Raw genomic sequence first — 141,633 nt, 5'->3', positions numbered from 1 at the left:
GCATTCCAAACCATGAGGTGTTATAAACTAAGCCTAACAATGATTTTCAACATGCAAAACAGCAAAGCAGTGAGCTAAAGCTCCTTTAAAGACTTTTAAAAGACTACAAGCACAATAATAAACTTAAAGACCAGGGTCCCTTCCCCACGTGGTCCATTCTCACGCAGACAGAATCGTCGCGCGAGCATACGGGACCATCGCGCGAGGGTTTCCCAGCCAACGGCCCTTGAAACTCTGCCAGCTTTAGGGCCAGAACTGGTATCAATTACCAGCCTTGACCCTGCCAGCCCCCCTCAGGGGTTCGAACAGTGAGCAGAAAGATATTATACCTTTGCTTTGAGTGCCTTGGAAATGGCTTGAATGATGAGATGGTAAGATTTGGAGGGTGATTATGTGGGAGTGAGTGGTGTAAGATGTTTGTGCTTGAGTTTTCCTTCTTCTTTATTGGAGAGAGCTTTTTTTGTAACCCTTTTGCAAGGAAGCATGGGGGGGTATTTATAGGAGAAGGGGGTTAGTGGATGGCTAACCAAGCCCTTGTAACCAGCCAACAATGCTGGTTACAAATGCTTGGTGGAGGAGTGGGTGACAAAGGTGATGGGAGAATGGGGGGTGAGGTGGTGCAAGGGGAGCCCCCCCAGAACGCTGTTCAGCCGAGAAAACGGGGTCACATGGGTCTGTAGCCCCCTGACCAACACGCAATCTGGGTGAAAATGACAGGTGTTGACCATCGCGCGATGAAGTGAGACCATCGCGCGAGGGTCCAGCCAACCCCGCGATGGTCAATGGTCAAAGCTTTGACTTTGACCACCACCTGGCAAATGAACCATCGCGCGAGGGTTCCAATATGTCGCGCGACATTCAAACCCAAGGTTCAGGTTCTGATTCAAGGGTTTAAGGGTTAAGGATGGGTTCCACACATGCCAAACTCAAGCCATTCCAAGTTCTCGGGACTGTTTCGACCTGACTCATCATCGGGGAATCAAATACCGTAAGTAAACTAATCTGGAAGCCCAGATTGGGGTGTCTACAGTAGCCCCTCTTTGACGGCACTTGAAGCACCATTGACTTGGTACAAGTAACGTCAAAGAATTCTAGACACCCCTCAAGGCAATCCAAAGCAGAACATACTAGCAAAGTAGACAAGCATACTTACAGAACCTTATTGGTTGAATTGACGGACGGACCGTCGCTGGGGATGGAAGTAGAAGTGGACGAATGCATCGCCGCTTGTTGATCGAATTTGGACAGGACAGGCTGTCGCTGCAGATGTTGATGGGACAGGCCGTCGTTGCTGGGGATCAAGCTATCCTCGGCACAAAGTATTCCAACAAACACGGGTAGGTCGTGTCAGGCTGGTTGAATTCCATCTGTAGGGAATCAGAGCCAATCTCCTTATCAAAGACCATCCGAGACAGAGCAATAAGCCTGCTGGAAGATGCACTCGCGGCTAGACTGAGGGTGATTGTCATTCGGGACAGGCCAAGACGGACTCTCCTGGGGAACGATCAGTTGCGGATGAACGGACCATCGAATGATGTTCTGGTCGTTGTTTGTGGATTTGACAGGACCGGCTGTCGTGAAGGCGGACGGGGAGATCAATGTGCCGAATGATCAAACCGTTGGAGAACTGTGACAGGAGACGGGCTAATCAGTGTACCGAAAGATCAAGCCGTTGGGGGATTTGATAGGAGACGGGCTGATCAGTGTACCGAAAGATCAAGCCGTTGGGGGATTTGACAGGACTAGCTGTCGTGAATGCGGACGGAGAGATCAATGTGCCGAATGATCAGACCGTTGGGGGATTTGACAGGAAGAATCATCAGTATAAATGATCGAACCGTTGAAGTCTAGATGGGAAGATCATCAGTATAAATGATCGAACCGTTGCAGACAGGATGGAAGGATCATCAGTATAAATGATCGAACCGTTGAAGCCTGGATGGGAGGATCATCAGTATAAATGATCGAACCGTTGCAGACAGGATGGAAGGATCATCAGTATAAATGATCGAACCGTTGAAGCCTGGATGGGAGGATCATCAGTATAAATGATCAAACCGTTGCAGACAGGATGGAAGGATCATCAGTATAAATGATCGAACCGTTGAAGACAGGATGGAAGGATCATCAGTATAAATGATCAAACCGTTGCAGACATGACAGAAGACGGGCTGATCAGTGTGCAGAATAATCAAGCTGTTGATTTGGTGGAGATAGACGATATGGCTGACCGTCATGGATGATATGGCTGATCATCGTTGAATGACTGATATGGCTGACCGTCATTGATGATATGGCTGACCATCGTTGAATGACTGATATGGCTGACCGTCATGGATGATATGGCTGACCATCGTTGAATGACTGATATGGCTGACCGTCATGGATGATATGGCTGACCATCGTTGAATGACTGATATGGCTGACCGTCATGGATGATATGGCTGACCATCGTTGAATGACTGATATGGCTGACCGTCATGGATGATATGGCTGACCATCGTTGAATGACTGATATGGCTGACCGTCATTGATGATATGGCTGACCATCAGGTTGATTGGGTCGGACGATATGGCTGACCGTCATTGATGATATGGCTGACCATCAGGTTGATTGAGTCGGACGATATGGCTGACCGTCGTTGATGATATGGCTGACCATCAGGTTGATTGAGTCGGACGATATGGCTGACCGTCGTTGATGATATGGCTGACCATCGGGTTGATTGAGTTGGACGATATGGCTGACCGTCGTTGATGATATGGCTGACCATCGGGTTGATTGAGTCGGACGATATGGCTGACCATCGTTGATGATATGGCTGACCATTGGGTTGATTGAGTCGGACGATATGGCTGACCGTCGTTGATTTGAAAGGGCAGATTAGTGTGCAGAATGATCGAGCCGTTGAGAAAGGGACAGGACCGGCTGTCGTTGATTTGAGACGGGCAGATCAGTGTGCAGAATGATCGAGCCGTTTGAGAAATGGACAGGACCGGCTGTCGTTGATTGCGATGGGCGGATCATCAGTCTAAATGATCGAGCCGTTGAAGATTGGACAGGACCGGCTGTCGTTGATTGAGATGGGCGGATCATCAGTCTAAATGATCGAGCCGTTGAAGATGGGACAGGACCGGCTGTCGTTGATTTGAGACGGGCAGATCAGTGTGCAGAATGATCGAGCCGTTGAGATTTGGACAGGACCGGCTGTCGTTGATTTGAGACGGGCAGATCAGTGTGCAGAATGATCGAGCCGTTGGAAAATGGACAGGACCGGCTGTCGTTGATTTGAGACGGGCAGATCAGTGTGCAGAATGATCGAGCCGTTGGAAAATGGACAGGACCGGCTGTCGTTGATTTGAGACGGGCAGATCAGTGTGCAGAATGATCGAGCCGTTGGAAAATGGACAGGACCGGCTGTCGTTGATTTTGAGACGGGCAGATCAGTTTGCAGAATGATCGAGCCGTTGAGAAAGGGACAGGACCGGCTGTCGTTGATTGAGATGGGCGGATCATCAGTCTAAATGATCGAGCCGTTGAAGATTGGACAGGACCGGCTGTCGTTGATTGAGATGGGCGGATCATCAGTCTAAATGATCGAGCCGTTGAATTGGATTGAATTCTGATTCCCCAAAGTGCATTCTAAGTGCCAACAGAACAGGACAGCGAGGTTGTGCGCTTGATGGTTACCATGGCAAATGAGACAAGGAAAGTGGCGTGTGTCATTCCCCCATACTTGCACTAACCCACAGAAGCGATTCCGTCATAGAATTTTCCTGCTTTAAACATTTGATATACAATATGCAAAGATGCATACTAAGAAAATGCACAAATTGAAAATGTAGATGCAAGCTAAGGGCGGCTCCTACGAGGACAACGACGCCTAAGGACTACCACTGAGCCCAAGTACTTTACTGCCTTTTGCCCTGGAGATGCACACCAAGATAGAGAGACATTGAGCGGGCTGGCGTGCCCAATTGGCATGTAGCAATAGTAGTGGGCCTGCGTGCCCTTTCTTTGATGCTTAGGCGGACGAGCCCCATGGATGTGCTTTGCTTGGCCTTGGGCTAACGCGCCCTTGCTGCTTCAAGAGATTCCGCTGCTTTCGGATTACTGATACTAGGTAGCAATGTAACAATTGCGTTTTCTAGTTTATTGACCCTCTTTTACAAGTGTTGAAGAGAATGCAAAAACTAACCACTAATATCTAATTTGCATTGACAAGTGATTTGAATCGACACACAGACGTGCGCACATAAACAGACTCGCCTAGCTCGAATGAAAAGGGAAAAAGAGCCCCAGGGTATAATGCAAACCCTTAGACACACGGAACATAATGAAATTTTTGGGTATTAATGAGCCAAAAACTCACAATATTCCTTAGACAGGTGAAACTAACACTTGCGAAAGACGCAAAAAGGCACAAAGACCTGTACAAACAAAACCGAGAAAAGCATCTCAAAACGACAGTTGATTGAAAAGCTGGAAAAATGTCGCAAAAACGGACATAAGACGCAGAGAATGACTCGTATAGGCCCGGACTGAAACCGACACCCCCGTGCAGTCACATTAGGTCTGCACGGTATGACAAAACTTGGCAAAAAGCCCCTGGAATGACATTCGAGGGTAGTAGCTAACTGCTACTGTCTGTTGCAAGAAGCGTGCGCAGGTTTGAGACCAGCGCGCATCACTTCGAACAAACGCGCTGCGGTTGCTTATACCAGACTTCGCTGAACTTAGAATAAATTGTGAGCCGGTTAAGGCCTCTAGCATTTCGTTCTGTTTTTGATGCTTCAAATATTTTAAGACTTATGCTCAGCCTGTAAATTGAAAAAGCAGTTTGTAATAAAATTGAAAGACAAAGGTTTTCCCCCTTCTGATTCCTCCAATGCAGCTTGATCTGATCTTCGATCCTCTTCGACCTTTGATGTGTACCAAAATGTCAACCATGGATCCAATTGATAGAATGTGACCGAGTCTCAAAGAGAGACTGCCTACGTATCCCAAGCTAGGGAATCAGGTCAGAACGTAGTTCAGGCTAAGGTTCACTCGAGTATTTTACCTCACCTTTTACGCTCTAACTTTTGCCTAGAACTGCCCATTCGGGTTTTCGGTCTAGCGAGCTTTCAAACGTTGCCTTTACTTTTGCCTAGACCTCCTTCATAGGTTCTTGGTCTAGCAGGCTGCTCTAACTTTTGCTTGGAACTGCCCACCCTTGGGGTTTTCAGCCCAACGAGCTTCTCTCAGGGAAAAGACTTTTGAATTGATCCATGTTGACCAAGGTATTTGAAATTGATTGCCATCGAGGTCGTCGAGATCGATGATCTCTGGCCACAGCCTCGGATAAAACGACTTTGATAGCGCAGAGTCCAGTGTGCTTCGGTTGACATGTCTCGTTCCAGACCAATTTTGAACTTGCTAACTTGTACTTGGTGGAATGCTGTTCCTACAAACTTGAACATGTATGAGGCGCTGGACCTTTTGAGCTTCTGCTTTTTGGCTTGGCATCCGGTAGCAAAGGGATTCGATGTTTCTTCATCTCAAGATCAATACCAGGCGTGTCTTTGTGAGACCATGCCAAGTCGTTGCTGAATTCTTCGAGCTTGCCTGACTGGGCGCAATGCTCCTTTGGGGGCAGTGCTTGGACCAACCTTGAACCTTTCGGGAGGTTATACTTGTCTTTCAAGTTTATTTGAAACTACTTCTCCTTTTAATAGGCTGAGCACGCCTTTTGTCTTCCCTTTCGGCGAGGGAACACATTTCCTTGGGGATGATCCCATCGAAATCTATCCCTTCGTCGTCATAGTCGACACAGTTTATATAAAAGCTAGCGAAGTACTTAGAAGCAAGATAAAGCATATCATAAAAACCCTCGGGGTTTGCCAAGTACAGCAGACTCGACACCTGAAACAAAAGCTATAACGTGGAGGGCCAAGAGGCACAACCTCCTACTCAGAGCTAGACTAGACAAATGCAAAAGACTTCGTGTCAGACTCAGACAAAACGCCAATGCAAACTAGACGCGGTTTGAAAATGCAATATTTAAAAAGCTACCCATAACTTCCACAAAAAAGAGGTAGGATCCAGCGGGTGTCAGGCCCAAGCAACAGCACTTCGGCTTCCTCAGCTTCTTTGACCAAACCTACTCGGCGCTCTTTTGAACAATGGACCTCAGCCTGTCAGCCTGCTCCTTTGTAAGTTCCTCATTATTGTCAATCCAGTTGTCGGCAGTGAAGACCTCAATTGCCCAACCTACAGCCATCATGTTAATCTTCGGTTCGAACGGGATGGATACGATTGGTTTGGGTTGGCTCTCTGGGACGATATAGTGGCTAGGGTTGAATATGGTGGAGCTCGGGTTGATTTGAGTAGAGGTGGTAGATATCTGACCAACCAGAGGGTCAAAGTTGTGTTGAGGCAAGGAGTTGGAAATGATGTTAGGCTTTGGTGGAACTTGAACCGTGCCATTGTCAATGAGATCTTGAATCTCATGTCGAAGACGATAGCATGCGTTAGTGGGATGGCCAGGCATTTGGTGGAAGGCACAGAAATGGTTTGCATTGCAGTTGGCTGGTAAGACTTTGGGTGGGGAAGTCGGGGTCAAAGGCTTGAGATGCCCGGATTGGAAAAGCTTCTCCATTACCGTAGATAGAGGTGCCTCGAAGACAGAGAAACTCCGGGGTTGGGTTCGGGCTCGGAAGCTTTGAGCGTTTTGAACCTGATTGGTATCGGCTGTTGATGGTGGTGGGGTTGTGATGATACCACAATCAACGAGATCTTGAATGGCATGTCGAAGCCGGAAGCAAGCATTGGTAGGATGGCCAGGCATCTGATGGTAGGCACAATAGAGGTTATACTTGAAGTTGGGTGATGGATTTTTGGGTAGAGGAGTTGGATTGAGGGGCTTGATGGAACCAGCATCGAGGAGCTTCTCATAAATTGAGGCCAAAGGTGTAGAGAAGCGTGAGAAAGTCCTTGGTGGGTTTCGGCGAGTGAACTGAGAATCCGAAGCGGAACCCTTGTTTGCTTCGCAGTTGCAACATATTGCCTCATTAATAGGATGCATTCTTTTGCCTTCGGGGCTGAATTCATCACTAAGTATGTCCTCCCCTTTGGCAATGGCTTCGACAAAAGAATCAACATCCTCCTTCGAGTGAGTCTTAGCCTCATGGAATTCAACCAGGTCGTTGAACATGTCTCCTGAGCACAGTTTGATTCCGACCGTTGGAGAGTGGTAGGCTTGAGAAGGTTCTTTGACTAGCCCCATATCTGGCTGCGGGGCTATGGAGGTAACGAGGCCAACGAGTCCCTGGACCATAATCATCTGTTTGTCCATCTTGTGACCCAATTCTTCTACAGTCTTCTTGAGCTCAGCCAGCTCCATTTGTACTGCCATTCTGAATTGATGGACAAGGCAGGTGATATGACCTTGGAAGCAAAGGTGCAACAGCTCCGGTAGATGTTCCCAAGCAGGTTTGGCTCTTCTTTTTGGTACTCTTCGACGATGCAATGGCCCGAAGCTTCGGACAGCAAAGTAAGACAAAAGCTCAGTGGTGTTCCTACAGCAAAATGCAATGTACACGTCGTTGTCGGTGTCAACCCTAGACTCTAGAACTAGAGACAAGTCTGTCTCATGATGTTCGGAGGCTGCCAGAATCCTCGGAATTCTTTTTGAGGGTGTATCCTTTGAATAGATCAAACTGATCCTAAGAGATGTCAAAACAGACTAAGTCTTCGACTAGTCCCATTTGAAGATTCGACTTTGAATTAGAAACAACTCGGTATTGATGGCGTGACACCTTAACCGGGGTTGGCGTGAGCAACGCTGTGCTTTAGCCGGGGTGGTTGTAAGTGACAAGGCACTTGTAACCTGAATGATATCAATGTCACGACATCAATACTTTGTGGTTCCTTATTGTCGGTCGAATCCTTAATCGGGCATGAGCCAAGGACTTAGTAAGGTTTGATTTCTCAAAGTCTCGCTGATCTAAGGACTTTGAAAAAAAATTAACAACGTGCACCATCAAGATGCACGACTCTTCATCGGGTCTAGCGGCGTCCTAATAAGCATAAGACAGACTCGAAAGAGAGAGACATCCTAGAAGTCGCCCTAAACATGCTCCTACGCAAAACAGAATGTATGTATGTATAGTTCCAGAGACGAGTTTGCCTCACGAGTTTCAGACGTTACCGGAATCCTCAGAATTCTTTTCGGCGATGTGTCCTTGAGTAGATTGACAGATCCTAAAAGAAGTCATAATAGACTAAATCTTTGGCTAGTCCCATTTAAAGGTTCAACTTTGAATTTGAAACAACTTGGTAGTGATGACATGGCACCTTAACCTTGAACACGGCAGTGTATAGTGACTTCGCACTTCAACCTGGGTGGCACCAGTGACACGGCATCACCACTTCGTTGTTCCTTATTGTTGGTTGAATCCTTAATCGGGCATGAGCCAAGGATGTAGTAAATTTTGATTTCCCAAAGTCTCATTGAACTAAGGACTTTGCGATTGATAACGAACATTCGACAGAATGAACAACTCCTCATCGGGTACAACAACGTCTTAGACAGCGCATGACAAACTTGAAAGACAAGACAACCTTAAGCATGCTCCTATGGATGTACAGTACATGCGATAGGGAAAGAAGTAACACGTAGACAGTATATGGGGTTAGATGCAAATAGATCTTAACCTGTAGGTACCTGTCCTAGTTTGGAGAGTTCTAATGCTTTGTATATGCAAAGGCTGGTTTTGGTTTGTAACGGGTTCCTCGGACTAGAGCCAAGATATACCTCCCGCTGCCCGCATAATCGCAGAGCAACAGTCAAACGGTAGAATGACTCATCATCGTCGAAGGTTGTTGGTCATTCGGGGTCCCCGAGCTCCGGTAAACCGTGCCGGATTGCCAAAACGATCCAACGAGGCTTTATCCCACATCGATGCATATGAAAAATGCTAAAGAAATTGATTAATCGAATAGAATCGCAAATTCGCAAATGCCTTTTCAAATTTGGCTCTCTTTATTGATCAATACTTAGAAGAAACTACACAGGAGAACAATCGGAAAAGCCCCAGATTGGATGGCCGGATACGAGGTCCTGTTAAATCACCAATCCTTTCTTTAGCAGCGCGAAGCTCACTATTTTGACAGACTTTTGTGGGATTGTTCTCGAGCGTATTAAAATCTAAGCATAGACCAATATTGATTCGATCCCCAGCAGAGTCGCCACTGTGGGCATGCGTGCTCGTTTTCGGAATTTCCGGATTCCGAGATGCGAGGCAAGGGGCCCGGGTCGAGGGAGCGCGTGCGGGGAAGGCAAGCGCTCGCAAAATACAGAGTCGCCACTCGGGTTTGAAGGTCCGACACCCAAGGAACCGTATTTCGAAGCACTTGCCGCGCTGTTTGATTTGAAAAAGTTTAAGGAACCAGTCCGTCATAACCATATCTGGGTTCGGGAGCCAGGTTACGAGAGGGGAAGGGTTTTATGGCACCCCTCTCGCCCAATCCGGAGATCGGTCTCTACTTAGGCATTTGCGAAAGATGTTTGTTTACGATTTTGTTTGATTAATCAATTTTTAGCCATTTAGGGCGGGGGAACAGTTTAAGGGATTAAAACTGTAACAGTTTGCAAGATGTGATATATAGCATGGATGAGCGAGATGACGAGTAATAAACAGAACGAAGTTCAAAACATCGATCATACATCAAGACAGCGCCGTGTATGATTTTGGCACGAAGAAACAGCCAGCTTGCATGCGTGAGTTCATCCGCATGCAAGCAAACCGTCGCGCGACATTCCCATACACTCGCGCGAGTATTCATGTTTCACCAATGGTTTGAACTTCATTCCCTTCTGGGCTCTGGAAGGACCAGTGCTCACCCAGGTGCAAACCAAGCAGTTTATGGGTACTTGAAAGTAAACAATATTACAGCCAACAGATAGAAATATTATGAAAATGCAACCCCTAAACAGTGGGGGTGTCTAAACAGAGGCCAAGGCCAGGTTGCTCATGCAAGGGCAGTACCTGGGAAACAGAGAACCCTCGCGCGACAGTATGAGACAGCCGCGCGATTGTTCTGACTGGACTTCCAGGAATTGCTTTGCATACTTAGGGCTCTGAGACATGTTCAAGAGCATCCCAAGAGCATTCCAAACCATGAGGTGTCATAAACTAAGCCTAACAATGATTTTCAACATGCAAAACAGCAAAGCAGTGAGCTAAAGCTCCTTTAAAGACTTTTAAAAGACTACAAGCACAATAATAAACTTAAAGACCAGGGTCCCTTCCCCACGTGGTCCATTCTCACGCAGACAGAATCGTCGCGCGAGCATACGGGACCATCGCGCGAGGGTTTCCCAGCCAACGGCCCTTGAAACTCTGCCAGCTTTAGGGCCAGAACTGGTATCAATTACCAGCCTTGACCCTGCCAGCCCCCCTCAGGGGTTCGAACAGTGAGCAGAAAGATATTATACCTTTGCTTTGAGTGCCTTGGAAATGGCTTGAATGATGAGATGGTAAGATTTGGAGGGTGATTATGTGGGAGTGAGTGGTGTGAGATGTTTGTGCTTGAGTTTTCCTTCTTCTTTCTTGGAGAGAGCTTTTTTTGTAACCCTTTTGCAAGGAAGCGTGGGGGGGTATTTATAGGAGAAGGGGGTTAGTGGATGGCTAACCAAGCCCTTGTAACCAGCCAACAATGCTGGTTACAAATGCTTGGTGGAGGAGTGGGTGACAAAGGTGATGGGAGAATGGGGGGTGAGGTGGTGCAAGGGGAGCCCCCCCAGAACGCTGTTCAGCCGAGAAAACGGGGTCACATGGGTCTGTAGCCCCCTGACCAACACGCAATCTGGGTGAAAATGACAGGTGTTGACCATCGCGCGATGAAGTGAGACCATCGCGCGAGGGTCCAGCCAACCCCGCGATGGTCAATGGTCAAAGCTTTGACTTTGACCACCACCTGGCAAATGAACCATCGCGCGAGGGTTCCAATATGTCGCGCGACATTCAAACCCAAGGTTCAGGTTCTGATTCAAGGGTTTAAGGGTTAAGGATGGGTTCCACACATGCCAAACTCAAGCCATTCCAAGTTCTCGGGACTGTTTCGACCTGACTCATCATCGGGGAATCAAATACCGTAAGTAAACTAATCTGGAAGCCCAGATTGGGGTGTCTACAGTGGTGGCGGAGCTCGGCTGGATGGTGACCCGGCTGTGGCAAGAGGTGGTGTTCTCGGCAGTGAGGGCTTCTCCGGTTGGTGGCTGCTCCGGTTGATGGATGGCCGGCTGCCACTTCTCTCTCTCAGTGCTCTATCTCTCGCTGCACTCTCTCTCTCTCTCTCTCTGAATTTTCCGGAAGAAAATAAAATGGGAAGGGGGAAATATTGGATTTGATTTTTGAAGAGTATGAGGGAAGGCAAGAACCAATGGATAAGAAATTTGTAGTAGGCTTAGCCTTAGGGTGAGTTGTCGAATTTTTGTGGGAGGTGAAAGGTGGTGGCAGCCGAAAATATGGAGGAAAGTGGGGATGTGATGGGTTTGGTTTCCCTTGGCCAAGAAAGAATAGACAGAGATAGCAAAATAAGGAATAAGAAAAATGTAGAGGATGTTTGGTTTCTGGCGTGAAAATGAGGGAGGGAATTGGGGTTTGGATAAAATAATCCAATGTACACACATGCACACAATTAGGAATTTACTTGTCGGAGATGCACGCACACAACCGATTGCAGAATAAGATTTGTTGTGACGACATAAATAATTTTTCGAACAAAAATATTATTTATTATTATTTACTAAAAAAAAATACTGGTTCTTTACAATCTATCCTCCTTAAAATAATTTCGTCCTCGAAATTAAAATGTACGTTTGATTTGAAACAGCTGCAGATAGTTGGCTCTCATTGTGTCCTCACATTCCCAAGTTGATTCCTCTAGTCCTCGGTGCCTCCATAAGACTCTGGCTAGTTTAATTGTTCGCCTCGAGTAACTTTTTCTGCACGATCAAGAATTTCCACCGATTGCTCTTCAAAAGTCGTACCCTCATTCAGTGTGACTTCCTCCCAGTTGAACAAGTAGGTAGGGATGGGCCATATATTTCCATAGCATGGAGGCGTGAAAAATGTTGTGAAACTTTGGCGATCTGCAGCGGTAAAGCTAGGCGATAGGCTACTTTGCCAATTTGCTCCAAGATCTCGAATGGACCAATGTAGCGAGGCGATACTTTCCTTTCTTGCCAAATTGGATGATCCCACGGCGCGGTTTGAACAAAAAGTATGTTGAAAGTCCACGGTCTCATCCTCTTGTCGGCGTAGCTCTTTTATTGGCTTTGAGTGATCGGGAGTCGTCAACGTATCTCCTTCCTCAGTTAGTTCTTGAAAGTTTGGTTCTTGTCTCCTAGGTGATGGGTGGTACTATACTCCAAAAGAAATGAAAAGATTGCAAGAATTTTCAAGAGATTTCAAGTACAAGTCAAATGTCCAAAGATCATAGAACCAAATAGAGGGCACGAATAGATCCCCCTCCACGAGTCAAGGTGCAAATAGTTTTGAGTGGGAGTCGGAACACGATGAGAATGAGGATTAAGTTAGCTGAAGTGAACTCAATGATTTGGAAGAAGAGTTTCATCATTGTAATAGTTCTGATTAAAGATTTAACATGGGAGTGAAACAAACAAGTACTTGGTCTACCAAACATTGCAATGGAATGAATTAACAAGGGTTCTCATAAGAAATATCAATCTATCGATAGGTTTTGAAGGATTATGAGGTCCAACGATGAAACCGAACTAGATATTTATTTTGCATCACATTGGCCAAATGCGTTTCCAAAACAAACATCTAACTCTAGTTATTTAAAAGAAAGGACAATAAAGGGCACAAGTGAAGAGTAAACGATGACTTTCGAATCCAAAAATAGAAATAGTCACTAAAAGAATGATGATTGTATCTTACTAGCTTAAGGCATGATATAAAGCTCAAGGAAAGTGAAGCATAGCAATAAGATGTTCGTCCAAGGATTTGACAACTCCAACATTGAAAATTGAACTACGCTTACGGAATTAGAGTTTTGTAAGGTCAGACACATGTCTTGTTGTGATATCAAAGGAATTGAAGGTTGTGGATGGCTAATAATGCACTGGAAAAAAAAACAAGGACTGCTCTAAACATGCAGTATTCAATGGATCAGAAAGGTTATACTCATAATTGAGTAAATTATTGACTTCAAATCAAATTAAGAAAGGTTGGAACAAAAAAATGTTTAGGAGTACCCAACTCACAAAAGAAAATGTCACGAGAGTTAGGTGCTTGGATTAGACAGGGAGTTCAACGATTTGAGCTTTAGTTGAAGTTGCAGCTCTAACAATGGAGAGCCATAATGAAGGTGATTTTAAGAAGAGCCAAGAGAGATTGAAGGTAGCGGGCAGTTAGGATACAATCGATTGAATGAGAATGAAGACTTAGATGAATAATCGTCAATAGCTCGTCTATCCCCCTTAAAACAAAAATAAAACTTCATTGCAAGAGAATGGTTGCCGCTTTCTCAGATATTCACGACCTTGAGCTCTTCCTGGTTTGTTTGAACTATGATGGTGCCGTCGTTGAATTCAGTTTGCATAGTATATAGCTGGGTGATGATTTCGAATCTCTAACAGCATAATATTTTTATTCGTCGATCTATCTACTATCTCGAGGGGTCTACGACGCTTGAGGTTGGGGTGTCAAAATAGTCGGTGTGACAATCGCTTGCAGAAGTTGAATAACCTCCATGTTACTCGGTATCACATTGGGCTTCGTGTTGCGTTGACCTTGAGATTGGCATATGCTTGCGACCTTAATGTGTGTTGCAATAAGAATACCCCAAGCGTAGGGTTAGGTCGGTTGAAAGCATAATAATACCCGGAAGATCGGAGTCGAATCCACAGGGAGCGCATCCATAACTTGATTCAGAGATTGGCTTGCGTAGAGAATTTTTGGCGTTAGGACCGCCAACCAAAGTTCGGCGTTGAGACGGCCAACTGAGCGATTTAGAAAGTGGCTACTTAACCTAACTACTGCTTTTTAGCTGGAGATTAAACTAAAGGCTAGGTTTAGGGATAACTAACACCCATAACGCAAGGATAAGCTCGATTCTTCTCTTTTTAACGAATGCGTTAAACATGTCTAGGGTCCTTTTGGAGCATTTAGACAAACACAAGGAGGGACATAGCTCTAGGTATCAAATGTGGCAAGAAGATTAACCCTTGCCTACATTTGATCAAAGATAGTAACACCTCAAAGTTTTGATACATAAAATCGGTCATTGCCATGTTTAAGCTGGAAAACAGGGGTTTTTGAGAAGAGAACGAGCCACAACCCTGGTTATGGGATGTTAATCATCGGGATGTTAATCATCCCATAACCTAACCTTGCTACACTACTCACACATAATGAGAGGAGAAGTGAACTGGATTAGGATTCGGATGAGAGAACACGAAATCATGCTGAGAACAGAAATAACAACTAGACTAATAAGGATCTTGAAGGAACTTACAACATTAATGAAAGCAATCACCCTCCAACTCCCCCAATCAATGCTCAATTAATGAGGGAGAGAAGAGGCGGTAGAGAGAGAAAGAGCTGATGACCAAATAACATAACATAACCCTAAAAACGTGCAAAAGGGTATTTATAGCACCCCTTTAAAGTTACAAAAGAAAAAGAAAAAGAAAATCAAAATCTGCAGAAACTGGGGACTCCTACCGGTAGAACGGCTTCGAGCAAAAGGGAGTTACTGAACAATCTGGTTTCCTACCGGTAGGCATTGATCTCCTATCGGTATAACTTGGATGGTGCAAATTTGTGACCTCTCTGGACAGGTGTTGAACCGGTAGAGAAGGCCCTCCTACCGGTAGGAATGGGACTATACCGGTAGGCATTGATCTCCTACCGGTAGAACTTCCTTTTCTACGAATCTTTATCAGCTTCTTCTGGGCTTCTCCAAACTCTCCGGGGCTTCGACACAGCTCCTCCGGACTCCGCTATTGCTCCATTTAGACTTCACGGGCCCTTGATTCACGGGGGGATAAGTTCATGGCGTACAATCCGCCTTATTAACGAAAAAAACCTGTATACACCAAAAACGCACCTTTCGCGCAATATCATTCAAAAACATAGAGTTATACGCACGCGCGTACCAAAAATGAGCGAGATAAGCCCGAATATAACCACAATTGTGGGCTTATCAGCATAACCATGTTGATGATGTAGGCGGTGTTGATGTTGGCATTGGGGTTTATACGAAGTTAGGGGTTTCTAATTATGGCTGGCAAGGATTTTGAAATTGCAAAAATAAAACAACTTTTGAAACGTCCCTTTTTTTTTTAAAACATAAAATGAACAAAAACTATTGAAAGTATCTATGCATAGAGTGCCACATGGGCCAGACACGCTTGCTTACTACAGTTAGCCCTTACTGCTAATCAAACATGCAAGACTTAAGTTTTCTCATGGTACGTTCACACCACGACCCTACCCTTTCCAACCTATCTCTGATCATAGTCTCGACGGAAAGGGAAAACCATTTTTCAGCGGGTATTCAATCTCCTAGATAGCGTCTTCTTCGGCCTCAGTCTCTTCCTCCCAACATTGTCAAGGTCTATCGTCTCGTCTTCGAACTAGAATTTTTTTGACTTCGTTGATCGACTCTATATCTACAATAGGGGCGAGTTCTTCTATCTCTTTCTTGAAGTCGTTGACTTCAGTACTTTAACGGAGTTGCTTCGGGCGACAAGACATATTTATATGCTACTCTTATAATAATAAAAAATATCGTACAGTAGCTAAGACAATAGGTAGATGAAGCGCATAACTACCCCGGACAACACTCTTGGAAAATGTTCTACCCAATCTACCCAAGGCTGAGGGTTTGAACCTAAAGCTCTGATACCATTTGTAACGCCCCGAAAATTCGGAGACATTAATAAAATATTTAAAAGATTATTTTCACAAAAGAAATTTATAAATTTACTACGTCACTAGTTCAAAAGCATATGTCATTATATTACAATTGTTTTGAATAAATCAACATATTACAATTTCTAAACAAACTTAGAAGCTTCCAAAATAAAGTCGACTTAAATTAATCAGAGCGACTATGCGCACGGAAACCAAGGTTTTCAGCTTCTTTCTCAATAGAATTGAACTCGATCGAATCGTACGACACTTCTGCTCCGTCTTCGCTACCTGGCATTCAAGTTACCAGGGCAACATAGTACCGTGAGCAATGACGCTCAGTAGCCAAAACCCACCCGAACCCATAACTTACAAGCAGTAAGAAAAATATAATTGAAGTGCATTGACATAACATAAAGAGAGAACAATTAATCTTTTTATTACTATTCTTCAACCTAAGTGAAATCTCGGATCTTATCCACAGATCCGTTCCTACCCATAACCTCTGGCACTAACACTGGTGTGGTCCGACTCCCCTTTTCCAGATCCGGATGAAAGATACCTAAGTTATATACCCGGGTATCCCATCCGCAACCATAAGTTCGGATAAAACTTCACCGGCAACGCTCAAGCGCCGTCTAGCCCGGGTTGAACTTCACCGGCAACGCTCAAGCGCCGTCTAGCCCGGGTTGTGACGCAAGCACAATGCCACCCTTATGTCCCGTCCCAACATCCGAGAGCCGACCACCACCATGCCATACCCAGGGTTCGTAAATTCATACTTTCAACAGATCACCACCAATCAACCTCCAACAATTTAAATCCCCGGATTCCTTGTCCGGAATCCCAATTACAGTCTTTCACTTTATTCAATTTTCCGTTAACCCTATTCCAACGTCTAAGATGATAAATCCGCACATCGTAACCATCCTAAGAACCTATTTGTCCAATCTACTAGCACAACAACATTTCACACTGTTCAACATTTTTCGAAACATGCTAACGGGCTTACAGCAATTAAATTCACGATAATAACAAATCATGCGATAAAACTAAATACGCAAATAATTTATCATATGATAAAATTTATCATGCAATTCAATAATCCAACTAAACATACCAACATGCTGTAACTATTTAACCGTGCGATAACACTAATCATGCGATTAAAACAAATTAAGTTATTCCTTTTATTTTCAAAACTAAAGTCTAAGTTTACTATTAATCATCGCAGGGTATCGTCGGTGCTAAAATACTTCATGATTGCAATACAAGTTAGGATTTCTCCGAAACTAATTAACTTGGGATCTATCGAATTAACTTCTAATACTTAAGGGTTCGATTCGTAAGCTAATATATCTTGAGGGACTAAGCTGCACTATTCAAAATAAAAACTTCATTCCAGTAGCTATGGCAATTCGGCAGACGGGGGAGTTCCGGGCGGACTCGACCGGAACTTGAACTATCATTTCTTAGTACGCTAAGGTAGATTTACAAACTAACCATAAATCAGGGACAAAACTGTATTTATACCAAAACCATTTCAATATTTCCAGTGGCTGGAACAATCGGCAGAGAAAAGAACAAAAACAGGGGAGTTTCAGCCTGCAACGGCGGGTTCGATTATTGTCATACCAAGCTCTAAAATCATCATATAAACACAATATATACTTAGGGAGGTGAGTTCCGGAACTACCTCTCGTTCGGCGAAATGGGTTTTGGAGTGATTCGATGGCGGTGCGGAGTGGTGGCGGAGCTCGGCTGGATGGTGACCCGGCTGTGGCAAGAGGTGGTGTTCTCGGCAGTGAGGGCTTCTCCGGTTGGTGGCTGCTCCGGTTGATGGATGGCCGGCTGCCACTTCTCTCTCTCAGTGCTCTATCTCTCGCTGCACTCTCTCTCTCTCTCTCTCTGAATTTTCCGGAAGAAAATAAAATGGGAAGGGGGAAATATTGGATTTGATTTTTAAAGAGTATGAGGGAAGGCAAGAACCAATGGATAAGAAATTTGTAGTAGGCTTAGCCTTAGGGTGAGTTGTCGAATTTTTGTGGGAAGTGAAAGGTGGTGGCAGCCGAAAATATGGAGGAAAGTGGGGATGTGATGGGTTTGGTTTCCCTTGGCCAAGAAAGAATAGACAGAGATAGCAAAATAAGGAATAAGAAAAATGTAGAGGATGTTTGGTTTCTGGCGTGAAAATGAGGGAGGGAATTGGGGTTTGGATAAAATAATCCAATGTACACACATGCACACAATTAGGAATTTACTTGTCGGAAATGCACGCACACAACCGATTGCAGAATAAGATTTGTTGTGACGACATAAATAATTTTTCGAACAAAAATATTATTTATTATTATTTACTAAAAAAAATACTGGTTCTTTACACCAAGCCCCTGCGCAAAAGAATAGGTGAATTAATCAGAATGGAGTCCGGCGAGAGGAGAAGCTACAGAGAGATTTTCGAGACTGAAAGCAACAAGAACAATTAATGGTTGGCCGTTTGGCTAAATAAGTCAAGTGGCTTATTTTTTTATCCTTATTCAATTTTTTTTCGTATTTATTAGTTTTTCGTTAATTTTTTGGGGATTATTTATTGTCATGTCGAGAAGAATTTAAAAGGTAAAAAATTACGATCGAAACCTAATTTTTTTGAATAAAGACAAAAATAAGTCGATAAGCCAATTTTTTCGTCTTTATTCAAAAAAAAAAAGATTTCGATCATAATTTTTTTACTTTTTAGATTCCTCTCGTCATGACGATGCAATAATCCCCAAAAAAATGACAAAAAATTAATAAATACGAAAAAAATTGAATAAGGACAAAAAAAAACCACTTGACTTATTTAGCTGAACGGGACACAAGTCGTTAAACGGGTATATTATAGGGGTGCACATTTCCTAAATTTTCTCACAAGGCAAAGGTAAACTTTTTGGGACCAGAGTTTTGTAGTTTTCCCTTGCCTATACCTTGCCAGTAAAGATGGAGCTTACGATTTTCCAGCTGCACTGTAAAGTTGCCTAAAACGTTGTGTTTGGTTGAAAGTTTAGTTTAGTTTAGTTTTGGTAGTGGGTGGAGAGAGAAATAGAGTAATGATTGAAGATAGGGGTAATGATTGGAGAGAGATAGAGAGAGATATGAAAGTAATAATAGGAAAAATAGGATAATGATTGAAGAAAGAAGTAGGGTAATGATTGAAAAACAAAACTAAAATGGCAAACGAACAAAGCCACCGGCCAAATTTAAGAGTGCATTTTTATAAGAAAAGTGGAATGCAAAAAGGGATACTTAAATATTCATCCTCAATTCATCCCCAACTTATGTTTTCATCCTGGCCATTTTAAATACTTATGATTTCATCCTCACTTTAAAATAAATCCAATATTGCCCTTCTGCATACACTAATATATATATATATATATATATATATATATATATATATATATATATATATATATAGTGTATTGAATTTTAGGATGGATAGATAAGTTCTGAAGTCCCAATCCCAAAATTTTTGGTAAAATCATTTATCACAAACCGAAATTCTCGCCACCCAAAGCATTTAACCCACCCCATTTCCGTTTTTCCATTTCCCACAACCCCCGTCCCCCATTTATGTTTCCATACAAACACCACCACACACATCCCCACCCCCCGTCCATTTCCATTTCCATTAATTTGATGCTCGCCAACTGGACCACAACGGGATTTCGAAGCAAGCGACGAAATGGTCTTTGGGACATTATCTAGTAATGAATTTTCCAGTTCCATTTCTAAAATGATCTTCGGGCAAGCAGTGGCGAGATTCGGAATGGGATTTCGATAGGGTTTGGCGACTGGGTAAGGTTTTCGAAGGGGCGTCGGAAGTCGAAACAGCCACTAGGTACTAGATCTGAGGATTTCAAGGTTTGTCGAGAGTTGCCGGCGGACAAAAAACGTTCGCTGGTGGTCGGTGAGGGCTAGGCTTCAGTCGTCGGTGTTCGGCGATGCAGAAGATGGATATATGAGATGGTGACGACGTGTATTCATGTTTAAATAATCATCCTCTTTATCCAATAATCATCATTTTTATCGTGTTCAAGTTGTAATCGTCATGGTAATTTAAATATGTAAGGTCATGGGAATTTAACCATTTGATAAATTATTTGAACCGTTTACCATGAAATATTTATAAGAATCATGGGATATTTATCGTGTTCACGTTGTAATCGTCATGGTAATTTAACCATGTAAAGTCATGATAATTTAACCATGTAATGGTTTAAGTATGTCATATTATTTCTTTTTTATGGTAATTTAGCTATGTTTCGTGTAATAAGATCAATGAAAAATATGACTTTTTGTTGTCTAGTTGGCCAACTCGAAGAATGAAGTAAAAATGTAAAGATGTGGTCAACTTATCATGTTATATTCTTAAAAATTTTGATTTCTCAAATACTGTAACAACCCGGATTTTCAACCCTATTTTTTTTTAAATAACAGAGTTAATATTATTAATAGCATTAATAATATCATAAAAAAGTATTATTAGTAATAATATTTTTTTTCCTTATGGATATATACAAATATAATTATCTTACTATTATTATTTTTTTAAATTACATGCATGCATGCATACAAATTCCTTCCATCTCTCTCTCTCCTACTCAGTTTCTACTTCCTCCCTAGCCACAAATTCGTCCGTATTTCCGTCCATCTCCTAACCCAAGAGGTAGAGTTTTAATTAAATTCAATTTCGTCACCCTCTTCCAAATTCATCCATAAATACCCCATCACTCCGACCCTAGGGCATACCACAATATTCTCCACGCCCTACCAGTCCAGAAGAGAGAGAAAAATCAAAAAAAAATCGAACTCCAATCCATGGAATTCTAGAGAGAGAAAGAAAGAGAGAGAAAAACGGGTTTTGTACCGAGACCCGAATTGATCATTCCAATCACATCTCTCAACCCCAAGCATCCCCAAGCATCATTCAATTCGAGCCCAAGGTCCCCCGATCGCCAAAATCGAAGTCGTCTTCCCCAAATTTCAAGTTTCGTTTTAAAATCAATTCGGCCCGAACAAAGGTATTATAATCCCTTCCAAACACTCCTCTAAGTATATTAAGTGTTTTTAAGCCTAACCATATGCCCTAAATGGACTCATGCATCAAAACCGTGACGAAAAACCAAAAAAACCGAATCTGGACCGTACCTTGCGGCCGCAACCTTCGGACCGCAAGAACTAGTCGCGAGTTTGCGGCTGGGCTCCCCACCGCAAGGTCAAACCAGTCAGACCTTGCGGTTTGACCTGTTTCGTTTCAAATCAAATTTTCGACCTTCCGAACATCGTTTTTGACCCCCAAACTATTTTTCCTAGACTTTTCACACCTCAAAGATCATAACTTGTTAAGATCATATTTTTTTTATTTAATTATCTATTTATTAAATTATTTATTCGTTATCTATCAAAGTTTACAAACGAAAAATCTTTGCGACCTTCCAAACAACGTTTTAACACCCAAACTAATTTTTTCTAGACTTCTTGTATCTCAAAGATGATATCTTGTTAAATTAATATTTTTTATTTAATTTACTATTTATTGTTATTTCTATGGCGTTTCCGATCAAAAATTCTTTACGACCTTATAAACGTTATTATAAATGCCCGACTAATTTTATTTCGACTCTCTATAATCCGAAGATGAAATTTTATAAACCATAACATATTTTAATTTGTAAATTATTTATTATCTATTTACTTCACTTTCGGCCACTTTATTTAACGTCTTCATTTAAAATAATCCCGCGACCCTCCGAACCCAACTTTTGATACTCAACTGGTTGCATAGGACCTTTCGGACTCTTAATCAGGTCATGTTAATTATTTTAATATTTTTACCTAATTAATGCATTAAATTAATTTTTGATTAATCTAATTACTTAGAAATAATTAATGAGAGTCTAGAAAATATTTTTTTTAAATTTTGTTAAAAAGCTCTTACTTATTATCATCTTGGCCATACAAGATTAAGGGCAACGGCCCATTCATAAAAAGTTACGTGATTTATATGCTTATTATGTATTTCAATTATCATTGTGATTATTTGTATACTGCTCCGATTTGTGATTTATATGTTAGATTGAAACCTAGAGATATGGGGTAGTATGTAAATAGAGTTCACTTAGACGGTACTAAGTAATGGGTAAATTGGAAAGTTTATTTTTAGATCTGCATGCAGGTAGGATTTTGAGATGTGATGAGTTGGATGTGATGATTTGAAACTGGAAAAGTAAGCACAGTGATGAATTGAAACTGGCAGGAGTCCAGTAATGATTTAAAACCTGATGATAAAACCTGGCAGGTGATCCAGCGATATTTTGCGACAATAAAACCTGGAGGTTAGTCCAATGATGTTTTGCGATGATAAAACCTGACGGTTGATCAGTGACGTTTCACGATGATAAAACCTGATGGTTGGTCAGTGATATTTTGCGATGATAAAACCTGACAGGTGGTCTAGCGATATTTTGTGTTGATAAAACCTGGCAGGTGGACCAGCGATATTTTGTGTTGATAAAACCTGGCAGGTGGACCAGCGATATTTTGTTGGTAAAACCTAGCAGGTGGTCCAGCGATGTTTTGTGATGATAGAATTGGTGGGAACCCCGTGGTGATTTTGATGTGGTGATTAAGATAGACAAACCCTAGTTATGATCTGGGCATGACTAGATTTTCCTTATTGTTATGTTATCGATCAATAATGAATAGATTTATAGGTATTTTGCTTTTCTACATTGATGATATATTGTTACCTGCTAGCTATAATGTAAAGGAGGGATGATTGGGTTGGATTATATTACGGGGTGAACTTTTTCACTCAGGCACGGATTGTCTGGCATCCGTGTTAGATTTTGCAGAGAATCAGGTAGAGACTCAGGACCTTGAAGGAGGGCGATATTACCTAGAGATGAATCCGGAGATGGAGACTGAGCAAGTATACGCTTGGGGTCTGTATCAATCCTAGAAGACGGCTCTATTATTTTGTCTAAATTATTACCACGAAGACTATTTTCAGTATTCCACTATGGTTTGTAATAGATGAATCTTTAGGGTGAATTATCTGTTTGAGATTTTGAATTTAATTTAATAAATTTCCAAAAAAAATTAATATTTAATACCTCCGATTTTATTTCCGAAAATCGGGGCGTTACAAATGCGTTCTATTATTTAAAAAAAAAACAATCATATTGAAATTTACCAAATTCCACTGAATTAGGAAAATAATCCTATCTAATCCAACTAAATTGGGAAAATAATTCAATCAAATCCCATCAAATTAGGAAAGCAATATAACATAATATATGTATATCATAGGGAAAAGGATAAGAAAGGTAATTCACACATTAAGAGGATGAAAACATAAGCATGAAAAAATGGCGGGATAAATTCTTACATGGCATAGATAAAGAGGATGGATATTTAAATATTCCATGCAAAAATTACTACCCAAATTAAATTGTTCCATTATGCACTACTTTTAAGTTTTGAAAACTAACTTGGCCAAATTTAAAAAGTACTTACAATGAAAAGAGAAGGATAGTGGGGCCTTTTAGAGCACTTTTTTAAGAGACCGACTATTGATACCAAATAAAAGGGTACCGAATAATTCAAACCGTTCATTAATCTTAAAATAATTTCTCAAATGGTCATAGTTTTGCAAAAATTCAGCTCCATTGGATGTGTGTAAGTTGCAGGGCCTGCTTTTGGGTTTCGTATGAATAATTCAAATCATTCATTAATTTTAAAATAAATTCTCAATGACCTTGTACAATTTCGGTACATCCTTTCTTCGGTACCCCTAGGATTTTTGCTTTTTAGCCTTATTCAGATAACTAACTTTTATTTTTCCAGAGTTCATCATTTAATTTGATAGCAATTCACATATGCTCGCAACACTCATCATGAGATAAATGGATTTTCATTCAACACGCTATTCTCTATTTTTCAAAAAATGCATTATGAACTTACATTCATCAAAATTCAATTTCTGATTTTAGGAGCCCTAAAAAATACTCCAAATAGTTACTATGATGAAACTTATTCACAGTGCCGTGAACAAGTTTTTTACATCAGCAACCAATCGCGAGCGTTCAAAAGGATTTTCGATGGTCTGAATTTTAAGTTTAACTTTTCTCCAAAAAAGTCGCATTAAAATGTAGACCGTCCAATGCACTTTTAGATGGTCACAATTGGCTCTGTAAACAACTATTCAGTGCTCCGCGGTTAAAAAGATTGGGGACGACTATTCTCAGCCCCGTATTTTCTCCCTTAGCCCACTTCATTTCGGTAAATAGTTGTTGAAAATCATACATAACATTTCGATAAATAGCTATTGAAAACAAGATTATATTTCGGTAACTACATGTTGACAATATGTTCAACCTTCGGTAAACAACTGCCGAACATACATTTTCGGTAAATAGCTGTTGAAAAAAATATTATATTTCGGTAATTATATGCTAAAATATATCTCAATTTCGGTAACTAACTATCAAGTATAATTATAAATTTTTAACGGGCTAAGGAAGAAAATACGGGCTGCGAATAGTCGCCCCCAAAAGATTTTCTCATACTATGAAGCACATGTCATAATTATATCTTATCTTATTACTAAATAAAGGATCTTCAGATTCATCAGAATCATAAAGTGGCACCCTTACGTAATTACGGCCGCAATGATTGCCCCTTATCGTAATAACGACCCATCCTCGGATCGGCGAAAAACGATTATAAAAGTTCATCCCAGTGTCGGAGGATTTCCCCCCAAATTCGATCGCTCATCCCAAATCCACTTTTCCAATTTCTCTTTTCCTTCTCCAATCGACTCTTTAATCGTTCGATTCTCTCCATCCTCACTCGATCGATCCCATTTTCACCCCTCCCTGCGCCGTGGATCCTCTTCTAGGGTTAGGGTTTCGAGATTTCGTAATTTCTCGTCCCCGTCCCTTTTATCGCTCCGTTTTTTGTTAATTCAGGTCATTTCCTTGCGAATTTCAACCCTTTCCCCTTGATCTTAACCTAAATTTTGGTTCTTTGCTCGAACTGGATTCAATTTTGTTGAAGTCCGCTGGAAGATCGAAAAATCCTCATTTTTTCCCAAATATTTCATCTGTTTAATCTTTTTTAATGGCCTGAGACCTGTCTTTTATTCCTTATCGTGATCTAGGTCTTTTTTTGAATTTATTATTATTTTTTTTGTAACAAATTGAATTTTTATCAGTTTATGGAATTTTAAGCTTGCCTCGTTCTGCTCTATTCCTGCCATTTTCCGCAATTTTGGAGGTAAAGCTAGCTCCTCTTGCTTAGCCATGATTACTTTTGTCTTGAATTTTTTATGTTTAGATAAACATGATTTGGTTGCTAAAATGTGAGCAATGTCTGGCTGCAAATTTGCTATGTTATTTACATTTAATATGGTTGCAGCAGTTTAAGAAGAGTTATTTACCGAATTTGACTTGTTACCGTTCGTGGGCAAGATAGTTTAGTTAATTTTTGAATGCTGAAGACCTTGTTTCCATTTATATTTGGTGACATCTATGTATTTATGGAGGGATGATGGGTAGATACTTGTATCGTGATTTCTGCTGATTCCTTTTGATATTTGGCACATAATTATGATGATTCGTTTTTAAATTTTTTTGTGTTTGTTCATACTTACTTAGTTTATGTCGTCTAGTGACCGAAAAAGGTTGCCTTTTGAAGTTAGATACAATCAACATATAATGATCGGCAAACTATAGTGTGGTATGACTATCTTGCTTAATATGTAAATTGAATCCAACTTCAAAAGGCAATGTTTTTTAGTCATTAGACGACACAAACTCATTTAGTGAAAACGTGAACACACTGAAAAAAAGAAAAGAATCATCATAATTACGCACCAAGTGCAGAAAGGAATTAGCAAAAAGCACGATAAAATCATCTACCATCATCGTTTCATACTACAGAAAGAGTAATACAATCTCCGTTTTGTAATGATTTCCGTTTTGTAAGTGCTGCTGGGCGTTTATCAATACAATCTTCTCACTTTTGACAAAAAAGAAAAGAAAAGATGTCCCCAATAGGGATGGGGAAAATTTTCTGCCCGTCATAATTACTAAATGAGTTTGTGTCGTCTAGTGACCAAAAAACATTGCCTTTTGAAGTTGGATTCAATTTACGTATTAAGCAAGATAGTCATACCACAGTATAGTTTGCCGATCACTATATGTTGATTGCATCTAACTAGGGATGGCAACGGGTGGGGTTTGGATCGGGAGAGTGCTCCTTCCATACCTGATCCCAAACTCCATGCTCATCTCTATACCCATACTCATAGGGATACTTAAAAGTCACCAAACCCATACCCATATGGATAACGGGTATTACCCAATATCAAATTACACATTGAAGAAAGAGGCAAATATACAGACAAATTTAAAAAAAATTTAGAGATACAAAAGTAATTAAGTATTACATATCGGACAATAACCTTAAACTAAGTCCAAAATTCTATACATATTAGTTCTAATCCATTTACATATCCCAGACAAAAATACATTACATCTCAAAGTTACAAAACACAAACATGCAATTTAGTGCAACAAAGATATAACAAAGTTACATATACAACTAAGTGGCTAGTACTAAATCCAGAGACTTACTTGTCACTGACTAGGTTAAAAAATATAATTGTCCAAGAGAGATGTATATATAATGAGGAATGGGTACAATGGGGCGGATATGGGTATTTGGGTACGGGGTAGCAAAATCATACCCTCCCCATACCCGACCAGGTATTTACATAATTATCCTCATACCCAACTTCTAAAGGGTAAAAAAATCGGGTAATATCCACCTCCAAATGACCGGACCGGATCAGGTATCCATGGGTATGGGTATAATTGCCAATCAGACTTGACAAATTTGGCTTTAAACTACGATTTACATGTTGTCAGTCATTTTTCTCAAGTTTAAGGCCATTAATTCAAATTTCACACGCACGCACACGCTCAAAAAATAAAAAGAGTTAATGAAAGGCCCCACAAAGATCTCTCTTTTCTCTAAACCTCTTTCCTAGTTATTTTTATTCAGTGTTATTTTTACTGTTACCGCTGATTTTCTTCTCGAGTTGTTTATTTCTTTCCGACATCTTAGTTGCTGCTCTTTCTTTCATGTGGAAACTGCAGCTTCTCAGGTGCATATTGTGTATATTTCTGTCCGAACTGTCTGATTTGGAAAGGCTAAAATGGTTTGTAAGCGACCTTTCCTTGATGAGGAGTCTTATGATGTTGGTTCTAAGCACCCAAGACAACATGGAGAGACAGCTCAGCAATCTCCCGGTTGGGGAATCACGCATTTTAATGATGGTCCACAGAAACAATTTTCAGGTAACATTTGGTTATTTCTATCATTGTTATTGTTTGACAAGTACGTTGCTTAGGGCTCAGGTAAGTCAAGCATCATGTTTTGGCATGTTGCTAGCTGTGGCAGAGCATGTCATATTTTTCCTACCTGTCATTTATTGGCACTTGTATAAGATGCGCTGCTTCGCAAATGGAAGACATTTGTGGACGATACAATTACAAATTTTGTAGTCTTGCTTTGGAAAATCATATATAGAAATGTTTTCAAAGGCTAAGTTGAAGCTTGCCTTGAGGCCAGCATCAAGGCTAGGCTATCGAAAAGCGCCTCGAGGCCTTCGAATTTGTGCCTTACCCTTCAAAAGCCTACGTCTTGTCTATGGGGTGTTAGTACGGTGTGCTTTTTGCACATTTTTACACATTTCAGGTGAGGCGTATGCTTTTTAAGAACACATGGCTTGTAGGTCTTCACACTCTTACCCACTCAACTTGTCAATCTTTGCTTGAATTGAGAGAGTACATATTTGGGTGTGTCTTTTTTCATAAGATTGGTATATATTTGTATTAACAATTAGATTTGTAGGTTGGTAAATTTTATTTTGCATCATCATCACGCTTACTTTGTTGTAATTTGGATACTGTATGTAATTATTAAACTGAACTAAAATTTTGAATGTTATGCTTCAAGGCATCTTCATCACGCTTACTTTGTTGTATTTTGGATAACTATATGTAATATTAAACTGAACTAAAATTTTGAATGTTACGCACTTACGCTTTGAAGCCTACGCCTTCCCTCCTGAGGGATAAAATGCCTCGCATCGCATTCATCTTTAAAAACAGTGATTTATTGTGTATGTTCTTTGGCCATTGAAAGATTGGATTCAGGCAGCCATAATAAAATAGCATTTTATGGTTAAGCATGTGTTAACGTTCGTGATAGTTTATTAGTCAATGACGGGGATGTGACTATTACTCATTTGTGATTCTGTTTTTTCAATTGAATGATTTTGCATATGTCAGTATTTCTCTTGACAGTCTTTTTCAATATGAATAAATTGTCTTTAATCCTCTTATCCATGTCTGGGGTTGGACCATGGGCTGAAGTTGGTCTGGATTATGTAACTGGATCTTTTTCTAAAGCATGTTTTATGAGGATTCATCGTCCCCTGTGGTCTATTCTCTATATCCCTTTATCTCTTATCTCCGGTTGTAGTGTTGAACAACTGTACTTAATTGTACCAACTAAAAGAACTTTAATTCCATATGTGCATGCATAGTAAAACTGCAGATGCCAATTCTTCTATTTGTCTGTTTTGCTGACCAAATTTTTGTGTGAAGATGAAGGTGAGAACAGTGCTTGGAAATCTCAACACGATGGAAAGATTACAAGGGGAGTGGTAGTTGAAGATGTGAATGGGAGCAAAAAAGATCTTGAACTAATTGCTTCTAGCAGCATCGCTAGTGATTTGTGGGTCAATGGCAATGTCAGTGAATCTTTTGAGTCCGAAGCTGTGGTACATTTGTCCTTCTTTCCACACTACTTTGAACTTGACCACCGGGTGAACGGATTAGTTCTGCCCCATGACAGTTATTCAGTTCGGCTGGATCATGATCCTAGAATACCAGTTTCTGTTGGACCAGATCATCAAGCTGATGTTCCTGAGTGGGCTCCACAGAGTTTCAGCCAATCTTTTGGATCATGCATGTCGGAGGATGATTATGGCAACACAGCAAAACTGGAGGGAACTTGCATTATTTCTACACTGTCTACAGAGTCGCCTGCATATGATTCCTCTGTGGATGGGGGTATGAGAAGCTACTGTAATTGTCTCTACAAGGGTTCTATTAGTTGTGTTAAGCAACATGTCATGGAAGCAAGAGAGAAACTCAGAGAAAACCTAGGGCAGAAATCCTTTGAGGAATTGGGGTTTTCTGGCATGGGAGAGGAGGTTGCGAAGAAATGGAGTGATGAGGAAGAACAAACCTTTCATGAAGTTGTATTCTCTAATCCAGCATCTCAGGGTAAGAAGTTTTGGGACCATCTCTCAGCCATTTTCCCCTTCAAAACGAAAGCGGACCTTGTGAGTTATTATTTTAATGTATTTATGCTTCGGAAACGAGCGGAACAGAATAGGTTTGACCCTTCAAATATTGACAGTGACAACGATGAGTGGCAAATTTGTGAATTAGGAATAACTGAGGAAGATGATGACTCTGCAGTTGAATCTCTTCTTGATGGGGTTGAGGAGGCCAGATCTGATATCCATAAAGATGATGCAGACTCTGTGAATCATATAAATGGAGTGGGTGAGGAGGATGAGGGAGATGTAGATGACTTTTCGTTGGCAAATGGTGGGAAAATTGATGGTGGTTGTGGTCTTGGTCTTGATCCTGCTTTTCAGCTTTCGGGTAAGGTATCAAGCAATCACAAGGAGCGCCAGGACATCGAAGATGACTCGTGCACGTCTTATGAATATCAGTCTGACAAGGTTGATTCCCGTGGTCCGATTGATTTGAGGACTGATGCTAAGTAGTCTGGATAAGAACAGGCCACAATGCAGGATCCTTGAAAGTTTTTAAGGTATTTGGATAAGTGTTGAAAGAAATTTATTTCTTTCCTATGCACAATGTGACTGAAGAGGTTTCAGGGAAGATTCATGCGTGGATTCAGTGAAAATGCCATGGGTTTGGGTTCAGGAATGCTTGCTTCGCCAGTGATATATACCCTATACTCTGCAAGTCTTCGGATTTGGCTTTGGTTGGTGTGGACTGGCTGAGGCTTTCCGATAATTAGCGGGTTGTCGTTCGAGTATTTCCGATGTGAATAATCAGATATTGTTTGTAGAAATTTATGGTGTAAGCTCGAAAGCCTGGGATTGGATGGATATCGTGAATAGGACAGGTTGTTTTCGAATATGGGTGCACCGAAGGAGCTCTCATGGAACATAAGATTGATGTAGTCTGTGTTGCTACCTACTTCCTTGAAAACTAGATCACTTTTAGTGGAGTGGTTTAATTTAATGTTGTAGTTACTGTAGCGAGAATGTTTGTTCAATGAAGGTGAAATCAGTTCGAAGCTTTGTAAAGGAATGGCATCTGTTTTCGCTGCTGTTGCTGTGTTTCTGTTTTCACTTGTTTCCAACAACTGTGTTTTGACTTTTTATGTGTTGGGTTGTCTTTGGATTTGTGTTTTTCTTCGTAAATGACAACTGCTATCCCGCTTCCAATATCGTTGCTCGAGTTTATAGTCTCAGAAGCCCTGCAGAATGAGTACGACCTTGGTCACATAATCTTTCAAAATGTTTCGCGCTCCCGCTCTCAATCTTTGCACTGCACTCGCGCTTGCGCTCCCGCACGCGAATCGTGTGACTTCGAGTACGACTTGATACATATGTATGTGGTAATAGATTGACCCGTAGCAAAACAGAAGACCGTGACTCCATTTGATGAAGTGACAGATTCCTTTGATGTTGAATAATGTCCTGCAAGAAGTTGGGCTTTTCTCGAAGTTTGAGGAAAACCATTAGCAATAGAGCTAGAGGGCCTGTGTTTTCCCTCTCAATTGAAGGGCGACGAAACCAACATAATGACGCTCTGGGCGTGACCGAAGGGGGATCCTACCACGACTGTACCGTTCGGCTTGGAGGTGCTTTTGCGAGGTAGCCACTATTCCGGATGGGGGGACAATCCGTCCCCATGGCCGATGGAGCAAGAGGGCCAATTTCACACTTGCAAATAAGCGATTGATGTTGATAGCCTCCCGTGCTTTTCCAAACCAACTTCCAAACAGTAACCTGGGCAAACAATCATTATGAGTATTTTGAGTATTTCCAAAGCATTGCAGATGAGAACTTGCTTGCTAAAACATGCACCATCATTATGTGTTCAGATCAAAATTGTACCTTCAAGGCATCAACATTGCTTTAGAAGGTGAACCGCCAACTTATATTTTTTTCCCTTTGGTTAAAATTACTGGGATAATCCCATTTTCGTTCTCTCTTATGAATCAAGCAATTGAAAACTTGGAAGGCTTTAATAACGATCCTATCCAAGCCTCCTACTTAGTACTTACAATTAATTGGGTCTTTATCTTCTCTTGGATTACACTTTTGAAGTTGATTCCCAAGCTGACTTTTGAAGTAATATTAAAATTTGCGAGAACGGTGATTAAGAGCAAGAGCGAAGCCGCGAAGGGTATTATGTGACGAGAATTTTTTATGTATACCGGGGATTAAAGGGTGTTGGTATCCCCTCTGGTCCGTTTCCAATTTTCCGGCCATTTTTCAATTATATTTGAATAATTGGCTCTGTTTATTTTGTAGAGATCGATGAGAAGCTTAATCATACCAAAAATCATGTTTATCGGACTTTAGTAGATACATGATCGGCACATGTGAAAATTGCAAAAAAAAAAAAACGAAATTGGGTTCCGATTCCGTGTGCTTTTGGACCCAATTTTTTGATTTTTTGTCAAATTTCACGTGTGCCGATCATGTATCTACTAAAGTTCGATGAACATTATTTTTGGTATGATTAAAGTTTTTGCCGAACTCTACAAAATGAACGGAGCTGATCATCCAAGTTCGATTGAAAAATGGCCAAAAAGTTAGAAACGGACCGAAAGGGATACCAACACCCTTGTTATCCCCTGTATACATAAAAGTTTCTTGTTATGTGACTTGGGTTCTGAGTAATACTACTCAGTAAGACCGATGCAAAGTCTTGCCCGCTTGAAGCTGATCGCGAACAAGGCCGGCCATTTATTATTACGGTCTTGCTATTGTCAGCCCACTGGGCTGACGATAAACACACTAAAAGACAAGAAAAACACGTATTTTTGTGCACTTTTTACATCATTTAATACACATTCACACACCTATTATCGTCAGCCCATTGGGCTGATTTTAGAATTTTCCTTATTATTATTATTTTTTCATGGAACGGAGTAACAACCCTACAGCTAGCTCACTAAATGGATTCAACTGCGCAATCCAAACTTCCAGGGAGCTAGTGCGGCCACACCAGTCACGGCCCCCCACTTACTTCAGGGTACTCACCCTGTTAGGGAATCAAACCCCAAATCTTAAGAAGTACTCCCAAAATCTGGACATCCGGCCAAACCACTAGGACAACCCCTGAGTGTGTACGCCGGCCGTTGTTTCATCTTACTCCATTACATACTATGATGTAATCAGAAGATACTCATCCAAATCTCTTCCTTATTAGTTTAAGAAGTCAAATCATGAACTTCACAATTCTAATCGTCCACTAATTGGATAATTACGACTTAAAAGCAGTTTTAGTGCAGTAAATTAGTTCACCCACTTGACAAAGTGAGAGAATTTCAACCCGATTGTGTTGTTATGAATTTAACTTAAACTTAACTTAAATTTGAGAATTTTGTTCTTATTTGATTTTTTTTGTATTTGTTAGTTTTGCGCCAAAATTTGACGATTATTGATTCGTCTTGACGAGAGGAATCGAAAAAATAAAATTTAAAGAAAACCGACTTTCATATTTTTTAACCAAGCGGAGACATGGGCTAAACCAGAGGGTGACATGCAGTGTCATTTGAGCCCATAGATTCATCGAATCTTTCGGACAATACCATATATATTTTGATGTTATTTTCTACGTTTGGCTCCTCATTCAACCCGAAGAGTTGGCCTTGCTTTGGGACTATCGTTTCTTTGTAAGGTTTTAGGTTTGAAATCTTTTATGTGTTATTAACTTTTTTGAAGTCAGTTCACACGGAGCTTTACTTTGGCCTTAATTGAACCATCTGGACAGTGAGATTGGGCCTCTAAAATTTGTAGATATGCGTGTAAGCTAATTGAACACTCGAGTTATCAAAAAAAAATATTTTTCTTTCCCTCCACTGTACATCTCTCTAGAAAAGCTGGAATCAAAATATAATTGGCTTTCTTTGGTTGGTAATTTAGTTTAGTTTAATTTAATTGGTAGTGGGTGGAGAGAAAAATATGGTAATGATTGGAGATAGATAGAGAGATAAATGAAATTAATAATTAGAGATATAGAGTAATAATTGAAAATAAAACTAAAACTAAAACTAAACTAGCAACCGAACACAGTGATTACTACCATAACCAAAACAAAATACCACCGGGGTGGTAGTTCAGGTGGATGAGACAGCCGGGTTTAGGCCTTTCCTTTTTCATCGGTCTTGGATTCGAATCGACTTGGGACCATCTGGTTGGATTGTGGGGGGGTCTCATTTTCACTTGCATTTCGATGGGATTCTTCTGGTGATGGGTACCATGACGTGGTGATAAACAAATTATTTTCTTCCTTCTCTATATATGGTCACGTTCAAAGAGGGTCAACTATGTTGCCCACCTTCTACAGTAGCCATAAAAAAAAAAACACAAACAAACAATTGCATTTAATGGACTTCTCTTTCAATGAAATTCATAAATCTTTCCCCATTATTTCACGCTAACTTAAAAAAACAACACTTTCCTTTATTAAGCAATTTTTCATAGACAAGGCCAGCAGCCATCATCTCTGAAATTCCCACGTTTTCCAGTAAAAGGTTGACTACTACAAATAAAGGAATTGATTTTTGCGTTCCTATTTTACCAATTACCATCTGGATTTTGGATTTATTTGTTTTCGATACCTTTAATTTGATGTGCAAAATACAATTAACATTTGGAGTCATTTTTTTGGACACCTATGTACACCATCGAGTAGGCCCAGTTTTTGGTGAAATTTTTTGGTGCTGGGTGGGTACCACGTGATGCACGTGGTGCCCGTTTGACGCATCCGTGAGCACGGATACCACGTGGACCCACTCGGTATCCAAAAATCATGAGAGTAGTAGACTAGAAGTAGTACAGTAGCGTATCTTTGCTTCCATGCAATGATGAATGATGCAAGGCTTCCTCCTGAAAATATCCTCAAAACAGCAACGAGGATAGCGAGAGAGATTCGCTGCCAGTATAGAGAGATAGAAACAGATTTAGAGAGAGAGAGAGAGAGAGAGAGAGAGACTCAGACGGTTTATTTTTCTCTGTGCCTATCAAGTACCCAACCCAAGAGCAAGAAACACCCAAGAGCGAGAAACAGAGAGAGATAGGGAGAGTAGGGTTCTTCAGATCTTGTTCTTGGTCGTGAGCAGTGATTGATACGAATTCAATCATGGGTTTTTCTCTTTACCACTTCTACAGCGGAACAACCCCAATCCCACCACCTACCTTTCTCTGATCACAGTTTCAGCTACGTATTAATCTTAGGTTTTCCAGTCAGCGAGCTCCTCCTCGAATTCTCCCCTGTTTCTTTGACACACACACAGAATCAGCATTTCCCAAGAAAATTCATATCCTTCTTTTGGTTTGTTCTCATCCCGCTGTTCTTGTTCTTGGCCCATTGCGTTTTCCATCTTGATCCATCGTCTCGTATCGGTTTTTCTTATCTGGGTTCTTGTTCTTGGTTCATTCCGTTTGGTTTCTTGATCTAATCAAATGGAGGTGGAAGATCAAGAACAGAAGTTGCACGTGTGCAAGATTTGTAGCAAGAGCTGCTTTAATGGGTATTCATTGGGAGGCCACATGAGGTGCCATTTAGCCACAACTTCAGCTAAAAAGCACGAAGATCACAACGAAACCCACATGGCTATGGAATGGACCGATGATATTGATAACAGTTATGGGCTTAGAGAAAACCCTAAGAAGTCCTGGAGAATTTCGGATGCGAAAAACCAGTGCAGAGAATGCGGAAAAGAGTTCAAAACGATGACAGCTCTCTCTGGTCATATGAGATGTCACTCGATTAAAGAAAAAGAATGGCCGTGTAAACAGTGTGGTAGAGGGTTTGGTTCAATGAGAGCTCTGTTCGGTCACATGAGGCATCACCCCAAAAGATTGCCAGAGAAGCAATCGGAGTACGAGAATTTGTGCCCGGTTCGGAGGAAGCGATCGAAGCTGAGTTACAAGGTTTCTGCTAATCTTTCTTTAACCAATTCGAATCCAAATGCATCTTGTTTGGATGTTTCTGAGGTTGATGAATTAGAGGAGGCTGCTTTGAGTTTGATCATGCTGTCTAGAGGTGTGACAAATTTGGCTGAGTTGAATTCAGTCTTGGAGTCTTCTGAGAATGATAAATCTGGAATTTGCAAAGATAGTAGTCGAGGTGGGAAATTAGAGTGTGATTTTGATGATGAGAATTGGAAGGGAAAGAAGAAATTGAGAGCGAGATTGGATTCTCGTGTTTCAGGTTCTTGGAATTCTTTGTGTGAGAAGAAAGAATCTGAATTGGGTGAAAAGAAGGCCGATTCGGGATTTTCCATTGATGGGTTATCTGAATTTGGTGAAATGGATTATGAGTTTTCGATCGAAAATGACAAGGCTGAGTTGGGATTTTCCACTGATGGGTCTCAAAAGAGTGATGAATTCAAGAAGTTTGAACTCGACGATGAATCTGGAATCGAGTTGTTCGATGCCGAAATCAAAGATGGAAATGTCCCCACTGAAGTGGTGCTGGTGAAGGATTTGGTGGGAGAAGTTGGATTTTTGGATCAAGATGACTCAGAAATGATGAAGTCTAACTCAAGCAAGGAAGCAACTTTTGATGATCAAGAAGATCCTGAATTTGGGGTCAATATTTGTGATCAGATAAACAAAGGTGTTGCTTCTTTTTCTGGGATCTTTGTGAAGAAACCTGAGTACAAATGCAGGACGTGCAACCGAGTCTTTCCATCTTACCGAGCGCTTGGAGGCCACCGGAGTGGCCACAGAACCACCAGTTGTGGCCCTGTGGTGAAGATTGGCTGCCATGAAAGCAGTGTTGAGTCAACCACCCTATTGCTGAATAACTCTGACCCAAATTCCGATCTCGAGAAGCTTGAATCGACTGAGAATGTAGTTGAGGAAGTTGGATTTCATGAATTAAAGAAGGGCAAGGACCACGAATGCCCCATCTGCTTCAAGGCTTTCCCATCAGGCCAAGCCTTGGGGGGTCACAAAAGGGCTCATTATGTTGGATTTTCAGAAAACACAACCGCCAAAGAGACTGCTTCAGCAAAGGAAGAAGAGATTTCTGAGTTGAGTATTGTCTGCGATCTTAATCTCCCAGTTCTTGGTCTTGAAAATGAGGTCGATATCGATGTTGGGTTCAAGCCGTGGTGGCTTGGGAGTGGTCGCGAGCGTGAGCCGCTGCTGATCTCTAACTTAGCAAACTGTGTTCCTTGAATGGCTAATTCCCACTGAATTCATAGTGTGAAAATGACACTTCAGGTTTTAGAATGACACCAAGTAGAGGTGATTTTTTTTCCCCATTTTTCTGCTTATTGTCAGTAGCTAGTACCCCCCATTCCATCTTGTTTTCCTCCCATTTTCTTGTGTGTTTCTGTTCTGTTTGGTCTGAAACTGTCTCACTTGTAGGCTAGCAGAACAAGAGCTCACATATCATCCTTTCCATGGGGATCTGAAATTGAAAATAGATTGTGATTCAAGTTTTCTTCCAATGTTATTTCTTGATAAGCCGAGAGTCTCTCATAGATTGTCAGCCAACGGCTCTCAGTCCACTTGTTAGGAGTTTGTACGACGCATTGTCCAAGCTTCCAACAGTCCCTTGTATAGTTTTCCCATGAAATTTTAACGTGGCAAAGGACAAATAGGATGATACTTCAGGTTTTTGACCCACAAAGAAGTGAATTTCCCTTTTTCCAGCTTATAGCTTGTAAGTACCAAGTACCCAACATTCCATCTTCTTTTATTCTTCCATTTACCTGCCTGCTTTTGTTCTAATCTGATCTGATTAGGAAATGTCTCAGTTTTCGCAAAACAGGAGATCATAAACTTGCTTCGGGAATTTCGAACCAAATGAAGTTCATGTTGAAGTTTTGTTTTCCTGAATTGTAAGTTTCATATTTGTATGGTTGGTTTTACCTTGATTCAGTGTTTGCCAAAAATCTGAGCATTGAGAATTCTCAAATTTTCATTCCAAACCTCGAAGCGAATTTTAGAGCATCTTGTTGTTACGAAGGTCCTTTCAAGATTATGGACCTTCAAGATTAATAGGCATATTAGTGCAGTAGAGAGTTGATTTTTGGCTCAAATTCACAATCACCAACATCCAACCACCTCCGTTATTGTGAGCACGCGCCCAACTATCACCTACCTTTTCTAAGTGGAAGAAGAATGTAGAAAGGCTCTTTTGGGCTTATAAAAAGCGATGTAATCTCAGCATTTTAGAGCAGGAGAGGAAAGACGGAGCATGAGGGTAGAAACTAGAAAGTGAGCATTGAGGGCTCCTTCGGCGAGGATTCGGCAAGAGAGGGAGGGTGGTGTGAAGCAAGGGTAGCGGAGAGAAGGCAAGAGAAGTGTGTGTGAGAGAGAAAAATATAGTGAGATTGGGTGATCAAATGATGATTTGGTACTCCCATGTAAAAACTTATATTTCTCACATAGTGAAACACTCTCCGATTGTCCCGTGGATGTACCCAATTGAAAAATCACGTAACAACACTGTTTTTTTGTTTTATGTGTGGTTCATCTCGGGCACAACATTGAGTTGATTACTAGCCCAAAGAAGCCGAATTTTGACAAATTGATTCAATTCTCAATTACCCCTTTACGTACGAATTCATTTTAATGTTTAGTTAACACTTTTAAGTTAACAGGTGTTTCCTTTTCACTGCAAAATCCTCAACCTTAACTTCCTGAAGAAAGACTTGTGCGAAGCTTAGGTGGTGCCGAGCTAAACCCACTTAACAACTGCAATTATGCTATGTGAGAGCATAAATGGAAGCAACATAATGCAAATGCTACTACCATATTTTTAAATAAATGAAAGTGTCGGATTCAATTTACACGCACCTCGAGAATATTTTAAATTAATCTCACCATATGTCCAAATGCTAGTACTATTATGTGTACCATTAGGTATGTTTTTTTCCATAGAAAAATTATACTTACACACATAACCCTCAAACACGAACGATTACAGGTAACGACGAGGGTGCACTGATGGTGCACGGGGCCTACTTTTGAGTCTCACACAAATGATTCGACTCGTTTATTAATTTTAAAATAAATTTCAAATTGCCTCGTGAAGAATCATTCCAAGCGGATAACCGCCAGTACTTGATCTAACGTGTCAAATTTTCATCCTATGAGACCCGGAAGTGAACCCCGTGCACCGAACTCTGCACTATCCATGCACCTTGTTTGGTAGGAGTACTACCCATATAATTATGGTTACCCTTCTATTTTGACAGTTTTGAGGTTGAGGCCACCATATAACACTTTTCTTTTCCATGTCATTATGTGTGGACTGCAGAGTCTGCCAAAAGGGCAAAAAAGAAACGAGTAGAATTGGTCCCACTTTTTAGGTCCCCACAAAATTATTTGAGAAAATTATCAAAACTTCCCGCAAGGTTTTTATAAATTATAGATTCTCCACTCACGTTTGAGAAATTACAAATTATTTCCTGTTGCATAATAAATTACTCCTGTCGTGATGTTACTGATGTAGCTGCTAAGAAATTCGTCAAAATAGGTCTAACATAATAAAATCCTAATTATAATGGACCACAGTATCCTATTATAGCATGTGGAAGGCGGTAGAGGTGAAAAAGTAGCCTCACCTCTACTCTACAGCCTTTCACAAAGCTATACAAAAAGTCAATTTTGTTGATTATAAAGGTGGTTTTGGACCAATTAGTCAAATTGGTCTGTCTTTATTCAAAAAAAATTGCATTTATTAGTTTTGCGATAAATTTTTGTAGATTATTGATTTTTCTCGGCAAGAGATATCGGAAAAGTAAAAAATTATGATCAAATTTTAAAATTTTTTAAATAAAGACAAAAAAAGTCTGATTTTTTTTTAAAAAAAACTTATTTTTGTCTTTATTAAAAATGATAAGTTTCGATCATAGTTTTTTACTCTTCTAATTTCCCTCGTTGAGACGAATCAATAATTTACAAAAGTTTAAAGCAAAACTAATAAATATGATTTTTTTTAATAAAGACAAACCAATAAGCCACTCCAAAATCTTCCTAATTAAGATTTGATGACTTCAGGCTAATTTCATCCAATTTTATAGCCACTACATGGCCCTACATCATGACAAGGGAGTAATTTGTTAAAGTAGTATGTAAAAAGGGTATTTGGTAATTTTGCAAATGTTGGGGGTAATATGCAATTTTCACAAACCTCTGGGATGGTTTCGCAAAGTGGCTAAAATTGAAGGAAATGATTTCGTCACTCTCTTTTTTGTTAACGTCACTCTTCTGCAAGTATATTTTTATATTAAAAATACACTTGCAAGGAAGTGACATTAACAAAAAAATAAGTAGCAAAATCAGCAGTCAAATTGAAGTGTCAAAATCAATTTTCAAATAAAAAAGGAACAAATTCCATTGGGCTCGAAGCCTGCATGTATTCAGAACTGGGCCTTCTTTATTGATGGAAGTTCCACCAACGTTGTCCGCTTCACTGCAGCGGCTCCTCCTTTCCAAACAATTGGGAGCTGTAGTGAGAGAAAATCCTCTCTCTCTCTCTCTCACGGTAACCGAAAGTCCGAAACAAGAACCAACAGGTAGAGTGAAATGCAACAGCACGCATCCCAAAACCCTAACCCACTTCCCCTATACACCCTCTCCAATCATCTCTACACCAACCACTACCCCTCCCACTACCAACCCCCAAGTCCTAGCCCTAACCCTAACCCATCAATTGATCCTCGTCAACCCCATTACACCGCTGGGCCTGCCGTTTATCCATACGCTTCTGTTAGCTCGTTGCCACAAATCCATGGTGGTGGTGGTGTTGGGTTCGAAGCCTACCAGACCCATGTGGCCTATCCTCATCACCAGACGTCGGCAGTTCCATCTGGGTACTATCAGGACCCGAATTGGTCGGCGAATGGGGTGATTCCGCATTACGGGTCAACTCGTTATGCGACTGTAAGTGATTGGTTTGTTGTTTTGAATAGTTATTTTTACCTCACTGTTCTGGTTATTTAGATTGCCCTTTTGGTTTTAATTGAGAGTAGAAAGAAAATGAGAGGAAAAGATGGTAAATTTTGAATGAAATTGAGGAATGCTTGACGATCGTAGTTATGTTACTGCGTCACATGTTCTACGCTGATCCATATTGGGTTTGTGCGTCTGTGTTGTATTTCCATATCTTCTGACTGCCACTCAGGTAACCTTCTTGGGTTGTGTTGGTTGAAAGAATTTGAAAGTAGATTCTTAGGATGTTTAGACAAAATGCTTGTTTGGATTGAGAGATTTCAAGAGGATGGAATAGAAATGGAGGGAGAAGTGTTTCTTTCGCATGTTTGGTTGATTAAAATGGCAAGAGAGGGTGAGAAATGGGGAGAATGAGAAACCCCTTACTTGCCCGTTTCGTTTCTCACCAGTTGTGGCGAGATTCCGTGAGAAAGGAACCGAGTTGCCAATTTTAACCCCTCAGTCTTCTTTGTCTTCTTCGTGCATCCGTCGGGCCCGCTGGAAACCCTAGGTCTCTTCTTCGTCCGTCGGTGCCATTGTCTTCTTCATCTTCTTCATAAGTCGTTGTATACAGGAGACTTTGAAAACTTCTGCTATCTTTCTCGTCCTTTCTCTTCCACTTACTTCAAAAGTTTTGTGAAAAGGAAGACGACAAAGACAAATTTGCTCAAATCTGCTCAAATTTGGGTAAGTTTACCGTAAATCTGCCGTAAGTTACACAAATCTGCAGATTTGGGTCTGGTCAAATCTGCTCCGGAAATGGTGGTGGTGAAGACGAAGATAAAAAGGAAAGGTTATTTTGGTAAAAACTTACATGACACTCTCTTTTCTTTTCTCCCCTTTATTTTGTCCATCCAAACGAGATGGTGAGAAACCACACTCCTTTCTTTTCTTTTCTCACTAATAGGGGAAATCACACCCTTTTCTTTTCTTTTCTCACCTAGGTAGCCAAAGGGGTAGATACTACCAGGCTACGGCTGACCGAATGAAATGAATTCCCTTTGTCGGGTCTGTTGAATGAGAACCTAGCCAAATAATGAGTTCTTCCTAGGAGGCCGATATGGTGAGGTTGATTGGGTTTATCTTTTAAGATCTTATGTTTAGATTATGATACTATTAATCCCATCACGATGATCTGCAGAGTAGTTGGCCTTTGATCCCAAAATGTTTTCGTTAGATTATGTTATTAAAATTTTAGAACTTCCATGCTTGGATCTGTTTGAGCTGAGAATTTGATGGTTTTCATTAAAGGTTACGACGTGAACTGAGGATTGAACTTTTCTGGACAACTAGAGTCTATTATCCAATATGAGGTGAACAACTAGAGTCTATCATTGAATCTAATTTCTCATCTTCTGAAGAAAATGTGAGCGCATAATCTTCAATAGCGTTGGAGCTCTCTATAATTGTTGCACCCGCTAGTTTCTCCTTTGCCTTGTCCGCCTTGTGCTTTGGGCACTATTTGATTATATGACTCTTTGTTACAATAATAGCAACTCCATTTGTAACCCTGGGCAAACGATCCAATTGACTTAGAACCACCCCACCCTCTGTTGTCCAGCCTCTGACATTACCCTCTTTTGATGCAATCATGGCCCGTCTCAATAGGTCCTTAACAATGAAATCATATTGTCTTCAAATGTGGTTGAGAGTAATTCACTGCTTGGTTTTGATACACATGGTATAAAAGCAAATTGGAGTCAAGTAAGGTGGCTTTCTCTTGGTGAGGGAAGAAAAGTGGTATGACCATATTTAGCCCATGGGAGCTAGGGATGGATAGAGTTTGGGAGCACATGTTGATAGAAATATTGAGAGTGTAAGGAAGAAGAAGATGGAGAAAAAAGTTCTACGTTTCTTCATTGGGTGTTCATTTTTTTCATTGTAAACACTTTCAATATATTAAACTCTCCGTGCCCTGTGGACACATGCAACTAGGTGCTGAACCACATAATTCTTTGTGTTCTTCTTTTTCTTTGTGTATGCTTAATTCTTGTAAGAGAACCAAAATTCCTAACAGTTGGCTTATTTCTGAGTGAGAAGCCAATTAGATACTATCCTGTTTTACTTGGTGAGTCAACAGCTTTGTCAAGGCTCCAGGCTAACCAGCTGCAGAAATTTTATATCTAGTCACCTGAGCTATTGTTAGATTTGCTCGGCCTTTAGGAGGGGAAGACTGATTGATGTCCTTGTCTACTAGTAAATCTCTCTATTGAAAAACTAGTTTCTGGATTATACTTCAATGTTCTAAAAGTGAAGATAGACAATTCATGCCTTGATTTGGAGAAACTCTCCTCCATCTATCCTCCAGTTTCGCACATCTTCAACTAAGGGTGATCAGTTTGTATTCTAACTCCACGATCGTGGGTGTTGTTTTGAGTGCATAGCCAGTTAGCCATTTCAGACATGTCCTATATTTTTGTCTTTCCAATGTTGTTTTGGCAAAATATACTTCTTTCCATTTCTTCACGGTCAAATATTTTGGTCTAGATTTCGATAAGAGGAAAGCTGCAGCATTGCTTTCTCGTTTGAGGGTTTTCACTTGATGACAAATTGTGGGTACATGCTTTTTCATCATATCATGTAAGTCCATGTCATAAGCTCGTTGCCTCATGCCTCCACATGCCAGCCTCTAAGGTGATGCCTGGATCTCTGGTATGGAAACACGTCTTATTGTGAACCTTAGAGGACATTGCCGTGCATGATAGCAGTATCCGTTTTGGAAACTAGAGGGTGTTTGTTCTGTTGCATATGATGTGATTTTGTTGTGAGATGAATTATTGATTGGCCTCAGCAAAATGGATATCACAAGTCCTGTAGCTTCTACTTTCTTGTCCTCTCCTGTTATTGGAGTTTCATTTGCATCCTTTCTCTATTGCCAATGTAAGGATTTATATGTGAAACGTTTAGGTAAATATTCTTGGAGAATGCCATCTGCTCCAATCGCCAATCCAAGTTAAATTTACCAGGTAAGCATAGTCGGGGAGCCAGTTTCTATGAGATGGCACATTTCAAGCAGTTCCATTGTTTTAGGATGCTGCCCTGGTCTCTCATCCACCTTAATATTTAACCCATTGTAGCTTCACATGATCACAGGACCCTACACAAGCTCGTGTTTGTAGATGTGCTAAGATGTATGATTAAGTTAAGAATATTTTGGATAACCAATAGAGCAACCAAATCGCTTCTTCTTCCAAGTAAATCATCCTTGTGATGTGTCTACCAGTTTCATGCAGTTTAGGATTTATCCTTTTTTCCTCATCAATGATACTAGATGACATGGTATCATGATCATTTCTGTTGAGGCTTTCTCTATGAGCTGCTATGTGACATTTATTTCCACATTCATTGACACAGTGTTTGGGTGGATGGTTTGGATGATAAGCAAAGGAATTTTTTTTATTTTCCTTATCCTTCACTTGGGAGTTGTGAGTGGAAGGAAAAGATAGTGTGGAGAGTGAAGCTATTGCTAACCTCCGGGGCCACATTTCTTCCCGTTAGGTTAACTTATCATACTTTAGGCTTATTACCCTTCCCACTCACAAAATAAACAGCAATTTCGGTCATCATTAAACAAACAATGGGAGGGAAAGTTACTCCCCTTTGTTCTTTCTTTGCATTTTCATCTAAACTAGAGGAGAGGCACAACACATAATTTTCTGGCCTTTCTATCCCTCAGGATATGTGATATCCTCTCCCCGTTTCTCCTAAACTCGACCAAATTCTTATGTCCTCGTTCATCAAATAATGTTTTGCTGTAGCTTGGAGAAATCTATTCTTGGTGTCTTAGTCTTTTAGATGGGCATTGAATGTACGACCGATGTCTGCCTAATCATGAAATGTGCACCGATGCCATGTCCTGGTTCTACTGCTTCCACCAACATGCATCTACCCATCAAAGCATGTGAGCCTATACACTGAACATCTCTCAGTCCTTCTTAGTTTTGATTGTACTCTACACTTGTGCTGATCCCAATTCCCCCCCCCCCCCCCCCCCCACCAAATCTATGTACTAAAAATACCAGCCACTGCAATATTCTCTGTAACAGTGATTGGGACTATACACATGCTGATCTCAAAATTTGACCCAAAAAAACTATGTACTATACATACCAGCCAGTGGTGCCACAACAATACTCTCCATATAGCAATGGTCTACAATTTTCTCATTCAATGCATTACCTACAAGATTTAAGGGACAATTGAAATGCCAGATCAGACATTGACATACACATGCATCTCTGTTTCTATAAGAAGCCAAATATTGGGGCTTTTAGCATGAACATCTCACACCTGAAAGCCTACTCGCTAGCTTCTGTATCATTAGTTCAGAAGAATATGGATTTAAAATCAAGACTGGTGTTGCTCTGTTTATAGAGAAGTTTATGAAATAGTGGTGTTTGTATGTACGCGTTGGAACTATGAATCAGGTTTGGGCTGGCCAAAAATTTGTTTGAGTTGTCGGGAATTTTATCCATAATAGGGCGATTAGGGTATGTGCAACATTACCTGTTTGCCTAGGCAACCCATTTAATGGTCAATGTAATGTGGGAACGATGATAAGGAATAGAGAAAATCCTGAGCAAACAAAACTTCATGAAAACCACATACAGATCATCTTTCATCCAATTCCTTTTCTGTACTCATCAGTTACTTTACGAACCTTCTCATGGGGAACAAATATAGAGAGAAAATTGGTTTTCCTTACTCTTTTTGTATGCGTCATCGCATTTGCATATTGTGCTTAATTCATAACCTATCCTCCACTTCCTTTGCAGGGCATATCGATCCCTCCAAATGGGCCGGTGCAGTTGGTGCCCGCAAAAGCAAACTCAACATCGTGGCCTAATCCACAGCCACGAGGTAATAACAAAACTTGGAAGAGGGTCCCACATAAAACAAAGGTCGTACAATCTGTATGGTGTGAGGTTTGCAAGGTTGAGTGTGACACCAAGGATGTTCTCAACAAGCATAAATCAGGTAAGAAGCACAAGAGGAATATGGACAAACTGAAAGAAGCAGCTGCGCCACACCATGTTGCTTCAGATAATCCAGTGATTGGGCCACAAGAAAATCCTGCTGGGAAGGGGAAAGGTAGAAGAAAGGCAGACGTATCGGTGGAGGATTTTGAAGCAAAGAGGCGGAAGGTATTGGAAGGTGGGGCAGCCGCGGATGCTGTTAGGACGTGCGCGATATGCAAAGTGGTTTGTAATAGTGAAGTTGTTTTCAAGTATCACATTGAAGGACAGAAACATCTTGCCATGATGAAGAGGCATGCACTCGGTTTGTAGTAGTCACCGCCGCCTAAAATACGCGAGGAGATTGTAAGCACAATTTAAGTTTTCAAGCTATATTCGCGCGTTTCTCTTTTTCGTCGTTTCATTTCTGGTTGTTCAGGTCTTGATATTGGCCTATTGTAAGGTATCCATTGAGAAGAGATGGAATTGCTGTTGATAAAAAACTTGCTTTGTGAATTGTGAAAGGAACTTATGTAGATGGCTCCTCCATGCATAACCCCTGCCCATTTTTTAGGGGAAGCCACTGCCATGGAAAACTGTGGCTGCAACATGAAACACTGTTTATTTCTCAATGTATAGCAATGTTCATAATAATGCAATTTTTTCAAGAAAAAATTCAAACTTTTTTCACAAATTAAAAATACTCATTGATATATAGTAAGTTGTTGAAGAACTTTTGACTTTTTCTTGCAAAAATTGTACAATATTATTTTTAACGCTCCGTTTTGCGGACTAGACAAAGAATTTGGGACGGAGGGAATAGTATACTTATTATACATGGTCTTTGATCGATAGATCTCAATTGGTTTTGTTAGACAAATTTATCAAAATTGCAAATTGAAAACTATTCTTTATAGAAACATATTTCAAAATTGAAAAAATAAATTGGACGGAGATAACATGTGATATGTACTTCAATAATGAGAATAGTGATTGGATCTTTATTTTGATTAAAAAAAAAATTTTGGTTCATTAATTATTTTATTTTTTTGTCAGTGGGTCCACAGTTGGGCCTCCTCATACACCAAGTGGGATCGATTTTTTTATTTTTATTTTTATATTTTTTGGGTGAAAAGCGTCCATGAATAGGTGGTATTTTCCAGTATTCTGTTTCATAACCATAATGGGACATGAGAAAAGGCATCTTATAATCCTGTCATTGCCATTTCCTTCACGTGTCAGTGTCACGTGCGTCCACAGAAACCACTGTTTACAGAAAAACTACACTGTCAGTTTCTATAGTTTAAGGAAAATATTAGTCACTGCCCACCAAGCAATGAATAATATCCAACTTGAAAAGTGTATTGACTTCTGTGAATAGTTTGTAGATATCTGCAAAAATACATGGATATTTGTAAAATATGTATTGAAATTTTAACTATTTTCGTCTTTATGAATCCATTATTAGATGTCAGTTGTCAATATGCTAAATTCAATAGGATTTTGTACACCAAAAGAATCACATGTGACTCACAGGACCAAGTATTTACCATAAAGCTATAGGGACCGATCGGTTTCTATCAAAATCGTATCGACGGCCGCGTCGGGCCATCTTCGACCATCGGACGGTCGATCCGAGCCGTCCAAAAATTCTATAAAAAAAAAAAGAGAAGGCCTACGCGGGAATCAATAACATCCGATATGTGTATGGTGCTTAATCCAAACACTATATACATGAAAAATAGGGTGTTTGGATCAAACATCCTATACATATCGGATGACGTTGACTCCCGCGTAGGCCCCCTCGTATTTTTTTTTATAAAATTTTTGGACGGCTCAGATCGATCGTCTGGTAGTCGGAGTCGGCCCGACACGACCATTGGTACGATTTCGGTAGGGAACCGATCGGTCCCTATTGCAGAACTCAAGTATTTATACGGACGCAAAGTCAAATATTTTCACAACTCCATCAAAAGAAACAAAGTTAATTAACACCGTCCGTCCTTATATTTATACAGGTCTTCACTCTGATTCGTTGAATTTGAGAGATACCAAATCTTGATCGCATGACCTTGCACATGACACAAAAAGAGTACGTGCCAGCACAAGGAAATTCAGCGAATTTTAAACGTGCCTTCGGTTTGAAATTACATTAAGAGAAAGACAATACACTGGGGTAAAATTCATCAAATTAGTACATATGGGGGAATTTTAAAGGTACTTCTCAAACTATAAGGACCATCTATGTGATATCGAATATCCATACGAGTCTCTTCAGTCTTCACCAGATAGGTAGTACGTCTACAAGCCTCCCGTAGGCCGTAACCCGAGATATTCTATGGTACATCATTTGGGGTACAACATTTTCGATCAAGTCCCAATCGATATTTGAATTTGATCCCAACCGATTTTGTAAGTATTACAAATATTTTAAACAAATTGAACAATTTCGACCATTTACATGGGGCCTCGAGGTGGGTCTCATATAACACGTTTTGTATGGTGTATCTTCAATCAAGCTTTTACACATATTTGATTGAACTAATTTTTATAGTAATTTTTTAAAAATATTTTAAACAAATTAAATGATTTTGACCATTCATATGACATTAGAAACGCTGGAGACACATCTCTTGATCACTCTCTAAACGCTCCTCTCTTATAAGTGGTGGGCTTCACACATCTGCGAACTCCACTGCTCGTGAGAAATGAGTGTTTGGAAAGTAGCTGAGAGACAAGCTCCACTGCTTGTAAAAGAGAAATATCTGGGGAGTGGTTGAAAGGCGTGTTTGTAGCATAATTGATAAGAAACCTCGAAGTGGATCCCACACAATACTAATGTATGGTGTATCCGCTAGGCATATTTGAGTCGTCTAATGCGATTTTGGATGGCTCCGATTTGGAGAGAGAAAGAGAAGGGGTGATGGGAAAAAAAAGGTTTCAATCTAAGATGTCTAAAAATGCATCGAACGGCTCGAGAGTACATAATATTTTATCTCTAACCGGAGGATCGAAGTCTATCCCTTTCAACCCAAACCCTCAAAAGACAAGGAAACCCCACCTCACTCGGCTGCCAAGATCCCCTTCCCATGGCCTCCCACCAGCACCACCAGCACCACCACTGCCCGCCGCCCGCCGCCGCCGCCACCTCCTATTGTTGCTGCCACTACTCCACTTACTACACCCCTCCTCCACCACCAGACCCACATCTCCACTCCCCACCCTCTCATTTCCACCACCACCCCCCTCCACCACAACCCCACCACCACTCTCCCCACCTCAACCCACTTCACGATCCCTTCCCCCACCACAACCCTCACCAGACCCCACATCACCCACCACAGCAAACCCACCGAGACTTTCAACCCACCGTCTCTTCCCTCCTCCGCCGCATCGCCACCCTCGAATCCTCCCTCCTCCGCCGCCAGTACTCTTTTAACTCGAACCCACCGTCTTCTCGTTCCCTCCGCGACGCCGCCGCACGTACCATCCAAACCCACTTCAGAGCGTTCCTTGTTCGCAGATCCCGAACACTACGGCAGCTCAAAGACCTCGCCGCCGTCAAATCAGCTCTCAACGCCCTCAAAACGTCGTTAAATCAGGACACCCAGTTTGATTCTCAGGCGATCTCTCGCCGCGCCGCGAACTTGCTCCTCAAACTGGACTCTATCCAGGTAATAACTATCATCCTTTTATAACCCATTGCGTGCATTTTATATAGACCTATGCGTAAAGGAACTGATCCAAGTTTTAGATTTTTTTTGCAATTATCTTATCAGTGTTCTTAAACAATTTTGAAGGGTGGTTCCATAGCCCCTTTGGATTGAGGCATTTTAAGAAAAGAAAAGAAAAGAAAGAATTAGAGTGTCTTGCCAAATCACTCGTTTGGATTGAGTTATTTGGTGAGAAACGGAGAGAATGGTACAAAAATGATACTTTTTAAAGGAATTAATCGAAGATTAGATTTTTGCAGTTATCTTATCAGCGTTTTTAAACAATTTTGAAGTGTGGTCCATGGCCCCTTTGGATTTAGGGATTTGAAGAAAAGAAAAGGAAGGATTAGAGTCTCTTTCCAAATCACTCATTTGGATTGAGTAATTTGGTGAGAAATGGAGAGGAAGAGAACAAAAATGATACTTTTTGATTGGCTCCTTCCCTTTTGTTATCACACCATTTCTCAAGATCCAAAGGGGCTAAGTTGTGTTACCTTATGGGAGATCTGAGGTGGGTTTGATTGCAGGGTGGTGATCCGATGATTAGGGATGGGAAAAGATCAATTATCAGAGAGATTATTCGATTTATGGAGTTAATTGACGAGGTAGCGGTCAAAAGATGTGAAATTTCGAGTCTAGCATTGAAGAATACAAGATACAGAAGGACTGGTGGTAACAAGATTAGGGTTATGTATGCTGATGAGAGAGTTTTGGGGGAGAAAAAATCGGGCGGCCGCGTTGAGAAAATTCATGGGTTTTCTGTGGATTCCGATTATGATCGTGATGATGAAGAAGGCATCGAGGTTGAAAACCCTAGAATTCCTGTCAATGGTAAGGCTGGTTATTCCCACAATAGAAATGGGGGGTTTGTGAAGACCCCAGCCAAAGTTAAGAAAAGTGTGAGCTTTGCGGAAAATGGGAATGTTTACAATGTTTTTACAACTACCCGTGAACCAATTTCAACGGGAGATACTAATAGCAGTGACGGGAGTGATTCAGCTGATAATGAGATAGAGATTTTGGACAATCTCTGTAGAGGGGTTGAGGAAATTAGGGTTTTACCCAAGGGGAATGAGGCTGATGAAGAAGTGAATTCGGAGGATGGAGGGTCCCCTCAAAGTAGTGATGGCGGAAGAAACCCTAGAAGGAATTTGAGAGATGAAGATAGCTATGAAGTTATTGGACACTATCAGGGCGAAAATGAGGAGTTCACATTTTCTACTCCCCATCCTGTGAAGATGGAATCTAGAGCTGATTTGATGAAGAACAGGAAGTCTCTTAAAATAGTTGAATAATTGATGGGGGAAAAAATCCTAGAAGGAATTTGAGAGCGGGAGACATATATGGGATGAGTGGACACTATCGGTACGAAAATGAGGATTTTTTTCGTTTTGCGCTCTGAAGCATGTGATACATAGCGTTTAGACTGGGAGGATCTCCTCCAGTTTTTATGGACTAGTTCAGATCATTTGAGTCTAGTGGGCCGGGACCAAAGTGTTTTCTCTGCAATGAACCAAACTGGTCCAAAGAATTGGAGGGTATCATCGGTCTTCACAGGTGTTTGGTTTCGACTAATGCAAACCTTTTCTGCGGCTGTTGGGTTTGAAAAGTAAGTTGTTCTGTTACGCAATTTGTGTTCCGAATTGTTTCTTTTGCAAATCTTGTACTAACTTGTAACCTTTCCACGAAAGGTTTGTTTGTGTGATTGATGGGTGACCTGTTCCTTTAGGGTGGGTTTTGATGTCATTTGAATCTTGGATATCTGCAGTTCCAATGTTTTTCCCACTTTTCCCCCTTCATCTGCAATTTGTGTTCTGAGCCCTGACGGTGTCCAAGCATTGCGTGCTTTGAAGCTAAGTCGGACTTTAAAACTGTGTATGTCTATTACTGCTGCTGATAAGGCACCCAACACACATTTCACCAATCGCCATGCGATTAGATTTTGAAAACAACCACTGAGATCTGAAATGCAGGTTTAGGTAATCCCTCGTGAGTTGTTAAGGTTCTAGTTCTGTGTAATTTTTTTGTCGATACCAATATTTACGTGTTTTCAAGCATCAATGTGAGCGTACATAAATGGGTGTCGCGAATGAAGATCCTCTCATGTGATTATAATTCGCATATGATTTTTCATGTAATACTCCATAAAAGTGAGACCTGCGATGGTTCCGTCTGGTGATCTATGCTATTTGTTTTCAAGGTCTCAATATGCACTTCTTGCGAAAGATTAAAATAGATTGGCTGTTGATTTCTATTCGAACAAACGAACCACCACGTTTGTCTCAAAGAAATAGATTATCAAATCTCTGACCATCTATTCTTCTTAAAACAAATACAGTACTATTCAATGAAGCCTTCAATGTTGTCTGATCGGCTTGATTTTTGCTATGAACGATATATACATGGAAGGTTACAAACTTAACGACTTGAATCATTAAATACTTCAATATAACCTTATTGGGTCTCCGTTCATTTATGTCACATAAGTCATAAATCGAACCACGCCACATCTTCGTCTCGCATCTTGTCCTGAACCACGTCACATCTTTGTCTCACGTCTTCGTCTCAAACCACACCACATCTTCGTCTCGCGTCTCGTCTCAAACCTCTCTCGACGGCACAAAATGAGGGCACAAGGAAATCAAAGAATATAGTAGGTTAATTTTGGATTTTGATACTTTAATAGTCGAGCTGCGTTTATCACAACTGCTTTTAATTTAGCAAAAAAATAAATAAATACAGTTTTGAAGGTACTGATGGAGGCTTTAAAATTCTCCCCCTGTAGTTGGATTGTTGCTCCCCCTTTGCCTCTCCAGAAGGAAGTTTCTTTGCAAGTCTTTTAGGCATTTTTGCGGATAAGGGAAAAAATAAAAATCAGATTGGGACAGTATAACCTGTAGAGAGTGAAATTATATAGCCCACTTGTAGGGTAATTTGCAAACTAATCGGTTCTTATCACGATGATAAAAAATCGATTACGCATACTGAGAGATTGCGAGAAGACTTGTAGTACTTTTGATTCGATTTTATAGTGGACTGGTATGACTCCCGTAGTTTTTTCTCGCGTTGAGATTTTCCACGTAAATCTTGTGTTCTTTTTTTTTTGTTTGTTACACACTATTTCTGTTTGCTTGCGCTTTCTGTGATCCTAGTTTCTAAGATCCGTAGGGCGTTAAGAGTTGAACAAGGAATTCGATTCCTAGTATGCGCACTACAGGAACCTCTCGTTCGGCTATGTGACCAGCTTTACAATGAGTTAGGCCTGTCAATGGGTCGGATCCGATTCGAAATTATTGGATCCGAATCGAATCCGGCCCATTAACAGACCTACAATGAGCAATCCACTGATGAAAGTTTTCTTTCAAACCTGCCTCCTATTTTTTTGTTTGAGAGGTACAAGGCATGTGCATTGCCTTTTTCAATACAACATATGCTCTTAGGTGGGTCGGCACAGTGGACTCTGTTTTTTTTTTTTTTTTTTTTTTTAAGCCTGAACGCAGATTTTTGTAATCCCTCGTGAGTTGTTTTTATATTGATAATAAAAAGAAAAGAAAAAAAAGAGTCAAATACAAATTACACGGTTCATAGGCTTGAACAGTTGCAACAAAGGATCCTCATGAGTTGTTAAGGCTCATCGTTCAATGAAACTTTTTGTCGATACCAATATCATGCGTTCTCACTTATCAAACATCAATGTGAGCAAAGATAAATCAGTGTTGTGTAAAAACAAACAAATCATATCTTCTTGTACCATCCCAAGAAAATAAAAAAAAAAATCATATATTCTCGTGCGATGACTACTTGTATGGTTTTTACGGGATAAAAAAATAGAACCTACCACTGTCTCATTTTATGATATGTACTTCTATGTTTCGACAAATACTGTCCATGCCTTGTACCATGGGTATGTACCATTCTTTTCTATTGAAAAATCGATGTATACAGTATTATTAATATATATATATATATAAAAAAAAGAGGGATTTTATCATCGACGTCTATTTGCAAGTTGATTTGCCATTGATGTCTGTTCGACTCAATTCACATTTGTCTCAAAATAAATAAACGGTCACACTCTGAATATCTATTTCAGATAAGCCTGATTCACATTGCTTTCATGTGACCATTTCTGTGCTTGCATAGTATTTGTTTCGCAGAGAGGTGGACGGTGCACCAACATTATATTAAAAGCTGTTTCATGGCAAAAATTAGGGAAAACCTAATGCTACGTTTTCTCCAGAATGGCATGATTGATGGCCCACAAAATGCCAAACCTCAATTGGACATGAAATATAAATAAACAAAACCTCATTTCACCTTGTTGAGTCTTAAATGGTCTAATTTTTTTTTTTTGACACTTTCATATATCATATTTCATGTATCCTATCAAATTCCTTAAATTTTTTCGAGTATCTAAACATTAACAACAATTGAATGGGGAACGGGGGGCTCTGCTGTCCTCTCCGAGCCCTCCGATCTCGTTCCAACGATCGAAAACGTTTACTTCGTAAAGGTTAACTTGATCGGATATCATTAAGTGCTTGATTGGAACAAATATAACTTGTCAATAATAGGTTCAAATGGATTTGATTCAGTGTTTCGAATCCATTTTTTCATGATAAAAATGTTTCAATGAGGCACTTAATGATATTCGATGGAGCTGATTTTTTACAAAATTATTTTACTCGACGAGATCTAAGAAGTTAACGTTTTCGATTATTGAAACTAAACCGGAGAAGGCCCTGCTCGACCCAGATAACAGATGCCGTCCCTCACTAGGGGCAGCATAGCCCTCGGTCCATTGAATGGAGACCTGGCCTGGCACTTGAATTATATATAAAAATAAAAAGACAATTGACGGGAGAATATGCCCTGCCCTTGAATAACAAACGAGAGCTGCTACCTATACAGATAAAAGTGTACAAATTTTTTATGGGATCCACCACGAGTTCCACATAAATGATCCGAGCCGTTCATTAAATGCAAAACACTTTAACATTGGTTCTCGTGAAAAATCAAGTCAATCCGATAGTTATAGGTTCTCAATTCAAACATCTAACTTTTCATTGAGATTTCAAAATAGTGAAATGTGAAATGATTGAATCAAATACCTATAAGTATCAAATTGAGCTGATTTTTTTACGAGAACTATCGAAAAAGTGTTTTACATTTAATAAACGGCTCAAATCGTTTGTGTATAACCCGTGGTGGGCCCCACAAAAAAATTCGTGCACAATCTGTACATGAAAATGTCTGTATGGATAGACTTTCCGTAACAAACCCAGGGTAGGAAACCGTAGGAGTGTTAATTAGTGTAGCAGAATTTTTAAACATTGAATTCCTCAACGACCAGGGCAATTTATTTGTTCATCAATAATATAAGTAAATACGTACTAATCATCCGCTTGATCTCCTCCTATCCCTAAGCCCAACAGGATTATCTTAGTAGTATAGTAGTACTCCACTTAATATTTAAATCTCAAATCAAACTTTCAAAAAAACAATCATAGCTAACGTAATCTCCTCCAAATGCCTTTCCCCCTTGAATGTAGGAAAACGGCTCAATTTAGGCTCCAAATTTCTCTCCCATTCGTTCATTCTCTCTCTCTCTCTCCTCCAAATTACCCCCGTAATCATGTTTTTCTCTCTCTAAACTAATGTGCTTCCGTCTAATTCATTTTCCCTCCCTCTTTCTCTCTCCTCTTACCTCTCTCCCTCTCTCTCTCCAACATGATTTTGACTCAACAAATCAATATTGTTGATTTCACACAGTAAAATTAGAAAAAAATACTCCTCGTATTGAATATTGATCGACCAAATCAATAGCAATTTGCACAACAAAAGGCAAGTAAAACAACCTCTCTCTCTCTCTCTCTCTCTCTCTCTCTCTCTCATCCACTGTTCCGATCCATGGAGAGAGATACTCCGATTCATTGATCCTTCCCAGCCTATTCGATTCAGCTATAGATACAGAACATTAATCCGGTGAATCTCCAACCCAATGCCAAGGCTCCAAACAGCCGATTATTCAACAGAATTCTCCTCTTCAATTTGCTGCTGCAGTTGTGGTGGATCTGATGGTGAGAAATCTGGGGGCGGGTTTATTAGTAGAACAAGAGGAGGAGAATTGGCCACGTGATTATTCCTTTAGGGTTTTCTCGACCAAGAAGGTGCAGAATCTACGACGATGCAGCTTCACTTCTCACCTAGCATGAGAAGCATAACGATATCGAGCAACAGCGAAAATGGCTTTAGTAATGACTTGATGAAGATCAAGGTCGCGCCTCCCCACATCTCTTATCGTACGCTCTTCCACACCATCCTCATCTTGGCTTTCCTCCTGCCCTTCGTCTTCATTCTCACCGCCGTCGTTACCCTCGAAGGTGTCAACAAGTGCTCCTCTTTCGGTAATCATACATACAAAAAATCGCTTCGCATTTTTTTCCCGCATTTTATCGTATTTTAAGATTCCGTTGCGTGATTGTGATTCCGCTTGCCATTTGGAACGTTGATTGTATCCCTGCGTTATGATTTGCTTGCGATTTTATCACGTAGATCTATGTTGCGTTCGTTATGTTGATCGCATAGTCCAAACGGGCTTTACCCCGGCTATAATTGGGCCTTGCTAGTGGATAGTGGGATTGGTCGGCCTTTTTGATATTACAACATCGCTTCATTTTATTGCATTTTCTTGTATAGTCCAACCAGGCTTTGCCGTGGCTATAATTGAGCCTCGCTAGTGGTGGACGGTGGGGTTGGTCTCCCAAGATTAGTCCAGCTGCACATAAGCTGGTAGGCAGTGGGATTGGTCCCCTAGGATTAGTCAGGTGCGCGTAAGGTGGTAGGACAACTAAGTTATCCAAAAAATATGGTTTGATTATTATTCTATTATGTGGCCGTGAAAAGATCGCAATGTCAGAGTATTGGATACATTTTAGTTTGGTTTGAGCAAAGGGAAATGATTTGAAGAGAAAAAAAATGCAAAGAAAATACACATAAAAATCAAAAGTTGCTTTTTGATTATTATCCCATATTGTTTTGCTGTCTTTGGATGGTTGCTTTTTGATTCCTACCGTTGCGTATATGTTTGTTATAAAGAAGTGACCAATCGTTTCATTCTTTTCTTTCTTCCAGGTTGTTTAGGCAGGCGGTTCGGACCAAGGTTTCTTGGTAGGGTTGATAATTCAGGGGTAATTAACATTGCTATTCCCTCAATTCATATGTAGTCGTCAAATTACGCAGTACAAAATTGATATATTTTGTATCATTCTTATTTTTCATTTGAAATCAAATGCTCTCCCTCAAGGTGTTTTTAAACTGAATCTTCATCCTGATGGTATTGCAGCAGAAGTTGGTTAAAGATTTTCACAAAATCCTCAATCAAGTCAGCAGCGTGGAAATCCCCGATGGCATGAAGCTTCCTGAGTCATTTAATCAACTTGTCTCTGAAATGAAAAAGAACAAATTCAGTGCGAAGGACTTTGCTTTGGTTGTAAAGGGAATGGTATGTGGTGTATTAGACAGAAATTAATGCAATTTTGTAGTTATGCTTGTGATTTCATTTTATCCAAGAAGCACGGATGCGAACACCAGACACGAATACGACATGGACATATGGAACCATCATGTTAGTAAAAATTAGGACAAGGACCGAAGGAAGTGTAGAAAAAATTGGCATTATATTCTTACCTGTAGATTCCTATGGAAAACGATAGAATTACTTTTATATAATTAGTGGATTGGAAAGTAAAGGAGAATAATGTGGACATTGTGAATATATAAAACAACTGCGACTAAATATGTATTCAAGAACTATGCACCCAACTTTCCAAATTTTGTTAGGAGGAAATGCAAACTTCTGTCTACCTGTTTATATAAACCATGTAACCAAATTTTGGTTCTTGCAATATGTGGAGACCATATCCATTGGGATAGTTTCCTCAGCATGACTTGTTTGAGGGCATATCACTCCACATGTGCAGAAGAGAGCAAAATGTTAAAACAATGCATTTTTTTATTATTCTCCTCTGGACTAAGTCAGCTCTACTATGTTTTGCACCTGTTATTTCAGCTAAAGTGTATTTGGTCTTGCACAGATGGAGAGATCTGAAAGGGAGATCCGGGAGTCAAAATTCGCAGAACTAATGAACAAACATTTTGCTTCAAGTGCCGTTCCTAAAGGGATCCACTGCCTCTCTCTGCGTTTGACGGATGAGTATTCCTCTAATGCTCACGCCCGCCGGCAGTTACCTTCACCCGAACTACTCCCTTCGCTTTCCGATAACTCATACTATCACTTTGTTTTGTCATCCGACAACATTCTAGCAGCTTCAGTTGTAGTCACGTCTACTGTACAGTCATCTCTAAAACCGGAAAAGATAGTTTTCCATGTCATAACTGACAAGAAAACATATGCGGGCATGCATTCGTGGTTTGCCCTGAATCCTATCTCTCCAGCTATTGTTGAAGTAAAAGGTGTTCATCAGTTTGACTGGTTGACAAGAGAGAATATACCAGTGCTAGAAGCTGTAGAAAACCATTATGCTATTCGGAACTACTACCATGGGAATCATATTGCTGGGGCTAACCTCAGTGACACGACTCCACAGATTTTTGCTTCAAAATTGCAGGCTAGAAGCCCAAAGTACATTTCACTGCTTAACCATCTTCGCATTTATTTGCCAGAGGTGATTTTCTGTCTTATTTCAATACACTGTCGTCTGTGTCATTTTCGAAGCAATAAGAAATAAAATCCTTGCCGTGCTTGATTGAAAGCCAGTGTATTTGAGGATTCATGTTTCAAACCAGGATTAAATTGTGGTTGAAGAAAGCTCTCTTCCTCTCCCTCCCTCCATCCTACGCTCTCGTTCCGGCTATTTGCACATGACCTCTCATTGGACAACTTATTTTCTGAATGCTAATATGATCTACCTACACGGCTACACCATTTCCTACTGTGAATATGTATCCATGCTTTATGGGATGTAAATCTATCCATTGTGACAAAATAAACATTAGTTATTCGGATACAAGCCAAATCAGATGGACTTAATGTTTGTATGATAAATTATTACTTTTCTTAACCATAGCTGTATAACAAGTTATGAATGTTGTTGAGTATGATATCCTATCTGAATGCTTAGTTTTCAAAATTTATGATTTGGATTCTTGTTTCCTCTAATTCATACTCCTATGTCGTAACACAACTGTTATATAGGATTATAAGTCATGGTGGAGCTCAATTCCTCAGACCACATATCTTACCCCATAAGCAAGCTTCTTATCTATAGACTACATCACTACATTATCATTCAAAATAAAATTTTACATTGTTTTGAATCTAAATGCATATATTTCCGAAATTCGTATAGCTTGAAGATTCGACTGAACCCTTGCAATTCAATTCACGTTTTTGATGAAACACAATTTCAATTCACAATGTCGGCTAATTTGTTAGAGCTTGTCCCACCTTGGACATTAGCACCTCCAAGCAATGGGCCTCCTGACCTAAATTGTAGTGTAGAGAAGCTTACAATGAACTTTTATATATTGTCTCCCAGACGCCCACTCTGAACCACCGCCCTCTTTGGGAGAAGGTGCTGACAATGTTTCCTATTTGTGCTATGCAGCTATTTCCAAATCTTGACAAAGTGGTTTTTTTAGACGATGATGTTGTAATTCAGCGTGACCTCTCTCCACTCTGGGAAATTGACCTTGGTGGAAAGGTTAATGGTGCTGTAGAAACCTGCAAAGGTGAAGATGAGTGGGTAATGTCTAAGAGGTTCAGGAACTACTTCAATTTCTCACATCCTCTCATAGAAAAGAATTTGAACCCTGATGAATGCGCATGGGCTTATGGGATGAATGTTTTTGATTTACGTGCATGGAGGAATTCAAACATAAGAGACACTTATCACACCTGGTTGAAGGAGGTAATCTCTTGTAATTTGGATTTCTGTCAGACTTCTGCAGATATGTTTGTCCTCTATTCTCCTATTTTGGCTCAAGTCTGAGAACCGGACAGAGGATGTTTTTTTGTCATAATTTAACTCTTATTTTTGTAATTCCTGTCCTTTTCTAATTGTGTCACGTTGTTTCAAATTTTCAATAGAGTCTAATGAAAAAATCATTTTCTTACAGTCGCTCTCCATGATCATTTTATAGGCGCCTAGCTCTCCAATGATCATTTTATGGGCGCCTGTGGTAGACACTGTGGCCTGCAGCTCATTTAGCTAGACAAATAAGCACATGCCCATCATGATTTTGGCGAAGTCACTGTATTCTGATTATGAATCATGTTGAAAGTTTTCCTCTTCAAAGTTTCATTGCAATTTTCCTCTATGGACTTTTACTATTGATGAGTACCTAGATTTTTGTCATGAATAATTATGTAATGAACATACTCATAAGCTCTGATTTCTTAATGGTACTCGATCTTTGCAGAATCTGAAGTCAAACATGACTATGTGGAAGCTGGGTACTTTACCACCAGCTTTGGTTGCATTCAAAGGTCATGTTCAAGCAATCGACCCGTCTTGGCATTTGCTAGGTCTGGGCTACCAGAACAAAACCAACATTGAGAGTGTGAAAAAGGCTGCTGTTATCCACTACAATGGCCAATTAAAACCATGGCTTCAGATAGGCTTTGAGCATCTCCGTCCTTTTTGGACCAAGTACATTAACTACTCCAATGATTTTATTAGGAATTGCCACATTTTGGAGTTGTAGTTCTTCATCAACTTAAACAAGAAGAGTGGGCAAGAAGATGAAATCACTGGAGGGGTTGCAGGATTCCCATGCTTTAGGAGCTGCATCATTTGAGAAGAGAAATAGAAGGTTGGCCAAAATGAAAGCACCTTTTCAGTCCAAATATCCTGCAGTCCCCATGCTTGAGGAGCTGCATCACTGGCATGCAATTCATTCTTTTAGTCGGTCATAGAGCAATCCGTCGAGTATTTCTTCTTGTGTCCAAAACGAAAAAGGACACATGTTTGGTCTTCCTGAGAGGGGTCTTTGCCTATTTGTTAGTGCTTAGCAACTAGAGTCAATTACTGGAAGAACATGAGAAAACGTGCCTATGCATAGATGACTTCTGCTATATAGAATTGGTACCACGGGAGATGAAAGTTAGAAACCCAGCTCTTTCGATGACCCCAGTTAGTCCCAATAGTCTTGGAGACGTATCTTTTTTTCTTTTTTGCTTCACCTCATTTTCTATTTGGTCCATTTTTTGGATATCATATGGTGATGATCATTGTTTTAGGTGTTAGGTATAGGAGATTGGTCTGTCACATGTTTGCTGAATTGAGGAACTATTTGGAGGTTACAAAGAACATTTTTTGGGGGGTTGAGTACGATTCGCGAGAGCCATTTATAATACGGAGTATGCAGAAAATTGTTTGTACCATTTTTCTGTAATTCATCCGAGGCTTACCCTATATCCCTATACTTATTTGGCTTCACAAGTTTCATTTCGCTTCCAGAAGTTTGTCATTCGAACACGAATTTCTTATCAAGAAAGAGTATTGCCTTATTTCTAAGGTACAAAGCTCTCCTGACAGCTCTTGTTTGTTGCTGTATTCCAAATGAAATCATAGGGAGGGTGAGTACTTCCTGTTTCTGAAAACAGCTGATTAGATCACTGGTGCAAAAATTGTTTATCCATAACCTATTTTGACAATGTCAAGGATAAGCCTGCATTCTAGAAACTTCGCACCGAGGGATCCTACTATGCTGCATTGCGGGGTTGTAGCGCGGCGATCTGGTTATCCATTTTGGTGATAGAGGGCTGGGATTTTAATTCAAATAATGGACGGCTCGAATTAATAGGAGCTCAAATTAAATTTGAGCCAATGGACGGCTAGATCAGCCGCCCTACAACCCCACAGCGCGGGTTGCATTGCAGGACTTTCTTCCACCTCCTTCACTCCTACTGCCTCCTTCATTGAATAGTTCTAATGAAAGCCATTTTAAAAGAAAGATGTGTTAAATCTTAGATCTCGTTTTGTTAACATTCTTATTTTTTAAGTACTTATTTTTTTTAGCGAAACTTTAGCAAAACCTACCTCAGTTGCAGAAACTTTTTATTTGGCATTCACCAAAGATAAGTTTAAAAAGCGAAAATCCTATTGGTACCGTAGGGAAAATGCACCGACGGCCACTGGACGTCCGTCTCCGGCCACCGGACGGCCGATCCGAGCCGTCCAAAAAGTTTAAAAAATAAAACCGAATGGGCCTTAACGAGAATCAATGGCATCCGAGGTGTGTAAGGTACTTGATCCGAGTACCCTTTTTTCGTGTATATACACGTATATACATATATGGACGAAAAATGGGTGCTCGGATCAAGTACCTTACACACCTCGGATGCCATTGATTCTCACGTAGGTCCACTCGGTTTTGTTTTTTAAAATTTTTGGACGGCTCGGATCAGCCGTCCGGTGGCCGAAGACGGCCGTCAGCATTTTCTCTACGGTACCATCGGTACCGATAGCAGTACTCAGAAAGGGACCCCCGAACAAACCTAAAATCCCATCCCCTGTATAATCATCATCCTCGTCATCGTAGTATCCTAACCTCATGCAAGCCACGTGCGCACCCAAGCACAAATCTCCCGCCCTTCCTTTGTTCTCGAACACTCCCCCCAACTTTTTCAAAATTCCCACCGAAAGCCCCACCGTTTCCTCAAATTCCACTTCACCCACCGCCCGCCGGTAAATTCTCAGACCACCGGTCGCCGGTAACTCTTTTGGCCTGGTCGCAGAGTGAAAGATGTCTTCCACGACGTCGTTTTCCGGGCCTTCGTGTTCTTCCTCCTTCAAATTTTAACTTCTCTCAGCCACCGCTCTCGGTAAAACTATACGGCAATCGCGCCGTAGCTTTCAAAACCCTAAATTCGCTGGGATTGAAGACGGAGAATAAGAAGAAGGAGAGCGATGTGTTTATCGCGAGAAGAGCTGAGCGGTCAGATAGGAGGAGTTGCGTCGTTTCGTGTTCGGTGCGATGCTACAAGTGAGAGGGTAAATCACTAGCTTATCTGTTTGTAGTTCGATGTTTTGCAGACTCCAATTTGTTAAATTCTGGATTTTGGCTCTTTATGTAAAACTGTATCTTACCAATTTGAAAAAAAAAATAGAAGTACGAAAACGGAAAAACAAGATCCTCTGTTTTGGAGTATCCTTGGCAATCTTGGCCCTCTCCCAGGACATTTTTGAGTTACATCTCGGGGGCGGAGCTGTGTGGTGTGGGACTGGAGGGCGGTGTGGCACGTGCCACCTCTGGTTAAAAAAATTACACTAATGGAAGTCGATCAGGTATTTACCAGTATGTGATGGTAAAAAATGAATGGTTCAAATCAAAAAAATAATATATATCTCCAGGACTTTCAGTATAAGTCACAGACTCACAAGAGAGTTGGACCTACGAAGTGTAGGACATAGCTTGGCTTTGCACTCAACCTTTCTCTTCGTGTTTTTACAAACAACATGCAACAATTCTAGTGAACTCCCATCGAGCATCACCCTCTATCCAAATTCTGGCTCCACCAGTATTATATCGATCTCCTTACGTGTCCCTCCCAACGAGTTCAAGTCCTTTCTATACCACTGTTACAGTGTATTTCTGGCTCTCAGATCAAGTTAAATATTTTTTATCCCTCAAAATTTCTACATAATCCAACGGCCAAAAACACACCAATACATGGGTACACAGACTTTTCGGTAGAGAGGATTTGAGGGGCCTCCCAATACATGTTTTGGCTTCAGCGTGTCCAATGGGTTAGTGTCCAACACTTCTGTGTTTCTTAGCCATCTCTAATTACTAATCGTCCTTGATTTAGTCACACAGTAATCATTTTGGAGATCCTCAAGACATGATTGGAAAACGTCGAGGAAGGGAAAGGTCAATATTGGTGAGCTTAAAAACAAAGTTTTGCTTTTAATGGAAGCGAAATAATTTGTCAAATTGTAAAGTTCTTTTGGGTAAGTCAAATTGTAAAGTTACGTCTCAGTTTCCTCCAATCTGAAAGACATTATGGAACAGGTGGTGTTTTTCTCTTCTGTGTTTGTGTATGTCTGAGTCTCTTCGACCTATAATTGGTAGTCGACCATTATCTGGACGAACAATAACCTAGTTCATCTTGGCCAGTTTAGCTCCATTATTCTGTGGAATAAACAAATGGAGCTTGTGAACCATGTCTTACTTTTTTGATGGATATTTTAGGTGTACGGACTCGGAACTTTTATCCCAAAAAACAGAAGGAAGAAGGTGTGGTGACTTGGTTTGGCTTTGTTACAGATTACTCAACAAGAGTTCACGGATATGGCTTGGCAAGGTATTGTGTCTGCACCAGAAGTGACAAAAGAGAACAAGCATCGGATAGTGGAGACGGAACATTTGATGAAGGCCCTTCTGGAGCAGAAGAATGGCCTTGCTCGCCGTATCTTCTCCAAGGCTGGTGTTGACAATACCCGTCTCCTAGAAGCTACTGACAAGTTCATCCAATGCCAACCAAAGGTGACACCGTTATTCGAAGAATTTCATTAAGAATGATGTTTTTCTTCTTGTGGGGCACTTTTCTATTTCTTGCTGGTAAAGGTTATTCGTGGTCATTCTTTCCATTTTGAGATGGCCGATAAATGATGTTCATTTAAATAGCAATAAAAATGCATTTGGACGTGGGAAAAAGTTGGGGCAAAATGGGAAATAATGGCCTCGAATTTATTATATATTCCCTCAAAAAGTTTGAGGATTGTAAATGCAGTTTATTTAAATATCATGACATGTTATTCTGTACACACATGGGTATTATCTAAAGTAGTAATTCAACATAAAGTCAATTTGTTCATTGGTGCTCTGAGGTCAGAGGAGCATGAAGAGGTTAAACATAATAATGATCACTCAATCAGTATACCGTTGTTAAAAACGAGTCTGTCCAATCCAACTATATGTTAGTTTCTAATAATTCCATGTCCACACATCTGTTCAATTCCTCCAGGTTCACAGTGAGCCGGGTGGTTCAGTGTTAGGGCGAGATTTTGAAGCACTGATACGGCAAGCTAGAGAATACAAGAAAGAGTACGGTGATTCCTTTGTGTCAGTTGACCATTTGGTGCTTGGTTTTACAGAAGACAAAAGATTTGGGAAGCAACTGTTTAATGATTTCCAAATTTCCCTGAATACGTTGAGAAATGCCATACAGGCTATAAGGGGACGGCAAACAGCCAATGATCAAGGTGATAGAGGTCGTCTTTTTTAGCTGTTACTATTGACCTGGTTTGTGTTTACTTGATGCCAGGTTTAAGTACATTTTAACATCAAGGAACTTGCGTTATTATCATGTTGAGTTCCTTTTTCAATTAGTGGACCATTTCCTTCAGTTTGGCCAGTCCAAAAATACTGTGCACTATCATTATTGGGGAAGTCTTCATAATTCTCGTACAGACGCTGAAGGGAAGTATGAAGCACTGGAGAAATATGGCAATGATTTGACAGCTATGGCAAGAGAAGGAAAGCTTGATCCAGTTATAGGAAGAGATGACGAAATACGCAGATGTATCCAGATTCTCTGCCGGAGAACTAAGAACTATCCTGTGCTAATTGGTGAGCCAGGGGTTGGGAAAACTGCAATTGTTGAAGGGTAACCTCTGTTCCACTGAGGCACAGAAATGTTGTAGAGGAGAGTGAGTCAGGAGACAATGTTCTAGGCACTCTTCTTTGTTTATGACTTGACTTCAGTTGGTGACTTATTAGGTTGATGATCTATGCTCAATTCTTCTTGCTGCAAAGATCATCGACCAACTTTTTAAATGGGAAATAGTGAGTACAAGTATTCAAATATGAGCTGAGACTAAGCAGAAAGTTCTTCACGGAGTGACCTTTCTTGTTTTAATTTCTTGTGGTACTACTTTGATTAGTCACATCTTAGCTGGGTGTGGGTGCTTTGAACGGTATATGAGGTTGATTTTTTCCTTATGTTGGCTAGTATAGAACAAAATATTTCCTTTTATGATATCTTTCTTATAGATCTCACTATTCCTCTTGGGTAGGCTTGCCTAGAGAATTGTGCTAGGGGATGTACCTCAGGCATTACTGAACCGAAGGGTGAGTAGCTAATTTAGCACTATTTCATCAAGTTCTGCTGAGAAATAACTGTGCGATAATCTTGGTGTTTAGATAATCCACTTTATGTTTCAACTTGATATCCCTTGATACGGATGCACTCATTGCTGGGGCAAAATATAGAGGAGAATTTGAAGATCATCTGAAGGCTGTGCTAAAGGAAGTAAAAGAATCAGCTGGTCAAATTATTCTTTTCATCGATGAAATCCACACAGTTGTTGGGGCAGGTACTTGCTTGATAGTTTATTTCTTTTTTAAAGTTGAGGCCTGAGGGGGAATTCATGGATATTGTTTGTTGTTGTTTGGGTGCGGAGTTGTCTATAATATCTTTGAAGTACTTTCCCCTTGGTTCATGAATATGTTGATCATTTCACTGAATACAAATTTCGGTTCTGGACCTGGTTGATTCCTTTTACTTTGGGATAAGGTTGTTGTCTGTTAGATAGCTTGATATACTTTGTTAGGCCCATTTCTGAACAGCTTAAGCTGTCATCAAGTCTGGAACATCCCTCAGGAGCTGAACCTCTTTGCTCAGGTTGTGAGATTTCTTGGGTTCATGTCTCTTTGTCTGCATTTGTTCCCCGTTTGCATTATGCTTCTCCCCTTTTCAATCTTTTGCAATATATGAAGGTTTGTATCTCCATGTGCAAGACAGGTTGCACGTGGGGGAGGGTGTTATATACCTTGATGTTGGGCCCATTTTCTAATTGCTTAAGCTTTTGGGACAATTGGTAACTTAACACTGTCATGGTTCATGAGATGAAAATGAATAGTCTGTTGACTTCTGGGTCAGGTGCTACTGATGGTGCAATGGATGCTGGCAATCTCTTGAAGCCCATGCTTGGTCGCGGAGAGTTGAGATGTATTGGTGCAACGACAGTGTACGAATACCGTAAATATATAGAGAAGGATCCAGCATTGGAACGCCGTTTCCAGCAAGTTTTTGTTGATCAACCTTCAGTAGAAGACACAATCTCAATACTCCATGGGTTGCGTGAAAGATATGAGCTGCATCATGGAGTCCGTATTTCTGACAGTGCTCTTGTTGCGGCGGCAGTTCTCTCAGATCGTTATATCAGTGGCCGTTTTTTGCCTGACAAAGGTATACTCCTTCTGCCCTTTATGTTACCCAGAATTCCATTTTAGCATGTCCCATAATGTTTGTCACTTTGAAAAAACTTGGTATCATTCCCATTTTGTCCACAATGGACAAATTTGAGAATCTAATGATTGCGTTATCACAAATCACAATGGGCAACTGAAGGGTATTTTGGAAAGTTAGAATTTAAAGTGCTATTGTTTTGTCTCCACAGTCAGATTTCCCAAGTTGGACCAATATTGAGGGATGAGGGGCTACATGAAATACAAACGCCTAAATAAACTTGACATAATGACAGCCTAATTGGCTATAGGGATATCATTTTGCTGGAATTGCCATCTGGTGTGACTTCCGTTAGGCAAGGCATGCCACTATCAAGACAATTACTAGTGATATTATCTTATTCTACTTAGGAGACTCTTACTAATCGTTATGCTTGTTCTCATTCCAACTGCAGCTATCGACCTAGTGGATGAAGCAGCTGCTAAGCTGAAAATGGAAATCACCTCAACGCCTACTGCCCTTGATGAGATAAATCGGTTAATCTTAAAGCTGGAGATGGAGAGGCTCTCTCTAATGAATGAAACAGACAAAGCCTCCAAAGATAGGTTGAATAGCATTGAGGCAGAGTTGGCTTTATTGAAAGAGAAACAAGCACAGCTCACCAAGCAGTGGGAGTGCGAAAAAACTGTCATGACACGCATACAGTTGATCAAAGAAGAGGTTTGCCAGTCTTTTTCTTGTTAGTCTCAGTTTTCCTCTTCACTATATTCTCTATTCTCGTGTTTAAAGTGTATGGGGACAATTGCAATGTGCCCTCTTATCTTTAGCATGCAACTGATTTTATGTGGTTTATGATGAGTTCAGAGTTAAAATCATCTGGACACAGCCAGAACCCAGAAAAGTTGGCGAACAATGTTAAGGTTTCGCTTGGGCAAGCGAAAAAAGCAACTTTTTTGGGCCTTTTTTAGAACCTTAGCCTCTTTTTTTTTTCTTTCTTTCTTCCAAAAGCTTGAGTTTGAATGTTCCAGACAGCTTAGCTTTTGTGGCAAATAGCCAGAAAGCAAAAAAGCTAGACTTTTTAGACATCCCAAACAGAAGGAAGAGAGCGCTCGGAGAAGCACTGTCCATTACTGACAAATGCTCTCTCTTTTGTACAGATTTTATTTTGATCATTTCTTTTGCACAGATTGACAGGGTAAATCTTGAGATTCAACAGGCCGAACGAGAATACGATCTTAATCGTGCTGCAGAACTTAAGTATGGAACATTGACCTCTTTGCAACGTCAACTTGAAGCTGCACAGAAGGAATTGGAGGAGCACGCGAGATCTGGGAAATCCTTGCTCAGAGAAGAAGTTACTGCAGACGATATTGCTGAAATAGTCAGTAAATGGACTGGCATTCCTGTTTCCAAGCTAAAGCAATCTGAGAGGGAAAACTGTGACATTTGGAGGAAGAGCTGCATAAGCGTGTTGTGGGCCAAGAACCGGCTGTGAAATCCGTCGCCGAGGCTATCCAGCGATCTCGAGCAGGTCTCTCAGATCCTCACCGTCCTATTGCTAGTTTTATGTTCATGGGTCCTACAGGCAAGGATCAAAATTGCATTTCGGTTTATTGTTTCGGATAACGTAGAGAGGGAAATGGTCAAAAGAGGGAATTGGAAATTGAAAGAACTAGAGATGTTTACAAACATGAACTGAGTGCACAAAAGCCTGATGATTGATGACCAATCATAGTTATTGTCATTGATTGATCCACTGGTTTTTAAAAGCAAACAAGTATAAAATCAGAAAGAAAATGTTAGTATGAAACAGAAGCTATCGAATAAATCTGAATCCGCATTGACACAACTTTTTTGTTGCTATGTTTCTCTGCTATATTCTTCCGTCTTTCATACGAGAGACTGAAATTTCGTTATTCTGCTAGTGCTTTGTTTCAGGCTCTTAGAATATGGAAACTTTTGGACTGTCTCGACAGAAACAAATGGAAATTTTGTTCCTTGCCTACAGCTGTTGGAAAGACAGAGCTAGCGAAGGCACTAGCTTCCTACTTGTTCACTAGCTTCCTACTTGTTCAACACCGAAGAAGCTCTTATACGTATAGACATGAGTGAGTACATGGAAAGACACGCAGTTTCAAGATTGATTGGGGCCCCTCCTGGTTACGTTGGGTATGAGGAAGGTGGACCGCTGACAGAGAAAGTTAGAAGGAGGCCGTATTCAGTTATCTTGTTTGATGAGATAGAGAAAGCCCATTCTGATGTGTTTAATGTGTTGCTTCAAATTCTGGACGATGGAAGGGTGACTGACTCACATGGTCGCACTGTTAGTTTCACCAACACTATCATCATTATGACTTCGAATGTTGGCTCGCAATACATACTTAATATGTATGACCAGAAGTTACCGAAGGAACAGGCCTATGGGACTATCAAGCAGAGGGTGTTGGAGGCAGCAAGATCAGTATTCCGTCCTCAGTTCATTAACCAAGTTGATGAGTATATTGTTTTCAAGCCCCTGAACCGCGAGGAGATAAACCAAATTGTCAGGTTACAGGTAGGTACCGCGGGTTGCTCTTGACTGCTGGCTTGATTGCTAAAAATCTAGGAGTGCAAAAAAAAAAAATAATAATAATAACAATAATAGCATTTGTACTGTCTCGTGCGTTTTTTATAGGGAAAGGTTTATAGTGCTTTGGCTACATAAGTATATTCCAGGGCATAGTAGGACGTGGAAGGTGATAGTTCCCTTCCCAACTATATCCCATCCCCCGTGTAGTGAACGATTCTGGGGCTGCAGCCAAAGTTAACCAAGGACGGACTGGGGGCAGAAATTGAGTGGGGGCGATCGCCACCCCCCAAGTTTAGGAAAAAAACCATATTCCTGTAGCAGTACTAGTTCCAAATATCTCAAAATTATGTGCATCTGACCTGTGGGTTCTCAGTGTATTTTCCTTCGTTTCATGAGTGAAAGCACCTTGTTTTGGGTATGGGTTCTCTCCTTCGTTTCGTGAGTGAAAGCACCTTGTTTTGGGTATGGGTTCTCTTGCACACAAGTTTGGGTTGGGTAACCCTCTGAATATAATGCATGGGTGTATTGACCAATACTCCTACATTTTTGTGTCCAGATAGATTGGGCGATCTACGACCAATTTTGAAATGCCTAACTAGCCTAGTTTCTGTCTCCCTAAAATGGAGTGGAACTGTGGAAGCAATCTGTTTGAGTTTTCACTGTATCTTTGGAGAATTCGTAGCCACCCATTGTTTTCTTTTATTTCAGCTGGAATTTGCCTGTGTACTCCAGTTCGAACGAGTGCAGGAGAGGCTAGCTGATCGAAAGATTAAAATCCAAGTAACAGATGCTGATGTTCAATTCCTTGGAGAACTTGGGTATGACCCCAATTATGGTGCTAGATCGGTGAAGCAAGTGATCCAGCAGTACATTGAAAATGAACTTGCAAAGGGCATCTTGAGAGGCGAGTTCAAGGAAGAAGACACTGTGCTAATAGATACAGAAGTTATGGCATCTTCTGATGGCCAACTTCCCCAGCAGAAATTAGTCTTAAAGAGATTAGAACCTGATTCAGATACTTCTGCAGCAGAAAACTGTGAAGCGCTTTCACAAACTCAGTAGACAGACTTGTGTAGGATGTATGTATAATTCCCTCGGACTCTGTTACTGTCCTACACACCATTGTATAATGTATGTATAGTACGTATATACCTCACTAGAATGAACCATGGCACCAGTTTTGTACAGAATTTCGGCAAGTTTATACAGAATATGCAAGGTATAGCAGCCTGATGCTTGGAGTAGAATGGTGTTCTTTTCTTACCGTCTTCAAGAGCAAGAAGTACCCTCACCAAAACCTTACCGCTAAGGTTGTGTTTGGATCCTGATTACCTGTGGAGAGAAGAAAATGTGGTAGATTGTGATGCTAATTTTCTCTTTTTCATTCTGTTTTCTATTTTCCTCCGAAAATCTCTTCACAAATACATGGCTGCATCAGATGAAATCCTGAGAAAAGTTCCAAGAAGGGTAAACCAAATGAAAGGGAAATAACTTGATACACCAACTAGAGTGAAATTGGTGAAGAAGTCCAATTCTCTAAGTAGTCAACTGATCTGTAGTAAAAGATGCATTAATTATTCCAAATCCCAATCAGACATTAAAGGTTGAAGTACATATACATAATGCAATACAACGTACACAGAATTATAAGGTTTACAGTAACAAATTCCCAACTGAAGGATGACGGTAAGAAAGCGGTTGGCCGTAGCTTTTTTCCGAGATGGGGAAACAACACACTTGTACAAGTCTTGATGTTAATAAGCAACGGTGGTTTTTATGTCGACCAGAAGAAGTAGCGGAAACACCATTATATGTCCACCTTACCTGTGACAGTAATAGATGCAGCATCAGATAACTAAATATTTGCAGTAATTCAAAAACTGACCAACCAACAAATATTTATATTGCTGTTCAAGAAAAATTATTTGTATTGGAAGGAAAAAACAGTCAGCAGCAAATAATTTTCAACACCAGAAAGGTAGAGTACAACACTGTTTCCACAAGAAAGATGGTTGTACAAAGCAACTAACTCTACACTTGTCATCACAATAGTGATTAGCCATAACTAACAAACCTAAAAAGTGGAAGGCCAAGGCTACTAAACAAAATTTGAAGAAATGCTGAAGCAGCGTAACGAGTGGCAAGCAATCGTTCAAACTTCAAGCAAGTGGAAGCAAAATGACGGGGCATGGTCCCTCTCAAAATGTGTCCGGTAGCATAGCAACTGCAGAGCTTGCAGCATTACCAGGGCCGGAGGGCGCAAGGACTTCAACGAAAGCCGCACCCTGAGGGGTCAATGGATATTGCGTGTGCTCCACTTGAAAGTCAACAAAAAGGCCTACAATACGCCGATGCCTCCTGTGGCTTCAGCATTGCCTTTTCAGCCATTCAGTACCCCTTACGTTTGAGAGCTCTGTCAGTTTGCACCACTTGAATGATACTTCCTGTGGTTACAGAATTCAACGGTGACCAAGCAAAACTACCATAGAGTATGAAAAAACCTTATGTCAACCACTGCAAGGTCAGGTCTTCTAAGAGTATAGTCTAGTTTTACTGTGCTCATTCAGGAAATGGAGGAAAAAAACATAATTGCCAGATCAGTAATTACATAGAGGATACCCATTCCTCTGCGGACCTCCCAAACCACACTTGCATATTCCATGCAATGGGTTCCATTTTCAGAGATCTCTCACACCTTATAAGAACTGGGAAGTAGAATGACTAAGAACTGGGAAGTAGAATGACCGACTCTGCTGTCGCTATCTTATTGGCTTAGGCTGTGTGAAAGTCTGTCACCCTGCTGATGATCCATTATAAGAAAATCTCATCGGCCAAATTTATCATATGCAATATGGTTTTCCTACTTTTGTGGGAAATATTCTAGACACTCATTAAGCATAACAATCTAACTAATTAAAAGGATGAAAGTAACACAATTCCAAGAGTAGCTCAAGACAGATAACATGGCGTTCCACTTTCATCGTTATATGAGAGATACGGAGAGGAACCTTAGAAGTTAGTGTTCATTTATGAAAGATTTTGTGTAGAGCTACAAGATAGACCCTTTCATCAAAGAAGTTGCAATTTGAGGCAGTATATAACTCATTTCCAAAGTATCATCAGCAATTAAGCCTATCGAAAGACGCAAAGAAGAAGTCAATGAAGAAAAGAATTTTTTTTTTTTTTACTAGATGTACCTGGGTTCAGTTCCAAGTATCACTCCAACTCAGATGCCTCTTCTGAGTCAGACAGGGGCAAGAGAGTGCAAATCCCAAGCACATGCCCGTTGAGGCACACGTAATACTCGATACAATCTTCATAAGCACCTAACCTACAGCTAGCACTCTGTGGCACCATTTTCGCTTGCAGCATGCTCCACAGCTTTGCTTTACAATAGGGACACACCTCTGTTGGATGAAGCTTTGCCCGCCTTGTTATAAGCATTTTCCGAACCTTTGACACTGCAAATGACTTGAAAACTCCACGGAAAAAACCCACATCTCCCTCTTCCCCTTGGTCAAGATGTTCACAAGGATCAGACACGTACAAAACATCTGTTCTGCATTGCGGTAAAAGAAAGCTTTTCCCAGAAGTCCTAGAAAATCGGGTCCTATAAACGAAGTGGCCAGGAATATGAATATTATTGAACAAGCCACCCTTGGTGCATCCAGAACAGTAAATGAGTAGCTTCCCAAGAGCCCTCCAGTTTCCATCAACACTGTGACTCCCATTAGACTGCAAATCAAGCATCATCTTAGGAGCTCTTGCCTTGCAAAACTCCTTCCAGAGTACTCTTTTAGCAACATCTTCAAACCATTTGCATGCACAAGAAAAGGCGGCTATGAACTTTGGATTCCAGTTCAAGTGCTGAAAAATAAGGTAGATTACATGCTCGTTCAGGTGCCCTTTAGTGCATGCACAGCTGGCTGAGTGTATGCAACGAAACTGCTTTGATATGATCATTGTTTCCACCTAGGAACATCAGACGAGTTAATATCTCAATAGCTGCTTCTGTAACAGAAATATACAACACAAAGTCCACAGGAAATTTAAGTAGACACAGGAACTTTTCAGACTGATGGACTTGGTTAGTTGGTTTATCTCATTCGATGCTAATCAAGAAGTTGGGTTTGTACTGCTTAAATGAATGATGATGCGTACTCAATCTTAATCAAGTGTCACTTTCAGTATAAGAGGTACGTAAGCTCCAAGAGCACACCGGTACCTTATTTCATTACAATCCTCCCAGCTCTTTTAAAATCAGAGGACAATATTTAGAAAACCAGACATAGCTTAAATGAATGTTGTGTTTCACATTGAAGCCAAGTACACAGTATGAGCTTTTGGATATCTTCCGTACAGCGGTTTATTGACTCGGTCATATGAAGCCCTATATTAGTGATACCGGGGCTGTTTCTGGTTTAATACGAACTGTAAAATATACCAGGGATTGGAAGTTCAGAACACATCTTCAGCGAGAAGAACACAGTTGTTTCAATGTGTCAGGGATGATCACCAAAGCAGAGTCAGAGACTTATCCAACTTACAATTTCAAAACATCAGCAGACAAACAACAATTCTACAACTAACAGTTCAAGTAACTTTGATAGCATCACCATTTGGAGGAGGTACTTCCTTCAAAACTTAATGCTAAAACTTTGAAAGAAAAATTATCGTTGAGTTTTGAACATTTATTTTTATCTACTATACTTGAGATTTGAGAGAGTAGCATGCACGATATTGTCACCTTAAGGCTTCAAATATAGTTGGTTCAAACAAAGTCTAACAAATCAGTCATATGATAATTGAACTAACACATGAACTTTAAGCTTTAAATTCCAAGGATGGATGTTACGTCGCGGATATGTTTCTGCTAATCTATAAGGGTTCGTTCTACTCCATTGGCACGTGGCAGTGTGATAGTCAAATAGTTTACAATCTGTCCAATTTGTTAACAAGTAAGAGTGCTACACCTACAGCGTCCAATAACTATGACCTCGTAAACAGTGGCGTACAAGCGGTGAAGTCAGAATCTACACCGTTAATAATACAATCTACCGCTTCAATACACCATACCATAAACCAAATCACACTTGGGGTCCAACATCCAACACCGGTAGACGATGAATATAAACCACCAACATTAATTCGTAATTCATATGATACATTGATAACAAATTAGATCACTTTCTTGCTATTATGTTGGTAAACACCTTCGAGCAGATAATTTATCCCTCTTATGCCTTTCAGTAACCTCAACAGTTAAAGATCCACAAAACAATTGGCTAAACCTGTATAACCAATGGTTCTACGAAAACACAATCCAAGCAGGGAAGGAGCCATGCATAGGGTAGGGGTGGCCAAATAAGAGGATACTGAATTAAAATTAGGAAGAGACCAATATAAATATGTGAAGTTGATATGTAATATACAATTCATCTGTCATTTTCCAATATTTCTTCAGACTCGACAATATTTGTTCAATTTTTCATGTGCAAATTTAGTTTTGCATTCTAATATATTTTTCCCACTTAAAAAAAATGAGCACGGAACTTCACAATATCATGTTCGTATCACTAGCATTTTTTTTTTTGTCGAAATCTGCCCTCCGATACCAAAATCCTGGCTCCGTCCCTGAATCCAAGATCCACCCTTTGTTCAGTTTCCAAGTATCAAAACTTGAATAAGTAGCAACAAGCTGATCCCACTAATCAGCAGTTTACTAAACCCAAATCTCCACAAAATCAAACCCCCCCCCCAAAAAAAAAAAAAAAAAAAACAGAACACTTTACTATCATAATCAGCACTAACATGAAAGTAACTAACAATTTGCACAACTATTTATCCACCTCCCAGATATACAACTGAAGAAGGCCCAGGTCGTGAATCACTGGCAATTAAAACCCTAATTTCTCACCTCAACCCAGTATAATAAACAGATAATCCAGTAAAACAGAACAGGGGTTAGGGGGTTTTGCAGGGGCAGATTTCAGAGCAAGAAAGTAAGAAATTACCAAGAAACATGCAAGAAATGCTGGAAAATCCTCTTACTCCATAGGGGTATTTTCGTTCAGGAAGAAAGTACGGATGATGAACTGCTCTGCTTGATTCCAGCGATTTACAGGAATGGGGAGTGGAAGAAAGGGGGACGGGATTTGGTTCTATGTATCTAGGACAAGAAAACAAATAACTACTAAATTTAGAAAAAATTTATACTTATTCACAGGTGACCAACAAATATGACAGACCAATTCTATATTAGAATTGGATTCAGCAGGCCGGCAGTGACGTGGCATATAGCGTTGGGATATTTCAGGGGGACCCACTTTTCTAGTTTGTCTTTCAATTAAGTGGTTGTCATTTAGTGTAACGGACAGCCTTGTCACCGGATACTTGGCGTCGCAGTCTTGTCATTTAGTGTAACAGAGAGTAATTTTCACATTCCACTTTTTATATTCACATTTCTTTTTTTTTTTTTAGTATTTAAAGTGTATGTATCTTTTTACTAAAAAGAAAAAAAAATGAATGGATGTCAAAAAAAGGAGTGTGAAGATCATTTTCCTAATCGTATTGCCCCTCTTAATAATTCTTCATGCAATCAGAAATTGTTGGTTCCAATTAAAAATATACTTCCCTTCAAAACATAACACTTAAAAAAAAATACTCCATATGATTTTAATTGTCCTTTATTTCTTTCTTTTCCGTAACTGGCAGTAAGAAATCATAGACGGCATTATGATCAATTACAGTATATGATACCCGTAATGATTTCGGTATCCCATTTTCATAAATATACACTTTTATTGTTGACTAAGGTGGTGTTCCACTTAACTTTTAGAGAAATAAGTTGGATTTATTGCTAAAAATGATTATTTTCTAAAATATTTGGGTAAAAGTAAAAAAATATGAACTTTTCTGATTCTTCTTGTAGAGACAAATCAATAATCCACAAAAGTTTGGTGCAAAACTAACAAACGCGAAAAAAAATTAAATAAGAACAAAAAATGCTAAAATTTAAGTGGAACAGAGTCTAAATACAATTACAATATACCCTTTGAATAAAATTCATGATTTTGGCAAAACTAAATCCGCAAATAAAGTATAGGCTATTTTTGTTCTATTCACCTAATGAAGACAAAAAGACGGATACATTTATTGAAAAAAAAAGAGTACGAAAATATCACTACTTTTTAGTATTTCATTGTTGTCTTTCATTTTATGATGTGATGTTTATTACAATATATGATATCTCATATCTGGTGACTGGTACCATCACCAAACCTTGCATTTTTCATTTTCCTAACTTCCCACTAGGATTATCAAAGTTCATTGGCCTTGTCAAAGTCTAAAGAAGCTTAAACCAATGAAATACAAAGTAAACACAAAAAAGCCACTTTAGGAAAGGAGGTAACCACTCTTAATTTAAAATTACCCTAAAGTTGAACTCAAGGCTTTTCCCATAACCTTGGTTTATTTAGTAAATCTACATTGCATTCATAAAAGTGAAGTGAAAGAAACAGAACATAGAGAGAGTTGCTTTTTTCATATGTTTTTAAACAAAGTTGAAGCACAAAATAGAACTTCCAATTTTTTATTTTTTTTTGCAAACCTAATCCTTACAAAAGTAATGTAACGTTAAGCTAAACAAGGGGACACAATGCCAAACAACCCCCAAAACAGTCACATTTCATAGTTCATTAAAAGGAAGACAACACAAATCAACCATACAAATTGTGTTGCTCTTTCTCTTCCCCTACCTGAACCAGATGAACTCCAGAACATAATAGTTTCCAATTCCCATCACAGTACAAATCCAACAAACTTGTACAAAATTCCCCCAGAAAAAGAAAAGAAAAAAACGCAAGATGCAACATACCCTCCAAGAACGGAAAGAAGCATGTCAAGAACAGTACAGGTGAAAGAATCCGAAATCAACTCAGTAATCCGAGCTTTCTAACCTCAAAAAAAAAAAATACTACTGTGTAATCTTTTGGAAAATTCACAAGCTTAGGTTTTCCCCCTACAATATCTTTGGAAAACCAAAGACGCGGGAAAGGAAGGACACCATATTCTCCACTCAACTCAAGGGACAGTTTGCGTTGAAGGTTTACTCTCTTGTAGGGAGATCACTGTTTCAAAAGCACCCACCAAGGCCTTAACCTTACTCTTCCTGCTTTCAACAAGCTTACTCGCCGTCTCCTCAATCACATTATTAAACAACCCCTGAGCATCTTTCTTTCCCTGCACATCTTGATGCCTCAAAACAACCTTTTCAGAACCAGGTTCAGTACCATTTGCATCACTCTCAGTTCCTCTCCTTTTAGAGCCTGTTTTCCCAACATCGGATTTGCTATCTTGGCTTCTCCCCAAGACTAATCCCCTCCTGAATCTGAGCCTCCTAGGAGTGCCATTCTCTGACTGAGGGTCAACCACCATTCCCCTCCTGAACTTCAGTTTGGACGGTTCACAATCAACAGAAATACCCACTTTACCCTTTCCCGGCGTCCTCTTGTTATTCCCTTTTAAACCGGGGAGGGTACCATTTGTATCACCTTCAACTTCTTTCTTTGCAAAGCTTCTTTTTACGACATCTGATTTGGTATCCGGGTTTTGCCCCAAGACTCTTCCCCGCCTGAATCTGAGCCTCCTCGGACCATCATTCTCAGATTTAACCTCAACCACCTTCCCCCTCCTGAACTTCTGTTTCGCAGCTGAAGAATCTTTATCGCCAGAAATACCCACTTTTCTACCCTTTCCTGGTGTCCTCTTGCCATTTCCTTCTGGAGTTTCTACTTTGTTCAAGTTAACTGTTTCAGTGCTCTCTGAGATGGATTCATCTGTTTCATCCACTTTACTATCAGTATATTCTGACTCCTCTTGATCTTCTTCCTCGTGAGATGACAAAGCTGGAGATTTCGGGAGTGAGGAAGACTTGGCCAATGACAATTCTGGAGATAGAGGAGAATGAAGGGTACTACCATTTTGAGCACATTCAAGAACTTCATTCTCAGTTTCAACCTTTATAACATGTAAGGTTTTCTCTGAGACCTTCTCATTGTTTGATTGATTGGGTTCAGTTTTCCTAACCCTGTTCTGGTCCTTCAGAGGAGACGAAGATTTCGGGCTTTTGTGTTTTTTGACATTTAAGATCACAGCTCCATTGTAAGAAGGTTTAGGGAAAAGTGAAGCCTTGGGGGTAGCAACTACTTTCTTCAAAGCTGCTATAGAGGTCCCTGTCTTTTTGGCTCCCTTGATTTCACTGTCTTTTCTACTATTCAAACCACCTGAAGTACCAGGGGAAGTTGATGGCTTGGACATTGTGGCTTTAGGTTTCACGGGAGCCTTTTTTGCAGAAACAATTTTCTTCCCATCTTTTGCTATTTCCTTCTCATTTGATGAAGCTTGTTTCGAAGACATTTTGACTTTGTTTGATAGCGATGAAACTTCCTGCTTGATGACACTGGGGGAATCAGCGGAAAGTGCTTTGGAAACTGGTGAAGGCTTGGGCTTGACCTTGACCACCGCTGTCATCTTTCTCTCAGCTGAAACAACTACAATGGTGGGATTCTCCCTCTCAGATGGCAGTTTTATGGCTCTTTTGGGAAAAAGACGCCTCGCCTTCAGTTCAACTTCATGTTTCCTTCCGTACTTGCAGAAATCATGGCAAGAACCAGAAGAAGCTCTGAGATAATGGGGATCAAGACTTTCTCCACTTTTCGGAGAACTTGCTTTTCCAGTAGAGTGCCTTGCTGTATTAACCATTTCACGGAGAGAACCAGTAGAAGCTCTGGTATGACGTGGGGAGATATTTTGTCCATTGTTTGGAGGCATCTCTTTTCCCCTAGAAGCCCTTAGGTAATCAAGAAACTTACTTTGTCCAGTGTTTGGAGAACTTGATTTTCCAACAGAACTTGTTCTTAGTTTACGTTCATCTGGCTCAATTACGTCTTGGGTCACTGATGTGGCCATTCACTCAAAAAGAAGCAAATGGAACAAAAATACCCTGAAAAGCAGCAAAAAATAACAATAATCCTTATGATGAAAGATAGCAGGGCAGGTGCAAGTGAGATTAAACGCACGAAGAACAATCTCCGCATCACCAAAGAATTGATGAATTAAGATTAACTGAGGAAGCCTACTCACCAAGATCTGATCTGGTACTAAATCGCGAATAATTTCAAGCAAAACCAACTGCACTAGATGACCTGAAAACAGAAAGAAAAGAAAGAGAAAAACAATTGGAAATTACATACGCTTCTGGAAATCGGCAGAAACTGATAATCAAGAAATTCCAAATCGACTGCTTCTGCAACTTATTTTAGTTTACTGGCAAACAATTTGAGGACTACAATACTTATTACAGACAACTTTTTTTTCTTTTTCATATTGTTGCTTTGGTGCATAGTCAAATTTGCATATACCTTAGCAGAAAGGGCTGCCAGTCGGTCAAGATTACTAGGCCACAATTCGTAGCTTATGGCTTCCCAATGTAACAAAATATGATACTTTCTAGAATTCTGCGGAAGTTTTCCAAGCCTAAAGGCAATAATTTTCTTCCCCCTGAATTTTGGAACCAACCATTCCTTTGCATATTATCATCCATCTTCAAACATCTTTTTTTCAAGAAAAGTACACACTAAAAAGTAAAAAGGGCAGAATGTCCTAATAAGAGAGTGACTGCATTTACATCAAAGAGCAAAATGGACCCCTATTAACCAAATAGCTTTTCCTGTCTAAGGCATACATTAGTCTGGCCTTTCGATACTCAACACGCTATATCACAAATTAGAAGTCAAGAACTGGTTATTATCGCACAAGTTCATTTCTAATCGCTTGCAGAAAAAGCGATGCAGTTGAACCATCGTCATTCATATATTAGGTGCAAAATGAGTCCGAATAAAGGGACAGCCGGACAGATAGGAGGAAAGCATTCCACCATATTTTCAATAACAAATCACTTCCAAATTGGCCTTTAGAGTATGAACCCAATCTAAAACAGAAGAGAAACGCCTTAATATCTATTCTGATGAAACAATCTTACAAATTGAAAAACACCCTTTTCAAGAACCTAAATCAATCAAATCCAGAAAAATTTATGCAAAGAGAAACCAATATCCGTCTAAATTAATAATCGCTCCAATTTCTTGTTAAATTAGGATAAAAACCTCGCAAAAACCACCACATACAATAAGATCATACCCGTTTTTTCCTTTTCGGGAAATCCGAATACCGAAAAATCTGCAATGATTGAGCCTTTGAAATGAAGAAAGCTTCGAAATGCAAATCAATCAAAACCCAGAACAGATAGATAACAAATCAAGCTCCAATTCTCAACAAACCCAGATTGGAAAACATAGAAAAAGGAAAAACCCATGTCTTCTTATTAGATAAGAACACAAAACGGCTCTTCCGCATTTAATGGAGGAATGGGAGCTGAAAAGGCAAAAACGCGTACCTTTCGATTCTCCCTCTTTGTTTGCTTACACAGAAAGCGACGAGAAAGCTAAAAGACAATGTGAATGAGGCCTGCTCGAGGATAAAAGAACATCCACTCTCTCTCTCTCTCTCTCTGTTTTTGCTTCAGAGATCGTGCAAGCAACGTAATAACGAGCTTGCGCGATCGTTCGTTTTACAGAATCTTTTTGGGGAGAGAGAGAGTCTGAATATATATGAGTAGTGCTACAAGCACCGGGGTTGATATTGAAATCGTAGGAACGGCCGATCCGAGCCGTTCAAAAATTTAAAAAAAAAAAAAAACGAGGAGGCCACGTATATACATATATTCACGAAAAAATGAGACTCGGATCAAACATTCTGCACATCTCGGATGCTGTTGAATCTCACGTAGGCCCCGTCAGTACCAATATCATTTTCGAATATATATCGCCTTGAACAAACTTTCACCAAATTTCTTGAATAAAAGAAAAGACTTTTGACCAATTTCTTTAAATGGTCAATCGACGGAAGGTTCCAAATAGTAGAAAGTCAATTACGATAGGAAAATCTGATTAAAAAAATTCTGATAGAAAAATCAGTAAAATGTCAATTTATTTTAGAAACATCAATTTTAAGATGATCGGTGACTCGGTGTTAGTGGCACACGCTAAATATTAATTATTTTATTTTTAAATTTTAGATATTAGTAAAAATTTAAAAACGGTATTGTACAAACTATCATATTGGAAATATATTATAATTAAATAAACACGTGATCATCCTTTACAAAAAAGGATGGAACCAAGGGGGGCCTAGTGGTGACAGCCGCCACAACAAAAAATTTAAAAATTACAATTATTATATGCATAAAAAAAGTCATTCGCAACTTATATAGTTTCGCCACCGTTAGATTTTTTTTCTTATTTTTGTTATATTATATACTAGTCTTAAATCTTTTTTTTTTTCAAGAAAGGAGACCCAAAAAAGTATTCCAAAACTAAATTCAATGGGCCAAAGTGATATAATATAAAGGATGAGGTGTAATTAAGGAAAAAAAAACTCCACACTTTAACCCTAAAATAACTTAACCTAAAAAATTAAAGTTAGTCTTTTTTCATACTCCTGTGCAAATGACAAATAGTATCATTTACTATAGTTTTTGTTATGTTATTTTAATTTTTTTTTTTGTAGAGTCGATGACTATTAATATTGTAATGCACTTTTTTTATTTTCTTAATATACATTTCGCCATTGCTTGAATAAAATCCTAGTTCCGTCCCTGTCTGCGAATAATAATTGATACTATCTTTTATCAACCTTACTTGTCGCCTCCCAACTAAGGTAAAAAGAGATGGAGATAATGATTATGTTTTCGCACAATTGACCCAACATATATCAAAATGTACCTTAATAGTTCTACTAAATTTTCTTACCTTTATTATTGTCAAACTCGACGGACTCCAGATATTTGACTTCATTACATACAAATTCTAGCTCCGCTCCGGAGTAGTAATATTTATCGGACGTACGTCTTTTGTCTATCACTACAACATGTCTTCTTTTTCTTTCTATCTCGTTAATCATTTTCGTTAATTGCCTCTATCATCATCGGTCGATTTATCATTTATTTTTATTTTTTTGACATGGATTTATCATTTATTAGTCTTCTGTTTTCAAGTCGATTACAAAATATTTTAGTGGTTATCCAATTAAATGTTGCGGGTCAAATACTGGTATAAATAATTTAATATTACGGATTGCGCTTTCCATATTTGATTTATACATATCTTGACTAATTAAATGCAAACTAAAATATTGTACATCCCATATTGAATTTTCCAGGTCCTGACCAATTAAATGCTCCCATAAAAATGGAAAATACAAAAGTATAATTTTTCTGTTCTGCTGAAGTTCTTATTTTTCAATTACTTAATTCTCATTTTACAAGATAGGTTATTCTTTCACAATACACGATCTTTAATTCAAAAATAAATACTTACTTGAGAAATATCTCAACGGAACGGGGATCATACTCTATTAGATACGTTAATTTGCATGGCAATAACAACTAGGGGTGTGCACGGGTCGGGTTCGGGCCCGAACCCGACCCGACTGATAGGTTATCGTTTTTTGTGACCCGAACCCGAACCGAAAGAGGGGGAATAACCGTCCGTGTAACCAATTTTTTTGGTCGGGTCGGGTCCGACCAAAACCGAAGTAATCTATATGAATTGGTCGTCTTTTGGTCGGGTCGGGTTAAAAAAAAAAAAAAAACAACACCCCAAGTCCCGAACCGAAAACTAATTTTTTTCAAAAATTGGACCCGTACCCGACCGAACTACATGTTCGGCCCCACCTAAAACCCTAGGGGCGGATCAGGTCGGGTCCGCCGGGACTCGGGTTTTTTGCACACCCCTAATAACAACTACTTACTACGAAAATGATTTTTCCAAACCTCAAGAAAATATCTCAGGCAGTTGGACGAACGGGCACATCAAATCATATCAATATAGTTGTAATGTTATTTATAGTTGATGTTACGGCTCCTGTTTTAATTGAGCTATTTGCAAATGAGCAATGGATTGGACCACCAAAATTAATCGAGATGCGCGTAAATTGATCCGAACACCTGAGTTATCAAAAAATATTCAGTGTTACGGACAAATTGTTGTGCTTTCGGGCTCTTTACTCTGGAGGGATGAATTATAATTGTGTGTTTCATATCAGTGTTTGAGTTAATTCGGTATCTTCTGCAGCAAACAATTATTTTGATATTCCGCTTGACCCCAAAAAAAAAAATATATATTTTGGGAAATTTTCAAAGTCAGCATATCATTTTTCTTAACGATTGTCCTGTTTGATAACAGTGATAGATGAGTGGGATTCGTAAGAAGATGGTATTAAGATTGAGATTGGTAATGAGAAGGGATTAATAATGAGTATGTTTGTTTGGGATAAAATTAGATGATGGGATTATTAATACTATGTTTATTTCCATGGGATAGAATTTGATTGATAGTATATATTTTCATTTTTGCCCTTATGCAAAGTAGCTTCCATTACTACTCCAAGGGCAACTTTGTATTTTGGCATCAACCTACTTAAGATTGGATTACCAATACCAAGTCCCAAAGGATATTATGAATCTCTCCTAAGGGCCTGGTTGGATGGAGTAAAAAAGGGAGGGGAAAAATAAGAGGGGGTATAAGAGAGGGGTCCACCCTTTTCCCCCCCGTTTGGCAATCCAATTTTTGCCCCCATTATTTTTTACCCCCTTTTAGTTTTCCCCAGTTTTAGGAATTCCCGGGTATTAATTTTGGGCTCCCTTTGAGCTCCCCAAAAATAAACCGGGTTTGGAGGGGTATTTTGTGGACAAAAATACCCCTCGTTATCCCCTTTCTCCATCCACTATTCAACCAACTTCTACTCTCTATTCTACCTAAAATCATATTTTCCATTTAAATTTATCCGAAAACTTCTTATTTAGTTTTAGGACTCTCTTCGGATGCTCATTGAAAGGCCTTAGAGCTAAAAATCCATTGTGACCATTTAAGATAAAATGATCAAAAAAATAAGATCTTCGCACTGGTTCAAACAGATTGAAAATTAGAGCACTTAATTTTTAACCATATTTTTTATAATACATCAACGGTGTAAAAATTAAGTGTTCCAAATTGCAATCCGTTTGAATTGGTGGAAAGATTTTAATTTTTTGATCATTTTATCTTAAATGGTCATAATTAAATTTTAACTCTGTGGCTCTCGTTGATTAGCCCTAAGAGATATTTGATTTTATGACTTTCTTAAGGCTAATCAACGAGAGCCCTAGAGTCAAAATTTAATCATAACCATTTAGGATAAATTGATCAGAAAACTAAAATCTTTCCACCGGTTCAAACGGATTGAAATTTGGAACACTTAATTTTTTTTTTTACAAAAATCAAATTTTATAAAAGAAAAATGTTAAATAATAATAGTAAATTAGTTAATTTGTTAGTAGAAATAAATATTACGGCTTAAATTGTGAAAGAATAATTAAATTTGCAATTACATATAAAACGTAATACATAATAATTTATGGACTGCACAAGGGCAAAATGGTCATTTGATAGCTTTTTATATCATCCACCCTCTTTATACCCCCTATTAATCTTCCATACAAACGAAATATTATTTAATCCCTATTCTCTAATACCGCATCCAAACAACCTACTATTTAATCCCGCATTTATAAACATCACATCAATGTGGATCATCTCTTATTAACTAATACCCTCCTACTATCTTATCCCCCCTTATTAACTAATACCCCCAATTTTTTCCCCGCGTCCAAACGGGCCCTAAAGGCCACACTACTCATCCAAGGGATTATTAGTCCGGATCCATTTGGGTTATCAAATAAGGGTTTAGGAGTCCCTTGGGATGGATAGTCCAATCCCAAGGCTTAAGTGGATTATCACACGGGGCCTTCGATTACTATGGAGTAAGGGAGGAATCCGGTTTCAACTCAATCTGGTAATTTGGTTCTAGGTTAGATGTGTCATCAGAAATCACATTCATATTTTTGTTTCTTCCGAACATGAAAATCATGAAAGTATGATATTGCATTTTATTATAATCGCTTTCAAACGTCGGAATCAAAGAGGTACTCAACGGTGAGCGAAAATGTCAACTTTTTTAGGAGTTATAATAGTTTCGCTATTAAACTGCCGCTTAAGCTGGGAACTCCAAAGCTAATTACTCCTACATTGAAAAAGATACCATTTGGACGGTGGATGTACGTACTATTATAATTGTAATATTTTTTTTATACCAAAGAAAGACATTGTGAGGCTCGAAGTGCCTTCATGGATTTGGTTACACAATGTCACTCTCTGTGACTACTCTAAAAATAATAAACTTATAGGTGTGATGTCGAATGTCATAAAAGACTTAATTGAAACCCTTCTTACCATCAATTGGTTTTAGTAGAGCTCATGAAAAAGCGGTCTGACAAGTGGTATCAGAGCCAGAAAGTTATGGGTTCGAGTCGCGGGAGCCTAATCATGAAGGAGGGATTGTTGGGCCCTGAGTGCCCCTATGGATTTGGTTATACAATGTCACTTCCTGCGATCGCTCTAAAAATAGACTTGCGGGTGCGATATCGAATGTCACAAAAGACTTAATTAAAACCCTTCCTATCACCAATTGATTTTAGGAGAGATGGTGAAAAAGTGGTCTGACAGACACGGAAAAATAGTAAAAAATAAAACCTGTTTTGGTTGTCATAGTAGTATCAAAATAACTTCACTTACTAATCAATGTTTCTGGGTCTGATCACAAATACAATTTTATTAAGCTTAACTTAAGTACATTCTAGATATCCCCACTTATGAACTAGTAATTATTATCTCAATATCTTTCCAAGCACATGTTTCTGGGTCTGATCACAGATCCTAATGTTTGTAATCTTCCCCTTACAATATACGGATAGTGGCGGACGTATAATTTGCAATTAGCAGGGCCCAAACCCCTGTATTTGTGTATTGATTATAAAAATACATTTTACAAGTATATATTGCTACTTGTGAGGACCAAGGGAGAGACAAGATTGTGCATTCGAAGATGCCATTTAAAATTATTCACACTACATAAAAATGATTGATAACTTAAATTATATACGCAACATAAAAAGATTTGATAACTTGAGACTTTTAAGAGTTTTTTCCATACACGCATAAAAAAATTTAAGAATATTTTTTTCATCAAAGGTACTTCTTTTTTTTTTTTTATCGGCACACTAAAAGGACTTGCAGGGAACAATTCCATAGAGTATTTCTAAATTAACTTGAATAACTAGTAGTATTGTAACGCCACGATTTTTTAAAAAATTTCGGAAGTATTAACTCTAAAATACATTGAATTTTATAACTACTAGGCTGCTATTTGTCGTTATACAAAATGTACATTAAAAAAAATGTATAAAAAAAAAATCTAACATTTTATTTAAATATCTTCAGAGCAACTCTAGTCTTGATACAGATCTCAAGCATACTCGATTTCCGCTTTTGGTATTCCTCCTGTGTCAAACAGCTCCACCATTGAACCCTGCACCCTTTGGCAAATTGATCGTCGAAGCAACCGATTTACCAGGATGCAAACGTATCCGTAAGTGATAATTCACCCAGTAGAATAATCTCAATCCTACCAACCCTTTACTCTACAATTAGCATTCAAAAAAATAACAATAATATCACGATCGTCTTTTTTTTTACTATTCATCATCTTACATGAAATCTAAGGATCATCTCTACGAGATCCTTTCCTCCCACATCCACTAACTACAACCGTCTCATTGGTCCACCCTTCCTCTTGTTTATCCTGCACTCGGGTCCTAGGTGAGGGCACCTAAGTCATGTACCGAGCATGTTCTCACTTAAGACCATAACAGGAGGATCGAGCCATCCCATGACGTATCGTACATTAGGGTCGGACATCTACTACTCCATGCCAACTATAACCGTCTCATGGGACCCATTTTCTTCCCCAAAGAGAAACTTCCCATGACGTATCATAAATTAACGTCTCACTAACTATAACCGTCTCATGGGACCCATTTTCTTCCTCGAAGAGAAACTTCTCATGACGTATTATACGTTAACGTCTCACTAATTATAACCGTCTCATGGAACCCATTCCCTTCCTCGAAGAGAAACTTCCCATGACGTATCATACGTTAGTATCACAACACCGGGCCCCGCAAGTAACCATTTCAATATTGGGCCCCATTGGTTACCCTTGCCATCACCATGGCTCAAATCACAATCTACACAATCACACTTTCAACACTTTATCAATTTTCATTTACTTAACATCGTCTACGTGAGTCACTACTCATAACCACCCAGTGAATCTAAATCTATTCTTGCATATACAACATGATACAATCAACAACAACTCAATTCATAACATTATACATTTCAATGAGATAACAAATATAACAATCGATATGTACGAATAATTGAACACACAAGGGTTTGGGTTGGGCCGATGCCTTTTGGATTGCTTAAGATTTTTATCGAATAATTATGTTCATCAAACTTTTTATTCATTCACCTGAGGGTTTAATTAATTATTTCGTAAGCCTAGAGCAATTTTAGTAACTTACTATTGTTAAGCTTCTATTAAATTAACTTTTATCAGATTTAAGTGCACTGTAATTTAATAGGGACTTGAGAGTACCTTTACTATCATATGAAATTAACATAATTACAAGTTTCGATGTCTACGTACTAGTTACTGACTTCTTGAAATTATTTTCTTAGTTTATTAGTTATAATATCAACATATATTTAAATAATAGTAGTGTAGTTTAATAAGTACATTCAATATTTTTATACACCTAAAATCTTACAGTAGTAATCATAAACTAATTAAAAAAAATATTGTTCTAAGTTAAAACCATAAGCTATTCATACAAAAGGAACCTTAGTGTAGTTAATGCCCACTGATTTAAAATCAAGTATGAGATCACTGTTCTAGTTTTCGGAAAAATAAAAATAAAGAGTAGGTTGTAGTTTTAAAGATTTTGATGCATGGATCGATTTGTTTTATTATGACAGTAAGTGATATTGGGATTCAATTCACATACTCACACAATACAATGACCAATCTGTAATAAAACACTCCATATGCAAACTGTTTTCATCCAGTACTTATATTTATTTTGCCGAGAAACAGAATATAATTTAGTTTAATGGGTTTTAATGGATGAGCTCCATTTTTAACATTAATATCTCATCATTACACAATACTAGGACTTAATATATTTAGGAGAGAGTAGGATAGAGATTAATCTACCTTAAATCCGGCCGAAAAAGCGGGTACTAGTTTGCGGACAATTTCAGTAAAATGAAAAAGACTGTGGCTGCGACAGCAGGGGACTTGGGGCTGACTCGAAATGATTGGAAGGTGGTTTGTGGATACTTGGAGATGTAGTGATTGATTGAGAACCTGAATATCATGTACGGAGGGATTTTATGTAGAAATCCGTTTCTCTCTCTCTCTCTCTCTCTCTCTCTCTCTCTCTCTCTCTCTCTCTCTCTCTCTCTCTCAGAACAATAGAATTGGGAGTGAAATAATATACTGGTGTTCAATTTTTGAATTTTATGTGGGTATGTACAATGAGAGAGAATAAGATAGTGAGAAGGTGAGATGATAAGTATGGAAGTGGTGAAATAGAGAAGGAGATTGAAGGAGAGGAATACTGATAATGATAAGAGGGATAGGGGACAAGTGCCACATTTGGTGGGATTTTCTTTAATTCTAATGTATGTGGACACGTGTATATATAGGGTGAGAATATATGTGAACACGTGTATGTATAGGGTGAGAATGTATGTGGACGCGTGTATGTATAGGATGAGTGAGAGAGAGAGAAGTGGAGAGTTAGTTTGAATAGAGTTCTAGTTAAGGTTTAGATAGGAAAGATAAGAGATGAATATGAATCCTTGATTCCCCGTATATCTAAAGTTTAAATATATGTCTTATACAATAGTGCAATTAATATCAATTGTACACATAATAATATATTTTAATTATTCAATCTAATTAGTTATTGAATTAGAAATTTAACAATATGAATTTGTATTAAAAAAAATTGGATCGAAAATCCGGGTCGTTACAAGTATAACGTACAAGAATATTTGAAATTGTGTAGGGTCTGTCTAAGCACCTCTTTGCGTCATTTTTTTTTCAACGGAAGAAGCATACCCATTTATAAAAGTCATATAACATTTACAGATTATCACCGGAAGACAGATAAAGTCATATGGCCATAACAGATTTTCACCCGAATACAGAGATACAGAGACACAACCAAACCCTAAAGCTAATGATATACAGGAAAAGCAAAGAGATGAAACTGATGTCTAACGCCTAAGCAAGAGCCATCGTTCATTCTACATCGTTATCAACAAGGATTGGCATAAGTGGAGTTATAGTACCTAAACACCAGACGCCTCGAGATGGTGGAGCTCCATATCAAAGATATTATAAAAAATCGATGGAAATCAGCAACCCACCAGATTAAATCCGGACAGAAACTAGATTAAATCCAGACAAAAATAAAATAAAATAAGACACACACTCCCCTCCGTCATTGAGCAGCCCTTCTCTTGTCTAGCCCCCTACCAATCAAAGCTCTGAAGCCGATGACTCAAGAAGCCACCGGCGGTGAGCAGAGCGGTGACGAATGGAAAGCGGTTTGGATAGAGAATGAGAAGGTCTGTTAATTCCTTTCTACCGCCCAAAGTTAAAATTTTAGATAATTTTCTGTTTATTCCAAATATTCCAAATAGCAAAGGTCTCTATAATGTCTGTGGAGTCAAATTTGGGAAATCAAATCTAAGCCTATACAAAAGTACAAAGTGGTAACAGAAAAAGACAGATTTGAGATGGGAAAATGAAGAACACATTGGATTCTCTTTCTCTCTTCTAGAAATTCATCCTTCCATGCTTTTAGATCTAACATGTTCTTGAGAAGTTCAATAATTACAAGCTCACAAAGGCCATTCGCCCTAGGAAGTGCTGAGCCACAGGGCAATTATGTTACCTTTATTCTTTCTCTCACCTTTCTCTTTTTAATGAACTCTCTATCCTGATAATATATATAAAAAAAAGAAAAAGAAAAGAACTCTCTATCTTTATTGGTAGATAAGGTTAGTGAATAATGAATATAATCTCAATTCCTATGGCGATATCACTAATGAAGATTCTAAATAAGCACAAGACCATCCATTTTAAACACGTTTGGCGTAAGCGATGACAATCTTTGTTACCGCCATCAAAATAGAAATGCGATATGTCTAATGTCATAAAAAGTAGTTACAACAAACCTTTCCAAAGACTAATGGGCTTGTAGCCCAGTTGGTAAGGGCAGTTTGTGGGTTCAGGGCTACGAATAGTTTTTAAATTTTCTGTGGACTAACTCACTAATTTCGCCCACAAACCCTTACTGATGTATACAATATTGGTAAAAAAAAAAAACAGAATTCAATTTGACAAGCGGGACTTGAGGTAATACGGTTCGGATGGTGGATGGGCCATCATGAGGGAAGAATTGATAAGAGTACGATATCCACAACCACTCCATAATTGCGGGTGCGATACCGAGTGCTATCACACAAACATTGACATCTTTACTACTGTACTTGATTAGTACCGACTCATCATTTACCAGAAAATGCATGGATTATTATTGTCCAGCTGTTCTTTCTTCTTACTGTAATTTTTTGTTTTGTCTTCTTGGCTCTCTACTGAATTTGATCAGTTGATCTTAAATTTTGAGAAACTTGGTCCCCTATCCTAATAATTCCCTCGTCCACTTGCCTCACCAAACTTTCGGCCAAATTTAGTAGTAATTCGTTAGGCAGAGACAAGTATTTACGTCGACCGGCCAATCCCAAAACTTTCGGCCAAATTAACTACTGTATGTAGCAGTGAAGGCTAAGCTTCGGTGAGGGCTTTTTGAGTTTTTTCTTGTTTTGTCGTTGTTCAAAAAAAAAATTGCATTGGTTAGTGTTGCGTGGGCTTTTTGGGTTTTATTTTGGATATGGGTTCCTTTGGATATTTTCAAAAGTACGAGTATTTGGGTAAAAGTCTATTACTGTACTTTTCCGAATAAATAATTTACAAAAGTTAGGCACAAAACTAACAAATGCAAAAAAAATTGAATAAGGACAAAATACGAAAAAAGCCCCAAAAATTTACTGGAACCTAGCCAAATTTGATTGGCAGGGAGTTTATTTAAGTCGACCTCCAATCCGTTGTGTATAGGTCTACCGTGCGTCATGAGTCGTTATTTTTTGCTTTGTTCAGTTGTCGGAAATGTTGTCTGGAAAATCGGTTTCCAGGAAAAGTGAAGAGAGATGAAGTAAAAGAAAATGAAATTTATTTTCCTGTGCATATTATGTTGACAAGAATCTTGTAGAAAAACAAGAATCCCCTCCTTTTGGCAAGATCAGCAAGACCTATTTTGCAGGAAAGTATTTTCCAGTGAGAAAGTTGAAGCTGTGGGTCCTACAACTTTTCTGGTAATTGAACACACAGAAAATTACAGGAAAGTTAATTTTTCTGTCTTTTCCATCCTTTCCGTGCAACTGAACGCGGCCTTTGTAGGGCCCTTACATAGATTATTCTAATAAAAGTTTTAGCCATATCGCCGTAAAAAAGAAGAAGAAGCTAGATTGCGTATCGATAAAGACCTCATTAAATAAGTTCATTTTCAACAAAAAAAAATATTATTTCAGAAATGTATGCTCCTCAATTGGAGAGAAGCACGTAGGATCCTTTTAAAACATAGTATCACCAAAAAAAGATCAGCAAAACACTAATTACCGCCGGAACCCCCAATTATAGAGTAATTACTCTTATTCGCATGCATAGCCTAATCTTTTAAAGAATGAAATGGGACCAATGAAAAGGCCAGTATGTCATTGGTTATTATTGATGAGTGAATAAACATGTTACGTAGTTTATTAGAGTAGAATCTCATAGTAGAAATCAACGGCGTTAGCTCAATTGACCAGAGTTCTTGTACGCTCAGTAGGAAGTTAAGGAGTTTGTTTATTTCTTCGTATGGGAAAACTGTCTCTTTATGTAATCGTTGTATTTACATTAGTGCTTATGAAAGATATTGTTGGATTTTCTCATTATTTGATGTAACCTATGAACTTACCACCAATGATAATAAACAAAAAAAAATCCCATGCTAGAAAACCAGAAAGGTTAATGGTACAGATTTACAAAAGCTCTTTTGGACCCGTTTCGGGTCCCAAAAAAATAATCGGAGCCGCTCATTTTGTTTAAAATATTTTTTTTACAGTCCTTGAAAAAAATAAGCTCAATCCCGTATCGTTTAGGGCGTCTACGAAATGTCACATTTTGTCCCAGAATTTAGGCTACAAAATGGGAAGTTTCGTAGAAGTCCTAATCGATACAGGATTGAGCTTATTTTTTTCAAAGCCTGTAAACAAAATATTTTAAACAAAATGAATAGCTCCGATCATTTTTTTAGGATCCAAAACGGGCCCAAAAAGGCTTTGTACGCGCCGGTACAGATTTAACCAATAGCGCCTTTGCTAGAAAACACTATTGCCAAGACAATACAAATTCGGACAGTTTTTGTTGAGTTCTTGTCAAGGAAAACAGGGGATTTAAGTGAAAGAACCCTTCTACAGCCACCGATAGTGGCCATATCGATCTTGTACCGACGGCCACGAGGGGTCCTCTCTGGAGCCCGCACAAAAAACCCCAGTCACCGACAGTGACCATACCGACGGCCACGCGTGGCCCTCTACGGGCCCGCACGAAAAACCCGAGCCGCCATCGGTGGGCATACCATTTTCGTTAAGTGAAACTAAGTCAGAAATCATATTTCGTTCGGTACATAGAAATTAGTAGTAAATTACTATACAGATAAAGCTGTTGCACTTGGGAAAAGACAAGAAGAAGTCGTCGAGTAGTTCTTTTGTCGTCAACAGAACTACTAAGGCCCCGTTCCAGAAACCTTCTTAAAAAATAAGTAGCTTATTTTACATTTTCAAACTAAAAAATAAAGTAAATTAAAAATAAATTTTTAATTTTTTTTGCATCGTATAAAAGATCTCATTGAGATCTTCCAAACAAGATCCGTATTGCATATTTTTAAATTTCAATAAACCCATAATTTTTTAGCTTGAAATTGCCTTTTTAAAAAATAAAGACTCATTTTCGGTTCCGGAACGGAGCCTAAGTAGTTTCAAAAGCGTCCAAACACAACACCAGCAGGCAGCAACATACAAAAACACAACACCAGCAGGCAGCAACATACAAAAACACAACACAGAAAATAGAAAACCGCATTCCAGTTTGACGAGGAAGCCCTTATTACAGAACATTACCATTAAAGTACACGAATCGCAAGAGTTCGAATTCAATTACAGTCAGACAGAGAACGTCCCCTCTGAAGAAAAAAAGAGGAATAATCTGGCATTCTGGGGGAGGTGGAACCGTGGAAAAGCCGAAAAGGGTTTATTGAGTTTAGGGGAGGAGGTAGCCGAAGAGACAGTACAAACATTAGGACCACAATACCTAGTGCGGCTGCATAGAGATTTCAAGAGTGCAAATAAGGAAATAAATGAAAAGGATGGATACGCAGGAAGCTTATTCAAAGTACGACCAAATGAACAATCTAAGACTCGTCGCCGATGATCCCACCAAGACAAAAATCACACTCATCAACAAAGAGATGCATCAGTTTGTACCACCTTCATCGAACTCTCAAGAGAAGCGATACATTTTCTCATGACACTTCAAATAAAACGATTGCTCACAAGCCATATTTACAAGTCTTTTCGTACAGAAAGGATGTACGAAACAAGTAAAGTTTTCAGATTACACCACCAATGCCTTTATGGATGGACAAAGGTCTATCCGCCGGGCTCACAAACCTATGAACAAAACGAACAGCATTTCATGTGACAATTTCCCTCACCAACCAATCCAAACTAGGAAATGCAAAGTACAGAATGAGCAGCGACGGAAGAGCAAACAGAACGGTGATGAGTATGTACAAGGCTAATATGGCTGCACTGGCGGGAATTGCATACACGATAATCAGAAGAAATATGAGAACCAGTGGGAATTTAGCTGTCAACTGAACAAAGAAAGCCAAAGACTTTCTGAGGGAATTGTGTAGTCTCTCCACAGTGAGCAAATTATTGGCACCGATATAATCCTGGTTTGAACCAGATGATTCTGAATGGTGAATATGTGGACCCCTCCTCAGAACAGGGTGGCTTACTTGATTTCCTGGTGCTAACTTGCTGTTTGATAGCCACGTTGGCGAATGCCCGCAAAAGGCAGAATGAGATTCCACTCTATCACCGTTCATGCTCTCAACCATCCAGAGAAGAAAGAAATTCTTGCGAGGGAACTTAAGGTTTCCCTTATAAACCAAACGAGGGGATAAGAGATTGCACCAAGGACACGAGATGAAAAGCGGAAGCTGAATAGGTAGAGTGGGAAGTTTGACTACTGCCCGTTGTAACCCAAGAACACAATTCTTACATAGAGTATGACCGCACCACAAGACATAGGGCACGTTTTCAACTATGTTAAAAGATTCCCAGCATATAGGGCATTCTAGTCCGTCCTCCCTGCAAGAATTTGAAGAACCTTCATCATCTGAGCATTCCAAAGAAGCTTCAGTCGGCTTTCTAGACTCGTTCTTGACTCCCGTACAGCCAGCTATGCAATTGGATGCAAAGCTCCACATTATGGTTGTATGGAGCCAATGACTATGAAAAGATCATGTGCTTGCTTGAATCAAGAAACTAAACCACTGCACTAAAAAATGAGCTAGCTCCCTTGACCATCCACCAAGGTTCTTATCCGTTCTGATTGACAGCAAGTTTTGCTGTTAAGTCAAACCTGAAAGCAAAATCAAAATTTAACACATATACAGATTCGCCTACACACTAGTAATAAAAGTTGTCAACTTAGAAACAGGATATTTTATTTTTTCATCAAAATGGAACATTAAGAACTTCAATGGATTAGTGAAATGGAGTACAGAAGAAAAATGAAACAAGATGTGTATGTGTTAAATTCATCTTGCCACAGCATAGTAGCTGAACTTGTCCATCAAAATCCAGGGTCAAAATCTCAAAGCAGGCAGGGGAAAAAACCTCAGTTGGGCTGGATGGCGGAACTGAATGCAATGCCTCAAAACTGACCAAAATGGCCAACTGGAGGATATTTTGGATGGACAAACAGTTAGTCATTCTGCTTTCAAAACATTAAATTCTCATAAAACGAACAAAAAATCATTAGATTTGCTAAATATGTCCTAAGAAAGTTCTGGGAGGGGAACAAAACATGCTTAACAACAATTAGCCTACGCGGACCTGTCTTGGTTTAAACAAGATATTTTGCACAAAAAACACACGGGGTCTGTACAAGAGAATCTCGAACCTTGGAGCATCTGTTGCATCATTATAATAATAACCAAACTTGCTGCCACTAAGGACGTGCAGAGTAAATGGTAGAAGACTAATCTGAAGGATAAAAAGAGGAAAGGACCCTAAAGACCAAGGCCTCTTGGACAAATGTTACACTCCAAAAGTTGTTAGAAAATCATATACCTACGATACCATCCCATGATCCAGATTCGATGTCTGAACAGTTATTTGCTTTTGCCAAAAGACTAGATCAGATGAATTGCCTGAACAATACCAACTTTGGCAAGCTTGCCTAACAATCAAACACAGGTACCCTTTATTATGTATGCATCTATCGCTAATGTTTCACATACATTTTAGCTAAAAAAGAGAAGTTCAATGAACAAATTAAGTCTGTTATGTGAAGGAAAACTAGGTACTTGGCCTCGACCTACCTAGTCGGACTATCGGAGAGTGAAGAATGAAGTAAGAGACATAATAAAGCAAGTCCAACCAAAAAACAAGCTAACATGCCTAAATTGAAAAGACGATTCATTACATTCACTTAAATGCCCACTTAGCGCTCACATTATCAAGAGAAAAGAAACCAACTAGTTGTCAGTTTTTACAAGTTTGGAACCAAGTTTGATACTCTAAGCTTATTGTTGTCTAGTGATTGAGGAACCTCAATTAAGGGCAACTGAGCATGATCTTGTTGGGATAGCTAATTCATTTAGTATGCCCGACAAAATATATGTGCACAATGTGGAAACTTTTATATCCAACTCAAAACAATTGGCAATAGTGGAGAGATCCCAGCATTTTATTGAATGATCACCCATTCCACTCCCAAGCAATGTGAGATAGTGAGACTATATTTCCTTAACATCCCCCTTACGTGCAGTCGGGTTTGAGGTTTGTCATATGTAGCCTCTTTTGGGGTCTATCATTGTGCAGCTTTTTTGCTGGTCTGTCATCGTGGGGTGTGGATCGTAAATGTTTTTAAAATGTCGAGTGAATTGGGCCCCGCTCTGATACCATGTGAAAACTAAATATCCAACTCAAAACCAATTGGCAATGAGTGGAGAGGTCCCAACATTATATTAAGTGATCACCCATTACACTACCAAGCAATGTAAGAATATATTTCCTTAATTCCTTTAACACACAATAGTTCAACTTTAAAGACTGCAAATTCTACACTCAAAAGATGTTTCTTCATCACAAATACTTTCAAAAGAGAAGAAAGGCACTCATACACACATTTATACACAAGATTCCCAAATCCATTACTTAGGCTATACTCTGTATCAATCTTCCTCATCATCACCTTTATATACACACATTTGACTGCTTAAAACTTGCACCCTATTACTACAAAGCCAAAATAAATTGAAGAGATGTACGTATATGTAATTAATATACATACACACATGTATAGATTCATGGTTACTCCAGAAAGATCCCACCAACCGCATCTATTTTGCAGATTGCACATTCTTTCCCTTGCGGTGATGGTGGCCAGAGAATTTATATTAACTGAAGAAGCAAAAAAATCTTCACTTTAACCACAATAGCGAGCCCTAAAAATACAAAAAACGAACCACTAACTCAATTTGACATCGAACCCCAAACGAATTGCTAGTACGTGGACAAAACAATAAGTCTTGAAAACGCAGCCAAGATACCTAACCCAGAAACATAATTCAAGCGCATGATCAATTATTAATGCATCCAAATCCAGATACAGAAACAGCCACGATTTGCAGAACCAACAGTAATCAATTTGCAGAAATAGTAACGAATGATGAAGATAAAAGATGGATGGGTAAGCGATATTTACCGACAAAAATTGTATGCGATTCCGGATCGATTTTGATGAGGGAGAAACGGAAGAGAACGTTGAGGGCTCTCTCTCGCTCTCTCTCTCTGAGCCAGAGTGCGGAGCGGGCTCGGAAGTTCCGAGAGTGTAGAGAATTGAGCGGCCCACCGACTAACGCCGAGCAATTAATGTCGTTTAATGGGCCGTTGCATGTCGTTTTCGAGAGGGCTTTTTATACCCATGCAAAAAAAAAAAAAAGAAGAAGCAATATTGCAATGGGCCCCACGACGGGTTCACTATCGATTTAAGCATCTTTTAAGCTTATATATAAAGATGTCAAATTTAACGAATTGAAGTTGTTCAATTTGTTTAAAATATGGGGAAAATGACGGCCAAGCACGTGTTTAGATAATTAATACCCGCTAAGGACAAGCTAAAGTTGTTCAATTTGTTTAAAATATGGGGAAAATGACGGCCAATGACGTGTTTAGATAATTAATACCCGCTAAGGACAAGCTAAGAACATTTGTTAATACTGAAAATGTCATTGACGGGTATTAATTATCCAAACACGTCCTGGACCGTCCCTAAAATATGCTTTTAAGAGCCATTATTGACAATGAGCCCATTCATATGTCGATACGGGCTTAATTGATTTTTGTCCCTAAATTTGGGGGCATACAAATTGAATGAATTGATTAAGCTTTTGCAATATCCGAATGAGTTGATTTTTACAACGATCTTTGAAACAATATTTTGAACATATTGAATGACTACGTAATAGTGTGGGACCCCGAAATGAATCTCACGCAAATTGGTATACATTTGGACTCTAATTTAACATAAAATGTCGAGTGCATTATTAGTCTGTAAAACAAATCCAATCAAAGTGTTAAATACTTAATTGTTATGTGACATCTCTCTCATATTGAATTTGGCATGTGGTATAGCTTTTTTATTACTTTACTGGGAGAAACCCTCAATCTTGACCAAATTTTGATAAACTATATATATGAAAAGAAAAAAAAAACATGAGTTTGACATTAATTGAAGAGTGAATGACGAATTTTTTTATGTCACACGCTATGACATAAAGCCTTAAAATATTTGACATACCTATTTTTTGAAGACAAGATTGGTGATGTGTAGACACCCTATTTTGGACTTTTCAAATTAGTTTACTTACGGTATTTGATTCCCCGATGATGAAATGGATCAAGAACACCCCGAAAATGTTAGTATGTTTGAGCTTTGAGCATTCCAAAACCCTTTCAGATCCTTTCAAAATTCTCTAAACCAGAACCAAAAGGCCTCAACAAAACCCAACTTACATACGCCGGTAATCAACTGGCGTGCGCCGGTCCTCTGCCACGTGTCAGTCATCGGTCAACTTTGACCGTTGACCAAGCCCGAACTGGAGTACGCCAGTCAAACCTCCGGTCAAACTTGTGTTTTTTAGCATGCAGAAGCCATGGGTAGGGGTCTACAACACATGAGAACCTTCCGATCCACTGAAAAAGCATTCTCCGCCGGGGGACATTTTCTTACACCCATCCCATCACCTTTCTCCTCTCATCCAATGAGAAGGAAGGCTTAAGGGCTAAGGCTTCAGTCACTTTGACTGGCCTTAACCCCTATCTCTCCCTCTTCCCCTATATATAACCCTATATACTTCCATTTGAAAGGGTTACCAAAACTTGAAGCATTCAAGTCATCTCTCTCTCTCCATTAGTTCTTTGTTCTTTCTTTTTTCTCATTGAGAAAGAAACAGCAAGAAACTCTCCCATACACTACAAATATACATCCATCCACACTCACCATTCATCATCCAATCTTCAAGTTCAAGCTCAAGCACTCTTTCAAGCTCAAAAACAAAAGGTATACCACCTGGGTACATTTCTCTGTTCTGATCCCTGAGGGGAGCTGACAGGGTCAAGGCTGGTAATCAATACCAGTCCTGGCCCTAAAGCTGTCAAGATTTCAAAAACAAAAAAAAAAATCGTTTCTGACTAGAATTGGCGTGCGCCGGTCCGTGGCAATACGTACAGTTTTAAATTTGATCTGTCTGGAATCTGTCTGGAACTAGTGTACTCCAGTTCCGAGCCCTCCGAAACTGGCATACTCCAGTTGTGAAATGGGGTCCAGAGCTTTGTTTTATGCTTTATTTCCTGTCTATTCATCACCTTATTGCATGCTAAAAGCTAGTTTACTGCTTTCTGTATTTTAGAACTGTTTAGTTGTAGCATTCAATATTTATTCATATCCGCTTTTGAAGGCCTCTGGGATCTTTCTAGTCATGTTCCAGAACCCAGATGATGCAAAGCCAAGCACTGGACAAGAGATATGGCTGGCGTACGGTCTCACATGACTGGCGTACAACAGTTATGTCAAGGCCCAGTGGCTGGCCCTTGCATGGTAGCTTAGTCTTGGTCCGTGTCTATTTCCCCACACTGTTTATGGGGTGTTCTGTTCATTTTATTGCTTTAAAGTCCATTTCTATTGTTTGTAACTGCTTAATATTTGCTCTATAAACTGCGTGGTTTGTCCTGGGTGTGCACTGGTCCTTTCCAGAGCCCAGAGGGTTGAAAATAAGAGCTGTGGGTTTAGGCTTACTGGAGTACGCCAGTCTATGAGTGGCGTGCGCAGGTGAAGCCTGCATGCAGTGGCTTGGCCAGTGCACGCAGATTTCTTCTTGCGCATGTCATTTCGGATCATTGTTATCCAGTCTGTTTAAAACGCTCACAGAAGTCTGTTTTCAATCTATACTATTTCAATAAGCATCCATATCATTTTGTCACATAAAATGCAACTTGTTACAGTTTTAATCCCCCTTTAACTGTTCCCCCGCCCTAATTGGCTAAAAAATGATTAATGAGAGAAAAATGCAAACGTTTTATAAAATGCCCGAGTAGAGACGGATCTTTGGATTGGGCGAGAGGGGTGCCATAAAACCCTTCCCCTATCGTAACCTGGCTCCCGAACCTCAGATATCGAAGGTGAGGACGGACCAGTCTACGCCTTTTTAAAATCAAACAACGTGGAAAGTGTTTCAAGTTCGGTTCCTTGGGTGTTTTACCGCTAAAACCCGAGAGGCGACTCTGAATCGAAGCATTTCACTGCGCTTTTCAAAGAGGGCCGCACCCGATCTTTTAAAGAACAAAAATCGAAAATTTTTGGGGCGCGTGCCCACATGATGCTCTCTAATCAACCTATTCAATTTGAAAGGTCCCTGTGCGCAATATATTATTAGCGTCTTGGGTTCCTTTTTCATCACACATTAGTGTATGGCCTATATATTTTGTTTTGGATTTCACAACAATGCGTGTAAAAAAAGTGTCTATGACACCACGTAGTGCCACAAGGGCACTAAAGAATTTTCCCTAAGCAAATATGTAAAATAAATGATCACTTGAATTAAAATAAATGTAAAATTACATGAAGACCCCCTCATCTATACGTTTTAGACACGAACACCTCTTAACCTTTAAAAATGCCCACAGACACCCCATCATGTATTACCGTTACCCAAGTTAACCCCCTCCGTTGAATTGCCATTTGTTTCAATGGCAAGTGCTAGTGCTTTTGGCCTTTTTTAGACAAAAATACCTTTGAAAGAATCTGTATAATCCCCCCCCCCCCCCTCTTGGCAGCCATGGAAGGTGCCAATAGCAGTACCAAGGGCGCTTGCAATCTCACAGCCATAAAACCCTTGTTTCATTCTCTCATTCGCACACTTTGAATACCCTCACTACCCCGAAGAACGGCACGACCACCCTACCATAAGGCGCCCCACCATAACCCACCCACAGCCACCACCTGCAAAGGAGCCCATCTGAAACTCATCAATCCACCCGAAACACATCCTCCCACCCACCACCATCACCCCCAACCCTCACAGCCGCCAACACCAGAGCCATCCACCACCACCACAGCCACTGCAGCTCCCAAAGACAACCTGCAAAAAAAAACAAAAACAAAAAACTCCAAACCCGCCGCCCACCACGCAACCACCACCGAAACCACCAACCTGCAGGCTGACAACACCATAACCAGAAGATCAGCAATCGATGCCACCCAAAAGCACGGCGGCGACGACCACCAACCAAACCAGGAATCTGGATCGACAGCCTCTGAACACTCCACCATCGCCGTTAAGCAAGATCGGATCACCCAGGAGTGAAAATTTGACTGGAGGAGCAATGAGAAAGCCCTACATCACCGTTAAGCATACCGGTAGCACCTAGAGGAAATAAATCGTCGGGGGAAAACACAAGAAGGTGCCGAACGGATAGCCGTGACTGAACGACGAAGAGGAGAGAGGAGAAGGAGAAAGAATGAGAAAAAAAGGAAAAAAAGAAGCGGCCCTGGGGGAGAGGGGTAGCCGCTCCCCCGAGCGAAGAAAACCTAGGCGGAGACCAGAGAGAGGAGGAAGATGGAGAGTCCAGAGAGAGAATGAATTGTTGGCTAGAGAGATCTGTGAGTGTTATTATAACAAGGGTATATTGTGTGAGTGTTATTATGACAAGGGTATCTTTGTCATTTTAGCCATTCCGTTGACAAAGTTTGTGATTTTTTAGTTTCAAAGTAGATGAGGGGGTGTCTGTGGGCGTTTTTAAAAGTTAGGGGGTATTCGTGTCCAAAATATATAAATGAGGGGGTCTCTGTGTAATTTCACCTTAAAAAATCCAATCATATATTGTGAACATATTGCTGTCTATATTCGTATGTCATAAAACTAGTTAAACATAAAGAATAGAAATATGGAACGGTTCTGGTGACACATATCTTGTGTTCTCATCTTATGTGAAATCCATTTTGTAGTCTCACGGAGTCCCATGCAATGCAAATGGTCGGAGCCAATCATTTGTTTAAACACATGTTTGAAGAGTTTCCAAAAAAATCAATTAATCCGTAAGTCACGAATCGGCTCCGATTTTTAGAAAATGCAATTCGTGTTCGGACCAAAAGTTCTATAATCCGGTTTCAATCAAATCCGATTTGTGATTCACGAATCGGCTCCGATTTTATCCACAGATTACATTATTACATAAGAAAAGAAGCAACTAGCAAGAAAAAAAAGATATATGAATGAAGGAAAGGTCAAGTTTCCTGATTCAATTACCAATTTCCAAATACCAGATTCAATACCAATTCGACAGTTTCCAAGTACATAAACTTAAAGCATCACATGCAAAACCAGTTCACAGATTCAAGGTCAGAACTTTAAAAGGAGAAACTTAATTTCTAGGTAAAAATAGTTATAACATTAGGTAAAAATTATTTTTATATATATAATAAATATTTCATAGTCCGATTCGGTTAATTCATAGTTTCATAATAATGATCCGTAGACCGAATTGCAAGTCACGGTTTTGAATCCGTGTCTGAATCATTAATCGACGGTTCCAATCCAAAATGCACGGATCAATTCGGTTCGGTCTAATTTTCCGGTTCACCGAATTTTTTGAATGAGCAATAGAGATGGGAGTGTGTATTTGATTTTTATCCCAAAAAAAACAAAGTAGTAGAATCGAAAAACCTCTGCCCGATCCACGTACCAACGACCCATGGAGCCCACACGCTCAATCCATGCTACGAGTCACTTCTCTCTCTCTCTCCTTCACTCCGTCTTTAATTCTCCCTCTAACCTCTGCTCCCATTCCAATCTCCTGTTTCCATTTTCCCCAAAATGCCAAGGTTTATTTATTCTTTTTCTAATCATCTGATCGCCCTCATTTCCAGTTTCCACAATTCCGATTTTCCCAATTTTTTTGTTTTTTTAATCAGTTGTTGGAGTTAGTTTACGAGCACTTTTTCAATTTCTCCGTTGATTCAACATTTCCGTTGCAGGTGGAGTCGAATTTTCCGGCGCCGTTCAACTCAATCAGAAAACAACAACGACGACGATCCAGCCGAATGCCACGCCTGTACCCGAATCGGCATTCCTGTTTTCCACTCCACGAGCTGTGACCCGTCCCACCAGCCCGAATGGGAGGCTCTGGCCGGTTCGTCTCTCCTCCCGATCAAAAACCGGTCCAGCCGCAAATCACAAGCGGACCGGACCGCCGGAGACCGGCAACCGGCGGGACCATCCGACGTCGTTTTCGACCCCCGCAGCGAAATCGTGCAGAAGTGGAACCGGGCTGTCCTGATGGCGCGCGGCGTCGCGCTGGCAGTCGATCCTGTGTTCTTTTTCTCGCTTGCCGTCAGTAGGGGTGGACGGCCTGCGGTTTACGTAGACGGTGGGGTCGCGGCGGTCGCGGCAGTTGTTCGCACGTGCGTGGACGCAGTGCATTTGTGCCACCTGTTGGTTCAGTTTCGGTTGGCGTACGTGTCGAGGGAGTCGTTGGCGGTTGGGTGCGGGAAGCTCGTGTGGGACCCACGTGCGATCGCTTCTCACTATCTCCGGTCTTCCAAGGCCTTCTGGTTCGACGCCTTCGTAATTGTTCCCGTCCCTCAGGTCCCGCGTCTTCTCCTTCCACCCCATATCTCTCTCTCTCTCCCTCTCTCTCTCTCTCTCTCCCCCTCTATGGTAAACAAACCGTGGTTCTGGGTTATTTTAATTTTTTTCGCGCATTTGTTAGTTTTAGATTAAATTTCTATGAATCATAGATTGTTCGTCTTGGTGTTAGAAATCAAAAAAGTAAAAAATTATAATTCAAACCAAAATTTTATTGAATAAAAAAATAAGCTAAAAATCTTTTTTAGATTATTTTTTTTGTGTATACTAGAAATATTCTAAATTTTGATTATTATTTTTTACTTTTTATATTCCTCTCGAGCAGACAAATCAAGAATTCAAAAGAATCTGACGCAAGACTAATAAATGAAATTTTTTGAATAAAAATAAAAAAAAATATTGCCAAAACCACCTTGGACAATCTTCTTAGGCTCTGTTCCGCAACTCGATTTAAGTCATTATTTTTTAAGAAGATAATTTTAAGCTCAAAAATAATGTATTTACGCAAATAATTTTCCTACTAATATGGATCTTATTTGATAAATCCCATCAAGATCTTTTAAACGGTGCAAAAAAAATTAAAATTTTATTTTTCATTTATTTTAATTTGAAAATGTGAAATAAGCTGCTTATTTTTTAAGAAGGTTTCTGGAACGGGGTCCTTTAATCTTACTAGATAATGGTCAAATCAGTAATCACATTGTTCGTTTCGATAAGAGAAATTGAAAAAGTATAAAAGTAATGGCAAAAAGTCTAAAAAAAACTCATATTACATTACAAAAACGAAAACTAAAGATGCAAAAAAGTCAGCGCACATGAGAAGAATGATGAAGAGACTTTGTAAAGATTTTTAATGAAAAAATTGTTTTAAAGATTTTACTTTGGTGAACATGCTTTATATTTTGATCTGAAAAATTGCACGTGTTTTCGACACTTAAAATTTGACAGGGGGAGTAGTTTATTTTCATCCCCGGTGAGTTTTAAAAAAAAAAAAGGTTGCAAACCATAGGCTTCAACTATGGTCTCTCTTTTAACGATCGTCTCTCTCTCTCTCTCTCTCTCTCTCTCTCTCTCTCATGCAGGTTTTATATTGGCTTGTAGCACCGAAATTAATAAGAGAAGAAAGAATAGAGGTGGTAATGACGACACTTGAACTGATTTTCTTGTTCCAGTTCATTCCCAAGGTTTACCACAGCTTTTTCTTGATGCAAAGAATGAGAAAGGTCACAGGCTACGTATTCGGCACCATCTGGTGGGGCTTCGCCCTTAATCTCATTGCCTACTTCCTCGCCTCTCATGTACGTACGTCCATTGCTCTCTCTCTCTCTCTCCTTGCCATTTTTACGTATAGCAGTATAGCAATAAATAATAGACTTGATCAATGGCCACGTAATGCTTCGGGCCTTGGGGGATGCATAGAAGATTTCATACGGGGCTTTGCTCCACTTAGTGAACAGTAAAATTGGTCTCCAAATATTAATTGAGTTGCATGCAAACTGGATAGGACGCCCTGAGTTGCCCAACGACGGTTTTACCAACTAAAGCCACGAATTGATCTATCAACATGATTTCGAATCATAGCACTGCTTCTCTTTCCCCCTCTCTTACGCGCACAGGTGTGCACACACATGGCTTGTCATCGCCATTGATGTTTTTGTACACGTGCAGGCTGCTGGAGGATGCTGGTATATTCTCTCAATTCAAAGAATAGCATCATGCCTCTCACAGCAGAATTACATAAGTACTGGAAATTACCAGACATTTGAGATTCAACGCAATCGTAACTCCTCATTTCCAAAGATGGCCAGAAAGGAATTGTGCTTCGATGTGAATGGAGCGTTCCCATATGGAATCTATCAGTTTGCTCTTCCTCTCATTTCAACAAATTCAACCGCTATTAAAATCCTCTATTCCAATCTTTGGGGTCTAATGGCTCTTAGGTAAGATACTCTCATTCCCAATTTTTTTGTTTGTACATATGACATGTATTCGGCTCTAGAGTTAGACACGCCTATCTACGCGCCCTGATCAAACGTCTCTGGCCACTTACTTTTCAGTAGCTAGGGATTGTCTTGAAAAGCATTGGTCCTTGGGAAAACAAACGAAATACGTTTGGCACGCAATAACACAAAGAAGAATCGAGCAAACGCAAAAAAGCATAGCAGACTAGTTTATGGTTCAGCAAGAATTCTTATGTACCACGGTTCACACCAGTTTTGACTATGTTCTTCAAAGAGAAAGAAGATCACAAGTACAGAGTAATACTTACGAGGCAGTGGGGATTAGTGGATTACCGACATTACATGTGCTAAGGTTTTACAATTACCAGAATTATCGAAACACCCTTAGTACTCCTAGGAAAATATTCGAAGCCTTAGGTCAACATAGTCATGATCTTTGAATCCAGTATTAATCAGACACGACCCAGACATTGGTTACACCTCATTTTCCGCATTTGGTTCGCAGCACCATGGGCAATAATCTGGAGCCGACAAGCAAGTGCTCAGAAGTGTTGTTCTGCATTTGTGTGGTGCTTGGCGGCCTAATGCTCTTCACATTACTGATTGGTAATATTCAGGTGAATCATCTTTGTATCTTTTTTCATGTATATATACAAAGTTGCCAATTGGCCAATTAACAAGGAGTGCATATTGCTGAAAAAGGTATTTTTGCACGCGGTCACAGCAAGGAGGAGGAAGATGCAGGTGCGATATCAGGACATGCAGTGGTGGATGAGAAGGAGACAGTTGCCAGTTCCGCTGAGAAAAAGAGTCGGTCATTTTGAAAGACAGAGGTGGGCGACCATGGGAGGTGTTGAGGATGAGATGGAATTGATCAAAGATTTACCTGAAGGCCTACGACGAGACATCAAGCGTCATCTTTGCTTGGACTTGATCAAGAAGGTATGTACTTTTCTTATGGCTTCAAGAAGGTATATGCACTTGAAACCGAACCCCGATCACTTGTCCCCTCCGTGATCCCTTCTCTGTTCCTTAGATCATGTTGGTCTTTGAACAGAAAAATTAGATTCAAGACATCATTCATATAAGAAAGAACATATAATTTGGAGGCTGAACTCAAATCATGTGGCTCTGAACATGGAAGTTTAGGATTGCGCGTGAGTTGCGTATCCAAGTGTAACTTTCTTTCGCGATTTATATTATGGTCGTCGCGCATCTTACTTTTACCATGGTTGAAGGTTTTTGCAATTTAGGTTGGAGGATGGTCTCGTCCGTCCTTCAATGAATGCATTGAGCACTTCAACATACCAAAGTCATTCGTTAACTTGCGAAAAAAAAATCCGATTTTCCAATCGTAATTTCTTATGCTAGGTACCTCTGTTCCACTGCTTGGACGATCTCATCCTCGATAACATCTGCGACCGCGTTACACCTCTGGTCTTCTCCAAAGGTGAAAAGGTACAACCCTTCCGCGTACGAACGCAGTTCAAAGCTGAAACATTCACTCGCAATGTTCGTAACATTTTTCTAACTTGGCCATATTTCCTTGTGGCAGATTATGAGAGAAGGAGACCCAGTACAGAAGATGATATTCATAGTTCATGGGCGGATAAAGAGAAGCCAAACCCTCAGCAAAGGCACCCTGGCCGCCACCACACTACAACCCGGAACCATTTTGGGCGACGAGCTCCTCTCGTGGTGCCTCCGTCGCCCATTCATAGACCGCCTTCCGGCCTCAAACGCGACCTTCAAATGTCTCCAACCAGCGGAAGCATTCATTCTAGAATTCGACGATCTTCGGTACATAACCGATCATTTCCGCTACCGATTTGCCAACGAGAAGGTAAAGCGAACGGCGAGATACTACTCGTCTAACTGGAGGAACTGGGCTGCTGTGAACATACAGTTTGCTTGGCGGCGGTACAGGACGGGAATCATTAGGGTTCCAGTCAGTAGTGAGACGGAAAATGGAGGTGGGGAGATCCGGCTCCGGCGGTATGCCGCGGTTTTCATGTCATTAAGGCCACATGATCACCTTGAGTGAAAGGGGAAGGTTTAGATGGTCACCTTAATATCTTGTAACGACTTGTAAGAAATAAAAACTATCATAGGGAAAACACTTTCGTGTCTACATTTGAGCACACTAAAAGATACGTACATATAATTCAGATCCGAAATCTGATTTTTATCTTACAGACCCGAATATTCTATAAGATATTATCTTTTTTTGGACAACAATCGCAACGTCCATGCGTGCTTATTTTCGTCTATGAAAGAAATTGAGAAAACTTTACACAACAATGTAAAACAACTTCAATTTCTAACTCGATTAAATCAACATTATATAAATTTTTTAAAATTTCTCTACTAATTATATCATTTATAATCATATAACGCATGATTATTAGTTATAAAATTTAATTTTTGGGGCCCCGGGCCCATACTTAGCTCTGCCATTGTTTGGTGTAGTAAGTGGAGAGATATGAGAATGATAAGTGCGAAAATTTATTGAAAACCATGTTGAAAGAGAATATTAAGGTTCTGATAACCCCAAGTAAACGAAGCTCCATCGTATTGCTATGCAAAACGTATTTGCAATTTGAGAGATCATTTTTTGAAACGGCAAAAATATTATTAAAGAAAACTTGAAAATTGGTACATCAAATTAGGGGAGAGAGAAGCAACCAAAGGTTGGACAAACACCTAAAAAGTGCAGAGGCCTACAATCCAAGGGCGAAATGCCCAAACACTTAAGGGCCATAATATGCCCAGATCAATCACATAAAGCACAAAAAGGCCAAATAATGCCTAGATATGAAAATATAAGCCCAAAATAGCCAAAACCCGTACAAAGTATGAGCCAAGCCCACCAAAAGGCCCAATACCAAACCCTAACCCTGAACTACAGTCACTGCCACCCCAGCCGCCATCCGTATCCTCCGAGCAACCAAACCACCACCACCTGCGACCAACCAAACCTAACCAAGCTAAAAAACTCCACAGACAAACGAAAACCACCGGTGCGCCATCGCTGAACTTCGCAAAGGCAGATCCCTGAACACCGTCGCCGAAAAATCGCAGACCGACCCTCACAAACGCCAATTACAAAGCAAATTACGAAGCATATAAACCAGGTTTTGCACAACCTTGGAAAACTGGAGCAAAGTAGGAGTAAAAATCTTACCCATGATGATTGTTTTGGGAGATTTTCTCTATGCTAGTTACGTTTGAGGTCATGTACTTTTCTGGACCAGTTTGTTTGACCCATTCGATCGTTCGATGTGACTAATAGTGAAAGCATCTATAATGTCGTAGGATATTCCGTTTGTATTGGACTAGCTAGTAGTGAAGCAATTAACAACATTGAATAAGGTTAAGAATTTAGAGATTTTTAAAGAGTTTTAGAAGAATTAAAATGTTCCAAAATTACAATAGACCGGTCTATTAGGCGCTAGACTTGTATAGTTGTATAGAGAGCTTGTATAGTTGTATAGAGAGTTTTTTTTTTTGGACCAAAGATAAACTGCATATATAGATAAATGAAATAAACATTACAAGTGCGATACGGCCGCCTTAGCTTTTTTATGGGCAACCGTAACCGCTAGTCTTGAGACTTGAATAACTTTTACAACCAAAAAATTAGAACATAAAGAACAAATCAGAGAGAGCTAATTGAACATCAAACGGTGCACGCTGCCGATCCAGCAAACCTTGCACAAACATTTCGCAGTCCGTCTTGATACAAATTTTTTCCATTCCTTGTTTGCTTGCCCATTGTAGCACCATCAAACCTGCACGAATTTCCATCAGAGTAGCTGACGAAGCCTTACATTGAACAACTTGATATGGCGCTTCCAGTTCACCTGTATCTAATACCCAAGCTGCAGCCCCTGTATTTGAGCTAGCAAACCAAGCCCCATCAGACACAAAAGAGACCAAACATTCATGAATTCCATCCACACTAGTCTTCTTAAAACAAAAAAATAACGGTTGACGTGTATCCTTCTCCGCACACACCCTTCTATGCAACCCAGCCCTCCTTTGAATTGACCTGCACATACTTACCAGGCCTCGCAGTCGAAGCAACTCAGGTCTAGTCATTCGATATAGACCTTCGTCCTTCGTAAAAGACCTCAGCCAAACTGCAGTGCCAACACTCAAAGCACTCAAAGCCTAGTTGCGTCGTCACTGCTTGTGCAACCTGTTAATGCACTGCATAACTGTCTCATCTTGTAGTTGCACAGTAGCGATCCTTCTCCACACACACCCTTCTATGCAACCCAGCACTCCTTTGAATAGACCTGCACATACTTACCAAGTCGAAGCAACTTAGGTCCAGTCATTCGATATAGACCTTCGTCCTTCGTAAAAGACCTCAGCCAAAAGGCTGCGGTGCCAACACTCAAAGCACTCAAAGCCTAGTTGCGTTGTCGCTGCTTATGCAACCTATTAATGCACTACATAACTGTCTCATCTTGTAGTTGCACAGTAGCGATGGCCATAACATGTACCAATGTGCTAGAAAGTCCAATGGACCGCTTGAAAGCACAACCGATTTTTGTAATCCATGTGCGAGCATATATTTGTCAACATGTCCTCGTTCGTTACTACTACTTCCATTGCGATCGATGGAGACTGAGTTGTCATAGCAGCGGACTTCCATTGCGATCGATGACTGAGTTGTCACAGCGGCGGAAGATTGAGACCTTGTTCATTACTACTACTTCCATTGCGATCGATGGAGACTGAGTTGTCACAGTGGCGGACTTCCATTGCGATTGATGGAGACTGAGTTGTCACAATGGCGGAAGATCGAGACATGAGCCCTAGGGTGGAGAGAGGGAGAGAGAGCACGAGGTGGGGATCGTGTCGAGAGAATTTTGGATTGGGATATATAAAGAGAGTTTTAGAATGTTGAAGAGGCATGAAGAAGTAAGCATATATGCTAGAAGAATTTCAAAAGGTGAATAAGAGCCATTGGATACATATGATCATAGCCATCCATTGAGGAAATGAATGAATAGGGATGAGTCTTCATTTGCAGAGGGAGTGAGAATCTTGTGAAAGAAGCCCAAGAGAGAGACTATTTCTTCATTTGTGTAGTACAGTATATTTTTTTATTTTTTTATCATATGCTCTCCAATTCTAAACACAATATTTCACTTGTTATTCCTGTTGACTTCCTGATGAGAGCATGAAGAAGTAAGCATATATGCTAGATGAATTTCAAAAGGTGAATAAGAGCCATTGGATACATATGATCATAGCCATCTATTGAGGAAATTAATGATTATAAAATGGGATGAGTCTTCATTTGCAACAGAGAGGGAGAGAGATACTCTTGTGAAAGAAGCCCAAGAGAAACTATTTCTTCATTTGTGTAGTACAGTATATTTTTTTTCATATGCTCTCGAATTCTAAACACAATATTTCACTTGTTATTCCTATTGACTTCTTGCCAACGAAAAAATATATGGCAAAATAGGAATAAAAAGCACCGGTTGTAAAACTAAGAAATCGTCAATACACCACCTACTGAAAAAAAAGATAGTGATGTGAACAAAAAACTCTTCAAAGCTTAATCATCGCTAGAATAACCATCATCGCAAGAAGCAGAGAACAAACAGTCTGAATTCGCAGGACCAAAAAGCAACTCCAAGCAAAATGCAGGGCCGCATATTGACTTTCCCTTCTTCCCAACTTTATCCAAGTCTCCAACAGAAAACTGCAAGGTTGCGAGGGAAAATGAACACAAGATGTATCGAATGGAATCAAAACACGGGTTCGTTATCGGTCACCAGGTAATATTTACATAAAAGCCTGATCAATGGCGGAAGTACATACAAAGTGGGGTGGGCTCAAGCCCAGGTAAACTTTAAAAAAAAAAAATTTATGTAAAATTCTAGCCCACCTCATTTTCTTTTTGTAGCTCAATCCATCCTATATGATTATCTTCATTGAAAAAGAACTTGTTGAAGATATAAACTCAGATTTAATAATAAATAATTTATACTCTCTAAAACAACTTAGGGCACGCAACTTCAATAGTGTACGTTTTTTTGTACTTTTCTTCTGTTTATTTTTGAATGTTTACATATTTTTTTACAAGTTTGGTGGACATTAATTATATAAGTTTATTAAATTTTGGGTTAGCCTAGAGCATATTACAAAAAAAAATTCTTGATGCCTACAGCAAAATATGGAGATATTCCTGAAAACAATTCACATACTAAAGTTTTAACTTTTTTGCTCCGATTTATCTTTCAGGCCAGGTGGGAAATCTTATCCAACCAAGCAGAGATGGACAACATAAGTAAATTTGTAATCACTTTTCGATCCTAAGTGACCGAGTCTTCCTTGCGAAACTTTCGGTCCCTTGTTTTAGGTAGATGAACATAACGAAATAAAAACTCGCCAACAGGAACTATTACAATACCTGTAATAAGCTGTTTTTAATGAAAGCCGTATTGAAGCAAGCATAGAAGAGACGCCCTCCAATCATCTTTTCATACAATATGACACGCACATCTCCAGTAACCTGTCGAAAAGAAAATGGCTTGCTTATGTACCTGGCATTATCTTATCTAATGCATTCACAAGGCTTTGTACATGTCACACAATCTTGATATTTGCGAAAGAAGCTCATTGAAATGTAGCCAAATTCTGCATAACTTTCTCATGAAGGATATATAACATTGATACAAACCAATACTAAATTAAATAGTCCAGAATGATGCACAAAGCTCATTTTTAGGTTAATTAACTTGTATCAGAAGTTCTTGCCCAGTTTTGTAAAGACGTTCGTTTCCTTACTTTTTCAAATGTTACACCACCTTATTCTGAAATTAATGAAACATAAGCATTGACTTATAAAGAGGACATATACAGTATATGAAGCATCACTTACTTTTACTGGTTTTTCAAAATTATAGTCAAGGCAGGTTTTCTGGTAGAGTACAGGACTCTCTGTGTCCATTTGGGCTACCAGATGAGGTTCTACTGTTGCCGATTGATTCTCACAACCATCTCGATCGATATATGAGAGATAATACCGTTGACTATTTGTTCTAGGATAACCTTTTTTAACTTGTCTGCAACAGCCTTTGAACACTTCCACAGGTGGATAATATCGCTCACCAGGAACCTGTTTACAATGAACATGAGCGAATCCAATGCCGATTAAAAAAAAAACATGAGGGACATCCAATCATAATTGATAATATAATCAAATTCAAATTGTCAATGTGGAAACTTTATATCCATCTCAAAACCAATTGGTAATGAGTGGAGAGGTCCCTCATATTATTAAGTGATCACCCATTCCACTCCCAAGCAATGTGGGACTATATTTCCTTAACAATCAAAGCACAAATTCACAAACTATTCTGAAGGAAGACAACTGACTAGAGTCAGTTATCACAAGTCATTTCAAGCTATCTGCCTGGAAATTAAACAAGAAAATGGGTAGAGTAAAATTATAGGAGTAGAGAATGAAAGAAATAGCAAGAAAATCCTTCCCAGACAACTAGCCATCAAGGATTTGGCTAAGGAAAAGGAAATAGCAAAGTTACAAGATCTAAGCGTTAGATGATTCAACTACTCCTTCCGTCCCATAAAGTTGGTCCCCTACTAATCTACGTGTAATTTTTGAACTTAAAAATAATATATTTACTAAAATAATTTTTTGATTTTTTGCATTATTCAAAAGATCTCATCGAGATCTATTAAACAAGATCCACATTGCACAAAAAATTATTTTGGTAAGTACATTATTTTTAAGCCTAAAATTTGCACGTAGTTTCGTAGAGGACTAACTTTATGGGACGGAGGGAGTATATCATTCCCCTTCTTTTTCTTTTTCTTATTGCTTACCCAAATCCTTGATCCAAATACAACTTAAGGGAAACTAGTTGTAATAAAGAGAAGACTGATGACATCAAAGCACTGGCAAACAATAAATTGAAGTGGGTATTGTAATGAACTTCAATGTTTTCAAAGACTACGTTGAGCTTTGTGCCTTACCCTCCAAAAGCCTATGCCTTGTTTCTGGGGCTACGCACAAGGTGTGCCTTTTCCTCATTTTTACATACTTCAAGTGAGGCGTACGCTTTTCAGACAGATGGCCAATAGATCTTCATACTCTCATCCTCTCTCTCAACCTATCAATCTTTGCTTGAAGTGAGAGAGTACCTATTTGGGTATGTCTTTTCTCATAAAAATTGGGCCAGCAGATTATTTATAAATGTTGTACTTAGCATTGTTAACATAATCTTTAATACTTCATGCAATTATTATACTCAAAATATAAATTGTAAATGCTTATGCCTCAACGCCTTGAGGCTTACACCTCGCCTCATGAGTGATAAAATGCCTCACATCAGAAAAATATATACAAGTCTAGCGAGAGGAACATATATTCATGGTAACATATACAAACAACAACAAACCAAAGTAACATGGTGAAGCATATTGTTTTCTAACTTGAAGTGTGTGAAGGGCTAACCTCTTGCAACTCTGAGACCACAAAGAAAACAGAACCAATGTTAACCGTGTCATAAAGTCGAATTCGAAGCAATTCTCTCCTACATGGTTGAGGCAAGTTCACATCTGGAGGGCCAACTCCCTTAGGAAAACAAAGTAAATTCTCCCAGTACCCAACGTAGCGACATTGGCTTGGGATTGAGACCTGTTAATACATGCAGATCAATGTTCCTACTGTATACTCACAAGAAGAAAAATCAAGACTGGCAATGGCGGATCCATCCTATCCTTTGGAATAGTTCAAAATTAAGTTAACAGCACCGGGCACTGACCCGACCTAGTGCCCAAAGAATGGTTATTTTGGTTCCGGGAGGCGATTGGCGGGAGGTAATAATAGGAATAACAAGCAAAGTTTTGAACTTCAAGCTTGAGAGCATCTTAGAGAGAAAAGAATTATTCATGTTGTGGGTAAAATAATATTCAACCAGCGATTTTTTCATGTCTATTCAAACCCTATGCTAACCATTGTCAGATTTCCTATGCATAAACGCATGCACCTTTTTGTGGGGTAATGTGATCTATTTGCTAAAAACATTTGTGCCAACTATTACAACAGGAAAAAACCAATGATAACCCTTCAGTTTCATTAATGCAAACTTTGCTTGTCAATCTGAGTTTTTTTGGGACCCTGTTTGGGATATTAAATCTGCAATTTCAAAGTTAAATTTCAGTGTCCATGAATTTCAGGAGGTCCTACATAACATCCCATGTTGAACTAGTATGACTTACTCCCTCATTATTGGTGGTCCGTTTCTGCGCATACACTTGAAGAGCCTCCTTTACTGACATACCACTATAAACAAGGTAAGCACACACCATCATGCCCGTCCGACCTTTTCCTGCCTGCAAATTTTAAATATGATGCACCAAAACATGAGCCAAATTTGGGTATAAATGAACAGGGAAAAATTGTTAGTGCACCACAAATGCTTTAACCTTCAGCTTTTATGAATACATGATGTCCATGTGGATGAGTTCATAAATGGACATCCAAATGACATGCCTTTACAGAAATCACAGACACCCATGTAGAGCCCATTTTAGTATGCAACGGTTTGTAGAATGAAAGAGCTGCCACAAAGAAATCAAACTCAATATTGCTATCTTCCGACACAGAAATATTAGTGTCAGGAACTGAGCTGATTGAGATTGCAGAAGGCACAAGTGAGCGAAGGCATATGTTAGGACTTCAGTATCAACAAATCATGAATCACAGCACCGAAGGCACAAATGAGTAGCAGAAGTCACAACACAGTGTCAGAAAATCACGAATCATCAAGCTTCTATTGCAACTGAGTAACTGACTAACCCAAAACCAATAACTCCATATCCAAAAAAATCAATCCAAGCTGCATGTGTCTGTATTAAGTATGGTTAAAACAGTATGACTAAATTGTAAGCTGACTGATCCTATTCAAGCAGAATGGTACAAAAATGAGCAAAACAGGTGATTGAATAGATGTCACCAACCAAAAGCATGTTGCAATTGAGTCATAAAGAAGCATTCAACGGAAAACAAGATAATGATGCACAAAGTTTTCTAGTCATACCATGCAGTGCACAACTGCAATGTTTTTTGGATCGCTCGAAAGCCACGAATACACACTTTCACAAAAGTTCTTGATCATTTCGAGAGGTGGGACATGGTTGTCATCCATTGGAAACCTCTCCACACGTCCATGAAAATGTGATGGATCATAAGCTTCTTCTATGCACAAGTTGTACACCTATAAAGGACCAAATTAGAATCTTGTTGAGAGAGAGAGAGAGAGAGATAGTTTTGTACAGGTATCAAGGTTGGGCATAGTGAAAATATCTGAAAGGACAATGCAAAAGAAATAAAACCTTAAAAATATAAGGAAACAATTGGACAATAGTCTTGAGAACAATCTCATATATATGTTAAAAAAAATAGAAAGATGTTTGCTCCATTACTTTTAACAAAGAGTTATATTAATGGTGCAATGAACTAATGCTAGAAGATGAAATTCTCCTCTTTCTTAACCCGCTGTCTAGAGCACAAAATTTTTCTTGACAAAAACAGATTAATTAAATGAGCGATAGTTCATGATCTACCATACACTTGCTTTATAAATCCTAAACAATATCGTAGATGCATATGCATCTATCTCTAGTTATAGATGTATACTCTGAAGGTGGTCATATCAAACCAGGAAAGATGTTCGTCGCAACAGCTCTAAAGACATTCGCTTGTATATCAAGATAAGAGGAGCACACCACATATAAAGCAGTCTTAACTACAAATCACAACTCACAAGAGCTTCAAGCCCACAAGTGATCTTGGAACTGTAATAGCAGGCTTATCAATTCAACTTCTTAACCAGCTGGGAAATTTCGTAAACTAGGAAAGGCAAAAGCATGAACTCCGTTTCTATTTTACCCATTCCAAGGATTTGTTGTTGCAGAAGACATATATTTTCACTTTGTAGAATCTACAGTTATAGAACTACTAACAAAAGATATCTAAGGAAAAAAGATAAAAATCTTCATGATAGGGCATTGGCCAAAAAAAACACACACCTTATAGTGACCCTGATGTCTCATATCAAGTACAGATTTCACCTGCCAGAGTGGATTACGATACACTGCCCGCATACGCTCCGCAGGAAATGACATAGCCAATAAACGATCTGTTATATATGACATGTCAAGATCATAACCACCAACGAGCATTCGCCTCCTTTGCTTCGATACCAAGTTCCGAAAGAAACTTCTGGAGAGATAACTAAAAAACTGATGTTGGACATGGAGTAAAGTCAGGTTTTCAGCCTTCCCTGGCCCCAGTTTTGAAAATTTGAAGCCCATTAGGTTGAATAAAGTGGCTGTTAACAATAATGATCAAAAAAAGAGAGACACCTTTAGATTAGCGAAAAATGATGGTAGCTCTTTCAAGCAAAAAGAAAAAGAGAAAAAAAAAAGATTTGGACAAGTGAAGTAAATTTGTGTGTTATAGTTCTCCAACTTAACAAGTTCTGATAATGGATATGGATTTATTTAAGTTTAACTATGGGATCAGACAAGTATAGGCAAAATGGATACATGCAGTTGCAGTACAACGATCCTAACTATGGGATACAGGTTGAGGCAGCAAGGGCATTGTCAATTCTGGCAGACTGAGCTATTGGCATCATCTTTTGACCTTCTCTTTAACATGCCGCAGCAACAGATGGTGCGAGCAAATAAAGCTTTGGTTATTTACTCTGTGCTGACTGGATAACTTCTCTGATTGTTTTCCAAGTACAAAGTCAACGGAAAATTCACTTTATTGGTCAATCCAAGTCCATGGCCTAATTCGGGTTCACTAGGAACTTTCTCTATCTAAATATGGCACCTGATCCGCCGTTTATGCTTCAGCCACTGCTTCCTAGTAGCTGACGGCGGGATCGTCCCTTAATTCAGACCTGGCAAAGCTTCTGTGCAGTGAATACTAGGGCCAAAAGGGGCCCTAGTTTTAGAGTTTTCGCCCTCTAAAAGTGATTAATAAGGCTTGAATGCCTAGAGCAAACAGCAAATAGAACTACCTAAATAAGTTGGTTTGCTTCTCTAATGCCTTTAAGCACGAAATCAATGCTAATATTACACTGCAACAAATGAGGAAGCCTAATAAAGCAAAACATGTCAATTAAGAAGCATCTTAACCGCATTTCATTCACGTTAAGTTGCCAGCCATGTAAAGTTTAGTGCATCTATTGTCTTCATCGAAATCAAGAGCTATAAACTCGTGAAGTCATTATTCTTTGGGATATTGCAGTTACACAAACATGAGTGGAAGCACACCACACCAATCAAAGAGAAAATATACAAACTGTTTACAGACTTTCACACATATTGTCCGACTCCTACCTACGTCCATAAGTGAGAAAAAAAATACCACCACATCATTAGTGAAACAAACCCACTCCCTTCTCTCTCCAAGCTACTCCTCTTTGTTTTGCATGCCTACAACTCCCACATCTTCCCAATTCCTAGGCAAACCCAAGAAATTCTAGCTCGCACAATTATTTAAACCCTACACATTTTGGAATCCTAGTGGATCCATGATTCCCCAGCCCCAATCCAAATACATGTGAATAGCCAATAACTATATGGAACCCGTGAAACAAAAGGCACACCCCACATTATTGTCACAATACACAATCCATCTTTCTTTCTGCTTTTTTTGTTGAAAGGAATTTAAGGAAGAACAAAATTGTACCAATTGTGCAGTCCTACACAATTTGTTTCAAACAAATTTATAAAACACCAGAAACAGTTAGAACCGCACACTCAAACAAATCTATGAGACAAAAACCTATTGTTCATTGAATTCAAACCCACAAAAACATCCAAGCACTAGACAATATTCCCGACCAATAAACGCCCTTCCTTCATTTTACAATAAGATTGAATCAATAAAGGATAAATAAATTTCCCATCTTGTGCACACCTCATTCCCATCATACCTATTTTCCCTTTTAGAGCAAGCCTACCTACTTACGCCAAAATGACCCACTACAGTGTCAAAACGTCATAAAGTAACAATGCTGCTGCACCGGTTTGATGCCATTTTGGCACAATCTCAAATCTAGATCATTAAATTAAACTTGTCTCGTTTGTCCATACAGATCAAATGGCTTCGATAACGTGGAGAAACGGCAATAGCCAATTTGGCACCTTTTTTTTTCTTTTTTTCCCATTCTAGACATCAAAATTGTAATGGGTGGACATAGATTTTTTGCACACACACACACACAAAAAACTGAAGTCCAATGATGACTTTGGTATCCTAAATTACAGGAGTGGACTTACTCATAGCTCGTGAACATATCAATGCTCCGAGAACAATAACACCCAAAAACGACAATGCCCAAAAAATCAACACCACATAACTATACTCTATTTCTCAATTTCTCCCTTTTCTGTTTCATGTGACTACTAGAAACAATCATATGTACTAATTATAGTATATAAAACTACGGAAACAGTTAGAATCACAAAATCAAAAAACCTATTGTACAAAAACTTAATGTTCATCGAATTCAACCCAACAAAAAGTCAAAAACTTCCAAGCACTGGACAACTTTCCCTGCCAATGAATGACATTCCTTAATTTACTAAAAGATTGAACCGTCAAACAGAAAGTTGGGTTTCTTAAAATTGTAGGGGGACAGCCCCTCAATGTTCTAAAACTCGGTACTCGGTACTCGCTCGGCCGGCCACCTTGTACCTTGTAGGCCGAGTACTCGGCGATTACTCGGTGATTACTCGGCGAGTAGAAATTACTTGGATTTTTTATTTTATATGTTCCCCAAATGATTTTCATAATGCATAATGAGAAGTTCAATGTTCATAATTCAAACCAAATGAAACTAAGTACAAAATTACTAGTCCATTGCAAAGTTTAACGTTCAAACCAAATGAAACCAAGTACGAAATTAATAGTCAATTACAAAGTTCAACGTTGGAACAGCAGCAGCCGGTTCGAACAGCAGCAGTAGCTTGATTAGTGTGTTCACTCGATTAGGGTAAGTATAAAACTATACTGAAATTACACTAACGACCCTTCAAATTTAACATATTATGCATTTTACCCCATTTTTTCAGTTTTTTTTTCGATTTTCTCCCCACTTCCGAGTAATCTCGTTTTACCGAGTAATCGGTACTCGCCGGGTACTCGCCAAGTAATGCCGAGTAATCGGCTGGCCGAGTAATTCCCACCAAGTAGCCCTAACTCTACTCGGCTAGGCACCGAGTACCGAGTACTCGCCGAGTACTCACCGAGTATTTCCGAGTTTTAGAACACTACAGCCCCTACTAGCCCCCATCTGGCTCCATCCTTGACGACAAAGAATAAATAACTTTTCCTCCTTGAGCATACCTCATTCCCAAAATACCTCTTTTTCGTTTCAAAGCAAGTCTACCCGTTCGTGCCAAAATTACTTTGCCATTTTTGGCTTACCATTGTGTCAAAAAGTAAACACAATAGTGATGTGTGTGTACCAGTTTGGAGCTATTTTGGCACAATTTCAAATCAAGACTGTTGAGATAAACTCTGTCTCATTTTTCAATGCAAATCAAATGGTCTAGATAATGTAGGAGAAATGGAAATAGCCAATTTGGCACCAAATATACATATTGCCATTTTTTGACACCAACAAATGGCAATGGGTGAACTTGGATTTTGTCCAAAAAAACAAATTTTGCTCAGTTATGACTTTGGCACCCTAAATAGCGATGTGTGGACTTGCTCTTAGCTCATTATTCATGAACATAACAATGCTCCAAGAACAACACCACCCCAAAATGACAATGCCCAAAAAATCAGCACCACAATGCAAAATCAATCATCAAACATGAATCCATTATCATCTTAAAGGAAAGATTTTTTACCAATTGAGCTGAACATGGAGCTCCAGAATCACTTGCTTTCGTCCTTTTCAAAGCGAATTCCAGGGCCTCAAATTGAAACCCTAGAAAACGCAATTAATCAAGGGTCAGCTTTGGTGGAAGGGATGGGATTTGAATAAGGAAAAAAAATTCGTGTTTATGGGGGCCGGGAGGAGGCCGGGATCGTGTCCATGTCCGATTTGGAGCAGAAAGGGAGAGAAGTTTTTTAGCTGTAATTCCACAATTGAAACTCTGCTAAATTTAGGAGTCTTGAGCCCCATTTCCTTCGTTCGAGCCCCCTGACTCGGAGGGAAAGCAGCCGGGTTCGTAGGGCAGCTAGGGCTCGTAAAAGAAGAATCTTTGTCAATGGCTGGTCTCGTTTGGATAATGCTGTCCGTACTTCGTTCCGTAGTACTCTCAACCACCATCCCTCTCTCTCTCTACTCTCTCTCACCTTATCTCTCCTCGCGCGCACATACTTTTGAGTTAATTTCAAATCTATCTCTACTCCCTTGTTTGTTGGTAATGATCAAATTGTCACTTTTATTCTTCTACGGTAGGGCCGTAAATGAATTGAGTCATTCACGAACTGTTCGAGGCTCGGCTCGGCAAGAGCTCGTTCGAGTTCGATTCGTCTGTTAAACGAACTGAAACTGAACCTCAATTCTAGGCTCGTTCCGTAAATGAGCCGAACCTGAGCCTAACGGTATTCGGTTTGGTTAGGTTTGCGAACCTGTACTTAAATTTAATTAATAATTCAATAGGGGTCTATTCGTAAATGTAAAAAAATTTAAGGTTGTATATATAATTCAATACTTATTTTTCTCTCAAATTCTATACGATTAATGACAGAGTTTGGGTTCGCTTGAGTTTAATGAGCTGAACCGAACCGAACCAAACCTGAGTCTTGACGAGCTCAATTCGAGTTTAAATTTGGCTCAGCTTGATTCATTTGAGTTTAACGAGCCAAACTCGAGCCAAGATGTTTAAGTTCGAATCGAACCCGAGCCGAACTTGAGCCAGACTATTCCCTTAACAAACCCAACCGAGCCGAACCCGAGCCTTGAAAATTTTTAACGAGCCGAACTCGAGCCAAGTTGTTCAGCCTTGAATCGAACTCGAGCCGAACTCATACCTTAACGAACCCGAGCTGAACTTAACAGGGTTCGGCTCGATTCGGTTCGTTTACAGCTCTATTATACGTTGTCTTCGAATATTACAGTAAATTATAAAATCAAAAGCAATCCTGTTTGCCATTAATCATTATTAAAAATTGTAATGCTCTATTTTGCGAAGGGATGGAGAATGGCGCCAATTAAAAAATAGATGACTTTAAAATTTAAAACATAAATTTATTCAAAGCAATCATGATAGGTATCATATCATATGCTTATAAGTTATAAGTACATACCTTAGAGTTATACAAATTTTTGGGGACCGATCGGTCTCGATTTCTTGGAATTTTTGCTGGACCGAACTGATCGGCTGTATATTTTACACCGAACCGAAATTACTCCTGCTAGTTTCCAAGGTTGTGAGATGTTTCTGTCTTTCTTACCTGGTTTGGAATTGGATCTTGGTCTATTTATATTGTTCGTTTTAATAGTAATTTGAATAACAAAGAACACTCACTTCTTTTTCAAGTCAAAAACAGAAAGCAACAATCCAAATCCAATCAGGATATGGAAAAACATGATTGAGACGAGTAATATCTTGGAAGCTATACAAAGGATAGGGGTTAAAGTGGAAATCTCCAAAACGGACTAACAAACATGTGCGGAGAGAGCATTAATTTTGCTTATTTTCGCCCATCAATTTTTTCAAAAAAAACATTAAAAAAATCCTATGAATACATCATCATTCGTTGATTGGATCCAAATTTTTTTTAAAAAAAAGAAAACTCAGACGGTCCACTATATAGTCCATAAATAATGGGAGAGTTATGAGCATATTCTTATAAAAATTCTCCACCATCTTTAGAACCCGAGAAAGTAGAGGAGGGGGAGAGGGGAGCTGCCTGGAGGAAGGAGAACAAGAAGAATGGGGCGGCGGGGCGAGCGTGCTGCCCTCCTTAGAGCATCTCCAATTCATACAAAATAGAGGATGGATGTAATACATTGAGGAGAGATTTTGTAATTTATTCCACTTTTTCTTCACTTTTTGTACTTTTTTGGGAGAATTTTTGAGGGACCCACCGTCCTTTTTAGAGTTTGGAGGAAATTTGTACTCCAAATTTACTTTTGGTCCTCCATTTTTAGAGGACCAAATTTACTTTTGGAGGACCAAACTCTAAAAAGGACGGTGGGTCCCTCAAAGATTCTCCCAAAAAGTAGAAAAAGTGAAGAAAAAGTGGAATAAATTACAAAATCTCCCCTCAATGTGTTACATCCATCCTCTATTTTGTATGGATTGGAGAGCATCTCCTATCCATACTCTATATTTCTATTTTAGAGTATTAATATATTCCAACTCATCCTCTCAACCCTCCTCTATTTGAAGGTGTTGGATTTTGATCCTCTATATTTAAAGGGTAAGAGAAAATATAGAGGATCATCTCCATAACACTATTCACTTTTTTAAAAGACATTTTTGTCCTTGGAAGCTTTTCTAACTAAATTTTTATACCAACCATATCCTTATGAGAGTATAAAAAATATTTTTTTTCGTAAAGTGATTTTAGAGGGAAAAATAGAGGATTTGTGGTTGGAGTAAATAGGAATAGTGATTTTCTCTAAAATCACTTTATGAATAAAATAGAGTATTTTGATACTCTCAATTAGAATATTGGATTGGAGATGCTCTTAGGCCCGTTCAGTTGTACAAAAATTATGGAAAAAAAGAAGAGAAAATCAACTTTTTTATGATTTTTTTGTATGTTCTGTTATTATAAAAGTTGTTAGACTCACAGCCTCAACTTTCCCGATAACACTCTTCCACAAAAATAGGTCTTGCCAATGAAGGAAATCTTATTTTCCTGCGAGATACACGTACAATAAAATAAATTTTTATTTTCATTTACTTTATCTCACTTCATTTTTCCTGGGAATCAATTTTTCACACAACATTTTCAACAACTAATCGGAACCTTAGGATTTCTAGAGAAAAAAGTCACATGAATGTGTTGAGATTGTTACTACGGTGATCAATACTGAATACAATTTTGAAAAAATATTACTGTATAACTCTATTAGAAACATACCAAATTTTAATTCCCCATGAATGTGTTGAGATTATTCATTTTATTGATCTCTTATCGACATAATTCTTAACCTTATTGATGCGCTTAATAAGCTTTAAATGGAACGATTATCAACGTAAATATAAGCTCAGGAAATTTCATAAAATAAACAGAAATGAGATTGTTCAATCTGTTTAACAAGGACCACAAAGGATCTCACTCCAAATTGGAAATAGGAATTACAACAATGACCGGAAAAGCAACCAAAAGACGATCAATCCGTAACATCGCCATATGATGTTGAAGGCCTCTCCTCCATCACAATGGGGTTCTCGTTTCCCCGCGTTTTTTTCACAAGCTCCACACTATTGTATGGCGGTGGAGGGGTTAGAATTACATGATGGCGCAATGAAACTCCACATACACTTGTGTGTGGGGGTGTGTTTTTTGATGTATGTTTGGATGTGGTCCTAGAATAATTGCCACGTCGAAATGCGACGGTGGAGGAATCAACGTCGTATGCTGGTGTCGGGAAGCACGCACACTGAGTTTGGGACTTTGAGGTGTTTACGCCAGTAATTAACTTATGCAGCATAATTTTTTGGTTTTGCCCTTATTCAAATTTTTTTTTTTTTTGCCTTTTTTAGTTTTACAGCAAACTTTTTATGTGATATAAGTTTGTCTAGGAATCGGAAAAGCAAAAAATTATGACTTCTACACATATTTTGAGAAAATATCCCAGCAAAAAGTTCAAAAAGTCGATTTTTGGACTGTTTAAGTTCAAAACGCCAAATTTTGGATTATTTTTTGGATATTTTTCAGAATATTTTTTGTGTAAAAGTCATAATTTTTTACTTTTTCGATTCATTTCATCGAAATGAACTCATATCACATAAAAATTTAGCGTCAAACCAACAAATGAGAAAAAAATTGAATAAAGACAAAATCAAAAAATTATGATGCATAAGTTAATCACTTGCGTTAGTTTCCTAAGCTAAACAAAATTTCCCTTTTTCCTTCCATACTAAACAAATGGAAGAGAGAAAAATTTTAACTTTCGTTTATTTTCCTTTCTTTTCCTAACTTCCAAACAGAGTCTTAATTTTTTTCCTTTCCAATTCCAATTCCAAAATCAACTTGGAAACTAATTTCTTCCCTCCCTTGGCTATATATTTACTACTCTTCATTATAAAAAATATAATTCCAAAGTCTCCACAGTTACCCTCAAAACCCAAGGTCCAAGGATCTGGTTCCTCTCTCTCTCTCTCTAACCGCAGTCCATACGCACGATGAGTCCACCACTCTCCTCTCTCCTCCAGCGATGTTGTTTCAAAAGCCCACGCCCTGAATCTCCCTAAAACATCTCTCCAAACCCCTTAACTTATATCCAATTGATCCCCTTCATCTGTACATAACCTGTATCCTTATCCGCTCCGTCAAGGCACAGGCTTTTTAATTCCTATATCCATGGCGAGTCAAAAACCCCAAAGGTCTCCGGCCGAAATCGAGGACATCATCCTCAAAAGGATCTTCCTTGTAACCCTAATTGACTCGATGGAGAGCGACTCGAGAATAGTCTACCTGGAGATGACGGCGGCCGAAATCCTCAGCGAGGGCAGGGAGCTGAGGCTCTCACGCGATCTCATGGAAAGGGTTTTGATCGATCGGCTTTCTGGTAATTTCGCGTCCGCCGAGCCTCCGTTTAATTACCTAGTCGGTTGTTATCGACGCGCTTGCGATGAAGGGAAAAAAATTGCTAATATGAAAGATAAGGCGGTTAGGTCTGAGATGGAGTCGGTTATTAGACAAGCTAAGAAACTGGCTGTTAATTATTGTAGGATACATTTAGGGAATAATGATATGTTTCCCAATTGGGCTGTAACTAACTCGAACGTGTCGCCGTTGTTGCCATTGATTTTCGCTGAGGTTTCGAGCTCGGTTGACAGGTTCGGAGGGGGGAGTAGTAGTGGTAGTGGTGGTGGTGGGGTTAGTTGTCCGCCGGGGTTTTTGGAGGAGTTTTTTAAGGATTCGGATTTTGATAGTTTGGACTCAATTTTGAAGCAGTTGTTTGAGGACTTGAGAGGGAATGTGCTCAAGGTGTCTGCTCTAGGGAATTTCCAGCACCCTCTCAGGGCTTTGTTGCTTTTGGTTAGTTTTCCAGTCGGTGCAAAGTGTTTGGTGAACCATCTTTGGTGGATACCAAAGGGTGCGTATTTGAACGGGCGCGTGATTGAGATGACGAGCATTTTGGGGCCCTTTTTTCATGTCAGTGCTCTTCCCGATCATGCCATGTTCAAAAGTCAGCCTGATGTGGGGTGAGTTCGATTTCCTCCTATCCGGATTTGCGTTTGTTGTTTCTTGTACAGAAATTTTCCATTCTGCTTGTCTCTATGGTTTTCCTTCGAATCATTAGAACTTATGGTTCTTATGTTTATTGCATCGTATTTGGTATCTGTATAACGTAATTGATACAAGTCTATAAAAAGGATGCCGCAGTTTTAATTTTTTATCGGTGTTTGAGTTAATAAGCAAGAAAACTGTTGCATAAGTCAGTTTATTTTGTGATAGTGTTGGAGTAGAAACATAGGTTCCTCAGATACAAAGAGAAAGAAAAGCATGGTGGACTTTCAGGAACACGAACATCTGCCTTCTTTAACATAACATGTTCAGATAATAAGGAGGATAGAATTTGGTGTAGAAGATGATTTTAGAGAGATGACTGATTTTGTGGAGATGTGAGAAAAGAATGGCGATTGTGCAAAGAAGAGTAAGATATGGCTTTGATCATTGGTGTGGTGACTGAACTTATCCTTTAAGCGTGCATTTTACCTCATCCTTGTTATTTGAATACTGATTGTCTGATTGTTAGCTTGTTTATGTATGTGCAAGTAAAGTCCTGTTGTTTTTATTTGTTTGGTTTCTAAGTGTCTGCACTATTCACATTTTTCATGGTTGTAATGGAGCCAAACTTAGCAAGTAAACAAGTTTGTGATACTTGTAGTTCAGGCACTTCTCTTTTTTCTTGGGAAGTTCTGGATCTCCATGATAGAAATCTCGGTGGAAGACAATTCTGTGAAAGTGTCTTGTGTGGCTGGAACTTAGATGGTTAGATGTTGGCTACTGATCATCTTGTGGTTACTCAGTAGACGATACTTCTTGACTTATTGCTCTACTTCTTTTGGTTTGTGATATCACAATCAGAGTTTCAGGAGTGGATCAAATAATGGTACTTTTTTCCATTCAATAGAGGCCATTTATTTTCCTGGATTTGGGGGTCACATAGGAATGATTACAGCTTTATCGGAGAATCAGTTTGGGTTTACCCCTGGTAGATCAAGTATGGAAGCAATCTACTCGTTAAGGTGAGTAATTGAAGAGTACAAAGAAGAGAAAGGGTTTGACAAATAGGTATATGGACATTCTTAAGGATATGTGCAAGGGTATTGTTACAACTATTAGATTCCCCCACCAAGGGTCCGCTTTGAGTCCTTACCTCTTTCTCCTTGGTTATGGATAAATTAACTAGACATTCATGATGATATCCACGGTGTATGTTGTTTGCAGACAATATTGTCTTTCTAGATGAAATTGCAAGGGGCGTGTAATGCTGAATTAGAAGCTGGGAGAGAACATAGGAGTCGAAAGGATTTAGGATCAGTACGAGTAAAACGGAGTACATGGAGTGTAAGTTTAGTGGTAGTAAAAGTGCTAGTGTTAATAGAGTGGCACTCCAAAATCAGGAGTTACCACGAAGCGAGCGTTTTAGGTGGCTTGGCTCAATTGTTAGCAAAAATGGAGAGATTACAGAGTGTAGCAGATATATTAGATTAGTCAAGTACCAAAGTGCTTTGGGGATGTTGTGTGACCGCAGGATACCAACAAATTTGAAGAGGAAATTCTATTGTGGCGCTGTAAGACCAGTCGTGTTATATGGCATGTAGTGCTGGGCTACTAAGAAACGATATGCGTGTAAGATGAGTGTATGTGAAATGAGATTGTTGAGATACATGTGGTAAGATTTTGCGAGATAGAATTAGCAATGAAAACCTTCGCGGGATGGTAGTGGAAACACCAAGAGAAGATAAGACGTGAGAGCATAGATTAATTATTTTGGAAGGAAGAAACACTGTTATTATCTTTCGACTCGTGGAATTAGTTGAAAGGACTACATATCGTTTTATTTCTCAGTTGCACTGTATAAAAGATTTCAAGGGGATGCATTTGATTGCCCATTGAGCCTTGGTGCTATTTACTTTTTGATGCATAAACTACGAGTGGAAAACTACGAATATAAAGATGTTTTATTAAACTCTGTATTGTGTCCTAATTTTTCATTTCTTCATGAATCTTATTGCAAGAGACTGGATAATAAGGTTTTCTTACATCAGAATGTTTTTCTCTTTTTAACACCAGCCAGCAGTGCTTCTCAGAAGCATCAACCCGTCGTCCGGCAGATTTGTTATCTTCGTTCACTACAATCAAAACTGTCATGAATAACCTGTATGATGGCTTGTCAGAAGTTCTTCTCTGTCTTCTTAAAAATGCTGAAACTCGTGAAAATGTTCTTGAGTATCTTGGAGAGGTGATAAATAAAAATTCATCAAGGGCCCATATGCAGGTAAGAGTCCAGGTCATAGCATTGTTTAAGATATAACTGTCACGTTCCACAATTTATGAATAATGATTGCATTAACAAGATTACTGATCATGTGTCCTAGGGCTTTGTTTTGGTTCTAGTGCAATAATGTACACCCCCCAAAAAAGTAAAAAATAAAAATAATAAAATGAAGACTTGATATTGGCTAAAAGTCCCCTATATCAAAGGGCATGGTAGAACTTGTAACCTGATGTTTTCTGCCTAAAAGTGTCCCTGGCAAAAGAAGACATCGTGATTTCACTGGTCCTGGTTCTACCTTTTTCCCTGCTGAGATATGTAGTTTGAAAAAATCCCTCCCTTCTTCTTTGCTTTCCACAAGTTATTTGGTCTCAATTTTTTTTTTTGGAATGGCTTGCTTGGTCCCAGGTTGATCCAATAGCTTGTGCAAGTTCTGGCATGTTTGTCAGTCTAAGTGCTGTTATGCTTCGGCTATGTGAGCCATTTCTAGATGCAAATTTTACAAAGAGGGACAAAATTGATCCTGGATATGTATTTTACAGTACGCGGTTGGATTTAAGGTGAGGGCTTTCTGTTCCCTATCTATTAGGTTTTCCTTTTGCAAATTTTTTCTTCCTCTTGTTTTGGATTCTTACTTTTGTTCCTGAATGTTGGTGATGAAACCGATATTAGAGGACTGACTGCTTTACATGCATCATCGGAAGAAGTTGCTGAATGGTTAGGCCAAGAAAATGCTGGGAAAGCTGATGTCTCTAAACAACACGATGCAGAAAATAGGTTGTTACAGTCTCAAGAAGCTACCAGTTCTGGAAGTAACGTTGGTGGGCCTGTCCTCCACAATAAGCCATTCTCCAGCAGTTGTGGAAAAACTAAATACACATTTATTTGTGAATGTTTCTTTATGACTGCAAGGGCGCTAAACTTGGGTCTCTTGAAAGCATTTTCCGACTTTAAGCATCTTGTTCAGGTAACAAAATGCTTTCCTTGCACAAAGAAAGACAAAATAGGATTTTAATGGCTGTATCTTGTCAAATTTTGAAGTTGTTCACCTTTATTCCGTTTAGTTTTTTTCTCTTCTGCCAAGGGCAGTGTTATTTCGACATGTCCATATTTCTTTCACTAATTCTTGGTAATCCATTGTTTGAATGGATTCAGGATATCTCAAGATGCGAAGATACTCTCTCCTCTTTTAAATCCATGCAAGGGCAAGCACCTTCCCAGCAGCTGGAGCTGGATATAGCTCGCCTTGAGAAAGAAATTGAGTTATATTCGCAGGAAAAGCTATGTTATGAAGCTCAGATACTTAGGGTATACCATCCTCAATATGCGTGTCTCTAAATGTTTTTGTGTTTGGGCTCATGTTTTTTTGCGTCTGTGTACGTATTTTCACGTTTAAGAAGGCATACTATTGCTGATAAATTCTGGTCGCTCACATGGTGAATTACCTGCCTTGCCCGTGAACAGCAGTTACCATAGTTGACAAGTTGAATCAATTCTTAACACTTGATGTTTGGCATTCTCATATACATTGAATTGTCATTGTATGCTAAAAGATTCATGGTCTCCTCACCCAAGGTCACCATATTCAGTTTAGCACAATGGGTCAGAGCTGATAGCTGGTCAGCTGCTGGTGATGCCGATTTTACCATTACACTTTTTAACTATTTGTATAAAAACTAGCAGAAGTAACAGTTTCACCCAGAAAGTGGTTGGGAATGGCAGACATGCTCCGCTTTAGCAAAACTACTTCATTAAGCCCTGGTTTCGTTGCATGTGGAGTCTTGGTTTGAAGGACTATTTTTCTACTATCATGATGGGGCGTGATTGCACACTTCTGATGGAGTGTCTCTTCCTTTGTGGGCAGGCTTGTCTATGCCTTAGATCTTCTTGGAGTGTCTCTTCCTTTGTGGGCAGGCTTGTCTATGCCTTAGATCTTCTTTCCAGAACTGATATTTCATACCTTGGTCAGGAATGGAAGTTAAGATATGGTTTTCCTTCTCTGATGAATCTGTTTATGATTTCATTCTCCCAATCGTAGGCATCTTTATGCTGCAGATTTTTTGAGTAAACTAATCAAATTTGAAATATTTTTTCCCTCTTTGGGAAGAACAATGAATGATCATATACTTTTTTGGACAGGACAGCACTAAAGGAAAGGATTATATCACCGTTCGTGGGAAATTTTTTTGTCAGCCCTAAATGACCATTTCATCAAATGCATGAGCAGCATATGTTTTGAATATTAAAAGCTATTCATCCTTGCTTTGGAAATCCTTTAGCTGCAGAATAGGAGAAGAAAGATTACAGAAAGTTAGTGACTTAATCAATCACTTTTCAATACTATTTGGTTTGAAGGTACTGTAGTGGGATGCTGAAGGTTAATTGGATATTTGTTCATGGTTCGGGGAGACAAAGTGCAGAGCGGTATACCAATATGAATGTTTTCAGATTTTTTACTGCTTATCCATGAAATTGAGCTAGGCTTTGTTTTGGAAATTGGGTGAAATATCTTGTTCAAAATTTGTGCTGTTGCAATTGTTTTTATTTATTAACAAGACTCACTTTTTCACTTTCTTATGTGATGTGTGTCGGTATTATATTAAATGAAGTAAACAGTGTCTGGAAACCATAGTATCTTAATCTGTTCAGACAACTCATCCTCGTGTTATCCCAATGGAAATACTTTTGAGCTCCATGCCCACAAGGATTGAAACTTCCAGCCCCACAAAAGGACCAACTAAGCCAAAGCTCATTTTTGCAACTGCTTGCTGATCTCTATATTTCAAATAAAGTTGTCTCATGGTGCTTTCTGACATGATGAATCTGCTGTGTTATTCCTAGGATGGGGAACTTCTTCAGCGTGCATTGTCTTTCTACCGGTTGTTGGTGGTTTGGTTGGTCGGTCTGGTTGGTGGTTTCAAAATGCCTCTACCTTCGACTTGCCCAATGGAATTTGCATGCATGCCGGAGCACTTAGTGGAAGATGCCATGGAATTGCTTATTTTTGCTTCTAGGATTCCTAAAGCTTTAGATGGTGTCGTACTGGTACCTTAAATACCGAGGGTTTATCTTAAGTTCATGGCATGTGTATTCTCCATAAGGTCTTTGACATAGTTTGTATAATTTTTCTTTTCATTCTTGCTCGACAGGATGACTTTATGAACTTTATTATCATGTTCATGGGAAGTCCAGATTTCATCAGAAATCCATATTTAAGAGCAAAAATGGTTGAAGTACTGAATTGTTGGATGCCTCGTAGAAGGTAATTCATGTTTCCCAATGTACTGAAGTAGAAGGCTCCTCATTTGTTTCTGTACTACTTTATTCCATCGAGAAAAAGGAGAAAAAAGCTGCCCTTCAAGCTTTAGGTAATAACGCCTTGAACTTTTGTGTGCAGTGGCTCATCTGTCACGGCTTCACTATTTGAAGGGCACCAACTGTCTCTAGAGTATCTTGTGAGGAATCTTCTGAAGCTTTATGTTGACATCGAGTTCACAGGTTCACACACGCAGGTGATTCACACCCAGAGAAAATCATCTTTAGTTTTGAGACATCAAGCTTCTGGTTTATTTTTTGCACTATAGACAATTACTCTGTTCTTCCCTTTGAGTGTTGACCTAATCTTCTACTTATGCTTGTTCCTTTTCTCATAGATTCTCTTAGCCTTCTTTTCATAAGTGAGTTTTTAAGCGTGTCAAAACATTAATTGGTTGTCAATATTGAGTTCCAGATTTTCTCAGCTTCAGAAAGCATTGAAAGCCTCTAATGTTGTCTCCAGTCTTTTCAGTTAGACGATATGAAATTTTTTTTTGGACTTCCATATAGATGAGCAAGAGTACTATATTGTCCTTTTTGCCTTCATCTGGAGGGCTCTACCCCGGGTTAAGACAATGACGTGCTAACCTGTCCAAGCTACTTGTTTCAATGGTTTTTGCCGTGTTCTGTGTTGGGTTTCAAGCAATGGCTTATGTCATGTTTATGCTGGTTGACCTTGAGTTTGTGTGCAACATCATTTCATTTTAACTATGTTCCTTGCGTGAATCAAACTAGTATTCTTATGAATCTTATTGAACCTAACTCAAGTCCTTTCCAGCCCTTTTCTTGAGGATGTTTTCCTCTTGGTCTTAAATTTCCAATATATGATCCAAGTGTCCAGTTATGAATGTGATGTTTTCCATACCTTTCTTTCTTTTTATGTGCATCCTTTCTTTCCGATCCCTGTGCAGTTCTATGACAAGTTCAACATCCGCCACAATATTGCGGAACTTCTCGAATACTTATGGCAGGTTCCTAGTCACCGCAATGCATGGAGACAGGTAAGTCATAGTCATGCACTGTAATATGTAAAAACTTCATTTGGCATGCCCATCAGATTTAGTTAAATAAGTTTCTGCACCTGCAATCTATATGCTGTTTCAGATTGCTAGAGAAGAAGAGAAGGGCGTGTACTTGAACTTCTTAAACTTCCTAATCAACGATAGCATCTATCTTCTCGACGAAAGTCTAAACAAAATTCTTGAAATGAAAGAATTGGAAGCGGAGATGTCTAACACAACAGAATGGGAGCGAAGACCGGCCCAAGAGAGGCAGGAGAGAACCCGATTGTTCCACTCCCAGGAAAATGTCTGTTTGTTATTTTAGCATTTCTGTTGTTATTGTTTAATATGTTTACCATTTGCAGTCTATTCATCTTTAAATTTCTTGGTGACCATAGATCATTCGCATTGATATGAAGTTGGCAAATGAAGATGTGACCATGCTAGCATTTACTTCAGAGCAGATTACAGCTCCTTTCCTACTACCCGAGATGGTAATATATTGTTGATGCTGTATTCATGACTTAATCCATCCAAATTTCTATGTTTTCAATCAAATAAGACTTCTTGGCTTGCTGAAACTTTTATCTTGTATATAAAGGTTACCTCATTATACATGTCTCAAATGAAAATTGTGTGGTTCTTTTTCCAGGTTGAAAGAGTGGCCAGCATGCTCAATTACTTCTTGCTTCAACTTGTGGGCCCCCAAAGGAAATCTCTTAGTTTGAAAGATCCTGAAAAGTATGAATTCCGTCCAAAGCTGTTGCTTAAGCAGGTTGGCATTACCGTGAATGTAACTTCTTCTTTTTTTTTATGAGCGAGCTATTTCTCTTCAATTTGGTGAAATTTAGATTGGAAGATGGCAAACGGATCGCTTCTCCTTGGTGATGTTGTAAAAAAAACTTTAAAATGGACTGCTGGTATGCCAAGAAAAATGAGGATTGTACTTTTGATGAATTAAGTTAAGCGCTGTATCTGGTCCAGGGTCCTGGCCTTGTCAATGAAAGTTTTGGTATTACACATCTAAACTGCTAGTTAAGGTTGCTGGCTGAGGTCATAATGAAAATGAGAGTAACTTCTTAACCTAATATGACTTCAGTTTGAGGATTTCTGACAAAGTATGAATGACCTAGCAGCATTACATTTGGTAATGATGCTCCCTTCCCACATACTTATGATCTTCTGGCGTTGGACTCTGGGATAAGATAAATGCCCTCCTGATGAATTGTGTTTGCCTATTTTGCATTCATTTATTGGACAATACTCTACAGACAGCATACAACCAATACTGGTGGTGTTGTGAATATGTTTAATGTTGACGTCAATATGGCTTAGGGGGAAATCATAATTTCTCGTGTAACCCTGATGGCATGTTTTTCGAAGTTTAATAGTTTTGGTTTCATTTGCTCAAAAAATGTGTATATATGGTAGGGTAGTGATTTTCAACCTGCCCTTTTTTTACAATCACACCTTTTTTTTTGTCTTTTTGTGATGTGAATTTACAATGCTGTCCTTCCAAGTGTGAAAGAGTATACAAATTGAAGGTGACCTATAAGGAGTGTGGTTATAAAAAAGGGCAGTGTGAATATCAATTACCTATATATTATGCAAGTGCAGTATCGGCAAAGAGAAACAATGATTTGACTCCTATGATTTGATTCTTAGATTGTCAACATTTATGTTCATCTGGCAAGGGGGGACAAAGAAAATATTTTCCCAGCTGCCATCACCAAGGATGGTCGATCATACAATGAGCAGGTAAATGAAGTATCATTTTGTAACTTACTAACTTCTCTATCAACACGTTCGACAATCAAAAATATGCATTGATTGTTCATGTACTCTCTTTAAGGAGTAGAATTGGATGAGCTTAATCTGATGGTTTGATTCTCCCAGTTGTTCAGTGCTGCAGCAGACGTCCTCCAAAGAATAGGTGAAGATCCAAGGATTATACACGAGTTTATTGAGCTTGGTGCGAGAGCCAAAGTTGCAGCTTCTGAGGCATTGGATGCTGAAGCTACTCTTGGAGAGATACCTGATGAGTTCCTGGACCCTATTCAGGTATATTCTGTATTTCGTATTTTTGGATCAAAATAGATTTTCACAGCTGTTGTTTGAGCATTTGATAATTTGGATCGGATGATAAATTAATTATCTTGATTGCAGTACACCTTAATGAAGGATCCAGTGATTTTACCATCTTCCAGAATAACAGTTGATCGCCCTGTTATTCAGCGGCATCTTCTTAGCGATAGTGTACGTCCTACCTCAGTCTTTCTATTTTCTTTTCTCCTTCTAGAATGAAGACTCTTATTGCTTTCTGGCATGAATCACAGACGGACCCTTTCAACCGTTCTCATCTAACCTCGGAGATGCTGATTCCTGACACTGAGCTTAAGGTGAAGATTGAAGAGTTCATTAGGTCACAAGGATTAAAGAAGCACACTGTAAGTTCAGAAATGAATTAGTTTAAAGAGCAGTTGTCACATTTCCCAATTTGCAGATTCATTTCAGTTTGTATTTGGTGATCGCGGGGAAACAGAACAAACAAAAAGAGAATTAGGGTTCGTATATTTTGTAATTCCTCCTGTACTGAAATGGATTTTATGCGAAATAGCCCTGTTTTTTTATTTATTTATTTGTACATTAATGGTTTATGGAATTCAAACATATTGGAATATTAATGTTTCTGAAGAGTGAAAAGAGGAACATTGCTTGTTTTGAGCTGCCTGTGAGACATTCCTTCTCAGTAATATTTCTGCAAATATTGCCTACTATTTTGCCAGCGAACAATTGGTTCTTTCGGCCTGTTTGTTTGACGGTACTAATAATGAAGAGATATACAATATTATAATCATCTATAGTCTGAGGCTAATAGCGATGGCACTTAATTATATGACACTTCCTATGGTACTGAATGTTTTACACTTAGTAAGAATATCGAGGCTAATAGCGACGGTATTAATTATACGACACTTCCTATGGTACTGGATGTTTTACACTTAGTAAGAATATCGAGACCGGAAGAACTTCCACCAACATATATAGTCTAATCCAATGCTCATAGCTGATAAGAAGATTGCTGCATTACTTTTGTAATGATGGAAAGCAATTTCTTCACAGTATATCTGCATTAATATTGCTGAAGCTGCAGCACCAAATATTTCCTTTAGAAGGGCCAATTATTCATGGAAATTTCTCAGGTGGTCCCATAGCGATAGAAGCATGAAGTATACATAATGATGATTATAATGATGGACAAGGAGACAGATCATTCTCTCACAATACATCGCTTCGAATTCAAAAAATAAGTATTCGAAGGAGTACTTATTTTTGTTAGCGGAACGGGGCCTAAAAAGGTTGGGAAAGAGGTTAGGGAAGCTTTTGGAGCTGGAGGCAGCTCCAAAGATTGCACCGATGAAAATCATTGAAACGTTGAAGCAGAGGGACTGTAACTAGTTGTGAAACGTAGTAATTATTAAGCTCCACTACAAATTCTATGTACTCCAATACAAGAGCAAACAAAAATTGGGGATCCAAAAAATAATTAAAATTTGGTAGCTCGATCCTGCCGCACCCTTAATGTATGTCTAAAGCCAGCCATGCGTATCGATATCTATGTTTCAATGGTTGTTGCCAATATCTCGCAGTTCTGTTTCTTCAATTTTCGTTGATTTATTTTAAATTGTCGCATACGTATCTTTGGATTCTCTAAGAAGATTTCCTCGTGGGACACAATTTACGGTGTTGTTTCTCTGTGATATTTGACTACTTTATATCTGGAGAAGTAAATATCAATTGTGTTTTTTATGACATTGATGCAAGATTGGATCCGCATGTTTAAGAGAATAATACTCATCACTAGCACATCAAATCCACATATTTAAAAGATAATACTCACAACTAGCGTTCGCTACAACTTTCGCGTCAATGAAATGTGAAATATATTGCTATGACATAATCTTGAACTATTATTTCTCATTGTTTGTTTCTTAGTTTTCCACACAATCTTTACAATACTAAACAGAAGAGTTTTTTTTTTTTTTTTTATCTCCTAAACTATGTTTCTTTTTTTTATTTCGGTCTTAAACTACAAAAATTACCTATTTTATTCCTGAACTTTTTAATTGGAATCATTGGTATACCGTTAACGAATTTCCGGTTTTGGAAAAAAAAATTAAACATTTCCTTGGTCTAATATTTCATCTCTATATTATGCTTCATTTGTCTACTTTGTCCTCAAACTATGCTCCGTCCTCAAACTATGCTCCGTTTCTACTAACTATTAGACCAAATTGGTTCCAATCATAAAATTGAAAGATATAAGCGATTTTTATAGTTTAAAGACGAAGTACAAAAACAGTGTATAGTTAAGGGAACGGAAAATTATACTATGCCCTTGGGGCATGACCACGTGGTGACCTCAGGGCTTTCTGCACCACACATTTCAGTGTGGGCCCACACTGAAATGTGTGGTGCAGATGTGTGGCCCACACTGAAATGTGTGGTGCAGAAAGCCCCGGGCACCACGTGGCTATGCCCGGGGGCATGGAATAATCTCTCGTACACCGATCATACACTTGGGGTCCTCTATCTCCAAGCCAATCGAAGTTTTTCTCGGCTACTCATTTTCCGGGCGTCGTCGAACCAGAGGCCGGGTAGTCGCCAGTGGTCCTAGAGTGCCGGACATGGCGGCGGCTGGGGTTTCGTCTTTTTTTTTTCCCCTGTTGCATCTCTTGAGGTCCGTTTCGGTTAGTTCTCCCTCTGTATCTTTCGGCTAGGGTTCGTCTTTTGCTAGGGTTTCAGTTAGTTTACGATAGTTGCTGCATCAAAGATGTCTATACATTTCCAAGCGTGAAGTAAATATCTTAATATCTGATCAAATAAAAAGAGGAAGAAGTAAAGATCTTAATATCATATCAAAACCCCTTTCTCCTGTAACAACGCCATGAATGAATCATCCGGTGAAAGAAGAAACCCGATTATCGGTCGTGCTTCGTCGGGACCCTCACTGGCGGCGGAACTAATTGCCAACAACACCGATCTCCTTACCGAGATCCTTCTGTGTCTTCCGGCCACATCCCTAGTCCGATTCAAGTCCGTGTCAAAGCACTGGCTTTCTCTCATCTCCGACTCCCAATTCGCCACCAGACAGTCCGGCCGAAACCGTAGGCCCTCCGCCTTGGGTTTGTTCTTGCGGTGGAACTGTGAGAACGTAAAACCTACGTACGTCTCGCTTCAGGGCCACCCGAATCCACACACGCTCGCCTTCCTCGATGGCGTTGTTGGAGCTGTTGAATCCTTCCCGGAGATTACCCACTCTTCTAACGGCTTACTGTTATGTGAGTATCGCTGCTGTATTTCTCCTCAAGTCTTCACGAGTCGTTGTTACCTTGTTTGTAACCCTACTACGCAGTCATATAAATTGCTTCCATCTAGGCTTCTTCGTTATGTGTTACGTGCTTTCTTGGCTTTTGATCCTTTGAAATCGCCTCACTATAAAGTTGTGGTTATGGGTTTTTATCCCCGTGTTCAAATTGATATCTATTTTTCGGAGAGTTCATCTTGGAAACAACTGCATCCACCCGTTACAAGGGTTATACACGTGGTGTTTTGTAGTGGTGTTATCCACTGGATAGGTGAGGGGAATGTTATCTCGGGATTTGACATTGATTCAGAGAAGATGTTAGAATTGCCAAACCCGCCGAAAATTGATCGTGTGGACAAGATTAGGTATTTTGGAGAATGTGGTGGCCGTTTGACTCTTATTCAGACTAATACACTTTCTGCTGTGGCGTTCAGTATCCTTGAGATGGACAAGGACTATTGTTGGATTGTGAAGTTTCAGGTCAATCTTGGACCCTTGATTTCTGTATTCCCCGAATTGGAAAGCACAATCCATTACTATTCGATCTTGGGTTTTGTGGAGGGGGAGAAGGAAAAAGATTTTGGACTTGTGTTAACCATTCGAGGGAAAGTAGTATACTATAATCTGAAGTCCGAGACATGGAATGTGCTTTGTGATGAACCAATTCCTTATAGTCATCCTTACGCAACTTATCCATTTGTTGCATGCCTATCCCCTCTCTGAGCATTGCTATACACAAGCCTATCCCTCTTCCCGTAATAAATAAAGGGGGCCAACTGATGTGGCATTATAACTCCAATGGGGTTTATTCAGTCAAGTCTGGGTACCATTTGGCTTTTCAATTGCAATCATCATCTCCTACTAGCAGGGCAGAATCTTCCTTTAAACCTAGTGAAGGGTTTTGGAAGTCGATTTGGAAGCTTAAAGCCCCAAACAAGGTGAGGAATTTTTTGTGGAGAGTGTGCAGAAACAGTCATGCAAAAAGGGAGAATTTATTCAAACGTAGGTACCCTCTATTACTCTTGCCCAGTATGTGATAGCTGTGTTGAGTCAATAGAACACTTGCTGTTTTTCTGTTAGTGGGCGAGGGCAGTTTGGTTTGGCTGTGATTTGCATCTCCAAGGTCCTTTGGGTACTTCTGGGTCTTCTGTTAAGTGGTCTGTTAATATTTTTGAAAATCACCCTAAAAATGAAGCTTGTGAGTTGTTGAGTTCTGTGGCTGTTATTTCTTTGGTTCATCTGGAAATCCAGGAATGAGTTAGTTTTTTGACATGTTAGTGTAAATCCCATGGAAACAGTAGCTAAGGCCAACTTTGCTTCAATGGAATTTCTGAATGATTGTGTGATTCCTTCAGTCCATACGGATAACCCTCCAGTTGCGGATGGTGTGTCTCTGTGGAAGGCTCCGGACTTTAGGAAAATCAAGGCTAACTGTGACATGCCTCATAAACCAACTAGTAGAGAGGGTAAAGCTGCGGTGGTGCTAATAAAAAGAATGGAATGGGATGGTGGTGGAAGGTTTGGCTAAATCAATTATGATTCGTTCGGCTTTTACAGGGGGAACTCCATGCAATCAGTGAGACGTGTATTCAGGCTTTGGGTCTTCAAGGGGTTGAGGTAGAGTCAAATTAGAAGCTAGGTATTCATGTTGGTGAGTCTGAAGAATGGATCGCGAACAAAGCTGCTCCACTCAGTACCAACTATGGCAATGAGAGGCTCTCTCGCCCCCAAAACTGGGGTGGCTGTTCCCCCTTTGTCTCATTTTTCCATGTGAGCCTTTTAGCAGTTTCGGATGATTCAAAAAATAAAAAGATTAGTCACCTTCTTGGTTGTTTTCTATTGAGTGATCTGCATGCTCCATACATTTCAAGCTTGAAATGGAGATCCTAATTTCATTGCACCTCTCCAAATGTTTGCTTTAGCTGGGTCAATGATACATGGTTGCCATTGCGAGCCAGCGACAGAAGCATGAAAAATACATAATCCATAATTGCAATGATGTGGAGAGAGAGAAAATCAGAAAATATTGGAACCCATCACAGGAAAGTGAATCTCTTACAAGGAGGACCGCATTATGAGAAATTTTTCCAATGCTAGGTGGGTATATCCCATGTGGTACCCGCTCGGCACATCTGGGCTATCCAATGCACTTTTGGACGGCTTGGATTGAAATCCTCTCTCTCCTCTCATCCCAACACTCTCTCTCTCATTTTCCTCTCTCCAAATTCGAGCCGTCCAAAAACACAATGGACGGCTCGGATGCGCCGAGCGGGCACCACGTGGTACCCACCAAGCACTGAAAAATTTTCCCCACATTATCGTGTTACAATTGATAACTCCAGAAAATATGTATACCAGAATAACAGAATCATTCCACTTTGGAAATTTGTGTTCGATCTTTCATGGGGCTTCTTAATCAAATCTCAATCTCTCTATTGTACTATTTCAAATACTAGTCCTTGTCAAGGCCGGCCCAAAGGTTTTGAGTGCCCAAGGCAAAATTAAAAAAAGTGTGCCCCTAATACTCGGATCCCACTGTAAGACTTCTGAATGAGAATGCTCTGTTCCTAAGCTAAGAGGCAGAGAAGAACTCAAACATTCTCTTCAACGGTGATCCCAGCCATATTTTTTCTTTGTGAATCCGTTGACGAAACCATGTCAATTTTGCTTTCGTTCAACACCAGATTTACGCTTTGTTTGGATAGCTGGCAAATAGCTAAACATACCTTGCAAATTAAAAGTCCAAGAGAAAAATGAGAATCTTTGTTGACATTGGTGTTTATGAATTAAGTCCAGTTGTTGAATGTATCAAGTAATTTCTACAGATTCATATCATCTTTCAAGTCTTGAACAAAAGTTCAGGGTTTGCAAAGCTCTATTTTTTTCCTTGATTCTTTAGAGGCAATGCAATTTGAGTCAAACATAAAAAAAATTTAATCCTAAAAAAACAAGAAGGATATTTTCCCCAATTCCAACACAACGCAAATCCCCAAAACTGAAACAATTAAACTACGGTAACATCAGAAAAACTATGGGAACAATATCTGTGGATACACAAACTAATACACCAATATATGTACGAAGATTTCTCTGATCCGAAATACAAAAGTTATGATAAAAAAAAATGCAAAACAGAGGAACCCCAATCGCTGCCATCTTCACCAAAGCTAAACATATTGAGGAATGAGGACCCAACCTCGACTTTTGTCACTCTGCTCAACAGTCCCTAGAAAAGCACCACAGAGAGAGAGAGAGAGAGAGAGAGAGAGAGAGAGAGAGAAGCACTGGTAAGAAAATGGGTGCACTGAGGGCAAGGATTGGCGAGAGATAGGCCGCGGTGGTGGGAGGGCGAGAGAACGGCGGAAATGACAGATTCGTTGAAATGGGGGTGGGCGTTTGATGGTGGCGGGATTGGGTGTCGGTGGTGGTGATGAAGATGGGAAGCAGACCATTCGATGGGGAGAGAAATATTTTGAAGAGAGAGAGAGAGAGAGAGACAAGAGCGGAGAGGGAAGGAAGAGGATGAAGATTTTGGAAGTAAAATTGGTGTGTGGGCCCTCAAATTTCAAAATCCCCAATTTTTTTGAATTTTCCCTAAATGTTGATGAGTGTGGCTTTGGTTTTTTTTTTTAAATGGACCAATTAGTTCTTTGATTTACAAAAATGCCATCGAGTTTTGAGTCATTTGAGTTTTTGGGCCTTTATTTGCATGTTGGATGAGCATTTTTTTTAATGATATTGGGCTAAAAAGAGTCCTAGTCAAACCCAAACACTAAAAAAATTAGAGTGCCCCAAAAATTGGACATTTTTAAAATGCCCAAGGCCCAGGCCTCTTGGGCCTTG

General features: G+C 39.5%; 12 protein-coding genes and 1 pseudogene across 24 annotated transcripts; 9 read left to right on the top strand and 4 right to left on the bottom strand.

Moving 5' to 3' along the window:
• Positions 1-24,666: 24,666 nt before the first annotated feature.
• On the top strand, positions 24,667-30,420 carry LOC131336226 (uncharacterized). Its single transcript, XM_058371982.1, has 4 exons — positions 24,667-24,941; positions 25,187-25,248; positions 27,135-27,335; positions 28,650-30,420. Exons 3-4 carry the CDS (start codon positions 27,194-27,196, stop codon positions 29,843-29,845), a joined length of 1,338 nt encoding a protein of 445 aa, XP_058227965.1. The 5' UTR covers positions 24,667-24,941; positions 25,187-25,248; positions 27,135-27,193; the 3' UTR covers positions 29,846-30,420.
• Positions 30,421-34,298: 3,878 nt separating this feature from the next.
• On the top strand, positions 34,299-36,787 carry LOC131336456 (uncharacterized). Its single transcript, XM_058372310.1, has one exon. The coding sequence runs from the start codon at positions 34,796-34,798 to the stop codon at positions 36,518-36,520; it is 1,725 nt and encodes a 574-aa protein (XP_058228293.1). The 5' UTR covers positions 34,299-34,795; the 3' UTR covers positions 36,521-36,787.
• Positions 36,788-39,747: 2,960 nt separating this feature from the next.
• Positions 39,748-45,779, top strand: LOC131336542 (uncharacterized). The gene is made up of 2 exons (XM_058372418.1): positions 39,748-40,240; positions 45,064-45,779. Exons 1-2 carry the CDS (start codon positions 39,884-39,886, stop codon positions 45,574-45,576), a joined length of 870 nt encoding a protein of 289 aa, XP_058228401.1. The 5' UTR covers positions 39,748-39,883; the 3' UTR covers positions 45,577-45,779.
• Positions 45,780-48,250: 2,471 nt separating this feature from the next.
• Positions 48,251-50,755, top strand: LOC131336521 (BAG family molecular chaperone regulator 8, chloroplastic). The gene is made up of 2 exons (XM_058372397.1): positions 48,251-48,917; positions 49,484-50,755. Exons 1-2 carry the CDS (start codon positions 48,333-48,335, stop codon positions 50,249-50,251), a joined length of 1,353 nt encoding a protein of 450 aa, XP_058228380.1. The 5' UTR covers positions 48,251-48,332; the 3' UTR covers positions 50,252-50,755.
• A 3,708-nt stretch (positions 50,756-54,463) lies between these two features.
• Positions 54,464-60,363, top strand: LOC131297975 (probable galacturonosyltransferase 13). Of its 2 annotated transcripts, none has more exons than XM_058323215.1 (6): positions 54,464-55,363; positions 56,091-56,146; positions 56,302-56,460; positions 57,053-57,643; positions 58,586-58,888; positions 59,400-60,363. In XM_058323215.1, exons 1-6 carry the CDS (start codon positions 55,144-55,146, stop codon positions 59,682-59,684), a joined length of 1,614 nt encoding a protein of 537 aa, XP_058179198.1. In that variant the 5' UTR covers positions 54,464-55,143; the 3' UTR covers positions 59,685-60,363. The 2 variants fall into 2 exon arrangements, with proteins under 2 accessions (XP_058179198.1, XP_058179199.1); XM_058323216.1 differs by having other exon boundaries at positions 54,578-55,363; positions 56,305-56,460.
• Positions 60,364-61,565: 1,202 nt separating this feature from the next.
• On the top strand, positions 61,566-69,988 carry LOC131336096 (chaperone protein ClpB2, chloroplastic-like; annotated as a pseudogene).
• Positions 69,989-70,300: 312 nt separating this feature from the next.
• Positions 70,301-74,929, bottom strand: LOC131336095 (EID1-like F-box protein 2). 4 transcript variants are annotated; one of them, XM_058371756.1, is made up of 3 exons: positions 74,761-74,929; positions 71,944-72,718; positions 70,301-70,570 (listed from the first exon to the last, which is right to left on the bottom strand). In XM_058371756.1, the coding sequence occupies exon 2, from the start codon at positions 72,707-72,709 to the stop codon at positions 71,963-71,965; it is 747 nt and encodes a 248-aa protein (XP_058227739.1). In that variant the 5' UTR covers positions 72,710-72,718; positions 74,761-74,929; the 3' UTR covers positions 70,301-70,570; positions 71,944-71,962. The 4 variants fall into 4 exon arrangements, with proteins under 4 accessions (XP_058227739.1, XP_058227740.1, XP_058227741.1 ...); XM_058371757.1 differs by having other exon boundaries at positions 74,798-74,905; XM_058371758.1 differs by lacking the exon at positions 70,301-70,570 and adding an exon at positions 71,469-71,543 and having other exon boundaries at positions 74,761-74,894.
• A 1,475-nt stretch (positions 74,930-76,404) lies between these two features.
• On the bottom strand, positions 76,405-80,385 carry LOC131336457 (uncharacterized). Of its 3 annotated transcripts, none has more exons than XM_058372311.1 (3): positions 80,202-80,385; positions 78,890-78,951; positions 76,405-78,749 (listed from the first exon to the last, which is right to left on the bottom strand). In XM_058372311.1, exon 3 carries the CDS (start codon positions 78,713-78,715, stop codon positions 76,829-76,831), a length of 1,887 nt encoding a protein of 628 aa, XP_058228294.1. In that variant the 5' UTR covers positions 78,716-78,749; positions 78,890-78,951; positions 80,202-80,385; the 3' UTR covers positions 76,405-76,828. The 3 variants fall into 3 exon arrangements, with proteins under 3 accessions (XP_058228294.1, XP_058228296.1, XP_058228295.1); XM_058372313.1 differs by having other exon boundaries at positions 76,405-78,718; XM_058372312.1 differs by lacking the exon at positions 80,202-80,385 and adding an exon at positions 79,946-80,155.
• A 13,113-nt stretch (positions 80,386-93,498) lies between these two features.
• On the bottom strand, positions 93,499-97,169 carry LOC131335127 (uncharacterized). 5 transcript variants are annotated; one of them, XM_058370345.1, is made up of 3 exons: positions 96,986-97,078; positions 96,576-96,725; positions 93,499-94,633 (listed from the first exon to the last, which is right to left on the bottom strand). In XM_058370345.1, exon 3 carries the CDS (start codon positions 94,476-94,478, stop codon positions 93,675-93,677), a length of 804 nt encoding a protein of 267 aa, XP_058226328.1. In that variant the 5' UTR covers positions 94,479-94,633; positions 96,576-96,725; positions 96,986-97,078; the 3' UTR covers positions 93,499-93,674. The 5 variants fall into 5 exon arrangements, 4 of the variants coding, with proteins under 4 accessions (XP_058226328.1, XP_058226324.1, XP_058226327.1 ...); XM_058370341.1 differs by lacking the exon at positions 96,576-96,725 and having other exon boundaries at positions 96,986-97,169; XM_058370344.1 differs by lacking the exons at positions 96,576-96,725; positions 96,986-97,078 and adding an exon at positions 96,831-96,965.
• Positions 97,170-102,542: 5,373 nt separating this feature from the next.
• Positions 102,543-107,523, top strand: LOC131335124 (cyclic nucleotide-gated ion channel 2-like). 2 transcript variants are annotated; one of them, XM_058370337.1, is made up of 8 exons: positions 102,543-102,661; positions 102,815-103,424; positions 104,507-104,722; positions 105,093-105,364; positions 105,891-106,002; positions 106,088-106,327; positions 106,757-106,843; positions 106,941-107,519. In XM_058370337.1, the coding sequence occupies exons 1-8, from the start codon at positions 102,654-102,656 to the stop codon at positions 107,427-107,429; spliced, it is 2,034 nt and encodes a 677-aa protein (XP_058226320.1). In that variant the 5' UTR covers positions 102,543-102,653; the 3' UTR covers positions 107,430-107,519. The 2 variants fall into 2 exon arrangements, with proteins under 2 accessions (XP_058226320.1, XP_058226321.1); XM_058370338.1 differs by lacking the exon at positions 106,757-106,843 and having other exon boundaries at positions 106,941-107,523.
• Positions 107,524-110,742: 3,219 nt separating this feature from the next.
• On the bottom strand, positions 110,743-120,810 carry LOC131335126 (phosphatidylinositol 3,4,5-trisphosphate 3-phosphatase and protein-tyrosine-phosphatase PTEN1). Of its 2 annotated transcripts, none has more exons than XM_058370339.1 (8): positions 120,317-120,810; positions 116,468-116,769; positions 115,477-115,653; positions 114,656-114,769; positions 113,889-114,071; positions 112,293-112,529; positions 111,822-111,923; positions 110,743-111,110 (listed from the first exon to the last, which is right to left on the bottom strand). In XM_058370339.1, the coding sequence occupies exons 1-8, from the start codon at positions 120,330-120,332 to the stop codon at positions 110,964-110,966; spliced, it is 1,278 nt and encodes a 425-aa protein (XP_058226322.1). In that variant the 5' UTR covers positions 120,333-120,810; the 3' UTR covers positions 110,743-110,963. The 2 variants fall into 2 exon arrangements, with proteins under 2 accessions (XP_058226322.1, XP_058226323.1); XM_058370340.1 differs by having other exon boundaries at positions 116,510-116,769.
• A 3,877-nt stretch (positions 120,811-124,687) lies between these two features.
• On the top strand, positions 124,688-135,146 carry LOC131335123 (probable ubiquitin conjugation factor E4). Its single transcript, XM_058370336.1, has 16 exons — positions 124,688-125,806; positions 127,905-128,109; positions 128,515-128,666; positions 128,779-129,073; positions 129,262-129,414; positions 130,948-131,151; positions 131,256-131,368; positions 131,504-131,618; positions 132,333-132,422; positions 132,526-132,729; positions 132,821-132,916; positions 133,075-133,197; positions 134,088-134,180; positions 134,319-134,483; positions 134,589-134,678; positions 134,759-135,146. Exons 1-16 carry the CDS (start codon positions 124,959-124,961, stop codon positions 134,888-134,890), a joined length of 3,078 nt encoding a protein of 1,025 aa, XP_058226319.1. The 5' UTR covers positions 124,688-124,958; the 3' UTR covers positions 134,891-135,146.
• Positions 135,147-136,991: 1,845 nt separating this feature from the next.
• LOC131335122 (F-box protein At5g07610-like) lies at positions 136,992-139,627 on the top strand. Its single transcript, XM_058370335.1, has one exon. The coding sequence runs from the start codon at positions 137,371-137,373 to the stop codon at positions 138,511-138,513; it is 1,143 nt and encodes a 380-aa protein (XP_058226318.1). The 5' UTR covers positions 136,992-137,370; the 3' UTR covers positions 138,514-139,627.
• Positions 139,628-141,633: the final 2,006 nt, after the last annotated feature.

Source organism: Rhododendron vialii, chromosome 8a, assembly GCF_030253575.1.
Source record: "Rhododendron vialii isolate Sample 1 chromosome 8a, ASM3025357v1".
Classification (NCBI taxonomy): domain Eukaryota; kingdom Viridiplantae; phylum Streptophyta; class Magnoliopsida; order Ericales; family Ericaceae; genus Rhododendron; species Rhododendron vialii.
This window is presented reverse-complemented; position numbering and strand designations above follow the sequence as displayed.

What these genes read in the sequence shown, in the direction of transcription:
- LOC131336226 (XM_058371982.1), top strand. Translation starts at nt 27,194, where the DNA reads ATGGTTTGTAAGCGACCTTTCCTTGATGAGGAGTCTTATGATGTTGGT. An exon ending in TCCACAGAAACAATTTTCAG is followed by an intron (nt 27,336 to 28,649) that starts GTAACATTTGGT and finishes TTTTGTGTGAAG; the next exon opens with ATGAAGGTGAGAACAGTGCT.
- LOC131336456 (XM_058372310.1), top strand. Translation starts at nt 34,796, where the DNA reads ATGGAGGTGGAAGATCAAGAACAGAAGTTGCACGTGTGCAAGATTTGT.
- LOC131336542 (XM_058372418.1), top strand. Translation starts at nt 39,884, where the DNA reads ATGCAACAGCACGCATCCCAAAACCCTAACCCACTTCCCCTATACACC. An exon ending in GGTCAACTCGTTATGCGACT is followed by an intron (nt 40,241 to 45,063) that starts GTAAGTGATTGG and finishes CTTCCTTTGCAG; the next exon opens with GGCATATCGATCCCTCCAAA.
- LOC131336521 (XM_058372397.1), top strand. Translation starts at nt 48,333, where the DNA reads ATGGCCTCCCACCAGCACCACCAGCACCACCACTGCCCGCCGCCCGCC. An exon ending in TCAAACTGGACTCTATCCAG is followed by an intron (nt 48,918 to 49,483) that starts GTAATAACTATC and finishes GTTTGATTGCAG; the next exon opens with GGTGGTGATCCGATGATTAG.
- LOC131297975 (XM_058323215.1), top strand. Translation starts at nt 55,144, where the DNA reads ATGCAGCTTCACTTCTCACCTAGCATGAGAAGCATAACGATATCGAGC. An exon ending in CAACAAGTGCTCCTCTTTCG is followed by an intron (nt 55,364 to 56,090) that starts GTAATCATACAT and finishes TCTTTCTTCCAG; the next exon opens with GTTGTTTAGGCAGGCGGTTC. An exon ending in ATCACACCTGGTTGAAGGAG is followed by an intron (nt 58,889 to 59,399) that starts GTAATCTCTTGT and finishes CGATCTTTGCAG; the next exon opens with AATCTGAAGTCAAACATGAC.
- LOC131336095 (XM_058371756.1), bottom strand. Translation starts at nt 72,709, where the DNA reads ATGATCATATCAAAGCAGTTTCGTTGCATACACTCAGCCAGCTGTGCA.
- LOC131336457 (XM_058372311.1), bottom strand. Translation starts at nt 78,715, where the DNA reads ATGGCCACATCAGTGACCCAAGACGTAATTGAGCCAGATGAACGTAAA.
- LOC131335127 (XM_058370341.1), bottom strand. Translation starts at nt 94,478, where the DNA reads ATGTGGAGCTTTGCATCCAATTGCATAGCTGGCTGTACGGGAGTCAAG.
- LOC131335124 (XM_058370337.1), top strand. An exon ending in CCTACTTCCTCGCCTCTCAT is followed by an intron (nt 104,723 to 105,092) that starts GTACGTACGTCC and finishes GTACACGTGCAG; the next exon opens with GCTGCTGGAGGATGCTGGTA. An exon ending in GCTTGGACTTGATCAAGAAG is followed by an intron (nt 106,328 to 106,756) that starts GTATGTACTTTT and finishes TTCTTATGCTAG; the next exon opens with GTACCTCTGTTCCACTGCTT.
- LOC131335126 (XM_058370339.1), bottom strand. An exon ending in GGACCACCAATAATGAGGGA is followed by an intron (nt 114,072 to 114,655) that starts GTAAGTCATACT and finishes ATGTATTAACAG; the next exon opens with GTCTCAATCCCAAGCCAATG. An exon ending in ATTTTGAAAAACCAGTAAAA is followed by an intron (nt 111,924 to 112,292) that starts GTAAGTGATGCT and finishes TCTTTTCGACAG; the next exon opens with GTTACTGGAGATGTGCGTGT.
- LOC131335123 (XM_058370336.1), top strand. Translation starts at nt 124,959, where the DNA reads ATGGCGAGTCAAAAACCCCAAAGGTCTCCGGCCGAAATCGAGGACATC. An exon ending in ACTTTAAGCATCTTGTTCAG is followed by an intron (nt 129,074 to 129,261) that starts GTAACAAAATGC and finishes GAATGGATTCAG; the next exon opens with GATATCTCAAGATGCGAAGA. An exon ending in AGTTCCTGGACCCTATTCAG is followed by an intron (nt 134,484 to 134,588) that starts GTATATTCTGTA and finishes TCTTGATTGCAG; the next exon opens with TACACCTTAATGAAGGATCC.
- LOC131335122 (XM_058370335.1), top strand. Translation starts at nt 137,371, where the DNA reads ATGAATGAATCATCCGGTGAAAGAAGAAACCCGATTATCGGTCGTGCT.